Source organism: Schistocerca nitens, chromosome 9, assembly GCF_023898315.1.
Source record: "Schistocerca nitens isolate TAMUIC-IGC-003100 chromosome 9, iqSchNite1.1, whole genome shotgun sequence".
In the NCBI taxonomy this organism is placed as follows: Eukaryota; Metazoa; Arthropoda; class Insecta; order Orthoptera; family Acrididae; genus Schistocerca; species Schistocerca nitens.
The window spans coordinates 123,559,865-123,704,043 of NC_064622.1; the positions used below are offsets into that span (position 1 = coordinate 123,559,865).

General features: G+C 42.2%; 1 protein-coding gene, 1 long non-coding RNA gene and 2 pseudogenes across 2 annotated transcripts; 2 read left to right on the forward strand and 2 right to left on the reverse strand.

Moving 5' to 3' along the window:
• The first annotated feature begins 1,374 nt into the window (after positions 1–1,374).
• LOC126204642 (5S ribosomal RNA) lies at positions 1,375–1,492 on the forward strand (annotated as a pseudogene).
• Positions 1,493–9,603: 8,111 nt separating this feature from the next.
• LOC126203739 (uncharacterized) lies at positions 9,604–111,507 on the reverse strand. The gene is made up of 3 exons (XR_007540362.1): positions 111,413–111,507; positions 17,846–17,945; positions 9,604–9,706 (listed from the first exon to the last, which is right to left on the reverse strand). It is a non-coding gene; the product is annotated as an uncharacterized LOC126203739 (long non-coding RNA).
• On the reverse strand, positions 83,168–83,285 carry LOC126204512 (5S ribosomal RNA; annotated as a pseudogene).
• A 15,250-nt stretch (positions 111,508–126,757) lies between the features above and the next one.
• LOC126204049 (uncharacterized) lies at positions 126,758–127,552 on the forward strand. Its single transcript, XM_049938473.1, has one exon. It carries the CDS (start codon positions 126,758–126,760, stop codon positions 127,550–127,552), a length of 795 nt encoding a protein of 264 aa, XP_049794430.1.
• Positions 127,553–144,179: the final 16,627 nt, after the last annotated feature.

Genomic DNA, 144,179 nt, shown 5'->3' on the forward strand with positions numbered 1-144,179 from the left:
CTCTTGCAAATAAAATGTTCCTGATTTGCACTGTGATTTCCATTTAGCGACCAACCGGAAATTACATTCTGGACAACTCTCGTATAAGCATCGACTTGTCGAATTGTAGCAAGAGATTAGTGCGACATTCATGACTTTCCGACTTCATGCGGTAAATGCGGAAACGTGAAAAATGGCTGTCATTGTCAAATGCGTCCAAATAGGACCAAGGTCTTCTTATTGTTTTCTTGCTCGCTGATGGAAAAACACTTGTGGATACTGTTAGAGGAGTATTGCTTATGCGCTGCCTGCGATATGCAAGGTATAAGAAAATCTCTGGCCAGAGAGCAGTCTTGACTGCAGTAGGAACTGTGTAGCTGTAGCAGTAAGTTGTTGCGAGTCTGGAGTCTGCTCTGGTCTGGTATGGTGTATCGTGTTGGCTGGCCCGGTCGCGGTGCAGCGATGTCGGAGTCTGAGTATTAACGTATAAGGTAAAAGGCAGCCTCGCGCATATGTAGTAATGTTATCTCAAGTCCCATGTATATGTTTTAAGAATCTCGTAATAATAATCTTTCTCATAAAAAGTGACTTTTAACAACCATTCATTCCAATTTAAAGAATTTACTAATTTCTCCCATCCATGATCATCCCGATTATTGCAATTGAAAAATCAGTTGCTTCCTTTCATAAATGACAGATAGGTCGGCCAGCATTGCACAGAGCTGAATTTTGAGCTTGGATTAAATCAGAATGAATTTTGTGGGGAGGTTAAATTAGGATCATATTCATATTATTTATTTTAAATTTTGTGGGGAGGTTACAGTACCCATCGGAGAATGAAGAACGTGTATGGCGTTGCATGTCTGTCGGAAACCACCGTTGTGGAATGGTGCGCCAAGTTCCGCGCTGTTCCATGATAACGCGCTTCCCCATATCGCAAATATCGTAACAAATATGCCAACTTAGGCGGGACACACTCGAGAACCCGCTATTTACTCCTGATATCTGGCCATGCGGTTATCACGTCTTCGGACCTTTAAAAACGGTCCTGAAGCGTCGACGATTCCTGTCGGTGGAAGATGTACAGCCGGCAGTTAAGGACTTCTTCCAGTAACAGGGCAAGGTGTTTTATAACACGGGTATCTTGAAACTGGTGCGTCGGTGGGATAGGTGCCTCAATGCCAGGGGCGATTTTTCTTGACTTGCACACTAATTCTGGACTGTACGGCTTTCGAACGGAAACTATTTTATCGTTCCTTATATTCTGTCACTATATGCCACTATGATGGTTCCATTATTGTGTTATATTTTACTGTATAAAAAAATAACTACCAACAGTGAACTTGATGACATCTTTCTTTGACTACTTTGATTGTCTTTTGCCATTAGCGATTTGGCAACGGCCTTGCCGCAGTGGATACACCGGTTCCCGTCAGATCACCGAAGTTAAGCGCTGTTGGGCGTGGCCGGCAGTTGGATGGGTGACCATCCGGTCCGCCATGTGCTGTTGCCACTTTTCGGGGTGCACTCAGCCTCGTGATGCCAATTGAGGAGCTACTGGACCGAATAGTAGCGGCTCCGGTCAAAGAAAACCATCGTAACGACCGGGAGACCGGTGTGCTGACGACACGCCCCTCCTATCCGCATCCTCAACTGAGGATGACACGGCGGTGGATGGTCCCGATGGGCCACTTGTGGCCTGAAGATGGAGTGCTTTTGCCATTAGAGATTTGGAAAGTTTTATTCAGCAGATCGCTGCGTTGTGTCTATAGGATGAACTGTTAATCAAGTAAAATAATGCCCGTTGTTCTTTCAGTGAGATCAACTTTACACACTGAAGCTATCTGTTACATTCGGAAGTACTGAAAATACGAGATAAATCTTTCGCTATATCCAATAAATTTATGAAGCCACTGTGCTTGCTATCAAGAGTAGACAGTGTCACTCTATTGGAAAGTTCCGACGAGTGCAATGCAGCCTGAAGTCAGTAAGACAACATAATGAGATTTCTTCCAGTGATTTGTCTACTACGCGTAACAGAATGTGGCTATACGACTTCTACACGACTGATCAGGGAATTAATTTCATTAATGATTTAAAAAGACATTTCGCAAGGAGGACAGATATTCTCGCTAGTCCCAGGATGTGGAAAGGGACTGTGGAATGCACATAGGCAAAAAGACCAGTGAACTACACTCCGTGAAAAAGGACATTTATTTACACGAAGCATTCTCTACTTGAGTATTAGTAATGATTTAACAAATGAAAAAGCATTTTAATGTTATTGTTCATTACGAGGGTTGATTTCTTAACAAACTCTCTGGACACAGTTCTGTCAGCAAAGGGTCGCGTCACCGAAGGCTCGGACAAACTTCTCTTGTGATTGTATTAAAAATCAAACACTCGCTACAGCTGGAAGGGAAAGTCACAGCAAGGTAAGTTCACTAACAAAAGAAAATCCTGATAATTACTACAAATTGCGAGCGGTTACCACCAGACCTGGCTTGTGACAGTTCACTCTGCCCAAGGAAACCTCTAGAGCGCAATGGAGAAATTCCAGCCTGGTTGAATAATGAAAACATATCGCCCTTCCAAAAGCTAAGCTGAAAACCTATAAACTTGACGCAAGACCAATTTAGCCACGTAATTCTCTTGAGAACTGAATTTAATTGCTTCCTTGATTACATATATTATAAAACGAAATATGTGATTAGAATCTCAAACAAAATGTTTTACCGTAAGTGTGCTCAGAAGCAGTACATGTTGCTCACCCCACCATCGCACCACAACTGAGAGATCATGAAACTTTGCGAAACTTCCGAGACAGTGTGGGTTGGTGCAACATCCCTGAGTGGGTGTTGCGGATAGCCAGTTATCGCGGAAAATGACCCCATGGTTGCCAAATGCTTCACTGCACCCAGAAGTGTAAAATGTGCCTCGTCACTCCATAGAATACAGCGCGGCAATCCATAGAACATTTCCCGACAGCATGTCGTCAACTTCGATCCGTGCCAAAAGCTGAAGAGCGAGTTCAAAACATTGCTGCAGATCATGAGGTTCCATTTGCAGAACGGTCCGGGTCTTCTATGGATACCAGTATAAAATAAGCCGCAAAACTTTCCGTACTGTTGACCATAGGTGGGCAACTCTCGTGACACTGCATGACTACCACTATCAGAGGCATGTGTTGTATTGTCAAGTACAGAAAGCAAACCCCGTCAATAACTTCCAGCGGGGTAGGAAGGCTTCCTCTTCCATGTGACACACCAAGCTCACCCGTCTTTTCAAATTTCAGAATTGTCTCGTTTAAACAAATTAATAATACTAGAGCTCTCCTCAGACTTTTCAGTCGGCGATACTCTCTCAATGCAGCATTGTAATTGCTACCGTTCACATAAAACAGTTTCACTAACAATGCAAAATATCCCTTCTCGATTGCTATACTGTTCATTGGTATTACGTTTTGTCAAATGACAGCGTGGTTTTAATACCTTCATATAAACATTGTATAGCGCCAGATTTGCAACTGGTGGCAAAACCTGGAACTATTTTTTCCAATTTGAATCGGTTCGTCATTGTTGCATTAGCATGTCTACCAAGTTCCAGTACCAAAAGATACTTAGAGCCGACACTGGGCCTCCGCGAATAGCTAAACTTTAATTGTAGCCATCTGGTATATGAAGAGCATTTACTTTATCTCAACCCTACACATCGCTGAAGAGTGTACTGATTGTCGCCACGGCCGCAAGTGGGACTAAGCTCAACGCCCCGAAAACTCCAACAGGAGACGGAAGAAATCAGTCAGTTAGAGGTAACGATTTGGCTTCGTCGATAAAATTAAATGCTTAACACTAGTTATACTGGAAAAAATGTGCAGAGGCAACACCAAAAAACTCCTCTCATTTCGAGAAACAACAGGAAACATCATACCTTGTGACTGGAAGACAATTTGCTACTCTCTTCCCACGAACGACAGATGCACATGTCACTGAGCGTGACATGCGGATACCTTTGAAGGAACAGGAAACTATAAAAAAAAAAACAGTCGTGACAAATAACGTCTACCGTTACGATTATTTTTAGGTTAATGTTGCAATACATCGTGATTTCATTTTCTCTTTAGTCAATATTGTAAACAGTGTCAGTTTTTAAGCTTATTTACACGACTGTAATTGGTATAATAGTAGCAATAATCATTATCAGGTTATCTTCAATTCGAAAACTGGGTGCACTCGGCGACTGTCATGTGACTTATAAATTATAGAGTGCAGCAATCAGTCGTCCTTTTTTCAGATTTTACTGCGCATATCCAGATTTCGGCTGATAGCTAGCCATTCTCAATGCACTATTTTCTATTCTCAATGCATGTAAGTCCCTGTTGTTCGAGCGTCAGTCACAGTTCTTTGAATACTATAGTATTACTTAGTAAGTACTATAGTAGTACTTAGTTTTAGTATTAGGCAGTTCACCACCAGCCACAAGCAAGAGGGTTGCCATGCGCCACCGCCCCCGGCATCTATGGTCTGAAGATGATCTTATAATAAGATCGAAACCGGTCACCACATTAAAAAATTTATGCGATCAAGACTGCTTCCACTTTATTTATAATAATTATAGATCACTGTTTCGTATAATAAGAACTATGTTCTTTAATATGTTACCAATAGAAATATCTGGACTTACACCCATTGCATCCTGTATATATCAAGACATGTCACTGACGCAAGGGAACATATCTGCGAGACGACAAGAAACTTTGTGGTTGAATATCCTACCTACGAGGTCATACGAAATGGCGCACAGTTTCTGATAATGCCAATAAACGAAATCGGGTGTATCTCTTTCACGATATTGACTTAATTATATTTGGGATAACTAAGGAACACGTATAATTGAATGATCACACGGAGATTTCAGTAACCTGAATTTTTGTCCCATACCGAACACTTTCAATTTAAATTTGAAAATGATGTTTATGTCGTTTTCAGTTACACTGGATGTCTATTGACAATAGAACTTGCAAAACAATGCACACCAGTTTGTGATCTATGTAAAAGTGTTAACGACGGTAATATTAAAGAGCCAAGGCAGAGATGTTATGACGACCTACAATCATGCCAAACGTATTTAGGTTTTGACATGTGCTAGAGCGCAGTTGTATCACTTGATAACAGCCACACGATCGAAATTGCAATAGTGGGTTGTAAAAATAAATAACTTTACACTCAACGGTGACCATGATTTTATTTACAAAATTTTACTCAACTTTGAACACCAACTACGAGAAATTAATCAATAAATTTTGGCAACTGCAATATAGTACTTACATCAATGGAAAAAAAATAAAGAAAACTGGACAAGTATGGATGGTACTCGTGCTCTGAGGTGCTGCACCACAGAGACATCATTGGCAAATGAAAAATTTTCTTTACGTTTTCTCCAGCCATCACAATGTCAACTAAAGCCAGAGAGCTATATAGGGAGCCAGACTGACAAACAGCCAGAGCTCCAATATTGCAAATGATATGGCACATCCCGGAAGCCATTACTTCACCTCGCACGAGTGAGAAGTCTGAATCGTTAATTCACCAACATGACCTCACTGAAGAGGGATCATAACGTAGCGCCTATCAGTGCACTGCCATTGCTGAAAAACAGCAAGATGAAGCCCGGAAAGTCACTGTTGTCAATGTGTGGCGAAGAATGCTGATGAGCCCTGGAGTGAGGTCGCAAGTGGCTGTGCTCGGAAAGATACAAAAGTACCGCCTCCAGCAGACAGCAATAAATACTTTTGCGTCCAAGTCCATATTCTGTTCACTTACACTGAGCTAGTTATGATGCAGTCTGCGTGACATGCTGCCTCCCAATCGCCAGATGACTTCTACCATCGAGATAGCTGCCTGCTTGGCCTACAGATCCTGTTCGCTGTGAATGGTCATAATCGCAACTGACGATGTGACCTGCCTGGGCCTTCTACCTCTGGCTCGCTGAGAGCCGGACTTTGGTGTTTGGAGCACCGTCAGACAGTCGCTGTATCTGGTTGGCGCACTAATGGCTGCCCCCGACTTGTATCTATGGAGTCGACATGCACTACCATCTACATTACGTGCAGAGCTACTGGAGTTTACTCTGGCAAGCCTTCATCGTCCACGAGAGCGACCTGACAATAAGCAGTCTACGATTTGGAAGTGGACGCCACTTAACTAGCTACACCTGCCACCTGCTACCGTGCACGGCGTCGGAGTATTATGAGACAATGGCCTTCAGAAAACGCTGAGATGTATGTCAGCGTGTTCCAAGGCTGCGTGCTGCATCCACTGTCCTCACCAAGGCTGTGGAATTGTAAAACTTAATTGAAATAAAGTAATGCTACTTCATTACATCTCCGACCTCCAGCTTGCGATTCGCCATCGTACTCCATGCCTCGCAGAATTGTAACATCTGACTAAATGTAATGCTCCTTCATTACAGCAGAGAGCGCCAATTGGCTTGCACCGCCGTACTGCATGCTTCACGGAACTGTAACACTTAACTCGATATAATGTAATGGTACTTCACTGCAGCACAGAGCACCAACTAGCCTTCGCCACTGTACTCCATACGTTGCGGAATGGTAACACTTAATTCGATTAAATCTAACGCTACTTCCTTACACCAAAGAGCGTCAATTGGCCTTCGCCACTGCATTCCATGCTTAGCGGAATTATAACACCAAACCGGAACAAATCTAACGCCGCTTCACTATGGCACAGAGTACCAATTGGCCTTCACAACCAGTTTCGTAGAACAGTAGCTCTTAACACTATTTAATGTAACTCTGCTTCATTACAGAACAGAGCGCCAACTGACCATCACCACTGTACTCCATGCTTCGTGACATTCCAACACTTAACTCGAACAAATGTAACGCTACTTCATTACTGCACATACGACTAACATATCTCCGCCACTGTACTCCATGATTCGCAGAACTGTAACGCTTTATTCTAAGGAATGTATTGTTACTTCATTGCACACAGACCGCCAACAGGCCTTCTCCACCGTACTCCATGATTCGTAGAATTGTAAAACTGAGTCAAGAGAATATAATGCTACTTCATTACGGCATATAGAGCCTGCCGGCCTTTTCCACTAAACCCCATACTTCGCAGAACTGTAACATTTAACTTAAATAAATATGACGCTACTTCGTTACAGCACAGAACACCAACTCTGCTTTGCCACTGTACACCGTGCTTTGCAGAATCGTAGCTCGTAGCTCTAATAAATTTAATGCTATTTCATTGCAGCAGAGAGTTCCAAGTATCCTCACCACCCAACTTCATTTTTCATAGAATTGTACCATACTCCATTCATCAAGGAATTTTATTACTTAACTCGAATACATATAACGCTACTTCATTATAGCACAGATTGCCAAATGGCCTTCACTGTTTGTGGAACTGTAACATTTAGCTCGTATAAATCTTACGCTACTTCATTACAGAACAGGGTGTCAGCTGGCCTACCCCACCATAGTCTATCCTTGGGTATCCCGCAGTTGTAAGAGTCTCCGCTCTAGTCGCAGCTCTAGACAATACGTGTTCTGCACAAATTTTATTATGTATATGGATATTTCATCTTTAGGTTCTGACGAGTGAGTCTGGGATTATCAGAATACGTATGTGACATGAATGGCAATATCTCTTGATTACACTGACACGAGAAGTTTAAAGTTTTTACACTGTCAAGCGACCATAGATTGTAGCGTTGACACAAATTTCAACGTGATATCTCTGAGAATGTATGTTTTTAGCCCACTGTTGTATGGTAGTGAATTATGGACAGTGGGAAAGCCAGAAGAGAAGTGAATCGAAGTGTCTGAGATGTAATGTTACAGTAGAATGTTGAAAATCAGGTGGATTGATAAGATAAAGGAACAGGAGGTTCGCGATGGGATCGGTGAAGGAAGAAACGTGTGGAAAACACAGCAGAGAAAGAGACAGGTTGATGGGACTTGTCTTAAAGCATCAGGGAATACCCTCCATGGTACGATAGGAAACAGAAGAGGGTAAAAACTATTGTGGAAGACAAATGTTTGAATATATCCAACAAATAACAGAGGACGTAGAGTTGAATTTCAACTCTTAGATGAAGAGGTTAGCGCAGGAGATGAATTTGTGGTACGGTTCCTGAAAAAAAAGTGTTTTAAGAGAGTGATGGTGAGCCTGGGGAACGACAAAGCTGCCCTACATGAGTTTCGCTTTTACCGATTGAGATACCGAACCAATGAGAGATAAAGAAACATGTATAACGGAATCATTCTAAGGAGAAACTTATAACGCTTTCTTTTCCTGTTTTTGGATGTGTTGAATATCTATTCTTTTAGTGTCCAGTATTCTTAATTTAAAGACACTATTGAAATCAGTGAACATCACTACGACGCTTTGATATATGTGGTGACTAAAAACAGTCACTGAAAAGTGTTAATAATGGTCTGTGCGCTATCAGTTCACATGCCCAGAAAGGTCGAACCAGGTCTCATTCTAAAATAAAGAGTGACTATGAGAGAATTATGATACTGCTTGACTTTTTTCTGTCTAGACCTACTCACGCACTCTGTTTTCTTAGAAGATTGGAGTTCAGCTTCAGAGATGTCCATAACCCTAGCAACAAGGCTCCTTGTAGGGGCTGTACCGCAGTGTGCTCCGTTCTAGAGATAACTCCTCAAAAAGACATAGTGGTTACAACTGGTAACTGAGCTGTCCATGAAACTCGACCATCCTGACGAATACAATGTTGCCTACACTGGACGTTAAGAAGCTTTCCATCACCGTTTCCTAAATATGCTACTGGCCCACTGTACTCAAAATTAGGGTCTGGGAATTGTATATAATACTTTATCTCTCTAGCTGCTATGTGGAGGACCCGGGTTTGACGCTCGGTACTGTCAGGGATTTGTCTCTGGTGGGAGGACTGGTATGGTGCGTACTCACCCTCGTCATGCCAACTGAGGGGCTATTTGAATGAGAAAAAGCGGCTTCAAGGCCAAGAAAGCCGTCGACATCTGGGAGAGAGGTTTGCTGCCCCCATCCCCTCATATCGCATCCGATGTCGCTCCTGCCAGTGGACGACATGGCGGTCGGTCGGTCACGACTGGGCACTCAGGGCGAGAATGCGGATGATTTTACGTAAGCCATGTCGTGTGGAAGAGCACTTTGGGATACTGTTAAGTAGACATCTCCAGTCAGTCTCGCTTCATGCAATTATGTTCACTTTAGACTACTTGTTTCCGGATATGGTGTTGAATAACGATTGAAGGATGGTTGGCAGTGTACCCATGTAGTTGAAAAGCAAGGCGCCAGCTGTACTCAGTGTGCACAATTACTCTATGAGTCTAAATAAAATTTCACGAAGAATTATAATTACTTTGATACACTAGCAAAGTACAACTTTCACAACAAATCTGCATCGTAGTAAAGTATAACTTGCACATTAAGCCTACTTTGTAGCACTGTACATGGTTATGCCCGTAATGAGTCAGAACGCTAACTTTCTCATCTAGTTACATACAGCGTGTACTGACAAACAGAGAAGCAAAACTTGAGGTATTCTGTGCCTGTCTTTCTGATCGTAGTTGGCTCACCTGCTCCATAACGTTGTGCGCCGCCCAGCAGTAGAGGAACACCTGCGCTCCCGGCGTTGGCAGGAAGATAGCGCACCTGCAGGCGGCGCTGATGTCCTCGCTCTGTAGCGAAAGACAGAGGCAGGCATCAGATACAGCACTTACACAGCAGCCAGATCTTACGAATAAGATATTTTATTCTGTGATGGTATCAAATTGTTAGTAATCTTCAAGGAATATGTAATGTTACTGACCATTAAAACTTGAACACGGCGAAGTCGGCATGCAACAAACGTCAAATTAACATGAAATGAAGCAGTGCTTGTATATGTAAGGGGAACGATCAATAAGTAATGCAACACACATATCTTCTGAAAGCAAGTTGGTTCTATTCAGTATTCTAATACACTATTTTGGAAATTTGTGGTAAGTTCCTATGGAGCCAAACTGCTGAGGTCAGCGGCACCTAGGCTTGCACACTACTTAAACTAACTTACGCTATGGAGAATACACTCACTCATGCCCGAGGGAGGACTCGAAGTCCCGACGGTGGGAGCCGCGCGAACCGTAGCAAGGCGCCTTAAATCGCGCAGCTACCCCGCGTGGCCCAATACACTATATTATTCCCCACTCTTTTGGCTACAAAGTACAGTTTTTGAATATAATCTGCTTTCAATACAATGGACTTACACCATCTTACTGACAGGGCCTGTATGTCCACCTGGTACCACTTTGCTTGTTGACAGCGGAGCCAACGTCTTGATGCATTAATAACCCATCAATTATCCACGTACTGCTTCCCAGGGAGTGCGTCCTTCACGGGCCAAAAGGGTGGAAGGTGGGACATCAGAGCTGTAGGGTATATGAGCAAGAATCGTCCAATTAAATTTTGTGAGCTCCTCTCGGGACCTTCCGTTGCCATGAATAACAAGGAGATCGTTTGCATTCTTGTGGCGACTAACGCGCTGAAGCCGTTTCTTCAATTTCCTGAGGATAGCACAATAAACTTCAGTGGTCACCATGGCACCACAAGCGAGGACGTCACTTCAACCCGTTCAGAGTCCCAGAAGACTGTCGTCATGGCTCAGCGCACGGCTCTGAACTTTTTTTTGATAGGAGAGGTAGTGAAGTGCCACTCCATGGATTCCCGATATGTTTCCGTTTAGAAGAGATGAAGCCATGATTCGTCGCCTGTGATGATGTTCGACAAAATATATTCACGATCAGTGTCGTAAAGCACAAGCAATTCCGCCGTTCTTCTTCATGGTCTTCTATTAGGCGTCGAGGAACCTCAAGTGCTGGGTGAGTCTGTCAGTACTACCAACAGAGACGTCCATTTGAGCAGCGAGTTGTTTGATTGTGTTCCGTCTATCAGCTGGAATGGGAGTGTCGCACGTTCCAACAGTGCAGGAGTCACACCTGTGTGCGGCCGGCCGGACACGCGGGAGAATTGACGGGTTTGCGTGTCTTTGTTGCGACTATGACAGACGCCCCGCCCAACGACTCACCTTGCTTTTGTTCACTGCCAGGTCTCAGTAGACTTTCTGCAAGCGCCTATGAACATCTGCTGTGCTCTTTGTTTCCGTGAAACTCAATGACAGTTACAGACACCATTCTGAAGGCCACGTGCACAGCCGCCACCTATCGGAAGTTCATGAAAGTATAAAGGTTGAAGCGGGATATTCCATTATGTTCCACAACTAATTGTGAATCTTTTAACAGAATCTGACCGAAAACAATGTGTTTCAATGGTTACTAAAGGCCCCTAGTAAAGGACTATAATTTCAGTGTAACTACACAAAGTAGGAAGGAGCACGTCATTTGCATTCCTTACATTATAAATGTAGCCATTAGGGCAGGTAGTGATAAATGTGATATTGTTCTAAACCCATTATCCGAAATTACCTTGAGCATTTAATCAGAAATATCTTAGATTTCCTCGCTAGAGGCCCTAACTTTTCGAATCAATATTTGGAATCAGCGATCATAAAAGAATCACCTAATATCGCTTGAAATAGTAAGGTAGAAGAAAATTTCTGATTAGCATGTGGGATAAGAAACGGAGGAATGAAAATGTCTACCAAGGCTGGGATTCGAAGCCGGGTCTCCTGTTCACTAAGGCAGATGCGCTAACCATTGCGCCACCCTGGCACGGTAGTTTTGTACAGCTCCACGGACTACCCTACGTCTCCTGCCTCCTCAATCCAAATCCCAGTCATGCCTCATTTCATTAGAAGCTGCAGTCTGCATACATACATCATAGATGTTTTAGAATTGAAAAGGTCACTAGAACCATATAGTTTCATATGATTACAGCACCTATGCCGGGGTTTCAGCTATAATGTCACGTTTCGTTCGACGCTGATGTGCTATTCCAATACAGTTGGAGAGCCTTTGGAATGGCTGTTTGAGTTTAGGGTGAATAGCATGTGGGCTGAGGTGTGAGTGAGAATTTGGATTCAGGAGATGGGTGCGCTAGGATAGTGTGTGCGTTTGTGCAAAGCTATTGTGCCAGGGCGGTGTTGTGGTTAGCACATCTGCTTAGTGAGCGGGACATCCGTCTTCGAATCCCAGCTTGGTATAAATTTTCATTTCTCGCTTCAGTCAGCATATACTCGTCACAGGTTTAGAGATTCCTTGAGCGGTCAATATGAAACATTCATCACCTGGACTGAAGCACAAATTGACAAAGTTCACGACTACTATACAACACATCTTAAGACAGAAATGTGTCGAGCGATGTTAAGAGGGATGGTAAAGACCCACCATGGCTCGACGGCGACGTTAGAAAGCTGCCCCGAAAGCAAAGAAAGAGGGGTTCACTGCTGTTTTAACTTAGTCAAAGCGTCATAGACGAACAAAAAGTGAACGAAACCAAAATTAATGTGAGGAAATCTTTTCATCAAGCGTTCAACGGATTCGAAAGTAAAATTTTATCTACCGATATGATATAAAATCCTAAGAAGTTTTTGTCTCGCGTCAAATCTTACTAAACAGTCAAAACCATCTTTTCATACACTCTGTGACAGTAACAGCATCGAAACGGAGGACAATAGAAAGATGGCCGAAGTACTTAACTCATTTTCCGAAACTATTTCGCCGAGGAATATCGTACTGTGGTTCCATGTAAAAATGCCACACGAACATCAAGATGATATATATCGAAATAAATGACCACAACATACAAACTCAATTGAAATCGTCAAACAGAGGAAAGTATACCTGACATGACAGGATAGATATGCGATTCTAGGCCTATATAGCATCAGAGTATAAAACTGTATGTCGACGGAGGAGCGAACGTTCCTAGTGATTGGGAAAAAGCACATGCCATTCACGTTCTTAACAAGAGTCGTCGAACGGACGCATAACACTATAGTTACATACTGCTGACGTCAGTGCGTGGTAGAATTTTAGAACATGTTTTGTACTCGCGTGTTATGATATTTCTTGAGACTGAAAATCTCATCTGTTGGAATCAACATGGACTCGGAAAACAACGATCGTGTGAAACCCAACTCGCTGTGTTGGTCCAGGATACCCAGAAATCAGAATACAGATGCCACCCTCCTTGACTTTCGGAAGGCGTTCAGTACGTCCACCTAATGATCCAAATGCTAACGGAAATTTGGAAATTTGTGGTAAGGTATTATGGGACCAAATTGCTGAGATCATCGGTCCATAATCCTACACATTACTTAATCCAACTTAAAATAACGTACGCTATAGACAACTCACACACACCCAAGATCGAGGGAGGACTCGAATATCATACGAGATGTGTGATTCGACTGAAGAGTTTCTAGCAAACAGAATACAATATGCCGTTTTTAACGGAGAAATAGCATCAGACGTAAAAATATCCCCAAGGCAGCCTTATAGGATCATTACTTTACACAATATTTATGTAGGTTACATAGTAGATAACGCTGATAGTTCCATGACGCTGCTTCTGACGTATACACAGAAACTACAACAGTATATAATTGTGGCGAAATGGAGGAAAACCAGCAGAGGATCGACGCTTGGTACAGAGAGTGGCAATTGACGATGAGCGCAAACAGGTGTATCATGTAAATAGGCAGTATACATTCTTGTACGTCGCACGATTGCAGAACAATCACTACGAACAGCCACATCTATAAAATATCTAAGATATGTGTAAGGAGCGATTTAAAGTGGAACGGTTATATAGAATAAACTGCAAGTAAGGCAAATACCAAACTTAATTAATGGCGTGTGACGAGGACCGCGCGTCGGGTAGACGCTCGCCGGCTGCAAGTCTTTCGATTTGACGCCACTTCGGCGACTTGCGAGTCGATGGGGATGAAATGATGATGATTGACAGTCTGTCGCGCTGACCACGCAGCAACCGGTGGCGGACAGTACCAAGCTGAGATTCATTGGAATAACCGTCAGGATATATAGTCCATCAAAGAAAGAAGGTCCCGAGTTCGAGTCTCGGTCGGTACACAGTTTTAAGCTGTCAGGAAGTTTCATATGAGCTCACACTCCGCTGCAGAGTGGAAGTTTGATTCTGGAAACAGCTCCCAAGGCTGTGACTAAGCCATGTCTCCACAGTATCCTTTCTTCCAGGAGTGCTAGTTCTGCAAGGTATGCAGGAGAGCTGCTGCGAAGTTTGGAAGGTAGGAGACGAGGTACTGGCGGAATTAAAGCTGCGAGGACGGGTCGTGAGTCGTGCTTGGCTAGCTCACTTGGCCGAGCACTGGCCCACGAAAGGCAAAAGGTGCCAAGTTCGAGTCTCGGTCCGGCACACAGTTTTAATCTGCCAGGAAGTTTCATATCAGAGCACACTCCGCTGCAGAGCGAAAGTTCCATTCTGGAAACAAAGGAGGTAGCTTAAAAAATCCTCCTCGATCAATAGCTAAATATTCTTCATCAATCTGTGAGAGTAAAGTAAGGTGTCATGTTGTATGAATTGCTGGGAGACTCCGAAAGGCAGGTTCAACCGCTCAATTGGCAAGGCTTTTCCTATCTTTTGCGTCCTCAGGCACCATTACGTCGCGAAGTAGGAGAGCTATGTTTGGTAGTGTACCTGTCATATGTGCGCGACTGTAATGAATGTGTTTGTACGTAATGCCACGTACACATTGGAAATGAGGGAAGGGAGAGGGTGGGACCGATGCCGGCAGATAGCCCGCTTCTCTAGGAGCACCAAGAGGCCCGCCGAAAATATTTTCATCCGACGGACGGATCACCATCAGCTGTGCTGCATCTGCTCAATTTGTGAGACCCTGTGGAGAAATTTGGAATTCAATTTGGCGAAAAGACAGGTGATCGGGGACTTTGTGCCACCGCCCCTCTAGTCCCTTCTGCCTTAAAGGGAAAGCTGTCAACAGCAACCGGCGCACCCGGGCGGTCATTCATCCAAGTACTGGCCACGCCCGATGATGTCTAGAAGCGACGTAGCTACTTCGGCACAGCCGTCAACATCAATCTGTAATTCGTACCAGATAGGATTGATGGATGAAACAGAGAAGGTCCTTGGAGGAGCGCGTTCGTTACAGGTTCATTTAATAAGTGCGAATGTGTCACGGAGATTGTCGGCCAACTGTAATGTCAGAAGTTACAACAGAGACAGCGTGCATTACGGTGTGGTATCCTAGTAAAATTCTGAGGGCGTAAGTTCCTAGAAGAGACAACCAAATTTTTGATCCCCCAAGGTATATCTCGCGAAAACACCATGGAGGTAAAATTAGATTCGAGCTCACACGGAGCGTTACCAGCAACCAATCTTCCCGCAGACCATTTCCGATGGTAAGAGAAGAGTGGGCCAAGTGACCGGGTTACACATAGTAATTTACGCCACACACCATACCGTAGTTTGCGGAATGTAGATGTAGATGAAATGAAACACTACGCGGCGTGTTTCCCATCCAGAAATCGCTTTACGCTTATGAAAACTGCTGTAACACATACATATGTAGGAGATAATGAAGAGATGACACACTAGTTACGACTCTCAGTAAACAAGTCATGAAAATGTATGGTGACTACATGACAGAAATGAACTTTCCCTTCTTACGAAAGTAAGGTGAGGTTCGTCAGAATTAAGAAACGAAACTTAAGTACTAATTTGTACGTGATTTGAGGTGCGTAAAAGTATAATGTCGGCCTTGCCGCAATGGTAACATAGGTTCCCGTCAGATTACCGAAGGTAAGCGCTGTCGGGCTGGGCTAGGACTTGGATGGGTGACCGTTCAGGTCTGCGGAGTACTCTTGGCAAGCGGGGTGCACTCAGTCGGGAGGAGCTACTTGCTTGATAAGCAACTGTTTCGGTCACGAAAACCGTCAACAGATGGGTGAGCGGTCTGCTGACCATTTGCCCCTCCATATCCGCGTTCAGTGATGCCTATCGTCTGAGGATGAGACGGTGGTCGGTCGGTAGCGTTGGACCTTCAGGCGCCTGTTCGGACGGAGTATAGTTTAGTTTAGTAATAAGCAAAACGCAGGGAGATATCGCAGATAAAATAAATCTGAAGTTAGGCTTCTATTAGGTTAGGTGGCACACTGGTTAAGGTCTGGACCTGCATTATGGAAATACGGTTTTAATTTTCCCGTTTAACCATTCACATTGATGATTTTCCTGGTTTCTTAGTCCGTTAACGTGTATACTAGGATTGTTTCTGTGAAAAGAATACGGTTTATTCTCTTCTCATTCTTGTCCTGTGTGAGCTTTTGATCTGTCCGTAATGATATCGTCGTCAATTAGATGTTAAGCTCCACCTTCCTTTCTTTCCGGTTAAGCTTCCATCCAGTGAAAGACACTGAGGAAAACGTATCTCTCTCGCATTCGACCATATCCAAAAACATGCTAATTGTAGAGAAAGAGGAAAAAATCAGCACAAACGAAGGAAACTTTTTTCAGAAAAAAACAGCACTAAACAGTGGAATAAGGAAGAAGACGAAGATTTTCTAACTGTGCGTATGCTACACACTAAATGTATTGTATAAAAGTAACATGTAAATATTGTGATAATATAAAAGCAGAAATTGAAACATTTCAAAATCAGTGATTCAAGTTATTTTCCCCTTGAGCCATGAGTCTTCTGAAGTGGCCTGCCAAAAAACTCCTCTGTTTTGCCAACCTCTTTTTCTCAGAGTTGCACTGCACCCTACGTTCTCAATTAATTGTTCCATTTATTCCAAACGCTGTTTCCTCCAAAGGTTTTCGCCCTCTATAGTCTCCTGTAATACCACAGAAGTTATGCCCTGATGTCCTAAAATATGTTGTACCGTTGAGCCTCTTCTTTTTCTCAGTGCTTTCCATATTCTCCTTTCTTCGATAATTCTGCGAAGGATCATCTCATTTCTTATCTTATCAGTCCACCTTATTTTCGACATCCTTCTATTGCACCTCATCTGCAACACTTCGATTCTATTCTTTTCATGTTCTCCCATAGTCCACTGCCCTTCAATGCTGTGCTGCAAACATACATTCTCCGGGTTTCCTGCCTCAAATTAAGGTCTCTGTTTGATACTGATGTACCTCTTCTGGACAGGAGTGTCCTTGTTACCTGTGCCAGGCTGCTTTATATGTCTTCGTTGCTTCGTCCCTTATGTGATACTTTGCTTCCAAAGTAGCAGAAATTTATAAAGTCCTTTTTTTTTATTCAACGTCATCACCAATTCTGATGTTAAATTTACTGCTAATCTCATAACTCTTACTCCTTATTACATGCATTTTTCTTAAGTTTACTCCTGTACCATATTCTGTACCTATTAGATTGTTCAGTCCATTCAACATGTCCTGTAATTATTCTTCACTTTCACTGAGGATATCAATGTCTCCCTCAAATCTCATCATTGAAATCACCCTGAATTTCAATCCTGAACCTGTTTTTTTCTCGTCACCGTTGATGTAGACATTGAACAATAGGTGCAAAAGACTGCGTCCATGTCTTACACGCCTTTTAAGTAGAGTTAGAGAATAATATAACAAATCAGACGTACGATCAACGGATGAAAAGACAATATTTATAATAAAATATGTGGGGACAAACGTCCATGTTAGTAGACGAGACAGAGTGACGAAATGTCCTAATACACATTGGTGTAATTAATTTCGTAACTGAACGAGTTATAGGTTGGAAAAAGTACGGGAGAAGAAATAAACTGGCATATCTATGCAAGATAATTGTTGACGGTTTATGAAGTTAAAATGTAACGATAAAAAAGTGAGCACACGACAGAAATCCAAGTAAATAGTAGATCACTCAAATCAAAGAAATTATGTCTTACGTATGTGGCTTGGTATAGAGCGACGCAGGCTACCAAAACGCTGAAAGCGAACTGCGTCATCGCTATTGGATTCATGACAGTTTCCAAGTAGGAGATAAATCTGAAACAGAAACAATTACATTAAGCAAACAGCTGAAAGACTGTAAGAAATAATTATAATATTGATTTTATGTTATAGTGATATACATATTTCCTTAATTGCTGGAAACATTTATACCTAATCATTGCATACGCAACCGAAACTGAAATATATACGGCCTTAATTGGAATATTAGCGCCAGGACAATAAATTTCCTTGAGAAGTTAATTGTACCCCATTTATAGAAATACTTTCTCTTCTTTACTATGAATACTGTTATAGTAATGTATTTGTCCTCTATAACCATTAACACAATTCGATTTGGGTTTAATGAATTTCATAGCGTTCTTGACTGTGCTCACATCGGACTATTTTATTCCTATAAATAGATACATACTCCTAGTCTTTGAGCATAGCCTAGTAACATCTAATAAGAATTACAAACGAAGTTTTGAGTAAGAGATTGTTATAGTTTCTCTTTTTAACATGAAAGGTATTTGTCGTGTTGAGAACGTTTCGGAGAACTTTCGTAACTCTACCACTTGAGCGTTCTTCAGGCAGCGGGAACAGCCCTATTGTAAATCAGCAAAAACTTCTGCAATAGTTCATTCATTTTGCAAACGTATTTAAGTTGACTGATGTGTTACACTTAAATAACGATGCAGGTTTAGCCTTTACTACAGAAGATTCAAAATTTATCCGGTCTAAGTAAGAAACGTCAACACAAGGAAAAGGAAACTGCTTTCGTAGTCACTAATAATTGGTACAGAGGAAAGACCTTGTTTTTATAGAAAATAAACACTGATCATCTAGTTTTGTATTGTCAGAAATAAATTACTATGGATTACCAACAAGAATTGCTACATAGCATGAGGATGTCATGTGCTAAGGCGTGCATATTGGTGAAAACATAAACTGCAAAAGCGATATAATATACCCCAGATCGAATGCTTAAGTTCAACAGGTTTTGCCATGACAATTACTGCCAAATTTCGGAACAAAGAAATCGATGAGCTAAAATATATTTTTTATTGTTGCGTCCCTTGATGTCCAACAGGATTACTTTTAGCAGAAGCTCTTCACTTGTGCATAAGTATACATTCCACAAGAAAATAAATAGGATTTATGTGAGGGATACACAGCGGGCATATATGAAAACAGTAACAAATGTGAACCACAGCGTGAGTGATGCAATTTATGAGCAAGACACAGCGTGACTGAAAACATCAGAGAGGTTCATAAACACTGCACTAGGAAGAAATAATCTCCTTTAACTTTCAAATAGTCGTATATTAGGAGAGAAGTGAGTGAGTGCAGTGTTACAGACCCCTTCGATGATCCAACCTTGGAAATACAATATCTGTCCAATCGATGAAGTATTTTGCAATGCCTATTAAATTTGTTTCCCCGTGATACCGCCTTGTATACCAAAGAGGAATTCTTTATAAGGGATCAGCATGCTTATACTGTTTTAAAATAGTATTCAACTTTATTCAGTTGAGACGACCTTCATGACGTTTATAGTGAGTTTAATTTATGCAACAAGTAATTAGCTGAATGAAAGTACTCTTAACTCATTAGGGAAAACGATTTCATTCTAATGACTGCCGCACTTGGGACATTGCCGCTTCGCCCTCCTGCAGCCACTGCGGCGACACAGGAACATTCACAATAAACATTTAGGCTATAATTCATCTGACCAAATACTTTGCCTTTTTTGTCCAGCACACCCTATTTTAGACGTTCTTCAGTCAGAATACAAGGGCAGAACTGGCTTTAATGTGTGGTGCCAGGACCAGTGTGTTCCACATCTCTACCCTCATCCATTCCGTATGTCTCTCATAAATATCCCCAGGCAATTAGCATTGAACGGAAGGTACTAGTATCAATGACGGTACTACCTAAATGTCCTACTATGGCTTATGAGTAAGTTTTACTATGGGATAAAATGAAAGAAACAACAGATGGTTTCCACCGTCATAGGAAAAAGCGGTCGCCCGAGAGCGATTTTATATGTTTCATAACCTTAAGAAGACAACAGTGTACCAGTTGGTGCAATGTCTTTGCTTCAACGAAGCCTGCGTTGCGGATGTTTCGGCAGCCTACTTACGGAGTGAAATGGGCTTGCACGGTTTGTTAATACCACCCAAGGGTGAATGACGGAAGGTGCGGACCAAAGGGATTTGGCGCACTTCATTCACTGTTTATTTTTTTACAACACTTCTTTATTAATAACATTGATAATACTTTTAAAAGGAAACAGCACAACAGGCCTTGTAAATCGCTTAACTGCATAAGTGAACTAATAAAAATAATCGTTAGTATGTTTAGGAACACAATAAACTTCAACTCACAAATAGCATTCAGTTGTTTACTAATTAATTAAATGTCAGTTCAAGGCAATTTCCCCATATAATCAACAACTCTAAACCAGAATTCAATACACTTCTTTGCTATTAAATGTCTGCATAAGTTAATGGCCATACATAGTAACCTCTGAACAACAATTCAATTGACTTAAAAAAGAACACAACCACCTAAACATGTTTACAGAATTATGGGAAAGAAATGCATATACACCTGTTTAGCAAATGAACCACTTTCGGCCTGAGCCACCAACAACATAAGTCGTTCTCATTACCCACATAGAGCCACTCAGAGGTACTGGAAGCAAAACATAAGTCTTCCACGTGTACACCAAAGGCACGGTTTCCCAGACTGCAAGCCGTAAGAAACCAGTCAACACGCTCCCGCCACCAAGTAGGAAGACGTCGGGCTAGTCGACAACGCCCGCTACGGTGGGCGGGCGCGGCTACGTAACTGCTTGCCACAGTGGGTCGGTTCCTCCCGCAGCCTCTGCGAAGACCGGTGGCGAAATTAATGAAATTAGCACCACCTGTGATACAAAGGGCAAGCAACTCACCAACGTAATGAGGACATAAATTATTTGCATATACAACGTGTCCAAAACAGCTGTCTATCCACTACTTCCAGCACCTCAGAGAACACCACCTAACACACTGAATTCAGAGTCATCTAACCATACCGCGCAATCTGCGCAAAACCACATAAACTTCCTCCCTTAGCCCACTACGCTTAAAATAATGAGTATTAACTTAACACAAGATACAACTTCTAAATCTCCGGGTGACTGGCCTGGACTCGTGAAATGGATCTACCAACACATCATCATGGCCAATAAACCGCCTCCGGTCTCCACTTGCGAGGCACAAATAGGATATGTCCTGCAACACACTGATTAAAATATCTAAAACGGTGTTCGTTACAAGATTAACACTCAGTGTCACAGGGAAACATTAATCAGAAACAGACATCGGTTCGTTACAATAAACGCACAAATTACATGGCTGAAAAACACAACCAAGTCAGTGGCACACAAGAAGGTCAGTAATAGTAAGGCCCTTTATCATTTTCCCATTCAGAGGGGCGTAAAACAATAACAATTAAGCAGAGAAGTATGAATGCATTTCAGCAATTCAGTGACTGACAACAACTAAGTTTTTAAATGCAGAACACAAGTCCTCACAGGATAAAAGCGGCCTTACGCAATGGACTCCTAATAGTAAGGTCAAGCGTCCAAAGCATACTGCTCAATAAATACACCACAACGGCAAGAACACTCAGTAATCGCCAGAACGATGGACACTGAGAACATAATGCTGCTTATATCCAAAACAACTGTGCTCGCAATGGCGTCACATCAGTCACAGAGCCATAGGAGACGAGAATGTAGTCACTAGAAGCAAACGGTAGATCCATCATAAACAAGGTAGCAGCATGTTCCCGACAGCATCGGCGCCTCTACCCACCAAGTCCGCCGCAAACGCCCAAACACAATCAGGTAACGTGGCAAACTTTCCTCTCGCCACCACACACGGCGTCGGCAGACACGGCTTCAGGCCCCGCTTACTACTGTCCATCTCACTGTTTCTGCTCGCCCTCCAAAATCCAACCACTCCGCTGTCACAGGTGCCTCTGCGACTTCCCCGACGAGGGGGCGCCATTTCTCTCTTTCCTCAGCGACACAGCGATAATATTATACGCGGTATTTTCGATAGATCAAACACGAGCCGCCACGGCTCATGGAGTATCAGAATGGAATTACGATTGGATTGCACACTTACTAATAAACAGAACCCATTGTGTCGTTTTTTATAGGGGAGATATCATTAAAGGTAAATGTAGTATCCAGTACACCTCACATTAGTGTGATAATACCGTTAGTTTCCACGGTATATACGAGAATTGCTTCTCTTTTTTCAACATCCATTCTATCGGGAAATAGAAACCAAAGTAAAAAAATTGTCTTCAACAATTAGCTATAATTTCCGGTTACTTCTCTACATAATCGCCGCTTTGACTTTGACATTTGTCATAGCGTGGTACCAAATTTCTAATAGTCTCATCATAGAGGGTGTGACTGCGTCCTATTTCCAAAGCTGGTTTCCAACTATTTTTATGAGCCAAAGTGGTGTCCTAACAGCAGCGGTTCACGTGAGCGAAGAGATGAAAATCAGACGGAGCCAAGTCCGGTCTGTGCGTTGTGTAATTAAACACATTCCACTGAAAACGCTGCAGGAGCGTCATCGTTGCACCTGCGGTGTGCGGTGGAGTACTGTCATGAAGAAAGAAACGCAAAGCAGTTACATTATGTGGGCTGCATGAAATCAGTCGCAACCCCCGAGAAAAGCTTCGCATTTGGAGGGGGACCCTATTTTCTAGGCATCCCTACGTGCTCACTGTGCACTCAGAAGCGGAAAGTGCTACATGACGTGACAGATGGGGACACTAGAGACACTGTGTACCACAGCTTAACTGGATTTTCAATTTGGTTTTAGTTCCGCGACCCATCTAGGGTTAAAAAAATATCCCTTGTGTAAATGATCTGACAGATAATACCTGAAGCCGTCTGAAGCCTATTGCAGAAGTGACACCCTTATGTAATAGGATGAGAAATAATCAAAACGTTTTTACCCAGTGCTCAACACTTGTTGAAAACACTGTCAGCTGGTTGTGAAAGTAGAGAAATGAAGACCTTTCCATATCTTTATGCCCCCTCTACAGCAACAGTCATAACTAAAATCCACTAGTATAGTATCCCATATTTAGAAAAGTAGCCAAAACTCTCACATTTGCAGATATAAAATTTCGTTGATGTAAGGGGCATCACAGATTATATCTTACACAACAGTGGGGATAAAGCAAAATTTTTAAGTAATAGTGCTGTTGAAGAAATCACTGATATTGAGTGTAACAAACTACATACTGATCAAACAGGAGCGGCTAGAGTAGTTAGAGTGACAGCTATGAACATAGCTCAAGACAACATGAATCAGATTTCATTTTTACTGAACATGTGCCGAAGGAAGTTCGTAGATTCAAAGGCATCACAAGGAAAAACGTTAATTTATTACAATCTCTAGAGGTAAATCAACATTTAACCCACAACGAACAACCTCGTTCTCAATGACCAGACCTCAGTCCTAATTATCACATTCATCTCCATATAGCTGAGCACAATACAATTGTCGTATGTCTTATTTTGTTTTTTCTCACAATCTTTAGCATTATAATGACACAACTTGAATGCTCCAGTATCGTGTGACATATTTCGTTACTGTGTTCGATACTATCGATGATGTAAATTGTAATATAACGCTGGAATTTAACCCGCTTTTTGCTTGAGGTGAGTGCAGAGCATTCGATTTGACATTTCTGACCTAATGTCACGACGTAGACTGTGTGTTTTAATGATAACTTCGTTTTAAATGTTCGATTTCCTACACACTAGTATCCCTCATTGATGCTAGACAATTGTTTTCCTGTCAGTGACTCAATAAGCCAAAACAAGTTTAAAATAAACAAATATTAGTGGAATAAACAGGGCAGACCATAGGGGGATGAGCCGCGCCACAGCATAGGGCGGCAGGTTTTGGGGGTGGCAAAATGTAAAATTTTAAGATATTTGCAAAGGGACGAATTAAACAAGGCAATGAAAGTTTTGTATAAACGAAGAAGTGTAAGAAAGAAATACAAAGCAATCATAAAATCTTGGGAATTATCTACTGTATATTGAAGCAGATGACAAATGAAGCGCTGTAGTTGGTGGCCTGGCTTGCGTCTTTAAAAGTAGCAAAACCTGATAGTGGCAGTGTTGCCAACTTGATTTAATTACAGCGCCTACACAAACTTGAAAGATACCTATGTCTGCTTGAAAGCCCCGACATATACGAAAAACTTCATAAAAGAGAAAAAAAATAAATGTCAGCATATGAAGGCCTAACGGTTCCTAAAGAGGAACCTTCAGCTTGTATAGAACTGTCACTGAGAAAAACATTTCGTAATAATAAACGAAGAGTAAGTGAAATGTGAGCTGCCCGTCACATGCAATAGTCTTCTGAATCCAAACACTGTGATTAAGCAGCGTTTACAAGTGGTAAGATGCGTGCATACTACTCCCTCCCCTTTGGATCTGCCATTCATATCACTTACACTATTCTTCTAGTCACGCTCACTGAATTATTTTTCTCGGCTGTGTCTCACGTTTTTGTTTTTAGTTTTCCCTTATTGAGTATTTAACTATTACTTTTAGCTACCGTAAATGAAAGTACTTTCAAAAGTGCTTGTTTTCGAACCATAAATGTTGGTCGTGGTATGTCGGAAAGCACGTATTCTCGATATCCGAAGATATCTGTTTTTCCTTTATGTGCTACAAGTACACTAAATAGGCACTGGTGATTTGTACACTTCTTTTTTACTGATTTTGTAGCTGTAAGAGACAATCTGGTTTGGGACTTACAGAGGAAGTCTTAAAAGAAGTTAGAGGAAATGAAAATAATTTTCGACGACATGAGGGAGCAAGGCTGTGTTAACGGTTCCAATCTTGAAAACAAGAGCATAGGAGTGCAGAAGCGCATTTCTAAATACGAAAAACACTCTAAGACAGAAAAAAGGCGCATCATGAAGGCGTTCATCAAATTGGTCGCAAATTGATATTCGAAAAGGTATAGATGGAAGATGCAAAACTGTAAACTTTGGTTGCCGATGGAGGAATGTGTGATGATGCAGTCCAGTTTCACCATGCAGCTATCAAGGATAGTAAACAAAGGACATGTCGATACCAGGAAATATATTCTTCGTGAACTGGATAGTAACTAAGCCTCGCAGAAAGCTGGCGCATCAATAAAATACGCGGGTGTCAGCACTTGAGATAGTGTAGTTGGGCTCAGAGAAGCAGATTGGAGTACTCGGCGAATAGCTCGACATCTGAATAGGAGCAATGCCACTATTCGATGATGTTGGAAGGAGTGGGTGAACCATCGCCGAAAACAGCGTCAAGAGACGACAGAACACGAGGACCGAGGAATCGTCAGAGAGGCACTCGGAATCCCTGATTCATCATTATCATCGACCCAACCGGTGCAGCTGGTGCTTCGTTAATCACGAGGGCCATTAACAGGCGGCTCATAGAAACGGCCATGACCTCATAGCGCCCCTTCCGCCTACTGCCATTGACCTCTGACATCAACAGGTTCATTTGCAGTGGTGTCGGGCACATTTGGCCTGGAATCTCTTTGAACGTAGTAGAATTGTCTACAGTGGTGAGTTCCACCTCGAATTAAACCCCGATGACCTGCGAAGAAGCCTACTGGAGAAGCCCCAGACGGCAACCTGTCTGTAGCCCGCCATATGACCCGACGATCAGGACTGATGGTCTAGGCTGCCATATTTTCATTTGATAGCAGGACCTCTTTGGATATCATCTACGGCACCCTTACAGCATACTGCTACGTCGACGATATTCTGCTCCTTGTTTTGTTGGGCGAGAGTTTCTACTGCTTGTCTTCGTGACTACCAAATCCTACCTTGACCAGCAAGATCGCCGGATCTCTCCCAGACGATAGCTTTTGGGGCATTACAGGTAGGGACCTCCAACCAGCTTGTGAGTTTGACGATCTAAAGTGTCATTTGGACAGAATTTAGCACGATATCCCTCAGAAGGACATACAAAAGCTCCATCAATCACTGCCAAGCCGAAAAACTGCTTGAATAAGGGCCTGAGGTGGACCAACGTGTTATCATCAAGTTTTTCTGAAACTGTAATCATTTGTAGACACATGTACATCATATCTACCGATTTCCGATTGGGATAATTCATTCATGGTGCTTATCCTCTTTTCCTGTACTAAAGCATTTTATATCCCTGTCGTAGTCACTCGCTAAATCTACTTGTGAATGATGCTCCAAAGGCATCAGAATAAGCAGTTGAAAGCTTTTGTCTGTTGCGAAAAAAATTATGATTTATGTTCTGTATCTTCGCGACGCTAGGCGGTCTTTAATGGTCCTATATTTGTCCTAACCCACAGAAGCCTGTGAGTACAACAAGATGGAAGAATACAACTGACGGAATTGCTCTTGTTAAGTATAACGTAGAGAGGTCTATGATGCACTAGTTGAAATAAGCAAAGCTGGTCGTTGTGGCCGAGCGGTTCCAGGCGCTTCAGTCCAGAATTGCGCTGCTGCTACGGTCGCAGGTTCGAATCCTGCCTCAGGCTTGGATGCGTGTGATGTCCTTATCTTAGTTAGGTGTAAGTCGTTCTAAGTCTAGGGGACTGATGATCTTAAATGTTATGTCCCATAGGGCTCAGAGCCATCTGAACCACTTTTGAAATAAGCAATGGCGAAAATACGGACAAAATTGTTGAATATGGGGCTGGCGGTTTGGCAGTTCATATGTCTGGTTTTACGTCCGTTTACACAGTTGTGGTATGGTGTGATATATTACTCTATATTAAGGTTGTCGGCAAAAAACCTCAAATTATTGCCAAAGATATACCGAACGCTATCGACTTACTCGAAAAGACAACAGAGTATTTCACGAACTTCAGGGAGGACTCAAATTCGAATATAACTTATGAAACTGCCAACCCAAAACGATATAGAAAACCTCATCATAAGTGGTATAATACAGGAACAAAGAGATGGAAGAAGAAATTATTCCACTGTGAGGGCCAGAAAGTTGAAGATACGGAAACGCAGTAAAAATAGATTTTTTCTTTAAAGTAACGGAAGTTGTACTATGTGCTCTCAGGGAGACATTTCAACAACTGAAAAGTCATAGTGAGCTTTTTCATTTTTTTTTAATGCCATTAGTCAAATTAAACCCATACCCCCTGGCTGCGTGACAGCGTTAGCCATGGACAGGCTAAGGACATTAACGTTTTCAATTTTAGTTATGAAATTGGATTGGTCTCAACGCTGGTAAAGCCTGGTAGCACCCCAACTGAAACTTTGAAACTCATATAAGGGTATGGTTTTGTGCCCAAGGTAAATGTAGCCTTACAATTCTGCTACTACAACCAGTGACAGCGGCAAGTGGAGAAAGTAGTTTTTCGAAGCTGAAACTGTTTAAAACGTACCTCAGGTCAACTGTGCATGCTGGCAACGGCATCGACTGATCATGAGCTGGCTGAATGCTGAGATTTCAAAGAAGTCATACAGAAATTCGCAAGGAAAATATCTGTAATATAAGATAAGCATGCATTTACAGCACAGCAAGCAACCTGTACAAAGCGCAGGATGTGGGCTTTGGAAGTAATGCGAGAACCCGATTCTCCTCTCCTGCAGGCTTGTTACTCTCCTCGCGGCGGCCATGATACCTGGCTCCCTTAAAGACATATTCACTGCAAAAACACTTATGACTAAGTATGATACGTCAAAATAAAACGTATGAATGAATGACATTGTGAAAAAGGTTGATTAAGTGTGAAAACGCAATAAAAATACAAGGAGGGCAAAGTGTGGCGGGGAGCTTGAAATTATCGCCAGGAGGCGTCAAAAATACAATTTAACTGTTCTTCAACCTAACAAGATGTGACGGAAGAAACCACATATGTGACATAAAATATAACAGTCGTAAACAGACTAAAGTACACAACATCTTTTGAGTAGCAAACTGAGATCAGAAACAATATGGTCAAAAAAAAATGGCTCTGAGCACTATGGGACTTAACATCTATGGTCATCAGTCCCCTAGAACTTAGAACTACTTAAACCTAACTAACCTAAGGACAGCACACAACACCCAGCCATCACGAGGCAGAGAAAATCCCTGACCCCGCCGGGAATCGAACCCGGGAACCCGGGCGTGGGAAGCGAGAACGCTACCGCACGACAATATGGTCGTTTGTGTACGAAATTAATACTTGAAAGAGTTTCCCAAAAAAATTCTTGTTTGTGTATTTGCTGAACAGTTTTCCTCGATCTGCTCTCACCAATCCGCAGATTCGTTACGGATTTATTTAGTGAATCAGCGCGAATTATCTTGGAAATCTATAAGGAACTCGAGTGGAAGTGACATATGTAAAGTGTTATGGGTAACTCTGCTCGTTAAATTCCGGCAGTCTATGTTCCAATACAACTAAGTACTTCTTTTCGCATTCATCTCGTGCAGTGACGTTGGTTGCCTATAGAGATGACACACTAAAAGCTGCTCTAGTGGTAACCACTACGAAGTGAAACTGCAAGGGATCAAACGGTTGTTATCTCCCACTCACTGTCTTCTCGCTTCCGCAGCACAAACATTGTTTCTGAAGATACCCGAGTTTGTTAACATCACAGGACACGCCACTTACCCAATAATCTTCTGGTGGCTGCTTATACAGGCTCGCAATTTCTTGTACATCTCATCACATGCCACTGGTTCTCGACTCCCATAACACATGCCCGTGGCTGAGCCCTCGCTACTTGGGACGATGTCCGACCGCAGGGCAGTAAGTCGCAAAGACAGTATTCTCAAGCAGGCTGTCGTATGTATCATCACCACTGCGAAGAAGCAGTCCATTCCGAGACTAATGAAGATGTGGAACCCAGAAGACAGGCACTGCAGTGCGTACATTGTGTCGTAGGCCGGAAAAGTCGTCGAGTTGATCCACGGGTGCTGTATGAATGGCAGTTTCCCTTCCCCAGCATACGCGATCAGCGGCATGGGAAACCAAATGATTATCTGCGTACTGACAAAAGCATAAACGAAGGCAGACAGGCGTTGTGCGGTCCGGCGCGCCTCCTTCGCGATGGACATCATCTGCTGGTTGTCCCTGCTAAACTGGCTAGAGTCTGAGAGGACTTCGTCCATGAGGCGGACCAGGACGTTGTAACTATAGGGGTCCCTGAGGAAGAACGCCATTTTGAAGACGCCGCCGGCAGTGGTGAACGTGTTGGGCAGCACCAGTGTTATCTCTTCCAAGTTCCCATGGCTCAGGTAAATCCCCACCATAGCTTCCACGATATTCTCCAGGCCCAGAATCCAGATTAGGACACTGTAAGCGCGAAAGAGTTTCCGGTCTGTCAGCGGCCATACACCGCTGAGGCAAAGTTCTCTGATGTTGATCTTGAGAACTGAGTTTCCGGATTCATTCCATGTCATGGTTTTAGTGGTTGTTAATTTTGGCATATTGTCTCACAGGCGCCCGGTGATACTGAAACGTTGACGAAATGGCCTACCGTCCATCTACAAGAGTCACAGTAATTCTGCTTGGGAATAACTAGGATCTGAATACTACCCATCCATCTCATAAATATTTCTTTCAACGCCACTGCTCCAATTATTAACCTCCATCTCCGTTATTCCTCAGGGAACGTACTTTTATTAAATTTACCATGATACTTACTCGTTCCAATAACGTAAACCCTTTTACTAGCGACAATGTAAACAATGAAGCTCTCTGTGTTACAATTTATAAGGAGCTCTAACTTCCAGAGAATATCTTGGATCTCTCAGAATAATAAGCAGCACCTCTTAATCCCAACTTCAGTGGGGCGACTGAATGTAAGTGTAACAAGAAAATAAATAGAGAAGTGTGCTTGGCGCTGTCCATTAAGGTAATTACAAACGTTAACATGAAAGGCGGTGACTGGCCTCGTCCGTGTCGTGCGCCACAGAAGTCGAAACGAATTAGCTAAAAAATTAATGAGTTGGCTCCTGCGACAAACGTATCAGAAGATCCTAAGCTGGGTCATTATGAATAAATTGAGATGCTAGTCTCAAATTAAATTAAGACTTTTGAAACAGTTGCTGCACTGGTGACACATTTCGGGCTTGTTTATTTGAAAAGTCGTGAAAAGAGGTGGCCGCAAAGGACGCCTTGAAAATAAGTAAACGGATTTGCAGACTGAGGCACTTTCTAATGAAATTTTGCTTGTTCAGACTTCGCAGTTTGTGACTGCAGTGTTTCATCTTCCTTCCCCGTGTGTGTTCTATATATGGTACCAAATTGGGTTAATCCATTTTAAATGATATAATTTTCATGCAGTCGGTAGGATTTAGACACAAGTTTGTACAAACATGCTCTCATTGAAAATGCCTCCTTAGGACTGTTACTTAAAAAAGAAAAAAGAACGGAAGCGAATTTCGTTTATGTAATACGAGGGTTGGAACTTCAATAGTGGCTACAATTTATTTACAGATCGTACAAAATAGATACGTGTTTCAAAGTTTTACTGACCTTAAAAGTAGTCATCAGTATTGTGTGTATCCCGTTGCCAGCGATGTGGAAGTCGTAGGATACTCTTAGCAGTGCCAGTTGTGTTGACAGTTCGAGCGGCGAGGTCTATTGCCCGACGAATTTGTAGCAGTTCTGAAGCGAATGCCGTGAAGTGTTTCCTGGAATTCCAAAACCACTCATCAGTGATGCAAATGTTCATAACAGGAAAAGCCATAAAACGCGTACTGTGGAGGAATAGCAGAAAGCCATTATGGTCAGTTAAGTCTTGTTTGACACTGGTTCAACTTCTAGTCGATTTTACATTCCAAGAATGAAACATGGCAGTGGCTCGTTGATGATGTGGACAGCCACAATGTGGTATACATGGGTCCCATGGCTACTTCCCCAGGGCGCATTACTGCCAAGGAATGAGTGACCATTTTGACTGACCATGTCAGTCGCATGATACGATGTTTGTTCCCCAATGGTGATGGTGTGTTCCAAGATGACACGGTCCCTACTCACACAGCTCGCATCGTCCGAAAGAGGTTATGAGAGCAGTAGAATGAATTCCCTCATTTCCGCTGCCCACCACAATCACCAGATCCGAATATTATTGAGTCTTTCTGGTCTACTGTGGAGAGAAAACTGCGCGATCGCTGTCCACCTCCATCATGGTTACCTGATCTTGCCTCTGTTTTCAGGAAGAATGATGTAATGTTCCCTTGAAAACCATACAGCAACTGCGATCATCAATTCCGAGACTACTGGAAGTTGTTTTGAATGCCAACATCTTTCTTACACCCTGTCAGACACGGCAATGTGTTACGTTCTTGGTGTTTCCGTACCTTTGTCGAGCCCCTGTAAACTGAAGCAGTAAACTTTACGACGGATCTCATGTAGCTGCACTATATCTGTGTTACTTGAAGCATCCCCAACTCTCTTGTGGTTCCCTTTTTAGTACTCCAGGTCGACGTCTGCTCGTAGATACGTATCGTCGGTAGATTTTCCGGCTTTACTTCCCGACGTGACAGCGACGACTCTCCGATGAGGTGCGGGCCTTCTGTTTTGCTATTACTGCGAGTCTTGTAAATATGCTTTTATTTAGTAATTTGCCCGGCAGAAACTCTCCCCTTTTATGATTAAGACAGCCTGCGCCACCTTTCGGAGGGAGTGGGGACGTCAAAGAGTCACAGAAGTTCATATTAAGCAATCCGTAAAACATGTAAACGTTCACTTCAGTTAGCGTGTTAGTTAATGCGTACGCTTTCCGCTAGATGGTGCTGACTTACTGCCGAATAGCTTCGGTTCCGTAAAACCTTCACTGATTAGTACTAGGTAAATGAAATAAGTACAACACTTTTGTATTTCACTTTCACTCTGTATTCAAGGATTAAGATGGTGATGGTCTATTTAAAAGGTTCCTAGCCTGGAGGATTCTAAATAGTCCACAAATGCCGATATGCACGCGCTCTACGTCCAGATTGGCAACTCACGGCAAACGACTCTTTCAAAAGTCCACACGTTAATATCTGAATACCAGTACCTCTGAATTCACTCATATCAGCAGCTAATTTGAGTTTCTGTCGTCTATATGTCCGTAAAGTTCCAATCTATCACTAAAGTCCTAAAATCCCCTTAATACTCCGTTGCTACCAACAGTCAGAGATCGTACACTGCATCACTTTTAATCTCCGTAATATTCTAACAGTTTATCGTGAATCTTAACACGATAAAGTTCAATCTAATTATTGTCTCGCTGACTGACACGGGTTCCCCACCCTTTAACGAAATTATCAAGTAAAAAAGGCGGCAATAATGACGATCAGGCCTTTTTATAGGTTTTTCATCACAAGAGTTTAACGTCACTGCCTTCTCCATGACGGAGCTTCCGTGGCTTTGGTGTACTTAGACGTTAAACTACTTGCTGATATACTATAATTTTGATCTGCAATTACCGAACTCTGATTCTACATTATTTTCCCCTCTAAAAATTCTATTTTTAATTTTAAATTATTCTTTCTATAGCTTTTATCACTGTAAACTGAACCGAGGTGTTACATGCTGGATCATTCCCTGCTTGTGTGACTGATAAAAGGGAAATGGACTTGCACGCTGTATCCTACAAATCATAATAAATTGAGATGAGCTCGCATGGTAACTAAAGACCGACGTCTTTGTCACTACACACACATGCCTTGAAGCTCCACTGCAACACCCACTTACCTTATTACTTGAAATGTTCGTTTCAAAAGAGGAAACTATGATCTTTTCTGGAGGCAGTTTACTCTGTTCAAAATGGTTCAAATGGTTCAAATGGCTCTGAGCACTATGGGACTCAACTGCTGTGGTCATAAGTCCCCTAGAACTTAGAACTACTTAAACCTAACTAACCTAAGGACACCACACACATCCATGCCCGAGGCAGATTCGAACCTGCGACCGTAGCAGTCGCACGGTTCCGGACTGCGCGCCTAGAACCGCGAGACCACCGCGGCCGGCGCAGTTTACTCTGTCTCGTCGTTAAATCTAATGAAGCTGAACGTAATCTCCTATGGTACCGGGAAGTTCTTGGTGTTTTGCGAACGTCTGTTGCAGTAATTGTCTACGCGTAGGTCAAGGAATTCCTATAATTAACGGATGGAAGATTTGTGGACGCGGAGCTGGCACCTCATATCGTCCAAGGCGAGTTTCATTGGGTTCAAAACGGGTGCATTTGTGACGAAGATATTAAAATGAGCTCACCACCAAGTCCTCTAATCTACTGTAGCACGTTTATTGCCTTGTGACGCATACATTTATCCTACTGAAGGGTGTCACTGTTACCGGAGAAAGCATCACAATTGAAAGACAAACCTTCAGCCTCAGAATATGATCAGAAATGGATGGAGAGAGCGGGCTTTCAAAAAAAAATTAATGTTGGCCCTCAACTACGTACCCTCAGACTTAGTTTTGGCTGGTTTCGTTGTCTAGGGGCTGGAATACGTAGTTGCCGCATTACAAACCAAACACTGCTGAGTTTACAGTATTCAATATGAATATGCACATGAATCGAATGGTCGAAGGTTCCTATCACTCGGCAATTGCGAATTTTGAAAGTAACATAGTAATTTATAAATGAAAGATTGTAAGTAAATAAAATCTGCAGGTACTATTTTAACGACTTTAAATGACAAGTACGATAGCAGAAGCACCTTTAAGAATGCCATTTATTACTACAAAACACTTATTGTAGTCGATGGTCCAACATATAACAAAATATAAGTTGAATAACAGGGAAACAATAGATTACTACTGCACGTAATTCAAATGGTTCAAATGGCTCTGAGCACTTTTGGACTTAACATCTGCAGTCATCAGTCTCCTATAATTTAGAACTACATAAACCTAACTAACCTAAGGATATCACACACATCCATGCCCGAGTCAGGATTCGAACCTGCGACCGTAGCGGTCACGCGGTTCCAGACGGTAGCGCCTAGAAACTCTCGGCCACACCGACCGGCTCACGTAATTAGTTATGAGCAACAACATATATTCACTTCTAAACGCATACTACGTATTCACTGCAGAAGCCACGGAAATCTCACAAGTGCACCAGTTGGCACTACGAACTATTTCTATCTCCAGTGAACACGCGCAAACTGCCCAAGCATCTCCTGCACTGCGATTCTCCCGTCCCACTTCCGTCCAGTCTCTCCATTGACTTCGGTAGTCGCCTACCGAAGTAACGATAGCTGTGATTGGCTAGAGTGCTCCTGCCCTGTCTCCAAGCCAACGCACACTCACAAGCATGATGAAATACATTCGTAATACTGGATTTACATTTAAATAACTTGAAATTAAATAAATCTTCCTACATCTGAACCATAAAGACGCTCTAACACACACTAAATGAACATGTATCAAAGGAATAGAACAGAAGTAAGCCAGCAGCCAAATGTCTCTGTGCTTTCTTCATGAATAGTATACCGGGTGATCAAAAAGTCAGTATAAATTTGAAAACCGAATAAATCACGGAATAATGTAGATAGAGAGGTACAATTTGACACACATGCTTGGAATGACATGAGATTTTATTAGAACCAAAAAATACAAAAGTTCAAACAATGTCCGACAGATGGCGCTTCATCTGATCAGAATAGCAATAATTAGTATAACAAAGTAAGACAAAGCAAAGGTGATATTCTTCACAGGAAATGCTCAATATGTCCACTATCATTCCTCAACAATCGCTGTAGTCGAAGAATAATGTTGTGAACAGCACTTTAAAGCATGTCCGGACTTATGGTGAGGCATTGGCGTCGGATGTTGTCTTTCAGCATCGCTAGAAATGTCGGTCGATCACGATACAGTTGCGACTTCAGGTAACCCCAAAGCCAATAATCACATGGACTGACGTCTGGGGACCTGGGAGGCAAAGCATGACGAAAGTGGCGGCTGAGCACACGATCATCACCAAACGACGCGCGCAAGAGATCTTTCACGCGTCTAACAATATGGGGTGGAGCGCCATCCTGCATAAACATCGTACGTTCCAGCAGGTGTTTATCAGCCAGGCTGGGGATGATGCGATTTTGTACCATATCGGCGTACCTCTCACCCGTCACGCTACCAGTTCTTCTGTCCTGCGCCATCTGTCGGACATTTTGTGAACTTTGTTTTTTTGTTCTAATAAAACCCCGTGTCATTCCCAGCATGTGTGTCAATTTTTACCTCTCTGTCTACATTATTTCGTGGTTTATTAAGTTTTCAAATTTATACTGACTTTTTGATCACCCGGTATATCAGTTACAAACAAAGAAATATATGTTGCTACCGTTTGTTCGTGTAACTGTGGAGTACTTACAGTGTGACATGATTCATAGTAATCGGCCACTTTGACCTCCAATAACTCATGTACTATTCGAGTGACATGCCTGTAATTTATACCAATTTAGATTTACACTAATAGGTTTCTAAAGACTCGTCGATCGACAAAATCGGATGAACCGTTTAGGTTTTGGAAATTCGTTATCGAGTGTTATTCTCTAATTTATCATCAGATACTAAACTTTAAACTAATAAAGATATTGAAAATCTGATTACACCATCAGAATCACCGTGCAAATAATGGCAATGTACATGTTCCTTATTAAGGCATCATGATTCCTCTGGCTATTATTAATTTCTACATGAACTGTGAAATGTCTGCCATTACGGTTTCACAAAGTCCGCCATCTTTGACGCTCCCGGCATACAAGTCTCCTTCATCGACACAAAGCACAGTCCTCGACCCAGCGTCAACATGCAATTCCCAGCCACGAGGTCGGCCTGTATCACGCGCTGGGGCTTTCTCAATAAAGCTACGTCAGTTAACAGCAACAGTACTGATTGTTGACAGGTCTCTCTTCCTGTGTTTGCCCTACAGCCTTCGACGCTGACACACTTTCTGTAGTTTCCTGAAACCCTCTAACCTAAAACGAAACTGCGGCATATTGAAAACTTGCCAACGAGCTGTCGGTATTCCGTAACAGTAAGTTGTGTATTAAAATCTGGCAACGAAAGCGCATAGTTTGCTGAAATCCGTACATATTACAAATGAGGCACAAATAATTTTGGTGAATTTGTTGAAGAATAAAAACATTTTATCTAGCACCCACTATCCAGGCAGGAACAAGATTTATAACAGAGAAGCTGGAAATTCTAGACACAAAAGAAGAAGCAGTAGTAAAAATAAAGCGGTCGAGTAGTAGTAGCTAATGTGTGCAGTAAAAGTGGTAGAATATTGTGTGATTCGTGGAGTATGAATTGGTGTGGAAACTGAAGAGTTTTTGGGATGAAATACGATTTTTCGTATCACGTAATTAAGATTGCCACTAGGTAAAACTGAAGGCAATGGGGGTCATAAACCCAAAAAGTGGGAAATTTATAAGAAATATCGATCAACACATATTATTCTACTGTCCACAGCTGTTACTAGCAAGAAATGGAGCCTAGAAATCAGACAATAGCTAGGCAGAAACTTTATCACTTCTAGCTCGTAATCTACATATGCCATGGCGTAACGAATTCACGAAGTTATTTAAACTAGTTTTCGCATCAGTAAAAAACGTTTGTTTCTCTCCATTTCATGACAGGCAATCCGTCTCCTAAGAGGTATCCTACTATTCACAGTGAGTGGTTGGCAGCAAAATTAGCAATTGCACTTTCCTTCTTGGTTTAGAGGAGCACCAGATGAATCGATGTTTACTGATTGTGTTGTTGATAAATACAATAACTAGTGTTTGGACAAAATTACATTGGATATATTAAAGTAACTGGTTAGTAATTATGAATGATTGACTGTCAGTCATGCAACGACCAGTGTTTTCAGTCTGTCTGAGGAGTCACGCAGCTGTTAATTCCCTGTAAATTTCTGAAAGTAATGTGAAGCAAATGATGTTGCAGTTTGGAACAGTCATTGACCCACAGATAACGCAACAATTGGGAGGGCTGAATCATAAACTGTACGTGTCTTTTAAAACATTTACGCCTTTGGTCGTGCAAATTACATAAAAGAATACGTTCGTCGTTGACAATTATCTAGAATAATGAGATGTATGTGACAGATGTTTTCACATTATTGTACATCAAGTAATGAATTCTCCAATAAACGTAACCATGTGACAGTGTTATAAAGCGACACTGGTGTATGCAAAAAACAATATCCAATGAATATTGCTCAGTGTGTAGAGTACCGAAAATTAAACAAATTTTGCAACGGATTTCATTTATTAAATCCTACGATAAACCCGTCTGCGGCAGCATTCTGCGGTCTGGTTGGAATTTAAATTAATACCAAGTGCGGCGCATGAAGTGCTATTGTTTGTACTCGGCTCTGTTTGAACTGTGCCTCTTTGAAAAAAAAAAAACCACTTGAGGCAGATGCCATTAACAGTTCATTTGATCGACTCATTCCTGTACCATGCTGAGGAGTAAATCCTTTCTATTTTTGTGTGACAATTATTAAATCTTTTTAAATTAAACAAACTTTATTAACAGTCTACATCTTTATTTCTCATGTCTATATGTTTAGTTATCATCATAGCTACCCTGGCATTGAACAAATTTCTCCCAACGAGAGACCCGTTTGTTGACACCGTCACTATAGAATGACTGACTTAGTAAACGGAGCCAAAACCTCCCCTCTGCTTACATCACTTCATCACAATGAAAATGAAGTCCTTGAAGGGGTTCTTTAAGTTTTGGAAAAAGATAAAAATCTAATAGGACCAAGTCCGTATTGTAGAGAGGGTGATAGATGACGTTGAACGCGACGTGCTGGATTGTTGCAGATTTCTCAGCGTTCGTGTGTGATGTGGCATTGTCTTACTGATGCTCCTATTGTGGACGAACTCTTGGAATTCGTGCTTTCAGTTTTATGAGTGATTCTCAAGCACCGACGTAATTACGTTAACACCGTCATGTTACACGCTACAATTCTGAGCTCTCCGTCAGAAGAGGGCTGCTGCGAAGCAGGAAAGTCGATTGAGTAATATTCATAACACGTATAATCTCAAACGATAGTGAGAACAGGCATTACTTTTCAGCATTCCCTCGTAGGAAGAAGCCAACATGAAAGATCGGGTGACTGGCAATGGTTCAGCTAGTAGTTCGCCTCAAACATTTATGAAACAGTGTGAAATATGTTAATACTGCTTTCACCTGGATGAAGTGTACGAAGTCTTCGTTAAATGACGTATAGTTTATATTCATATCTATACCAGTTACGTAGATATTATAAAATGGGCATGTCATTTTCATTTTTGGTAAGTTATCGATGTGCATGTCAGAGAGAAAGCAAGTTATGTTACTGCTAAGCAATCTTTGGTCTTGTTGTGACATAGGCTTTGCCTCTGCCTAGTCTGACACATTCTTAGTTGAAGTGTGGTAGGTGGTGGACGTATTCAGTACTGCTGTGTTGACTTGTGATTGCATCTGTTAGATGGAGAAAGATTTATTGTAAAGCACAGCAAGGATGAATATGACGTATATATTGGAAGGCGAAAATAATATACAGATTTTGCATAATGTTTTTTCTTCTTCTTCTTAAAAAAAAAGAAAAGAAAGAGAAGAAGTTTGAGGTAAGATTGCAGCACTGCGCAGCTAGTACGTCGGAGTGATTATTGTCAGCTAGTTAACTTTTTGCTTTGTGTACTTGCCCAGCGCTAAGAGAAAGACCACCCCACTTCCCTGAGTCATGCATTCAGATATTAGCTGATTAAGCTGCTTGGTTTTATAGAAATTCTTTGTTAACATTGTACTCATTTTTAATCACTGTTAAGTTTGTTAAGCATAGTATTGTTCAGACCAATGTTACGTGTGAAAATCACGTGAAATTTTACTGTCTTTTTGAATACACGCTTCATTCTAAAATCGTTGTCTTGGAATATCATTTCATAGGAAAACTTGCTCCCCCAGTCAACTGTTAAAGATGGTTTATCAGTACGCCTTATCACATTGCACCATTTGGTAGGCAACAGTTTGAATATTGTTTAGAAAATTTATTTAAAAATAGGAATCGAGCTTAGCCGCGACATACTTCCTGATTACTGTTCTGCTTTACGGAAATTTGTGACAATGTTGTCAAGACGCGAGGTAAGGCTAAATCATGATTAGGACCAGATAATTCTTTTACTTCAGTTGCGCATTTAATATAAAGACAAGTTGTATTAAGATCAGTTATAGTTCAGCTCAAATTAGATTCTGTTTAGTCAAAGGTTAGCACAAGCGTTTAAGTTGGATAACAGTTTGTGGGTACATAGTTTTGGCACCACGTAGGCTTTTTATAGAGTGGGATGTAAATGTGGCGTGAATTTCATATGGAAACTCGTAGTTGGGAACTTACATCAACTTCGCATTTGGCTAATAAAAGTACGAGTATAGTAACTGTGGCTGCAAGTATTGTATTTCTCAAAGCCACAAATTCAAACGCATTTCACTCTCCACATTCCGATACGTGCATTCGGGCCGGCCGGGGTGGCCGAGCGGTTCTAGGCGCTACAGTCTGGATCCGCGCGACCGCTACGGTCGCAGGTTCGAATCCTGCCTCGGGCATGAATGTGTGTGATGTCCTTAGGTTAGTTAGGTTTAAGTAGTTCTAAGTTCTAGGGGACTGATGACCTCAGAAGTTCAGTCCCATAGTGCTCAGAGCCATTTGAACCATTTGAACTAGATTTAAGTTAATTTTCATATTTGTATTCATGTTTCCTTTCTTACGAGTAAATTATTATAATCCAATAGCTTAAAATGCTTCTTTTGAAAATGTGTGAATGTGGCGAAAGAGCCATTTTTTTCGTGCTTTCGGAAAACTTATGATATTCAGAACTTAGTATTTATTCGTTGTGAATATCAAACCGACAGCCATATTATGCGAAAGGTCATGTGCTAACCTAAATGAAAAGAAGGAAGATTAGAGTACATGTCCCGTCGACAATGAGGTTACTAGAGACGAGCTCTGACTATGGAAGGGCGAAGGAAATCGGCAGTGCCCTTTGCAAAAGAACCATACCATCATCTGGGTTAAGCGATTATAGAAAATCACGAAAAATCTAAATTCGCGTGGCTGGACGGAGTTGTGAACCATCTTGCTCCCCAGTGAGAGTCCCGTTAAGGTGTGGCAGTGATATGTAATCTCACAGAAGCTAATCAGGATCAGAGCGGAGGTTGGAACGCAATATGTACATTTGCGACCCTTTATCTAAGATCCGTTTGTGCAAACCGCATAGTGGTCTGAGATATGCATCACGAGATATTTTAGTTTTGATTAAGCGCTGCGATCAGATTTTCCTGTCTCATACGTCGGCCGGAGGCATTCACTGTCGCGCAATGGGTCAGGTGTCGCAGCAGTTGACCGTGGCGGTGATTCGGAGCACGGCGTTGCAAAGTAACTACAGAGCCGGCTTAAGAATACTAAGGGCAAAATCCAAAAGTTAGATGCAGTTTGCGGAGGCAGACATACCTTATCAACAAGAATGTGGACACGTCCTAGGCCACGAAGCCTGGGAAAGGATGAATAGTCGATCCAAAATTTAATTTTTTCGGAGTTATCACGTCGAGAAAATTATTTCAAGTAGTGTTTTAAAGAGTCTCTGCTGGAGGTACTGATGTAGGACGCTACATTATTAAGGAGGGAAAATATTAGTAGAGTGGTTTGCCTGAGGTCACAGTAGTACGAAAATTTAGAAATCAGAGTGACAGAGCGATGGGAGAACGGATGCATCGAGTGTTGCTAATAAGCAGGACCTGTGTGAAATGTCAGTTCCACCTCATTTATGTTTTCTATTTTTTCATACAACTTCGACAAAATGTCAATATGTACAGACGAGTAGCTAGTGATTTTAAATGAAGTTTTTAAAGTTCATTTTGACGGTGACAATATTTACAGTCTTCGATGAAGATGGTGTCATGAACAAGGCTTATGTTGCGTAATGTACCATCACTCAACCACCTGTCAGTAAGTTGGATAATTTTGGTTTTCTGATAATTTACTGTCTCCGTGTTGTTGGCAGGTTTGTCACTGATGACCTCCTGGTCACGACTGTGGGGTTAGGAGTCTTTTGTATTTTGAAGAATATCGTGTGACTTATTGCCAGTGAAGCAAAGCTATCCTGGCGTTTCGTATCTAAGCCCCATGTGGCAGATAAGCAGTGTTATGGCAGTTTTGTGTGTGTGTAACTGTTATGGTAGAGGCAGATGTGTCTTGGAAGTCGGAATTAGTTTCTGATCGCGTAAGCTCCTTCAGTTCTGATAAGTGCTCCTTCCAGCTTTGTTTAATAGTTGCAACTAATGCATACCAACCAAACTGGGGAACAGAGGACCTCACAATATATTATGATTTCAGTAAATTACGTTGTTATTTATTTTATGGTGTACCAAACCGTTTGGAGTGGTGTTGTTTTACTGCGCAGCTTAGTCTTGGCGATTTATCTGATAATAAATATGCAACCATTCGCTTTTTTTACCATTTATTCAACCATGAACATGTTTTCGAGCCACTGCAGACTCATCAGATGCAGGTGTTACGCGGACATTATGTTGCGGACCAAGTGTAGCTAGATGCAGTGCTGGTGAGTGTACTGCCTTGTGGTATCCATATCAGATCGCTTCTTATATCGTACGTTATTAATCTATGTACACAAATATATACAGTATTTAGCTACACTTGATTTTAAATTGATTAACAGAAAGTAAATACTTTGTTATTATTATTATAAAGAAAGAACTTTCCGATAAAGACTTTAAATTTCAGAACATTTCCAGTGCCAGATGTGGATTCAGACCGAATTCTATTCTTTATGAATTACAGATTTAAACTGAAGAAATTGCGGAATAGTAGGAAATTATGGAGACAAGACCTAGGTAGTGTTAAAGAACCAGAGGTTGTCAAGGGAGCATTAGTCAATGAGGAATGAAACAACGGACAGACTACAATGGAAGACGAATGGTTGGAAAACTCGTGAAATACTGAATTTAACTGACGAAAGGAGAACATACAAAAATGAAGCAACTAAAACAGGTACAAAGAACCATGGTGTCTGAAGAATGAGATTCACAGAAAGTGCATAAAGGCGAACAGGAACGGCTAGAGGAGTATTGCAAAGTTAATGAATATCAGAAACATAGAAACTACATGTAACAAAGCAGTGTACTGACCTCTCTCACATAAACCATCACGAAGCACAGAAGAGGAGGCTGAAACATGTAAGACATATTATAGAAGGGATACGAAAATTAAGGGATTAGGAAGACGATTTCTTGGAAAAGGAAAAGGGAGTAAGTGAAGATGAGGTAGGAGATATGGTATTAAGAGATAAATTTGACAGAGGACTCAAAGTCAGAAAAAGGCAACTGGAATAGGCAGAATGAATACGATCCATGTGAGAACATAGAATGCCAAAACTATTGCGCCTAATATGCTGGTGTCATGGCGGCTACAGTGTAACACGTGTTAAGTTCGGCTCGCGAAATTTAGTTGAATTCGAAGGTGTTCTCGCAGGTGGTGTTGTCTAGTACGTGGAAACCGTGTAAATAACAGTGTTCTGTGCAGTAGTGCTATTTTTTTCTGTGCTCCGCCAATATCTTCGAGAAAATGGTAAACAGAAGAGTCAACAGCAGCGCGTCCAGCAGCGGGGAAGCAGCAGGTGCGACGGGCCCGCTCTTGGCGGAAAGTGCGGCCGCGGCTCCCGGTATAGCGGAGCTGGTCCGCTCTGAGGTAAACGCTGCGCTTCGCGATAAAAAAATATCTCGATCTGATAGCAGGCACTATATCAGATACTGTAACGGCAGCAGTATTGGCCAAAATGCGTGAAACTGTTGAGGCCAATACTGCCGAAATTACAGCACTAAAAAAGTCTGTGTCTGAATACGAGAAAAAGGCACGAGAGTTGGAAGTGAAACTATCTGCCGCAACTGACGAACTAGAACAGTACCAAAGGCGAAATAGTCTACGACTGTTTGGAGTAGTAGAAAATAAGGAAGTAGACATGGACAACCTGCTTATACAGGTTGCGCGTGAAAAATTAGGCGTTGAAGTGACCAAGGCAGACATTGACAGGAGCCATCGGGTGGGACGAAAACTACCAGGTGCCACCAAACCTCGTCCAATAATAATTAAATTTGTCTCGTACCGAAAAAGGGCAGAGATCTTTACCCAGAAGAAGAAGTTAGCAAGGACAGGGCTTACAATAAGGGAAGATCTGACACACGAACGGCTAAAGATTTTAAACAGTGCCATATCCCATTTCGGTCTTCAGAATGTGTGGACTCAGGATGGCAGAGTTATCATTAAGACAGCAGCTGGAAAGAAGACAAACATGACAGAACTGAATAGTATTAAGTAAAGCTACTCGAGCCAAAAGTGCAAACTTAACGCCATTTGCAAATTGTAACAGCCCTATACTCAGATATAGTCTTGTAATTTTATTAATTTTTTTATTATACCCACATTTGTACCTTCAACTAATTGTTTTTGTAACTGTATTAACTTTTCACTTTTTTTGTGTCTGTAGCTCTAACCATTACTTAATTTTAGTTACTGCTAATACTTTTTTCATTTTCTCAGTTTATTCTCTTCCGTTCTGAAATAGTTCTATTGCAATTATTAGTCTCTCCTTTAGTTCATTAATCACCCATCTCTTCGGTTTAAATTGTTCATAACAAAAATCACTATCAGTATCACTTTAGCAAATTTTAATCTAATTGTAGCTTCCTACGATAATCACTACCAGTATCACTTTAGTAAATTTCAATTTAATTCTAGCTTCCTACGATAATCTATTAATTATTAAGCTTACTTCTCTCTGCTGGCAGCATCGGCCTCTTAAATCACTCCCTTTTCCCTTATTTCCACCCTAAGCTGTTTCAAATACGCTAATTACATTTCTCCTCTTACGACAGAGGATACACAGTGACACACAGCCATCACTATTTTGGTCATATTCTCCTTGCACCGAATACCACTAATCCATTTTCTATACTCCCGCAACCTCAGGAAATCTCTAGCAGTCGCCTTTCTTTCGGCACTCGCGGTGTCACAAACAGGGCGCGCAAAATCACGGACACCCCTGTGTTATGTCACTTGGCGGAAGCAGCGGCCAGTGCCCCTCACGGCAGGTAGTGCCTAACAAAGGGGCAAACCAGTCTGCCACCCTACTCCAGGCTGCTCAGTGGAACGCGTCAGAGCTTTTAGCAGCTCACTGCAACATCCAGTCTTTACCTGCACATTACGAAGAACTTAGCCTCCTCTTCAACCAACTAAACTATCACGTAATCCTCCTTTCCGAAACGTGGTTGAAACTACACATATCTTCTGCATCTTTTCATCTCCCAGGGTACACATTTCTTAGGGCAGACAGATCAAAAAAGCGAGGTGGCGGAGTCGGCGCGTATATACGAACAGATCTCAAAGCGAAAGTCTTATGTACGTCAAATCCTGCTGAAGAAAAAGAGGCTGAATTCATGTTCATTGAAATAAATATACAAAGTCGGAAATTCTTGACTGGCGTCGTGTACAAGCTGCCAAAAATAAGCTCAGTGAGTTCCTTCCAGTCGGAATTACATTCACTTCAGTGTCAATACGAACATGTCATCGTAATGGGTGACTTGAACATAGACCTGCTAAGAGACACTCCCTCCGCAATAAACCTAAGAAGACTGTTTAGTTGCAATAGCATGAACATTCTTCCATTACAACCTACACACCATACGGCGCACAGTCATACTCTTATAGACGTAATCGCAACGAAACAGACTGACAAAGTAAGAGATTTTGGTCAAACATCGGCCCCTGGCCTCTCAGCACATGATGTAATATTCCTGGCCTACTCTGTGCAGCCCCCAAGGATCAAATCGCGTTACGTAACTTGTAGGAACATGAAACGTATTGACCTTGACGCTCTAACAGCCGATTGCTCAGAAATCTCATGGCATCAAATAATCAGAAAACCCACAATCGACGGCAAAATTAATGAACTTGGTGATAAACTCACTGCCCTCTATGATAAACATGCACCTGTGCGCACAATCCGTGTAAGAAAATCTCCTGCTCCGTGGCTGACAGCTGAATTACGTCAAATGATGACTAATAGGGATGCTGCCCACAGGCGTTTCAAGGCAGATCCGAAACCCGAGCATTTCGAAGAATATAGAAAGCTACGGAACAGAGTGAAACAATGCATTCGCAATGCTAAAATCAGGCACGCTCGCTCCCTTGTATGCAGCGATATGACGCCCACGACTCTATGGAAGAATCTCCGTAGCTTGGGGGTCGGAAAGGCAAAATCGGAAACTACTTTTCATGTGTCAGCTAACGAATTAAATGAATTCTTCTCTGCACCTCTGAATACCAGCACAGCTGATAATTACCGTCCACAAGAATCCCCAAACAGGATAACTAACAACGATACCTTCCATCTAAAACATGTAACAACAAATACGGCAAGAAAAGCAATAATGATAATCTCTTCTGATGCAATAGGCAACGACAGTATCGGTATAACCATGATTAAGAATGTTGCCGATATCTTAGTACCTGTCTTAACTGACATATTTAATTTTTCCCTCGTGAACGGAATACATCCCACTGCATGGAAAAGAAGCCTAATTCGACCCATCCCTAAGATCGAAAACCCGCAACTGCCTAGTGATTACCGACCAATTAGCATACTGCCTGCGGTTTCCAAAGCACTTGAATATATTGTTCATGACCAAATCACTGAACACTTGCATGAATTCAGCCTATATGACAAATTTCAATCCGGTACCGTAAACATCACAGCACAAACACTGCTCTAATTAAAGTAACTGATGACCTGAAATATGCCATCGACAATCGAAAGGCAACAATTTTGACGCTACTGGACTTCAGCAAAGCTTTTGACACTGTTAGCTTTGAAATATTGCTCAGAAAAATGCAACAGCTTAATTTCTCTGATAGTGCAATGAGATGGTTTGAAAGCTACTTAAAAGACAGACAGCAATGTGTTGTCTGCGTAAATGAAAAATCTTCCTGGAAACATGTTTTCTCGGGAGTGCCCCAAGGATCAGTCTTAGGACCACTTTTGTTTTCTTTATATGTCAACGATATTTCGTCGGTTCTGTCCTCCTGTAAATATCATTTCTATGCCGACGACCTCCAGGTCTACCTAAGCGTCAGACCTGAAGATGTAAACACTGCAATCGCTCAGATGAATGATGATCTGTCTTCAGTACTGACATGGGCGAAAAACCTGGGGCTTAAACTAAATGCAAAAAAGACGCAAGTAATCTTAATAGCCCATCAGAAATTAATAACTTCAGATTTCCGCGAACGGCTACCTCCTATTCTGCTCGACGGTACTCCAATACCATATCAGAAAACAGTGAAGAACTTGGGTGTAACTTTGGATGAGCATCTCAACTGGGGAGAGAATACAGTCGCAGTGTGCCGGAAGACGTCTGCTTGTCTCTATGCTCTCAAAAATTTCGGAACATATTTCCACAGGACTTGAAACGCCAGCTCGTGCAAGCACTCGTTCTACCGAACCTCCACTATTGTGATGTGATTTAACAAGGCATGAGTAGTGAAAACAAAAGACGGCTAGAGCTAACCATGAATGCCTGTGTGCTTTACACCTGCAACATTCGCCGATATGATCATGTTACTGCTTCATACTCCGAGCTAGGGTGGCTGCGGCCGGACAAATTGCGTGACAACCACACTCTATGTCTACTCCACCGACTCCTCGTCGCGCAAGCACCCCAGTACCTTGCTTCAGAGATTAAAAACCTGTCATGCCATCATAATCGAAACACGAGGTCACTCTTATTTGGTATCCTAACTGTGCCCACTCACAAAACAAAAACTTTTGCAAACTCCTTCTCAGTTGCCGCTGTCCGCCTCTGGAACAAACTGCCCCTTACCTTCCGTAAAATTCAATCTCTTGCTGCTTTTAAGAAGAAGCTGAAGCATTTCCTACTATCATCCTGATAAAGTTCTCCACAAAACTGATGTACAAGGCCAATCCTCTCATCCGTCAAATAGCAAAGCTAGCATCTCCTATCTTGCTCCAGAGATGCCTTCCTCTTCATCTATCTCTATTAGCCACGCAATCTTCTTTTCCTTTGTATTTCCTTAATTATGTTTCATCATGTCTCTCTATTCTTCTCCTCCCGTCACCATCAGTCTCCCTCATACTCCCTGCTGCCAGCACTCCTATCTAAAATCTGTCTCTTCAATAATGTCTAATTATAACAGTACTTGTGATCTAAGAATATAAACTCTATATGTATGTATTTTTCCAGGTGTACCTTTCAAATTGTTTATTTCACTTTTTATACTAGATGTAGTTTAACATGCCTACTAAAACATATGAATGTAAAATAAGTAGAGTGCCTGGTTAGATGTAAGAGAGGGCCTGATGGCCCTAATCTTGCCAGGTTAAATAAATAAATAAATAAATAAATAAATAAAAATATGCAAGACATATGAGACAGACGAAGCACAGTCCAAATTCAAGCAGAATTGAATAACTGCAATTCCAAAAAAAAAAAAAAAAAAAAAAAAATGGACACTCTGAATGATACCGAACTATAAGTTTAACAAGCCATAATTGCAATATACTGACTCAAAATAACTACATAGGAAAGAAAAATGTGGAAGCCGGTATCGGAGAACATCATTTTATTTTCTGGAGAAATGAACGAACACGCGAGGCACTACCGAACCAAAGACTTATCTTAGAAAATAGGTTCAAGGAAGTCAAAACAACGATTCTGACATTTGTAAATTTATAAGGGGCGATGAAAAAATTTCCGTTTGAGGGCTTTACTGCAGCATATATGTGACGTAGTGCAACTTCAATACGGGTATACATGGTGTTCATTTTTAACTGAAGTCATTGAAATATCTCGAGAACTACACATCGGATCCAGAATAGTTATAGTCCCAATTTCTTTGTTCCTGAGGGGGACATCCAATGGTACCACACTCAATCCCCCCTCCCCCCTCCCCCACGCGGGGAGGGTAGGACAGAACCCTACTTCATTACTTCTAATTGGCAACTCCATCCGCAATATTGTATTCCTCCAAAATATCAAACAGGGTACTATTCGACACTCCACTATGACTGTGGCTCGAGACGATCGCTACTCTACTTTTCCAATTAGAGTAAGTGTTCAAACATAGCACCGCCACTTAGTGGTGCGCTTCTCAAATGACCATACCCATGACAGAAGCATGTCGTGGGGGAATATCGGCACAGGCGTTTTTGATGCGGTCGACCATGTCTTCACGGCTTGTTGGCACTTGCTGGTACACCTTGTCTCTTAAATATCCCCACAGAAGGAAGTCAGACGACGTCAATTAATAGGATCACCTCTGCCAATCCACCGACCAGTAAAAGAAAGTCTAATGCCTCCCGTGCGTAATGCGCTGGGCAACCGTCATGCTGAAACCACATACGTTATCGAACGTCATGGGCAATATACTGCAGTAGTACCGGTAGTTCCTGTTCAAAAAACGTACGATAGTTGCGTCCATTCAACGTGCCGTCGATGAAATACGGACCAATGAAAATGGTTCAAATGGCTCTAAGCACTATGGGACTTAACATCTGAGGTCGTCAGTCCCCTAGACTTAGAACTGGTTAAACATAACTAACCACGTCCGAGGCAGGATTCGAACCTGCGACCGTAGCGGTCGTGCGGTTCCGGACTGAAGCGCCTAGAACCACTCGGTCACAGAGGCCGGCTACGGACCAATTAGTTAGTTTGATAGATGTGATACCATAAGTCAACCGACAAAAGACGTTGATGGTCAACTTATCGTAATCAGTGGGGACTGTCTACACTCCAGTAATGCGTGTTATGCCGGTTAACGCTACCATGGTTGGTGAAAGTAGACTCATCGGAAAATATACCTCGGCATAGAATATGGAGGTCGTTTGCATTTGTTGGCGCGCCCATTCACACAACACTACCCGGTTATGGAAATCGGCGCCATGAAGTTCTTGAGGCGGCGACGCGTGACAGTACTACCAACGGACATACCGGAATCGCGGTTTAATTGTTGGACGCTTGTCTGTGGGTTGTGATGCACTGCCGCTAGTTCAGCTATTTCATCAGCTTCTCAAGTAACCCATTTGCTTCGTCGCTTTTTTTGCCAGTCTGTACACTGTTATCGGACATAAAGGCCTTCAAAACCTTCTAAAATGACGAATGTGAGCGGGCTTTCTCTGGGGAACGCTCGGCGTACAAGGCAACAGCAGCCTCAACATTTTTTCTGCATTCTCCTTAAATCAGAATCATTTCTATTTATTCTTCTGTGGTTACAACACTCATCGTCGACTTGCACATGTGCTCTCCAAATGATAGGTAGGTGCGCAGGCGAAAAACACTGCGCAAGTATTTTGATGCTTAGAGCCGCCATATATCCTGTCTGCACGATACGCGAGCTCCGGTTGCAGTGTACTGCCTGTTAGGGTGTGTCGTAGTTCACTACATGACCACGGTGACGCTTCTAGCAGTTCCCTTTTCGTCATGTCGGAGTAATAAAACGTTGCGAATGGGGTTTCTAATCAGAAATAATGTGGCCTGTGGTCTGTCATACCCTCGCTGCATGGATGTAGGGTTATACATGACCCTGGATATTAAATGGTCATTGAGTACCAAGCCGTAAATTACAACTGTGCACCAATTTATATTCCTCAGATTACAGCGCCATCTTTGGCGTAACGAAGAAAATGCCTGAGACAAAACGTATGTAGTTTTTGCAGTGGAATCGTAATCTGCAATAGAATACAATGTTTCCGTTTGATGAATAACCAGCGGGATGTGGGATCCCACCTCCATATGGCCAGGCTAGGACAAGCCAGTGTTTCATAATTTCTAATCGGAAACCTCATTTACAACGTTTTGTTCCTCGGACGTGGGAACAGAGGATTACTCGACGCGTCACCGTGGCCGTGTAGTAGCCCCGCCACCCACAAGTGGGGTCAGGTCTGGGGTCGATTGTGGTAGCCCCTTCGAGACAAATAAATTGGAATTATAACTTTGTTTGAGCCGATGTGTAGTTATCGAGATATCTCAATGTCTTCAGTAAAAATGAACACCCTGTATAAGCACCGACATGGCAAGGATTTAATGTGACATCCGTACCTTTCCGAAGCGCATGCGGTAAATGCGGAGAAGTAATTTTGTCCACGTTACTAAAAAAATCCGTGCAAACAGGATCAACGTACTTTTTTTGTTTTCTTGGCCACCGAAGGACAAACACCGGCAGATATCCATCTGGGAATGGAGAATGTGTATGGGGCAGCATTTGTGTCGAAAACCATCGTTGTGGTGTCGTGTGCGATCGGGGGTGCTGCTGCTCCATGATCACGCACGTCCCCATATCGCAAATATTGTAACGTGGAAGTTATACCAATTCAAGTGGAAGACACAAGCGCCTACCCTGTGATTCTGATCTCTTCCCTTGCGATTATCACGTCTTCGGTCCCTTAAAAAAGGCCTTGAACGTTTAGAAATTCCTATCAAAAATGGTTCAAATGGCTCTGAGCACTATGGGACTCAACTGCTGAGGTCATTAGTCCCCTAGAACTTAGAACTAGTTAAACCTAACTAACATAAGGACTATTGATTGGCGACTCCATGCCCGAGGCAGGATTCGAACCTGCGACCGTAGCGGTCTCGCGGTTCCAGACTGCAGCGCCAGAACCGCGCGGCCACTTCGGCCGGCAAATTCCTATCGGACGAGGATGTTGAGAATGTAGTTATGGTGTTCTTCAGGCAAGAGGATACGATGTTTGCGAAACCGACATCTTCAACCTGGTGAGTCGGTGTGATGACTGCGTCAGTACTCATGGCGATTTTGCCGGTTGGAACACCTATTCTGGACTCTGCGGCCTTCTAACTGTAAATTTTTAATCTCACATTACAGAAAAAGCTATTGAGAGTGTTTAGTGAAATACACTTGTTGTGTCGATTCCCTAAGGTCTCGACACAATGAGTGGCTAGGTGCACGCGAAACTAACGCAGACGGGCGTAAATTCTGAAACAGGAGACTGGATGAAAACTATAAAGAAAAGAAGAGAGATTTTAATATACTTAACTTTAATGTAGTCTTGTTCTTGTTGAAATACATCTCTTGCATAGTAGTAAGCAATTAGCAATGATACACATGGCGCCTTGCTAGGTAGTAGCGATGGACTAGCTGAAGGCTATTTAATCTGTCTCTCGGCAAATGAGAGGAAGACGTGATACGTCTTGTCGCAAGCTATGTCGTCCGTACAACTGGGGCGAGGTCAAGTCCGTGTCTTGTGACCTGCCCTGTGGTGGCGCTACGTTTGCGAATACCCAGTGGCGACACGCGGGTCCGACATGTACTACAGGACCGCGGCCGATTTAAGTTACCACCTAGCAAGTGTGGTGTCTAGCGGTGACACCACATTCCTCCCCCGCAAATCGGCGAACGGTCGTGAGATAAGGCTTCCGCCCGCCGTGGGGAGGACCCCATGTTGACGTATGCGATGAGGTGGGGAGCCTAACAACAGGCGAGGCTGTGCCACCCGCACCCGGCCATTCGGTCCGAGGGGAGCTAGGAAACGCCTGCAAACCTAGTCCAGGGTGCACGTCAACATGAGGTGTTTGCGCACGGAATGAGATAGAAGGGTCGACCTCCATGTGGTCGGAGCACCCGACGGGCGAAGACGACATCTGGTCCGGAGCGGGCAAGAGGTCCATGGCGGAGGACGGCTGGTCACGGGAAGCGAGCGGCGGCGCGTGACCCAGGGAGGCGCGAGGCGGCTGCAGCGAAGCGTCCGCTGCTGGCGGCGCCGGCGGCGGCTGCGGCGGCGCGACGCCATGAGGCAAAATGGAAGGCATCGTCGGTAACACCTGGGGATGAGGCGAGCCAGGAGATGGGTCCCCAGGGCGCTGACCTGACGGCTCCGTCGCTGAAAGCAGACGGGGAGCGGCAGAACCCAGGCGACGACAGAGGCGCAGCTGATTGAGATGCCGACGCACCTCACCAGAGGCCCCCAAAACCAAATACATCGCGCGGCCGAGGCAGCGAAGAATGCGCCCTGCGAGCCAACGCTGTGAACCGCGATAGTTGCGATAATAGACAACGTCGCCAGGAGCAAAAGCAGGAGTCTGCCGCTGCACAGGAACCTGATGCGGCGGATGCAGCAAAGACATCAAAGTTCGATGAGTGCGACCATGGAGCAACTCAGCCGGCGAGCGACCATCGCGGGGCTGAGAGCGATATGAGGACAAAAAGAGCAACAAAGCGTCCTCCCGAGAATGCGACTCGTTCAACTTCAACATCTGCGACTTGAAAGTCCGGACCAATCGTTCCGCGGCACCGTTTGACTGAGGCGAAAACGGCGCGGATGTCAGATGTTGAATACCATTGGCCTTGCAGAACGACTGAAATTCTGCGGACATGAATTGTGGGCCATTGTCGGAAACAATAGTCTGCGGAAGACCCTCAATGCAAAAGATAGCAGACAAGGCTTGGATTGTGGCAGAAGACGTCGTGGAAGACATCCGGACAACAAAAGGAAAATTACTGAAAGCATCGACCACAACCAACCATCGAGCATTCCAGAATGGACCAGCAAAATCGATGTGCAAGCGCTGCCAAGGGGAAGTGGCTTTCGGCCAAGCAAAGAATTTCCGCGGCGGTGCGGATTGTTGTGCGGCACACGCCACGCAAGAGGAGCACATATTCGTAATCGCAGCATCGATTCCGAACCAAGTACAGTGCTGACGAGCAAGCTGTTTCGTACGCACTATACCCCAATGTCCTTGGTGAAGAAGCTTTAAGACAGAGGACTGTAACGAACGTGGGACTACGACTCGAGACTGATCATTATCGGAACGCAACAACAAAACACCACGTCGTACAAAAAGTCTCTCCTTGTGAGCAAAAAAACGGCGAACCAAAGGATCCTCGATCCGTGACTTTGACAAGGGCCATTGCGTAGCAACAAAACGCAAAACGGGAGCAAGGACAGGGTCAGCAGCTGTGGCTGTAGCGACACGACGAAAATCAATCGGAAACGATGCGACCACGTCATCGGCTTCCGAATCAATGAACATGCAAGCAAGTTCGGAAGAATCGAATGCTTTATCCTCAGCAACAGGCAAACGGGACAACGCATCAGCGTTGCCGTGCTTAGCAGTGGACCGATACAAGATATCGTAGCGGTACTGCGAGAGAAAAAGTGACCAGCGAATGAATTTCTGCGCTGTACGTGGAGGTACAGTCTTGTTCGGATGAAAAAGTGATGTCAAAGGCTTGTGGTCCGTGATGATTGTAAAGTGACGACCATACAAGAAGTCATGGAACTTGGTAACACCAAACACGAGAGCTAAAGCTTCTTTCTCTATTTGTGAATAATTTCTTTGCGCAGATGAGAGCAATTTTGACGCAAAGGCAATAGGGCGATCATGCGAACCATCTTTGTGCGCAAGCACCGCACCGATCCCGAAATCCGATGCATCAACCATCAACAAAAGGGGTTTTCGGGGATCGAATGGCGTAAGGCAAGTATTGGAAAGTAACGCCGATTTCAACTGGCGAAAGGCGCGTTCGCATTCCGTCGTCCAGACGAACGGAACACCTTTACGGCGTAAGCGATGAAGCGGAGCTGAAATGGAAGAAGCATTGCGCACAAACTTTGAATAATAATTTACCTTACCCAGCACACTCTGTAGCTGTTTTAAGTTCTGCGGTGACGGCAAGTCCTGAATGGCACGAAGGTGCTCTGGACTCGGATGTATACCTTGGGCATTTATGACATGCCCCAGGTACGGTAAGTCACGAGCAAAAAACACACATTTGTCCTTCCTCAAGCGAAGACCATTCTGACGCAATACCTGAAATAATGTTCGGAGATTTTGCAAATGTTCTGCTTCTGTCTTTCCTGAGATTACAATATCGTCCAGATAGTTCGCAGCCGTAGGGACCGACGCACAAATAGCTTGTAAATATTGCTGAAACAATGCAGGGGCGGATGCACACCCGAATGGCAGTCTTTTGAAGCGATACAAGCCAAGATGCGTGTTTACCACTAAGACGCGCTGGGATTCTGCGTCCACAGGTATTTGCAAGTACGCATCTGCTAGGTCCAATTTGGAAAAATATTTTCCCGGGCACAGTTTGTCAAAAAGATCTTCCGGGCGGGGCAAAGGAAAAGTAGCAGTCACAAGTTGTGGATTCACAGTGGCCTTGAAGTCCACACAAAGTCTCAATTTTCCGGAAGGTTTTGGCAAAATTACTAAGGGTGAGGCCCAGAGAGAAGCCTGCACACGTTCAATTACACCTTGAGATTCTAAATCGTGCAATGTTCTTGCGACCTCATCACGCAATGCGTGGGGAACATTGCGCGCTCTGAAAAATTTCGGTTGCGCGTTGTCTTTCAGTTCCAAATGCGCTTCATAGTTCTTAGCGCAACCAAGGCCCGGTGCAAAAATGTCTGCAAATTCTTCACAAAGACTAGAAACACTGGCGGAAGGCACAGTCTGATTCACTGAAAGGACCTGATTTACAATAGACATATTAAACAATTGAAACAAATCTAAACCAAACAAGTTCACTGCACTAGAGGAACGAAGAACATAAAATGACACAAGTTTTGTCTGTCCCTTGTATGTTGCAATAAGGCTGCACTGCCCTAACACAGGTATATGCTGTCCGGAGTAACTAGTTAACGTAACATTTGCGGCACGCAATGGCGGGGCGCCCAGTTGTTTGTACGTGTCGTGATTGAGCAATGAAACTGCAGCTCCGGTATCGAGCTGGAATGGTATCACTTTTCCTGCAAAGTCTAAGTCCACAAAAAGTTTATTGTCTTGTTGACGACAAGAGGGACTGTCTCGTGCAATGTGAACTGAGACAGGTACAGAAGCACTTGCGACTTTACGGGATTTCCGGCGACGTCGACGCACACTTTGGGTGGGACGAACACAGTCACTGTTAGCTAAAGTGTCACTGGACGGGTGGGCATGAACTACATGAATGTCCATGGGCGAAGGTCCACGAGCCTGATTGTCCTGGGTTCGATTCCGGCGCGAAGCAAAGGGCCTGGAATTGGTGTGATTGTCTGACCGAAGCTTTTTCTGGCAAACACTTTGTACATGTCCTTTCTTTTGACAGTAAAAGCAAATAGCTTGGCGTGACGGGCAATTTTCACGCGAATGTCTAGTGGCACACCGCGGGCAAGATTTCACTGCATTTGCTTGCTTACGCGGCGCACGTGGTTGCAAGCTAGGCTGCCGCTGCGAAGTCGGGCGCGAGGGCCGCTTAGCGTCCCGTGCAGCGGGCCCGGCGGGCCGATTAATGTGACACACTGCTGGCGAAGTTTCAAATGATTCCTGAGCAAAGTCAAGTGTGTCTTGCCTGTCCAATATGTCTATCACTTGTTGCAGGGAGGGATTAACTAGTTTCAAAATCTGTTCTCGTATGCGAACATCAGAAACGTTCTGTGCAATTGCATCACGCACCATAGTATCTGAATATGGGAGGCCACATTCACAGGCAAACGCGCAGTCTCTAGTAAGTCCTTGCAAAGTTGCTACCCACTCCCTATTAGTCTGACCGGCCGTACGTTTTGTACGAAAAAACGTATACCGTTTGGCAACTACATTTACTGTTTCTTTGAAATAGGCATCTAAAGCCGACAAAATTTCCTCGTAGGTCAGAGTTGCTACGTCGCGTCGGGGAAACAATTTCACTATCACACGGTAGGTAGACACACCTACACAAGAAAGCAAAAACGGCTGCCGCTCTTTACCTTGAATTCCATAAGCTGTGAGGTGGAACCGGAACTGATCGGCCCACTCAGTCCAGCTCTCGTTATGGGCCTCAAAGGGCCTAAATGGCGGTGCGACAGCGTTGTGTGGCTGCGGTAGCGATGAAGCGGCGGGTGCCGCATCGGTTTGCAGCGCACGTTGACCCTGGACGAGCTGTCCAAGGGCTTCCAATAACGCCTGCGTCTGCTGATTCTGCAAGCGAAAAAATTCGGACAGTACATCTGGAGAATGCGGCGAAGCCATGACACAAGCAAATTAGAGCAAGTATAACACAAAGACTGCAACGTGGGCGCGGCACCACTCCTCGGCGCCAAAATATTGTTGTGTCGATTCCCTAAGGTCTCGACACAATGAGTGGCTAGGTGCACGCGAAACTAACGCAGACGGGCGTAAATTCTGAAACAGGAGACTGGATGAAAACTATAAAGAAAAGAAGAGAGATTTTAATATACTTAACTTTAATGTAGTCTTGTTCTTGTTGAAATACATCTCTTGCATAGTAGTAAGCAATTAGCAATGATACACATGGCGCCTTGCTAGGTAGTAGCGATGGACTAGCTGAAGGCTATTTAATCTGTCTCTCGGCAAATGAGAGGAAGACGTGATACGTCTTGTCGCAAGCTATGTCGTCCGTACAACTGGGGCGAGGTCAAGTCCGTGTCTTGTGACCTGCCCTGTGGTGGCGCTACGTTTGCGAATACCCAGTGGCGACACGCGGGTCCGACATGTACTACAGGACCGCGGCCGATTTAAGTTACCACCTAGCAAGTGTGGTGTCTAGCGGTGACACCACAACACTCTCCTAAACTGTGAAGGATGTGGGGATAAAATACATGGACGAAAGGTAATTCATAACTTGTACAACAACTAGTGTGGCGTAACAGGTTTGTAAGAGGATGAAAGGGAAGCAGTAATCGAGAGTGGAACGAGACAGTATTGTAGCCTATCCTCACTGTTATTCAACAAAGCAGTAAACGTAATGCAGGAGAAATTTGGAAAGGGAATTAAACTACAGTTAGAAGAAATATAAAGTTTAAGGTTTGTCGATAACACTGTAGTTCATTGAGATATGGCAAAGGACTTGAATGGTCGGTGAACAGAATGGATAGTGTCTTGAATAGCAATTACCGGATGAATACAAACAAAATAAGAGCAAGGGCCATGTAATTTGGTTGTAATAAATCAGACGATGCTTAGATTAGCGAATGATACTCCGAAAGTAATAGAAGAGGTCATTTTCTTTATAGCTAAACAATTAACGATGGCTGAAACAGAGACGGTATGGAAGGCAATCTTCCAATAACCAAAGAGTCTTACACTGGATACACATACTGTGTAGAGCTGCATCAAACCATTCTTCGGACTGTGGACCATGACTGCATCAAACCATTCTTCGGACTGTGGACCATGACGACACCATCAACAACAACAGCTAATGCGCAGCGGTTGTTATACTTAAGCGGAACCTCATTCCTCAATGTAGATATAAATTAAAAAATTTTGTGATATCAGTTGCTAGTATAAAAATTATTGCAAGTTCTCTTCTCTGGTGTGCTGCCGGATAACAGTCAGCAAGTCTAACACTACATTTTCATGGAAGGAACCCTTTCTTTAATATGATTTCAATAGGTTTCAGACAGCGCCCATTTCACCAGATGCAGTTATTGCAGATAATGAAAGAAAAAGGACGCTAGTCTCATTTTTTTAGAAAATATAAAATGTAATGAAAGGAGGATATGAATCAACAAAGCACGGTAGTAAACAGCAGCATTAAAACACATCCCACGAAATTTTAACAGCGAATCTCCTTATGTACATACATAGTAAAACATTACAAATATCCTCAAATTTTAGTCCCCCTTTTACAAATACGAAAGAAAGCAGCCGTTCGACATATTCAGGAGGCTGCAGTAGTCGCTGCCGTACGAAGTACTCACTACTGCGAGTACCGCTCAAGACTCACTGGCATCATAATAAGTGTGTTACAGTAAACGAAAATACTTGGTAACCGAATATTTGTCCCAGCTTGGTTTATTCTCAATATCAAATTAGGACAGAAAATAAAAGAGAAACCCGTTAATGCAGAGGATAACGTAGATGAGGGTTTGGAGAAAATCAAAGAAAGTTTTGAAGCAGCAGCTCAAGAACCAGTTGGTACACGAGTTATAAAGCAAGAGAGGAAAACAAATGGACCACCGAGGTTTCGCAGACAGGTTTAAGAAATGTGTAAAAGAAAATCGGTTTGCTTATTTATAATATAAAACAGTCAAAAGACGAATCTTATTAAGAATACAGAAGAACTCGCAATAAGACAAAATCGTTAGTGAATTGTATTTTAAACAAGAACACTGGGGAAACTTTCCTAAAAATTCAGAACGTGAGTTCTATGGGTTGTCGAAACAAATACGAAGGATGATATGAGAGCAGACGATAGGATTAAGTGAAATTTTGAAAGTGATCGTCATAAAGGAAGAATCAGGGGTTAAATATTTAACAGATTTTTACAAAGGTAGAAAATCAGCAGAAAGTGAAATGAAGAGAGATCAGAGACGATGCTATAACTGTTTCACATGCAGAGGTAGAAGAAGCATTAAGTCTGTTAAAAATAAGTAATCTCCAGGGAAAGATAGAATTCCCAACGAATTACTGAAGTATGTAGGATATGCACTAAATGAACTGTTAACCAAGTTGATTAACAATTTTATACACTGATCAGAGAGAAAATTCTGACCACCGACCTACTATCGCGAAAAACCCGAGCAGGCGATGGCAGTATTACCTGACGACGAATGACTGCTAGTCAGACACACGTACGCTGCATGTATTATCAATGAGTGTGCTGTGCGTTTATGGAATGTGGAAGGCGCACGATCTATATGAGATTGACCGAGGGCAGACTGTGATGGCCCGCGTGGGTCGGCACAAGCATTTCGGAAATTGCACTTGTCTGGTGTTCAAGGAGTGCTGTGGTGAGTGTCCTTAACACGTGGCCAAACCCAGGTGAAACTAGGTCCAGGCGTATCGTATACTGTTTGCAGATCACGTACACCATTTCATGGCCAACATGTCTCCCGACGGAAATGGCACTTTTCTACACCATAATACGCCATGTCACAAGGCCAGGAGTGGTTCGAGGAAGACAGTGGTGAGTTCCAGTCGATGTGCTAGCCCCAAAATTCACCAGATCTGAATCGGATCGAACACATCTGGAATGTGATTAACGTGGCGTCAGAGCTCATCGGCCCCCTCCCCGGAATTTACGGGAATTGGGCGACTTGTGTGTGCAGACGTAGTGCCAGCTCTCTCCAGCGACCATCCAAAGCCTCTTTCCTTCCATGCCACGACACGTCGCCGCTATTGTCCGTGCCATAGGTGGACTTACCAGCTATTGGTTAGGTGCTCATGACGTTCTCGCTGTTCAGTGTAGCTGCTAATAAAGTTGCAAATGAATGGAGAACTATTATTACAAGGTTAAAAGAAGATAAGAATGACTTATCCAGTCACTGAAGGATCAAACTACTGATCCCAGTTCTTAAACTCATAAAAATAATAGCAAATAAAATTTAAAACATTACTACCCTTGCAGAGAGGTTGTGGAGTTTTAGATACGGTAGATTATGCACAGATGCAGTATTCATTCTTAAACAAATTGCATGAAAAGTCCGTTGAAAACAACAGACCAGCTTATCTTTGTTTTATTGATTTATAGAAGGATGTTTAAAATCTGCTGTACAATCGGGAGATTCCTTCCAAATTACGAAGAACAATTGAAGACATTTATTGCAGTTACTACATCCAGGTGAAAATGTATCCAGGTTAACTAGGTGCATAACAGTTAATTGTGGTATTCGACAATGTGATTCACTGAGCCCGCTACTTTTTAATATAATCATAGACGAGATGATAATGAAGGTATTTGCTGGTAGCAGATGTAGAATGGAGGACGAACAAATTAAAGTCATTTTTTATGCTGCAGGCAAACAGTGAAGATAACCTGCAGAAACTTTCCTATACCCGGGCGGAAATAAATCGCAACGCCCAAAATAATTAATGTAGAGCATTGAAATTTCGGGAATACATTTGTCTAGGTAACATACTTAAGTGATTGACATTGCAAGATCGCAGGTTAATGTAAGCGCGAGACAGGCCATTGAAAATGTGAAACGCTGCTGTGGGACAACCATAAGAGTGCTCCTGCTGTCAAACGAAAGCGCACAGCGCCTCTGACTCAGAGCTGCCCCTCAAATAGTCGATCTGTGACAGTTCATTGTGTCAGTGTGGTGCCAACTACTGCTCAGAGTTCTGCTGCGGATGTAGCAACATGCGCAGAGCCATACGCCGAACGTGATGGTCTTCCCTCTCGATAGTCCCACGTGTCCATGTGCAGCTCGTGTCTTCTTGCTTCCGTTCTGTCTCGTGACCACCATTGCCAGCAAACATATACAGTGGCTGCATTGCTGCCAAGTCTTTCTGCAGTATCGTGAAACAAACACCCACATTCTCGTAGTCCTATTACACGACGTCGTTCAAACTCGCCGATGAGCTGATAATGACATCTTTGTCGCCTTAGAACATCCTTGGCTAACAACAACTCACCACGTCCGAAGGCAACTAACGCTCAGGAGCGTCACATCTACTCAAAAAACCAAATGTAAGGCCACATCTGTGCAACCAGTTAGAGGCAAAATGATAGCGTATAGAAAAATTTATCCAAGAGATAATGATATTTAAATATATTCGTATTGAACTGTCCAGCGGTGGAAATATCGAAGAGAAAGCTAGAGAACAAGTAGAAAAAGCAAGAAAGTAGAAGGATGTGTAAATCATACTGCTTTGAAAAGCAGACATATAGGAACAGATGCAAGGGCACGAACATACAAAACAGTTGTGAGACCAGCTACGACATACTCATCAGAGATATGATGTGAAACATCAAAAACTAGAACTCCTTTGGAAATCGCGAAAATGAAAACTCTGCGAAAGATTACGCGGAAGACACTGAGAGTGAATTGAGGACATTAGAAAAGGACATAAAGCGGACTCCATTAATGACTGGGTACCTAACGGAACTAACACATAGACAGCATGGACCAACAGAAAATTGTGAAACTCGTAAGATATGAATCACTAGCTGGTAAAAGTAATATTGGAGCGACAACCTCGAAGTGGAGTTGAGGGGTAGTCTAGCAAGCTGTAGCCTAGGAAAAAGGAAATAACGTTTAGCCTATGAAGAAAGGAATAAGAAGAAGAAGAAGAAGAAGAAGAAAAAGAATCAGTGGCGGAATGTTTTGAGCTAGTTAATATGATGGTGTTGCTGTGGCGGAATGCGTTAGTGTTAGATCTGCAATAGAAGTTTGCTTTCTGCAAATACGAGACACCCTTGTATATTTTGTACCGAGTTTTTCTGATGGAAAGCTGATAATATACCGTAAGTTTACGATATTCAGCATGCATTATTCGGACAATACATCGTTACATTTTTGTAGCCGAAACATTGTCCTTATCCCCGTTGGAAAGTTTGTCAATCAGCCCTGCAACGAACTCTCAAAGTCTGACGGAAATGATATGTAAGCTGGCGGAGAACACGCATTCATGGAACAGTTACGTGCCTTTAACAGGTTATTGAATATATATTAATGATCACAAGAGGAAGTTTGACAATTCACGTACTGCTTTGTACTATAAGCCAGTAATTATCGCTGTATACCGGGAAGTCGTGCAGGGCCTCCTGTGCGGCGTAACAATAGGTGCTGGAGGCTTTGAAAGCACGCTGGGCTTAATGGAACCAGAATTACATGTTCGTGCGAGATTGGGTAGCGTTAAAGTCTTCCACAGAGCGGCAATGCGTACCGAGATTGATGTTGCTATGACAGACGCTCCAGTGTGCACATTCCCTTGCTGACTTCTAATCCAGAATAACAGTTTAAAATTTAGTTTCCGCAGGACGAAATGTAGAGACGTCTGTCTTGTCTGAACGAACACTTCAACGTGAACAAAGACAGTACAGGCAAGTGATAATCCAGCGTCTTTCAAAAAAAAATCCATCCGATTTCACAAGACTATATCTTCTACATGAATGAAGACAGGAGGTTTAACTTACGCATATTTCTACAAAGCTCTCATTTTCTCCTATGTCCACCGGCAAATAGGTACGTGCCATGCACATAGATGACGCCACACGACGAAGCTATTCTCCAATACGGCGCCGCATACTTATGGTTCAGCCGCCACAGATGGCGACACAACGAACTGTATTGTGCCTCCTCCGTACGTTATTCAAATACTCCTACCCATCCGCCATAGTTACGGTCCGACGTCACAGTGGGCACTAAAAACAATGACTGCGTCTTGCCTCTGCCTGTCGTCACTCAAATACAGGCGGTGGACAAAAATATGGAAACACCAAGAACAAGGTTTATTATCATGCCCAATACGGTACAGGAAATTCGTTGGCATTAAAACAGCTTCCAGTAGTCTCGCAATGGATAAAAACATGTCCTGTGTGGTTTACAAGGTAATGTTATACAATTCTTCCTGAAAAATAGTGACAAGATAGGTAATGATTGTGACGTATTGTAGCAACTACATTACTTCTGGAGGAGGTCGAGCAGATGCTACAGCACACACTCAGACTTTTAGTAACTTATTGAATCTGGAACATCGTAAATAATTTACAATGGTAACAGTTAGTGTCCATACGGATGACACGTGTTTGGTACTATTTCTGTGAGTTATAACACTTAACACTTCGTCTTTGTGGAACGATACATCAAATCAGAGTACATTTGCCCTTATAAAGTTTTGAATTACCATTCTATTTTAAGACAGTAGATCCTATGTTAAGACGATAATGTCGTCGTTAGCTACGATTACAAGTGTTCACTGGTTACATACAGACTGCGCTATTACATACAGACGATTCGTTGCTACGTTTGGCAGCGGCTGTCTTTACTTTGGTGTCGTCGTGAGGTACCAAATTTTGTATGAGTCTTGGTTCTTCGGAGCCAACGGCCTATTAGCAATGGTAACACCGGTTCCCGTCAGATCACCGAAGTTAAGAGCTGTCGGGTTTGGCTAGCACTTGGACGGGTGACCATCAGGTCTGCCAAGCGGTGTTGGCAAGCGGGGTGCACTCAGACCTTGTGAGGCAAACTGAGGAGCTTCTTGATTGAGAAGTAGCGGCTCCGGTCTCGTAATCTGAAATACGGGCGGGAGAGCGGTGTGCTGACCACATGCCCCTCCATATCCGCATTTGGAGACGCCTGTGGGCTTAGGATGACACGGCGGCCGGTCGTCACCGTTGGGACTTACTAGGCCCGTTCGGACGGAGAGTTTGGTTCTGCGGAAGTAGAGTAAAAAGGTTCAACAATTTTGTGATGTGATGAATGTGGTGGCCAGGGAAGGTGCGACAATTCATCCTCTCGCTCACAAAAATCCAGTCCTAAGCGATGCGAATTGATTGAATATTGGCGCTGTCGTCTTGAAACACAGCTTCACCATTGGGAAACAAACATTGTACTATGGAATGTTCCTGATCAACCGCGATGGTCACATGATCCTCCGCAGCAATGCGTCCTTGCGGGATACCCTTGCGGCCCATGGCATACCACAACAAGTCTGCGCAAACAATCACCGAATCCCTGCCATGTTTCACTCTTATGTCGTAAACTCGTCCAGAAGCTGGAAATAGCGTGAAACAAGAGTCATACTACCAAATGACTTTCTCCCATTACTCCATACTCAAAGATTTAGAGCTACTTTTCCTGTTACGTGTGTTTTCACCACTGGTCCTGGTTTTGCAATTCCGCCTCGCCCTCCAGTTATGTGCTTCCGCAGTTTCGGTGCTGCCAACGTTGGCTGGGGAGTACGACATTCAGTTTTACAGTGACTTTCGCAGCTGTTGCTCTCCTCCTCTTAGTTTTCGTCACAATCCTCTTCAATGACCGACTATTACGATCACTCAGCACACACTTTCGCAAACTTCGTGACTTAGGAAATGAAGTTTTTCCGCTTGTCCTACACGATTCTTGAAACACCCAACACGTCGGCGTCCTTGGTGACTGAAGCACCGACCATATGAGCACAAACAATTCGCCCATTTTCGTATTCGCTTAGCTCCGACATAATGCACTCACAACTACGAAGAACACTGTTCTGATCCCTACTGACACTTGCAACTTGTCAGGGACAATGCACAGTTGCCGCTCTTGATCAAATACAAAACCGCAATCTTCGAGCTTGGCTACCACTTGCATTTGTGTTCAAGCATGCATTTCTCGCTGTGCTGCTATAAATTCATCAGACACCTATAGTTCACAGACGAACTTTCATCTGCCAGTCGAGGGTTTAAAGCCGGCCACTGAGGCCGAGTGGCTCTAGGCGCTTCAGTCCAGAACCGCACTGCTGTTGCGGTCGCAGGTTCGAATCCTGTCTTAGGGGACTGATGACCTCAGGTGTTAAGTCCCATAGTGCTTGGAGCCATTTGAATTTTTTTGAATCGAGGGTTTAAGCGGACAGAGAATTCCACTCAGGCAGTTGACACCTCACAACTAGGTTTAGGACAGCCTTAAGGCAAAAACATGGAAAGTGGACCCACATATTTGCCATTCCTTGTTTCACGTAACATATCCGTACTTTATTACCTTACAGAAACATTGATATTACTTTTTAAAATTTATTAAAAGAATCATAAATGTCACAATAAATTGTACAGGCTCAAATAATTAAAAAGAACCTTAATAATTGCATCATTAAGAGCAGGACATGAAAATCGGAAGTATAGAGTTCCCAAAATAAAGAATGTCACACCAACTAGACGTGGCAGCAAGCAGGTTCAGTAAACAGTTTTATCAACTAAATGAATAACAGTGACAGCCGTTAAATTATTAACAAACTGTGAGATTACGTAACCGTTAGCCAATCATACAAGTTCCATCCAAATACGGGAATGATCACAAGACACCCTACTGACTGTAGCTGTTGAAAGTCTGCTTAGCAATGCATAACCATTAATAAGAAAATCCCTTGAGCAATAAAATATACACTCTCTCAAACGGAAGAACTGGAAATGTATAAAATTTAAACATAAATTCCCGCCCGTATATTGCAACCAAACATTAATAACAACCCTTAATAAACATACAATTTCCAAATATTCATAGTAAGCTGAGAGCTACAGCAGACAGCTGTTATAGCCAACAAGGAACGAGCAGCCACGTTTCACTGCTAGTGCAGCAGCTAATGACTGTGGAACAAGGTAAGGTTTGGCAGTTTACATTGATATGTAACAAGTCTTACACTTAACGCGCTGAGAAGCAGTAATAACAGTGCCAGCTTTAAAAGAAGTTACAGTGATATATTGAGAAAGAACCTCAGTCTCGACAAACAGGCCTCTTTCAATTCACCAGCCGCATATACGGCGACACTCCGCCCTGGCACTTATGAAACGATGAATATTACTTACACTATGTGATCAAAAGTATCGGGACACCTGGCTGAAAATGACTTACAAGTTCGTGGCGCCCTTCATCGGTAATGCTGGATTTATATATGATGTTGACCCACCATTGACCTTGATGACAGTTTCCACTCTCGCAGGCATACGTTCAATCAGGTGCTGAAAAGTTTCTTGCGGAATCGCAGCCCATTCTTCACGGAGTTCTGCACTGAGGAATGGTACCGATGTCGGTCGGTGAGGCCTGACACGAAATCGGCGTTCAAAAACATCCCAAAGGTGTTCTGTAGGATTCAGATCAGGACTCTGTGCAGGCCTGTCCATTACAGGGCCGTTACTGTCGTGTAACCACTCCGCCACAGGTCGTGCATTAAGAGCAGGTGCTCGATCGTGTTGAAAGATGCAACTGCCATCACCGAATTGCTGTTCAACAGTGGGAAGCAAGAAGGTGCTTAAAACATCATTGCCGGCCAGGGTGGCCGAGCGGTTCTAGGCGCTACAGTATGGAACCATGGGACCGCTACGGTCGCAGGTTCTAATCCTGCCTCGAGCATGGATGTGTGTGCTGTCCTTAGGTTAGTTAGGCTTAAGTAGTTCTAAGTTATGGGGGACTGACGACCTTAGAAGTTAAGTCCCATAGTGTTCAGAGCCATTTGAACCATTTAGCCAAAACATCATTGTAGGCCTGTGCTGTGATAGTGTAACGCAAAACAACAAGGGGTGCAAGCCCCCTGCATGAAAAATACGACCATACCATAACACCACCACCTCCGAATTTTACTGTTGGCACTAACTGGCGGATGACGTTCACCGAGCATGCGCCATACTGACACCCTGCCGTCGGATCGCCATATTGTGTAGTGTGATTCGTCACTCCACACAACGTTTTTTCACTGTTCAATCGTCCAATGTCTAATCTCCTTACACAAAGCGAGGCGTCGTTTGACATTTACCGGCGAGATACGTAGCTTATGAGCAGCCACTCTACCATGAGATTCCACTTTTCTCACCACTGCCATAGTAATTGCAGTGGATCCTGATGCAGTTTGGACTTCCTGTGTGATGGTCTGGATAGATGTCTGCCTATTACACATTACGATCGTCATCAACTGTCGGCGGTCTCTGTCAGTCAACAGACGTGTTCGGCCTGTACCCTTTTGTGCTGTACGTGTCCCTTCACGTTTCCACTTCACTACCACATCGGAAACAGTGGACCTAGGGATGTTTAGGAGTGTGAAAACCTCGCATACAGACGTATGACACAAGTGACACCCAATTACCTGAAGTTCATGAGTTCCGCAGATCGCCCCATTCTGCTCTCTCACGCTGTCTAATGACTACTGAGGTCGCTGATATGGAGTACCTGGCAGCAGGTGGCAACACAAGATCACATAGCGTAACTTGAGATACCACGACGCGACTGCTGGGGCCGGCAGACTGGCGGTCTACCCAGAGGCCGTGCGACGACAGGAATGCTGCCGTGCGAACACAAACACGTTTGCTCCGGACCCAGGGAACAGGAATGCATTGTTTTCACCAAAGATGCCCTGCCAATACACATGAAAAGAAAGCAGTAATCTGCCAAATAAAGCTTCACGCAGGATTGTCCAATGCGAAAAGAAAACAAAAATGACAAAGTGGGTACCGATACAATTAAACTTAACACTCCTTAAAAAAGTACTAGTATTCACGAGTGGTCATAACAGCGCCTGTTGGTACAGTAATATGAACGTACCACTTTGCCTCCCACATAGATCCAGCCACAATTTATTCCCTTCACGAAGCCTATCACAGGGAATACTCTTCCAGTTGCACGACATGTAGCTTACAACACAGATTTCAATTGGAAACGCTGACCATTGGTGGTGCGCTCAAAGGTAGGCGCGTTAACGTAACAGGTCCAGTTCCATATAACACAGGCATGGCCTTGCAGTATCAAGTACTCAGAATAAGAAAAGAGCTCTTACCTCCACTCAGATGTGCAGCAGCCGCGACTTCCCGGATTCCAACCAGAGCGTTACTACCTCCAACGAAGACAGGCGAACGTCCAGGTGACGTAAACCTTAACTTTGCAGAGTAAGCCGGGAACTTGCACACCAGGTTGCACGCTACGTCCGTCTGTGTTCTTAAGCGAGCAGGTCAGGCTTGGCCCCTACCGATTTCTACATCTACATCTACATGCATACTCAGCAAGCACGTGACTGTGTGTGGTGGAGGGTACTTTGAGTGCCTCTATCGATTCTCCCTTCTATTCCAGTCTCGTATTGTTCGTGGAAAGAAAGATTGTCGGTATGCCTCTGTGTGGGCTCTAATCTCTCTGATTTTATCCTCATGGTCACTTCGCGAGATATACGTAGGAGGGAGGAATATAATGCTTGACTCCTCGGTGAAGGTATGTTCTCGAAACTTCAACAAAAGCCCGTACCGAGCTACTGAGCGTCTCTCTTGCAGAGTCTTCCACTGGAGGTTATCTGTCATCTCCGTAACGCTTTCGCGATTTCTAAATGATCCTGTAACGAAGCGAGCTGCTCTCCGTTGCATCTTCTCTATCTCTTCTATCAACCCTATCGGTACGGATCCCACACTGGTGAGCAATATTCAAGCAGTGGGCGAACAAGTGTACTGTAACCTACTTCCTTTGTTTTCGGATTGCATTCCCTTATTATCCTTCCAATGAATCTCAGTTTGGCATCTGCTTTACCGACGATTAATTTTATATGATCATTCCATTTTAAATCACTCCTAATGCCTACTCCCAGATAATTTATGGAATTAAATGCTTCCAGTTGCTGACCTGCTATATTGTAGCTAAATAATAAACGATCTTTGTATTCGCAGCACATTACACTTGTCTACATTGAGATTCAATTGCCATTCCCTGCATCATGCGTCTATTCGCTGCAGATCCTCCCGCATTTCAGTACAATTTTCCATTGTTACAACCTCTCGATATACTACAGCATTATCCGCAAAAAGCCTCAGTGAACTTCCGATGTTATCCACAAGGTCGTTTACGCATATTGTGAATAGCAACGGCCGGCCGGAGTGGCCGAGCGGTTCTACGCGCTACAGTCTGGAACCGCGCGATCGCTACTGTGGCGGGTTCGAATCCTGCCTCTGGCATGGATGTGTGTGATGTCCTTAGGTTAGTTAGGTTTAAGTAGTTCTAGGGGATTGATCACCTCAGAAGTTAAGTCACAGGTGGTCAGTCGATGTGCTTAAACTCAGAAAAGTGTTCCTGGGGCGACTCTGTAGCAAGTCTGGACGTATGGGGTGTCGCATTGTCCTGCAGGAATTGCCCAAGTCCGCCCAAATGCACATGAATGGATGCAGTTGATCAGACAGGATGCTTACGTATGTGTCACCTGTCAGAGTCATATCTAGGGGTCCCATATCACTCCAACTGCACACGCTCCATTCCATTACGGATCCTGTACCACTTTGAACAGTCCTCTGACAACATGCAGGGTCCATGGATTCATGAGGTTCTCTTCATTCCCATACATGTCCATCCGCTCGATACAATTTGAAACGAGACTCATCCGAACAGCCAACGTGTTTCCACCAATCAAGAGTCCAATGTCGGTGTTGTCGGGAAGAGGGAAGGTGTAAAGCTTTGTGTCGTGCAGTCATCAAGGGTACAAGATTGGGCCTTCGGCTCCGAAAGCTCATAGCGATGATCTTTCGTTGAACGGTTCGCTCTCTGACACTTGTTGACGGCCCAGCATTGAAATCTGCAGCAATTTGCTGAAGCGTAGCACTTCTGTCACGTTGAACGATTCTCTTTAGTCGTCGTTGGGCCGTTCTAGCAGGATCTTTTTCCAGCCGCAGCGATGTCGGAGATTTGATGTTTTACCGGATTCCTGATATTCACGGTACACTCGTGAAATGGTCGTACAGAAAAAGTCCCCACTTCATCGCTACCTCGGAGATGCTGTGTCAGATCGCTCCTGAGCCGATTATTGTACCACGTTCAAACGCACTTAAAATCTTGATAACCTGTCATTGTAGCAGCAGTAACCGATCCAACAACTGTGCCAGACGCTTGTTGTGTTATATAGGTGTTGCCGACCGCAGCGCCGTATTCTGCCTGTTTACATGTCTCTGAATTTGAATACGCTTGCCTATAACACTTTCTTTGGCGCTTCACTGTGCTTATAGTGTTTGCCCTACCACCAGCGGTTAGACCAAAGTACTACATACTTTTAACTGCAATGACGAGTTAATGGCGCACCATGAACGAAGGGAAAAAATAAAAGTTTGAACGCCTCTCGTAACATCTACCTCTCAATATGAAAATGGGAACTGTTCTTTCAGATATATCCGAATGTAATGGGCAGGGGCACTACGAATGTAGTGTGTGGACATTAAGTTCGGAATGTGAGCCTCACGGGGGGCGTGCAAGGGATAAATCCCTGCAGTCGCACTGTCCTCTATGCCCTCGGTAGCTCTTATGGATGCCGGCACGGTAGCTCAGCGAGTTCGTTCAGAGAGCTGGTTGGCCTCTGTAATAACTGAGTGAAAGGGTCAACAACGAACTTGAACGGATGTCACGTGACGTCCGCAACGACCAAACACAACGATCAGCAACGAACAAAATGAAAAAAAAGATGGATAGAGCGTCTGCCATGTACGCAGGAGATCCTGGGTTCGAGTCCCGGTCGGGGCACACATTTTCAACTGTCCCCATTGATGTATATCAACGCCTGTCGACAGCTTAAGGTCTTGATTTAATTATCATTTCATTCTACCTCTCAATGTCCTCCATTTATTTTTCTTCCACTCCCATCATTTTTACCATTTCTTCATTTCCAATGTAATCTAATCTTAATGCTTAATCCACAGTAATCCATTTCCATAGCAGCTTATCTTTTTCACACTTGTGACCCACATATACATATGAGGCATGGAGAACCATAAGAGCTCAAAGCACAGAAGCCTAGTTTTGTGGAAAATAGAGGTTTGTGAAAATCAGACTTATGGACAAACTACCATTCACATAGGTCTGAACAGTTTTTTAACCAAGTCTCAACATGTAATATTTCCTACAAAAAAATAAAGTACCCGCTTTATATAATGAAATATCAAATTATATTTAAGATTATATTTATTATTAATGTTAATTCACGAAATTATCGTTTGTAGGTTAGTGACAATAATGTCTTTTTATAGTTGTAAAGTTTGCTATTTGATGTGAAACTAAATCAGAACATGAAGAACGGACACCCCCCCCCCCCACCACACACACACACCAATTTAAACAATTCTTCATCCTCGTTGTCGTCATTTTCGTCAGCAAAATGGTGCGGCTTATGATTCCTTTACTACTGCCGATACACCTCCGATTATGAAATATTACTACTACGGACGTGATGTAGATACATAAATTGTGTTATGTACCATAGATAACAGTTGAGCAGTGGAGAGCAACAGTATTATACTTTGGGCCCATATAGAAATAAATACCTGAGAAATCGACGAGACAGCTTTTTGTGAATGTTCAGATATGCAGTGTGGGGCTACAGGAATAGCTAAAGCTGGTTTACCGTAAGATCAGCAGGTATCAAGAGCAAGTTCAGACAATCTCAAGATCGATGACGGTGTGCTATATGTCCTTACGGTTCTCCGGGCTTCATACGTTTTCTACTATAATTTTGTGTATAATATTCGTATTATCGTTAGTTTTCTTGTTGTTCCAAGAGTAGAGTTTAATTTTCGAATAACACGTTTTCATTGTCCAGTATTATCTATAATATCTTTTACACTCTTTCCATTCGCGAATATAGTTACACCTGGATATTTAAAAGTGGGACATTTAACACTAAAGATGACAGCATCTAAGTCGTTCTCTTTGTCACCCCCAACAGTCATATACTAAGTTTCGTTGGAGTTTATTTTTGCACACCACTTATCATATTCTTGAAACAGCTTCCGTAGAAGTTGTCACTATCTTTAGCAACATTAGTTTCCACCGACATCCATCGAACGCGCGGCAGACATCATGACGATAGTCAATCTCGTACCATATATTTGCGAGCATGTCTGGAGTACTGCATTCACTGTTGTGGATGTGCGGTGTCACAGTTCTACCAAAGTTGCTGGTAGCGGAAACACAGAGAGCTCGAAGGGGAGGCATATAGACAGAATCTTCCACAAACCTTCACCAAAGAAATCTCATGTCATGAGATCAACCTGGCAGTTGGGTGCTAACGCGTGTGGCTGGGAAAGGAGAGGTCTTGGGATTGAATCTTCGTCTGGACGTGGAAACTTTCCAGTCTACCTTTAAGGGGACACGCCCTGAACGGGCTGCATTCTTAGCGTTATCTTCACCCTCATAAGGCAACTGATCTATAAATGAGAGATAGGTCAAAAATTGTTACACACAATTAGGGTCATTAGTCAAAGCATTTCCCAAAAAATCATTGAGACAATTATATTTTGGTGCTGACAGCAAAATTTATAATAGTGTAAAAAACGGAACACTATTTCACTGCGGTACCATTTTCTTTAGAACCACTGACTGCACAGCTTGGAAAAAGAGTCAGAGTGCAGACAACATGCACATAAGTGTTTTATGCCTCCAATTTCCTCCCCTGATGCTGATCTGTGAAAAAGACCCTTAATTTAATGTACCACAACAGAAATATTTAAAAATGTAGCTCAAATATCACCGACATCATCCACGTGCTATAAATTTTTCAGGAAATAGTAGGCAAGGGAGGTAGAGGAGGTCATTCTAAATATCTGTACCAATTTCTGTGAGTTTAACTTCAGTCATTTAGGACAAAAGTGTACCTGAATGATGAAAATTCAAGTTTTCGGTAAAACGCAAAAGAAGATTTACAGAATTACTACCTTACCGTTATGCTCGTTGAGAACATTCCAGCTGCATCCCCAGTTATCCTCCTGTTTCCTTGTCCTCCATACTCTTTGTCTTCATTCATTTCTTTATCCTTGACTCCCTGGAAGCATCTTCTGCAGCTGTTTCTGCTTCGGTTACCCGCCGCTTATCAATAGCAGTTACAGCTGAAGCCATATTCCTTCCCATCAGGATGTTCAATTACTTCATAACATTGATCTTTGAAATTGAACCATCATTGATTGTTATTATTGCATCCATTACGCCAATCTTCAGCACTGTCAGCCCAAAAAATACAGTTTTGGGTATTCTCTCCCATATAAATCTGTTGAGGCTTTCATTTGCATTCTGAGAGAGACCATGCATACATTTCCTAAGTAGATTTTTATTTGCCAGGTACCTATATATAGGCCTGATTGCCTCCATTACAGCAAGTGATAAGGAATGCTTGTAGCTATATTGTATGCCTGTAGCATTGCTCCACCAGTACTTGCACCACGAATCTTCCCCTTTTGGACAGAAACCATGCTGTGGGGTTTGGTCTGTTGATACTCTGTGAAACCATGTTGCCCAAATAGCTCGTATCATGTCCTCCAAATCTCCTACATTTCTCCTTATTGCTAGTCCATAATATTGAGTCAAAGAATCAGTTTCACTTTTTGTAAGACGACCTGGACCACCTATGTGTCTTCTGGTTCAAATGGTTCAAATGGCTCTGAGCACTATGGGACTCAACTGCTGAGGTCATTAGTCCCCTAGAACTTAGAACTAGTTAAACCTAACTAACCTAAGGACATCACAAACATCCATGCCCGAGGCAGGATTCGAACCTGCGACCGTAGCGGTCTTGCGGCTCCAGACTGCAGCGCCTTTAACCGCACGGCCACTTCGGCCGGCCTATGTGTCTTCTGTCTGACAGGTTTTTTTCCAATGAAGTCTTTACATAATTTTCTCAGTGCCCATTCATTTTTGTACATGCCCAACACATTCAGGCTTTTCTATCAGAGGGTCCCCATATGGTCTGTCACTAACAACAGTAGTGTGTCCTTTACAGTCTCCACCCCCAAGGTAGCTTACATACCTCACACCACGGCTAACCTCATGGGACATCAAAATTCTTTACACAAACATGGGTGCCAATAAATTTACTTGAACAACCCTGGCAGTGCTTTGTTAGACGTTCATTACTGCTTTTTCTGCTTCTGTTTTCATTGAATGTTCACTTACACCACATAAAGCATTATGTATTAATTTATTGTATCTGTCCAACCTCAGTGGAAGTGGAGGCAAATCCATCACTGCACAAAAAGTCTGGGCAGCTCTCCTTCCCCTTCCAACACACCTCATTGCATAAACAAACTGAATATTTACACTGTAACGTCGACTATCAGTTACTGGCGATGTCATAGTATCAGTGTGCATCTTGCACGAGCTACAGGCCATCTCTAACCGACTTTAAAGACTCTTCCTTGCTGAAATGTCCTCAGAAACGTCAATACTATCTTTACAATTGCAGTACTTACATTTCACAGCACTCTTTAAAAGTCTTGGTAGCATAATAAGGTTCACAATAACATTTACATCGTTATTGCTGCTCACAATACTACGAGACTTGTTCTTATTACATTCAGAAAGCGAAAGTTTACGTCTAGAAGTACTGCCTGTACACACAGTTTTCGCAGGCGACTTTTGAAGCAACTGATGTGTATTATTCAGTTGTGTTTGGAACTGGTTACCGTGACACTTTCGTTTGGAACTAAATTTCTTTACTCTCGGCATTTTTAGCACAGGAAACACACACAGAAACAAAACAACACACAATAACTACAAAACCACACGCATATGAAATTCCAAAATTATATATTCTCAGATGTTTGTTTACATTCTAACCATAGCCTTCTAGACATGCCTCTACTTTGGTTCCAGATGTCAGTGCCTTCTAGAATACATCTGTGTTAACGATTCTAAACTAACGACGAAGAAAACGGAAGAACAAAAGAATGCATTACGTACTCTGACGCACTTCAAACTGACAGATGGGCGTGCCCCCTGTGCAACATTACGTTCAACTTCAATTTTAGAACAAACGGAAAATGATAATGGCCATAAACTATAAATATTTGAAATCAGCATCAAATGCTCTTGTATAGACCAAGAATTTTTTTTTCAAATTTTTGGTCATTTTCACGAGCATGTCCCCTTAAGGTAGCCTTCACCTCTCAATAATGTAAGGATATGCCAGTAACGACACGTGTTTTGGAGTCCACGTTAAACTGAAGGTCCTTGTTTACTAGTGTATGTTAAGCGTACGCAAGTTGCGGAAGTGGCGTCCAGTGGAAAGAACTTGCAACCAAGCGGCTCGATGTATCAAAAATTGCTCTGAGCACTATGCGACTTAACTTCTGAGGTCATCAGTCGCCTAGAACTTAGAACTAATTAAACCTAACTAACCTAAGGACATCACACACATCCATGCCCGAGGCAGGATTCAAACCTGCGATCGTAGCGGTCGCTCGGTTCCAGACGGTAGCGCCTAGAACCGCACGGCCACTCCGGCCGGTGGCTCGATATATCCCTATTGAGTATATCCCTACATGATTGCGTATGAATATACTCTACATTACGTTGTAGAAGGTTTACTGCCGTACTCTCGACAAATATCACAAAGAACAATTGTAACTGAATTGTGCCTTTTGAAACACTAAACGAAACACACCATTTGTTGTTGTGTTATCGCCATTTGAACTAGACGCACACTGAGTAATGAACGATTGTTGGATATGCCAGTGCACACTTAACGGCACTCATGGGGCGGCAAGTTTTAAGTGGCACCAAGGGTAATTTTTATTAAGACACATAATTTACCTCAAGTTTCTATCTTCATTGATGTAGAAGACACAGTCTGGTGAAACTTGATGAATCATTCTGAAAGACACTGTACTTCCTTGGATGTACGTTTTGTTTTGACGGACGTTAAACCCACTCTTCCTTCCTTCCTTCGAAGTTTTGTTGGTAAAGACGTCAAGCAGTTATCTAAGTGTCAGCAAGGTATAGCTAAGAAACTTGGGACAATAGAATCTACTGCGTTCAGAAAACGGCCCATAACTGAAATAAAAGCAGCGAAGGGACAAACCAAACCCAATTGCAGATTTGCTAAATAGCATTACACAAATATTTCTTCTAATTGGCAAGGCTTTCTTAATTCATTTTATAAACTACAACACATTTAAAGGGTTCTGGGTACATGATAATCCAAACAAAATAGAATGGCCGGAGAGATTTCGTTGGCGTTCTGTGGCAAGAAACTTATCAAGAGATGTGATCTACTCTACTGTTTCTGCTTCGTGAAGAAATCACAATAATTTCCTGTGACACTAATACCTACAAGAGTTGTAAACAATATCTCAGGTGAAACGGAAGCAACACAGATGAGGCTTCTAAAGTCCCGTTCACTGTGAAATCATTAGAGACAGAGAACACGCTGGGATTGTGGAATAATAGGGAAGCGAACCGTTCAACGAAAGATCATCGATATGGGCTTTCGGAGCCGAAGGCCCAATCATGTTCCCTTGATGACTGCACGATACAAAGCTTTACACCTCTCCTGGGCCCGACAACACCGACATTCGACTGTTGATTGGTGGAAACACGTTGTCTGTTCGGATGAGTCTCGTTTCAAATTGTATCGAGCGGATGGACATGTATGGGAATGGAGAGAACCTCATGAGTCCATGGACCCTGCATGTTGTAAGGGGACTGTTCAAGGTGGTAGAGGCTCCGTACTGGTATGGAGCGTGTGCAGTTGGAGTGATATGGGACCCCTAGATATGACTCTGACAGGTGACACATACGTAAGCATCCTGTCTGATCAACTGCATCCATTCATGTCCATTATGCATTCGGGCGGACTTTGGCAATTCCTGCAGGACAATGCGACACCCCATACGTACAGGCTTGCTACAGAGTGGTCCCAGGAACACTTTTCTGAATTTAAGCACTTCCACTGACCACCAAACTCCCCAAACATGAACATTATTGAGCATATCTGGGATGCCTTGCAATGTGCTGTTCAGAAGAGATCTCCATGCCTCTGCAGTGTATCATCCATGCACAATACAGCCCATTTTCCGAACTGCTGTCATCACAACGTAGTGACAGTACTTGGGAAACTGTGCTGTGATATGTAGGAATTACAGTTCTAGCGATTGCCTGCCATCTAAGGATATACCAAAATACTGCATACTTGCAACTGTAATGATGAGCCAAATGCGGCATCACGAATAAAGAGAAAAAATAAAGAGTAAATCAATACGGACCCTACGTACTATGGTATACCAATTTAGAACGGATAAATGACAGTATACGGCCAAAGAAAGTATGGAGATGAATCCCTAAAGTTTACACAGGGACTCCAAAGTTCATACTTTCAAACGAATCATTAGATTTTACAATAACATATCCTCTACACACATTCACCTTTTTACGCTTATATAAACGAAAAATTCTGATCCTAACCATCAAGCAGTATATTGTTCCCTCCTACGTATATCTCGCGAAGAGACCATGAGGATAAAATCAGAGAGATTAGAGACCGTGTAACGCCGGAAATGCATATCCTCCTATTTCCATCTATTGTACTATAAATTTTTTCCTTATTTTGTTACCTGAAGATATGACGTGTTTGTGTCTTTGTATATTGTAATTGTTTTACTATTTGTATATACATGCATTTATGTCGATGTATAATCGGTTTGTTTTGTAAATACTATTTGTATTTTTACGCTGGGTCTTGCCTAGGGAAAACTATGCTATCGAACGAATACATCGATAGGTCGTGTGGAGAACCAAAGTGTTTAGGATCTTTGGTAGTGTGAACTCTGACGCGTGGAGCGCGGGCAGAGCAGAGAACGTCTGGCTGAGGTAGGGCGGTGGAGCAGGTGTGTTGTGAGACGGTCCCGCGAGTTGCCGCGCTTCCGGGGTTTGGCAGCATGTAATTGCGCTCGACTTCCTATGATAGTTTCTGACACGGTGTCGCGGACGGGAAGCGTTAGCTGGCACACATCAAGAGCCCGTTTCGGCTGGAGACCGTGTCGAGAAGAAGGCGTGCCAACATCCAGCTTCTGCAACAGCGACGGCCGACAATGAGTGACTGTCGCCACCTCCTCGGTCGAAGACTTAAAACCCTCAATCAACCAACAAGGAAGACTGGTAGCACGTAAAGTTTTAGAACTGTATGGCAGACGTCAGCTTTTCAAACTGTTAAGTTTTTCTCACTAAATTACGGCAATGTAGCATGAACCTTTGTTGCTCATTGTCCCAATTGCATTACCAAGCAGGGTCCTTCCTTTTCCAGAATGAACCCGAGTGTCGTTGAAATTCAAACGCCAGCATTAAACAAATATCATTCGATTTCACTGCTTTAATTTCAAAGTTCAATTAAGGTATTCATAGCTGGCTACAATATTTAGATTACACAAGCACAAATTAAGAGTGCGAGTTTTGTTACCGTATTTTAGCTTACCTGTGACTGCAGCTTAGCTTGGTACGTACTAAATTTTACTATTGTTAATTGTCCAGAATCATTTAATTCACGTTCAAAGTTAAATCTCTTATTTCTAAATTGCGTAGATTCAAGTAGCTTTTGAAATGATTGTTGAGGTAGTCCAAGACTAACCGTATTTTACTGAATTTCGATGTGCTTCAGAAACTTTTTTTGGGGGGTGGGGGGTGGGGGTGGGGGGGAAGGAGATCAGACAGCGAGGTCATCGGTCTCATCGGATTAGGGAAGGACGGGGAAGGAAGTCGACCGTGCCCTTTGAAAGGTACCATCCCGGCATTTGCCTGGAGCGATTTAGGGAAATCACGGAAAACCTAAATCAGGATGGCCGGACGCGGGATTGAACCGTCGTCCTCCGGAATGCGAGTCGCTTCAGAAACAAAGCTCACTATTAATTTCAGTCACTAAATTAACTTTCAATTTTCCGGTTTTATTAATTCTTTTGCTAAATTAAGTCAGAGTGTAGCGAAATTTATTACTTCTGACAAACTTTCAGTTTTCACACTACACGTGTCAACCTTCAGTTGCCACGCTTGTAGTGCTAATTATACGTGTAATAACCTTTCTTTTTCAGTTACTATAGTAATTGTCCATAGGACTGGCGACCGTAATTACCCCCAAATCTCAAATATCTAATTAACGCCAATTAATTGTTAACGTAACGAGTTCGAGTCTCGGTCGGGCACACAGTTTTAATCTGCCAGGAAGTTTCATATCAGCGCACACTCCGCTGCAGAGTGAAAATCTCATTCTGGAGACCGCACATTTACTTTCTTTATTAATTTTACGCTTTTCTCAAATTTAATTTTCACCAATTTCATTTGCATTTTTCCTTTCATTTAGATGTAACCCTTTCCTCCATCTTTACCGACAGATTGACTTCGGTGACGATTGCTTTTCCCAAATTTCCATTAGGTACACGCGCTTTAATTTTTCACTGTCATTAAGGTCGATAAGAGAGGGGGAGCTTACAACCACACAGAGGCATAACGGCAATCTTTCTTTTCACGAACAATATGAGACTGGAATAGAAGGGAGAACCATTAGAGGTACTCAAAGTACCCTCCGCCACACACCGTTAAGTGGCTTGCGGAGTATGGGCGTAGATGTAGACGTAGAAATCGGTAGGGGCCAAGCCTGACCTGCTCGCTGAAGAACACAGACGGACGTCGCGTGCAACCTGGTGTGCAAGTTCCCGGCTTACTCTGCAAAGTTAAGGTTTACGTCACCTCGACGGTCGCCTGTGTGCGCTGGAGGTAGTGACGCTCAGGCTGGAATCCGGGAAGTCGCGGCTGCTGCATATCTGAGTGGAGGTAAGCGCTCTTTTCTTATTCTGAGTACTTGATACAGCAAAGCCATGCATGTGTTATATGTAACTAAACGTGTTGCATTAACGCGCCTACCAGTGTTTGAGCGTATCACTAATGGTCATCGTTTCCAATTGAAATTTGTGTTGTAAGTTATATGTCGTGCAACTGGAAGAGTATTCCCTGTGATAGGCTTCGTGAAGGGAATAAATTGTGGTTGGATCTATGTGGGAGGCATGGTGGTACGTTTATATTATTGTACCAACAGGCGCTGTTATGACCACTCGTATTGGTACCGTATTGGTACCCACTTCGTCATTATTTTCTTTTTCTTTTCGCATTGGACATTCCTGCGTGAAGCTTTATTTGGCAGATTACTGTTTTCTTTTCATGTGTATTGGCAGGGCATCTTTGGTGAAAACAATGCATACCTGATCCCTGGGTCCGGAGCAAACGCGTCTGTGTTGGCACGGCAGCATTCCTGTCGTCGCACGGCCTCTGAGCTGACCGCCAGTCTGCCGGCCCTAGCAGTTGCGTCGTGGTATCTCAAGTTACGCTATGTGATCTTGTGTTGCCACCTGCTGCCAGGTACTCCATATCAGCGACCTCAGTAATCATTAGACAGCGTGAGAGAGCAGAATGGGGCGCTCTACGGAACTCACGGACTTCAGGTAATTGGGTGTCACTTGAGTCGTACGTCTGTATGCGAGATTTCCACACTCCTAAACATCCCTAGGTCCACTGTTTCCGATGTGGTAGTGAAGTGGAAACGTGAAGGGACACGTGCAGCACAAAAGGGTACAGGCCGAACTCGTCTGTTGACTGACAGAGACCGCCGACAGTTGAAGACGATCGTAATGTGTAATAGGCAGACATCTATCCAGACCATCACACAGCAATTCCAAACTGCATCAGGATCCACTGCAATTACTATGACAGTGGTGAGAGAACTGGAATTTCATGATCGAGCAGACAATGGACGATTGAACAGTGAGAAAACGTTGTGTGGATTGACGAATCACACTACACAATATGGCGATCCGACGGCAGGGTGTCAGTATGGCGAATGCTCGGTGAACGTCATCTGCCAGCGTGTGTAGTGCCAATAGTAAAATTCGGAGGTGGTGGTGTTATGGTATGGTCGTATTTTTCATGCAGGAGGCTTGCACCCCTTTTTGTTTTGCGTGACACTATCGCAGCAGAGGCCTACATTGATGTTTTAAGCACCCTCTTGCTTCCCAGTGTTGAAGAGCAGTTCGTGGATGGCGATTTCATATTTCAACACGATCGAACTCCTGTTCATAATGCACGGCCTATGGCGGAGTAGTTACACGATAATAACATCCTTGAAATGGACTGGCTGCACAGAGTCCGGACCTGAATCTTACAGTACACCTTAGGGATGTTCTGGAACGCCGACTTCGTGTCAGGCCTCACCGACCGACATCGGTACCATTCCTCATTGCAGAACTCCGTGAAGAATGGGCTGCCAATCCCCAAGAAACCTTCCAGCACCTGATTGAACGTATGCCTGCGAGACTGGAAACTGTCATCGAAGCAAAGGGTGGGTCAACACCATGTTGAATTCTAGCATTACCTATGAAGGGCGCCACGAACTTGTACGTCATTTTCAGCCAGGTATCCGGATACTTTTGATCACATAGTGTAAGTAATATTCATCGTTTCATAAGTGCCAGGGCGGAGTGTCGCCGTATATGCGGCTGGTGAATTGAAAGAGGCCTGTTTGCCAATCCTGAGGTTCTTCCTCATTATATCCCTGTAACTTCTCAGCCCGTTAAGTGTAAGACCTGTTACTTATCAATATAAACTGCCGAACCTTACTTTGTTCCACAGTAATTAGCTGCTGCACTAGCAGTGAAACGTGGCTGCCCGTTCCTTGTTGGCTGTGACAGCTGTGTGCTGTAGCTCTCAGCTTCCTTTGAATTTTTGGAAATAGTATGTTTATTAAGGGTTGTTATTAATGTTTGGTTGCAATATACGGGCGGGCATTTATGTTTAAATTTTATACGTTTCCAGATCGTCCATTTGAGAGAGTGTATATTTTATTGCTCAAGGGATTGTCTTATTAATGGTTATGCATTGCTAAGCAGACTTTCAACAGCTACAATCTGTAGGGTGTCTTGTGATCATTCCCGTATTTGGATTGATGTTGGACGATTGGGTAACGTTACGTAATCTCGCAGTTTGTTAATAATTTAACGGCTGTCACTGTAATTGATTTACTTGGTAAAACTGTTTACTGAACCTTCTTGCAGCCACGTGTAGTTGATGTGACATTTCTTAATTTGGGAACTGTGTACTTCCGATTTTCATGTCCTGCTGTTATTGATGCAGTTGTTAAGGTCTTTTTTAAATGTTTGAGCCTGTACAATGTTTTGTGACATTTATGATTCTTTAAATAAATTTTAAAAAGTAATGTTAATGTTTCTGTAAGGTAATAAAGAACCGATATGTTACGTGAAACAACGAATTGCAAATATATGGCCGGCCGGTGTGGCGATGCGGTTCTAGGCGCTACAGTCTGGAGCCGAGCGACCGCTACGGTCGCTGGTTCGAATACTGCCTCGGGCATGGATGTGTGTGATGTCCTTAGGTTAGTTAGAATTAATTAGTTCTAAGTTCTAGGCGACTGATGACCTCAGAAGTTAAGTCGCATAGTGCTGAGAGCCATTTGAACCATTTTTTTAGCAAATATATGGGTCCACCTTCCATGTTTTTCTCTTAAGGTTGTCCTAAACCTAGTTGCGAGGTATCAACTGCCTGATTGGAATTCTCTGTGCGCTTAAACCCTCGATTCAAAAAATTTAAATAGCTCCAAGCACTATGGGACTTACCATCTGAGGGCATCAGTCCCCTAAGACAAAGACCTACTTAAACCTAACTAACCTAAGGACATCACACACATCCATGCCCGAGGCAGGATTCGAACCTCCGACCGCAGCAGCAGTTCGGTTCCGGACTGAAGCGCCTAGAACCGCTCGGTAACATCGGCCGGATTTAAACCCTCGACTGGCAGAATAAAATTCGTCTGTGAACTATAGGTGTCATAAATTTATGGTAGCACAGCGAGAAATGCATGCTTGAACACAAATGCAAGTGCTGGCCAAGCCCGAAACCTGCGGTTTTGTATCTGATCACGAGCGGCACCTGTGCATTGTCCCTGACACGTTGCAAGTGCCAGTAGCGATCGGAACAGTGTTCTTCGTAGTTGTGAGTGCATTATGTCGGAGCTAAGCGAATTCGAACATGGGCGAATTGCTTGTGCTCATATGGTCGGTGCTTCAGTTACCAAGGACGCCGACGTGTCTGGTGTTTCAAATATCGTAGATTTATACCTCGGGTAACCGGAAAAACTTCATTCCCTAAGTCACGAAGTGGGCGAAAGTGTGTGCTAAGTGATCGTAATAGTCGATCATTGAAGAGGATTGTGACGAAAACTAAGAGGAGGAGAGCAACAGCTGCAAAAGTCACTGTAAAACTGAATGTCGTACTCGCGAACGTTGCCAGCACCGAAACTGCGTAAGCACATGACTGGAGTGCGAGGCGGAGTTCCAAAACCAGGACCAATGATCCAAATGCACGTAACAGGAAATGTAAGACCGAAGCTCTAAAGCTTTGAGTCTGGAGTAATGGGAGAAAGTCATTTGGTCGCATGAGTCTTGTTTCACGCTAATCCCAGCTTCTGGACGAGTTTATGACACAAGACTGAAACATGGTAGGGGTCCGGTGATAGTTTGGACAGCCATATCGTGTTATGCCATTGGTGCCAAGTGTATCCCGCTAGGTCTCATTGCTGCAGAGGATCATGTGACCATCTCGGTTGATCAGGTACATCCCATAGTACAATGTTTGTTCCACAATGGTGAAGCTGTCTTTCAAGACGGCAAACAATTTGCATCGCTTAGGACTGGTTTTGTGAGCGAGAGGTTGAATTATCACACCTTCCCTGGCCACCACATTCATCACATCACAAAATTGTTGAACCTTTCTACTCTACTTCCGCAGAATCAAACTCTCCGTCAGAACGGGCCTGGGAAGTCCCAACGGTGACGACCGGCCGCCGTGTCATCCTCAGCCCACAGGCGCACCAGATGCGGATAAGGAGGGGCATATGGTCGGCACACCGCTCTCCGGGCTGTATGTCAAATTACGAGACTGGAGCCGCTACTTCTCAATCAAGAAGCTCCTCAGTTTGCTTCACTAGGGCTGAGTGCACCCCGCTTGCCAACAGCGCTCGGCAGACCTGATGGTCACCCATCCAAGTGCTAGCCCAGCCCGACAGCGCTTAACTTAGGTGGTCTGACGGGAACCGGTGTTACCACTGCGGCAAGGCCGTTGGCTCCGCAGAACCAAGACTCATACAAAATTTGGTTCCTCACGACGGCACCAAAGTAAAGAAAGTCCCTGCCAAACGTAGTAACGAATCGTCTCTATGTAACAGCCTAGACTGTATGTATCTAGCGATCCGCCCCGCTATCTGAATGATCAGCGTGATAGACAGCCGTCCTTAGGGGCCAGGGTTCGATTCCCGGCTGTGTCGGGGATTATCTCCGCTCAGGGACTGCGTGTTGTGTTATCATTATTTCATCCCCATCCGCCGCGCAGGTCGCCCTATGTCGCGTCGAATGTAATAAGACCTGCACCAAGGTGGCTGGACATGCCCCGTAAGGGGCCTCCCGGCCAATGACGCCAAACGCTCATTTCCATTTTATGGGACAAGTTGTAATCGTAGCTAACGACGACAGTATCGTCTTAACACAACATCGACTGTCTGTGAACAGAATGGTGATTCAGAAATTTATAAGTGCAAATGTACTATGGTTTGAATCATCGTTCAGCAATGACGAAATGTAAAGATAATTATAAGTCTCAGCGACAGTACAAATACGCGTAATCTGTATGGACACCAACTATTGCCATAGTAAATTATTTACGATGTTCCAGATTCAATAAGTTACTAAAAGTCTGAGTGTGCGTTGTAGCATCTGCTCGACCTCCTCCTGGAATAATCTAGTTGCTACAATACGCCACAATCATTACCTGTCACTATTTTTCAGGAAGAATGATATAAAATTACCTTGTAAACCACACAGGACATGTTTTTATCCATTGCGAGACTACTGGAAGCTGTTTTAATGCCAACGAATTTCCTGTACCGTATTGGGCATGATAATAAACCTTGTTCTTGGTGTTTCCATATTTTTGTCCACCGCCTGTATTTGAGTGACGACAGGCAAGACGCAGTCATTGTTTTTAGTGCCCACTATGACGTCGGACCATAGCTATGGCGGATGGGTAGGAGTATTTGAACAACGTATGGCGGACGCACAATAAAGTTCGTTATGTCGCCATCTGTGGCGGATGACCAAAAGTATGTGGCGCCGTATTGGAGACCAGCCTCGTCATGTGGCGTCATCTACATGCATGGCACGTACCGTATTTACAGGTGGACACAAGAGAAAATGAAAGCTTTGTAGAAATATGCGTAACTTAAACTTGCTGTCTTCATTCATGTAAAAGATATAGTCTTGTGACATCTGATGGAAACGTGCACGCTGGAGCGACTGTCAAAGCAACATCAATTTGGGTACACGTTGCAGCTCTGTGGAAGGCTTTAACGCTACCCAATCGCGTACGAACATGTAATTCTGGTTCCATTAAGCCCAGCGTGCGTTCAAAGCCTCCAGCACCTATTGTTACGCCGCACAGGAGGCCCTGCACGACTTCCCGGTATACAGCGATAATTACTGGCTTATAGTACAAAGCAGTACGTGAATTGTCAAACTTCCTCTTGTGATCATTAATATATATTCAATAACCTGTTAAAGGCACGTAACTGTTCCATGAATGCGTGTTCTCTGCCAGCTTACATGTCATTTCCGTTTGACTTTGAGAGTTCGTTGCAGGGCTGATTGACAAACTTTCCATCGGCGATAATGGAGATGTTTCGGATGCAAAAATGTAACGATGTATTGTACGAATAATGAATACTGAATATCGTAAACTTACGGTATATTAACAGCTTTCCATCAGAAAAACTCGGTACAAAATATACGTGGGTGCCTCGTATTTGCAGAAAGCTAACTTCTATTGCAGATCGAACACTAACGCATTCCGCCACAGCAACACCATCATATTAACTAGCTCAAATCATTTCACCACTGATTATTTGTCTTTTTCTTCTTCCTTTCTTGCTAGGCTGAACGTTATTTCCTTCTTCCTAGGCTACAGCTTGCTAGAGTACCCCTCAACTCTACCTCGAGGTTGTCGCTCCAATATTACTTTTACCAGCTTGTGATTCATTTCTTACGAGTTTCACAATCTTCTGTTGATCCATCCTGTCTATGTGTTAGTTCGGCTAATGTTTTCTCTTACGTACCCAATCATTAACAGAGTCCGCTTTATGTCCATTTCTAATGTTTTCACTTCTCTATCAGTGTCTTCCGTGTAATCTTTCGCAGAGTTTTCAATTCCGTGATTTCCAAAGGTGTCCTAGTTTTTGATGTTTCAGATCATATCTCTGATGAGTATGTCATAGCTGGTTTCACAATTGTTTTGTATGTTCGTGCCCTTGCATCTTTTCCTATATGTTTGCTTTTCAAAGCACATACTTCTACTTTCTTGCTTTTTCTACTTGTTCTCTAGCTTTCTCTTCGCTATATCCACCGCTGGACAGTTCAATCCGAAGATATTTAAATGTCATTATCTGTTGGATAATTTTTCTATCCGCTACCATTTTGCCTCTAACTGGTTGCGCAGATGTGACCATACATTTGGTTTTTTGGGTGGATGTAAAGGTCCTGAGCGTTAGTTACGGACGTGGTTCGGACGTGGTGAGTTGATGTTAGCCAAGGATGTTCTAAGGCGACAAAGACGTCATTATCAGCTCATCGGTGAGTTTGAACGAGGTCGTGTAATAGGGCTACGTAAGGTTTGTCCCGCGTTACTGCAGAAAGACTTGGAAGGAATGCAGCCACTGTACATGTTTGCTGGCAACGGTGGTCACGAGACAGAAAGGTCGCTAGAAGACACGGGCTGCAGATGGACACGTGAGGCGCATTGTGATTTCGTTTGATAGCAGGATCACTCCCGTGGGTATTCCATAGCAGCATTTCACGTCTGCAATGGCTTACCTACCGCTTACATCAACCTGTGATCTTGCAATGTCAATCACTTAAATGTTTATAAATGATACATCGCAGCAATCAATCGACCTTTTCTTGCAGGTTTTATTACGCAAATTCTGATTTCGGCTAGTGCTTAGCCATTATCAGTACACCATTTTTTAATGTCGATGCATGTTATTTCCCTGTTGTTCGGGATTCAGTCACAGTTCTTCGAATACTACTTAAATATGTTGCGTAGACAGATGTATTCCCAAAGTTTCATTGCTCTACATTAATTATTTTGGGCGTTGCGATTTCCTTCCGTCAGTGTACATAAACGTTTCTGCAGGGTATCTTCTCTGTTTGCCTGCGGAACTGCAACATCAGCATAACAAATGATTTTCATTTGTTCGTCCTCATTCTGCAACGGCTATCAGCCATTACCTTCATTATCATCTCGTCTATGATTATATTAAAAAGTAGCAGGCCAGTGAATCACATTGTCGAATACTACTATTAACTCCTGTGCACCTAGTTAAACTCGATTCAATTTTCACTTGGATGTAGTAATTGCAATAAATGTCTTCGGTTGTTTTACTAATTTGGAAGGAATCTCCCGGTTGTAGAGCAGATTTAAAACATCTGTTACCTAAATCCTTTCGAAAGCCTCCTCTAAATCAATAAAACAAAGATAACGTGGTCTGTTGTATTCAACGGACTTCTCTACAATCTGTTTAAGAACGAATACCGCATCTATACATGATCTACTGTATCTAAAACTCCACAATCTCTACACAAGGGTAATAATGTATTTTTTTGTTTTATTATTATCATTATTATTAATATTAGTATACTGGACTCAGTAGTTTGATCCCTCAGTAACTGGATGAGTCATTGTTATCTCCTTTTAACCTTGTGATACTAGTTCTCCATTCATTCGAAACTTTATTACCAAGTACACTGAATAGCCAGAACATTATGCCCACCTACCTTATAGCTGATAAGTCCACCTTTGGCACGGATAACAGCGGCGACTCATAGTGGCGTTACTGGGTGTTGTGTGACATCCTTAGGTTAGTTAGGTTTAAGTAGTTCTAAGTTCTAGGGGACTTATGACCATAGATGTTGAGTCCCATAGCGCTCAGCGCCATTTGAACCATTTAACCATAGTGGCGTGTTAGCAGTGAATCTTTGGTAGGTCGCTGGAGGGAGCTGGTTCCACATCTGCACACACATGTCGCCTAATTCCCGTAAATTCCGGGGAGGGGGCGATTCCACGTCAGTCACATTCCAGATGTGTTCGATCGTGTTCAGATCTGGTGAACTTGGGGGCCAGCACATCGACTGTGTTTTTCGAACCACTGCATCACATTCCTGGCCTTTTGACATGGCGTATTACTTTGTTGAAAAGTGCCATTTCCGTCAGGAGACAGGATGGTCATGAAGGGGTGTACGTAGTGTGCAGCCAATATACGATACTGCTTGGCCGTCACGGTGCCTTTCACGAGCCCCAATGGACCCATGGATGCCCGCGCGAATGTTCCCCAGAGCATAATGGAGCCGCCACCAGCATGTCTCCGTCCCGCAGTACAGGTGTCAATGAGCTGTTACTCTGGAAGACGACGGATTCGCACCCTCCCATCGGCATTATGAATAAGTTATCCTAATTCATCACACCATTCAACGCTCTACCACTGCGGCAACGTACGGTGCATAGCCACGTACACATGCACATGCATGTATCGTCGGCCACGGTGGACCACCGTTAGGAATGTTCGGTTCACTGAGTGTTCAGACACACTTGTACTTAGTCCAGCATTAATGTCTGATGTTAGTTCCGGCACAGTTCGCCGCCTGTCCTTTTTTATCAGTCAGCCCAGTCTACGACGTCCGACATCTGTTGTGAGGGGCGGCTGCCCAATCCCGCGACGCCTGGACCTGGGTTTCGCCACGTGTTAAGGACACTCACCACAGCACTCCTTCAACACCCGACAAGTGCAATTTCCGAAATGCTCGTGCCGACCCACGCGGGCCATCACAGTCTGCCCTCGGTCAATGTAATGTAGATCGTGTGCCTTCCACATTCCATACGCACAACACACTCATTGATACTACATGCAGCGTACGTGTGTCTGACTAGCAGTCATTCGTCGTCAGGTGATCCTGCCATCGCCTGCTCGGGTTTTTCTCGATAGTAGGTCGGTGGTCAGACAATATATAAGACCATAGAAGATGTGGAAATGACAACATCAGCTGCAAACAAGAAGAAGAATACTGTAAAATCCGTTGCCGCACATTCTCTGCTAGATGTACCCGCAGTTTTTGTCGGATGTAAACTCAATTTTAGTATTGACATAAACGATACATTTACGCATGGCAATGGATGGTTGACAGTTGCGATTGTACGAGGTGGTACCGGTGTTCCAAATGTGTCTGGATTGGAGAGCTTCGTTGACAGAGACATCATCGCTTACAAGACGTTTCATGTTACGGAAAATGCAAATAAAGACTTTGGAAAATCAACTTGGTTAACAGTTCAGTTAGTGGATATCCCACATACTTCAGTAATTCTGTTAAATATTGAACCCAAAATTCCTTCTTTATGACGATCACTTTCGAAACTTAATTTAATCCTTTCCTCTGCTCTCATATCATTCTTCGTATTTGTTTCTACAACCCATAGAAGTCACTCTCTGAATTTTTAGGAAGGTTTCCTCAGTGTTCCTGTTTAAATTACAATTCACTAGCGATTTGGTCTTATTGAGAGTTCTTCTGTATTCTTAATAAGATTCGTCTGTTGACTGTTTTATATTACAAATAAGCAAACCTCTTTTCTTTTACACATTTCTTAAACCTGTCTGTGTCCTGCTTCTTTTTCTCTCTTTTTTTATAACTCGTGTAACAAGCGCTTCTTGAGCTGCTGCTTCAAAACTTTCTTTGATTTTCTCCAAACCCTTATCTACGTTATCCTCTGCATTAACGGGTTTCTCTTTTATTTTCTGTCCTAATTTGATATTGAGAATAAACCAAGCTGGGACAAATATTCAGTTACCAAGTATTTTCGTTTACAGTAGCACACTTATTATGATGACAGTTGAGTCTTGAGCGGTACTCGCAGTAGTGAGTACTTCGTACGGCAGCGACTACTGCAGCCTCCTGAATATATCGAACGGCTGCTTTCTTTCGTATTTGTAAAAGGGGGACTAAAATTTGAGGATATTTGTAATGTTTTACTATGTATGTACATAAGGAGATTCGCTGTTAAAATTTCGTGGGATGTGTTTTAACGGTGCTGTGTACTACCGTGCTTTGTTGATTCATATCCTCCTTTCATTACATTTTATATTTTCTAAAAAAATGAGACTAGCGTCCTGTTTCTTTCATTATCTGCAATAACTGCATGTGGTGAAATGGGTGCTGTCTGAAACGTAATGAAATCATATTAAAGAAAGGGTTCCTTCCATGAAAATGTAGTGTTAGACTTGTTGACTGTTATCCGGCAGCAAACCAGAGAAGAGAATTTGCAGTAATTTTTATACCAGTAACAGATATCACAAAAAATTTTAATTCATATACACACTGAGGAATGAGGGTTCACTTAAATATAACAACCGCTGCGCATTAGCTGTTGTTGTTGATGGTGTCGTCATGGTCCACAGTCCGAAGACTGGTTTGATGTAGCTCTACACAGTAGCCTATCCAGTGTAAGCCTCTTCCCGCAGCTACTGCCCTCCATATTCATTTTCATCCCTAGATCTCCAACTACAGTTTTTACCCCCCACCCCTACTTCAACCCATTACCAAATTGATTATCGAGTCATTCCGCAGAATATGTCCTATCAAATCAACCGATTCCTTCTTTCACTCATGTTGTGCCACAAATCTGTTTTCTCGATGACTGGATCCAGTTACTTCTCATCACTTATCCGACCTACCCATTTAATATTCAGCATCCTTCTGTAGCAGCAAATTTCAAAAGTATCTGTGCCTTTCTTCTCTGAAACTTGTATCGTTCATGATTCATTACCGTACACAACCATATTACCGACAAATACGTTCATAAATTTCTTGCTAACACTTAAATTTGTATTTTCTGTGAACAGATTTCTCTTTTTCCAGTAAGTTTTTTCTTGCTATTGGAAACTTTCCTTTCATATCTTCTCTACTTCAGCCATCGTTAATTCTTTAGCTGTACAAAAAGAAAGACCTCATCTATTACTTTTGCAGTATCATTCGCTAATCTAATCATCGTCTTTAATACAACCAAATTACATTACCCATGCTCTAATTTTGTTCGTCTTCATCCTGTAATTGCTATTCAAGACACTATCCATTCTGTTCACTGACCATCCAAGTGCTTTGCCGTATCTCAAGGAATTACAGTGTTATCGAGAAACCTTAAGCTTTATATTTCTTATAATTGAAGTTTAATTCCCTTTCAAAATTTCTTCTTCGTTATGTTTATTGCTTGGTTGAATAACAACGAGGATAGGCCACAATACTATCTAATTCGACTCTCGATTACTGCTCCCTTTTCATGCTCTTACAACCCTGTTACGCCACTCTAGTTTCTGTACAAGTTATTAATTACCTTTGCTCCCTGTATTCTATCACCACCTCCATCACAATTTCGAAGAGCGTATTTCAGTAAACACTCTCAACAGCTTTTTCTATAATGGGAGATCAAAAATTTAGAAGGCCGCAGAGTCCAGAATAGGTGTGCCAACCAGGCAAAATCGCTGTGAGTACTGACACAGTCATCACACCGACTCACCAGGTTAAATATGTCGGTTTCGTTAAACATCGTAGACTCCTGCCTGAAGAACACCATAAATGCATGCTGCACATGCTCGTCCGATAGGTATTTCCGAACGTTCAGGGCCTTTTTTAAGGGACGTGATCATCGCAAGGGGAGAGATCAGAATCACAGGGTAGGCGCTTGTGTCTCCCTTAGTCGGTATAACTACCACGTTACAACATTTGCGATATGGGGACGTGTATGATCATGAAGCAGCAGCACCCCTAGTCGCACACCATACCACAACGGTGGTTTTCTGTACAGATGCTGCTCCATACACGTTCTTCATTCTCCGATGGATATCTGCCGGTGTTGGTCTTTCGGTTTGCAAGAAAACAAAACAGCAAGTTGATCCCGTTTGGACGGATTTTTTAGTAACTTGGCGAAAATTACGTTTCCGCATTTACCGCATCCGCATCGGAAAGGTACGAATGCCGCATTAAATCCTTGCCTACATGTCAATGCTTATACAAGCTGTTCATTTTTACTGAAGACATTGAGATATCTCGATAACTACACATCGGATCAAACAAAGTTATAATCCCAATTTGTTTGTCTCGGAGGGGATACCACAATCGACTCCCAAAATGGCTCTGAGCACTATGCGACTTAACTTCTGTGGTCATCAGTCGCCTAGAACTTAGAACTAATTAAACATAACTAACCTAAGGACATCACACACATCCATGCCCGAGGCAGGATTCGAACCTGCGACCGTAGCGGTCGCTCGGCTAATCGACTCCCGACCTCACCCCACTTGTGGGTGGCGGGGCAACTACACGGCTACGGTGACGGGTCGAGTAATCCCCTGTTCCCATGTCGGAGGAATAAAACGTTGTAAATGAGGTTTCCGATTAAAAATTATGAAACACTGCCTTGTCCTAGCCTCGCCATATGGAGGTGGGATCCCACATCCCGCTTGTTATTCATCAAATGGAAACATTGTATTCTATTGCAGATTACGATTCCACTGCAAAAACTACATAAGTTTTGTCTGAGGCATTTTCTTCGTTACGCAAAAGACGGCGTTGTAATTTGAGGAATATAAATTGGTGCACAGTCGTAATTTACGACTTGCTACTCAATGGCCCTTTAATATCCAGGGTCATGTGTAACCCTACCTCCATGCGGCGATGGTATGACAGGTCACAGGCCACAGTTATGTCGAAAAGGGAACTGCTAGACGCGTTCAATGGTTCAAATGGCTCTGAGCACTATGGGACTCAACTGCTGAGGTCATTAGTCCCCCAGAACTTAGAACTAGTTAAACCTAACTAACCTAAGGACATCACAAACATCCATGCCCGAGGCAGGATTCGAACCTGCGACCGTAGCGGTCTTGCGGTTCCAGACTGCAGCGCCTTTAACCGCACGGCCACTTCGGCCGCTAGACGCGTCACCGTGGTCGTGTAGTGAACTACGACACACCCTAACAGGCAGTACATTGCGACCGGAGCTCGCGTATCGTTCAGACTTAGAATATATGGCGGCTCTAAGCATCAAAATATTTACGCAGCGTTTTTCACCTGCGCACCTACCTATCATTTGGAGAGCACATGTGCAAGTCGACGATGAGCGTTGCAACCACAGAAGAATAAATTGAAATGATTCTGATTTACGGAGAATGCAGAAAAAATGTTGAGGCTGCTGTTGCCTTGTACGCCGAGCGTTTCCCAGAGAAAGCCCGCTCACATTCGTCATTTTAGAAGGTTTTGAAGGCCTTTATGTCCGATAACAGTGTACAGATTGGCAAAAAAGCGACGAAGCAAATGGGTTACTTGAGAAGCTGATGAAACAGCTGAACTAGCGGCAGTGCATCACAACCCACAGACAAGCGTCCAACAATAAAACCGCGATTCCGGTATGTCCGTTGGTAGTACTGTCACACGTCGCCGCCTCAAGAACTTCATGGCGCCGATTTCCATAACCGGGTAGTGTTGTGTTAATGGGCACCTCAACAAATGCAAACGACCTCCATATTCTATTCCGAGGTATTATTTTCGGATGAGTCTACTTTCACCAACCATGATAGCGTTAACCGGCATAACACGCATTACTTGTGTGTAGACAGTCCCCACTGATCACAATAAGTTGTCCTTCAACGTCCTTTGTCGGTTGATGTAAGGTATCACATCTGGGAAACTAACTCATTGGCCCGTATTTCATCGGGGGCAAATTGAATGGACGCAAATATCGAACGTTTTGGAACAGGATCTACCGGTGCTACTGCGGGATATTGGCCTGGACGTTCGATAACGTATGTAGTTTCAGCATGACGGTTGCCGAGCGCATTCCGCACTGGAGGTATTACACCGTGTTATGCTGGTCGGTAGGTTGGCAAAGATGACCTTGATAATTGACCCGCTAGGTAGCCGGATTTGACATCTTTGGACTTTTTTCTGTGGGGATATTTAAGAGATAAGGTGTAACAGCAAGTGCCAACAAGTCGTGAAGACATGGTCGACCGCATCAAAACGCTTGTGCTGATATTCCTATGTACATTCATTTGAGAAGCGAATCACTAAGTCTACTGATGTTGGCGGTGCTACGTTTACTCTATGTGGAAAAGTAGAGTAGCGATCGTCTCGAGCCACAGCCACAGTGTCTCGTCGAGTTATATCCTGCTTGATATTTCGGGAATACAACATTGCGAATGGAGTTTCCAATTAGATGTTATGAAATAGCGGCCTGTTCTACTCCCCCACCACCCCGTGGGGAGGGGGGGAGGGGAGTGTCCCATGTGCCACTGGATATTCAAGGGCCACTGATTAGCATGTCGTAAATTACGGTTGAGTACCCATCTCCATCCCTCCCATTAGTGCGTCATCTGTAGCGAAACGAAGGAAATGCTTCAGACAAAATGTGTGTAGCTTATGCCATAGAATTGTAATCTACGGTACAAAATGTGCGGTCCTATTGAAGATTTCAAAGTTACCCCCCGCCACCCACGCAGAGGTTTGGGTGGGGGGGGGGTGGGGGGGGGAGATTGAGTGTGGTATGATTGGGTCCCCCTCAGGGCCACTTGGTCTTACAGTGATTCACAGAAAGTAAACAAAGTGTTTACTTTCTGTGAATCAGTGTAAAATCAAGTGTAGCTAAATACTGTATATATCTGTGTACATAGCTTAATAACGTACGATGTAAGAAGCTATCTGATGTGGATACCACAAAGCAGTGCACTCGCCAGCACTGCGTCTAGCTACACTTGGTCCACAACATAATGTCCGCGTAACACCTCCATCTGATGATGAGTCTGCAGTGGCTCGAAAACATGTTCATGGTTGAATAAGTGGTAAAAAAAACGAATGGTTGCATATTTATTACCAGATAAATCGCCAAGATTAAGCTTCGCAGTAAAACAACACCACTCCAAACGGTTTGGTACAACATAAAATAAATAACAACGTAATTTACTGAAATCATAATATATTGTTGAGGTCCTCTGTTCCCCAGTTTGGTTGGTATGCATTACTTGCAACTATTAAACAAAGCTGGAAGGGGCACTTATCACAACTGAAGGAGCTTACGCGATCAGAAACTAATTCCGACTTCCAAGACACATCTGCCTCCACCGTAAAAGCTACACACACACAAAACTACCATAACACTGCTTCTCTGCCACATGGGGCTTAGATACGAAACGGCAGGATAGTTTTGCTTCAAATTGTTCAAATGATTCTGAGCACTATGGGACTTAACTGCGGAGGTCATCAGTCCCCTAGAACTTGGAACTGCTTAAACCTAACTAACCTAAGGACACCACACACATCCATGTCCGAGACAGGATTTGAACCTGCGACCGTAGCGCTCGGCGGCTCCAGACTGTAGCGCCTAGAACCGCTCGGCCACCTCGGCCGGCAGTTTTGCTTCACTGTCAATAAGTCACACGATATTCTCCAAAACACAAAAGACTCCTAACCCCACAGTCGTGACCAGGATGTCATCAGTGACAAACCTGCCAACAACACGGAGACAGTAAATTATCAGAAAACCAAAATTATCCAACTTACTGACAGTAGGTTGAGTGATGGCACATTACGCAACATAAGCTTTGTTCATGACACTATGTTCATTGAAGACTGTAAATATTGTCACCGAAAAAATATCCTTAATAACATCATTTAAAATCACTAGCTACTCGTCTATACATATTGACATTTTGTCGACGTTGAATGAACAAATAGGAAGCATAAATGAGGTGGAACTGACATTTCACACAGATCCTGCTTCAAGCAACACTCGATGCAGCCTTTCTTCCACCGCTCTGTCACTCAGATTTCTAAATTTTTATACTACTGTGAGTCTGGCAAACCACTCTACTAATATTTTGCCCCCGTAATAATGTAGCGTTCTACATCAGCACCTCCAGCAGAGACCCTTTAAAACACTACTTGAAATAATTTTCTCGTCGTGATAACTCTTAAAAAAGTAAATTTTGGAACGACTATTTTTCCTTCCCAGGCTTCGTTGTAAGAGGTCCATGATTAAGGAATTTGTTGCTAGCGCACTCGAGCAGATGCAATTTCGATGGATTGCTCACGCGCTCCCTGCGATATGTAAGCTATAAGAGAATCTCAGACCAGAGAGCAGTGTTGTAAGCAGTAAGAGCAGTGTGGCAGTAGGAGTTAGTTGCTAGCGAGCAGTCGTGTTTATCGAGTTGGCTGGGCCGGTCGTGAGGAGCGCTGGCGGAGCCTGAGCGTTGTAGTATAAGGTAAAAGCAGCCTCGCGCATATGTACTATTGTAATATCAAGTCCCATGTAAATGTTTTTTTAATCTCGTTCTTATAAAAAAATTAACTTTTGACAAGTGTAACCTCTCCACAGAAAAAAATAACATTAAATAATATTCACATTTAGCGTAAATACCCAACAGTGAAAATATGTATAGCATTGACATTTAGAGTAACCTAGCAACAGTTTATGATTCTGTAACCTACCAATAATAACGTGACTAATTTCTCAATAAAATTGTGGCTCACTTATAACCTTTCAAAAATTGACTGTGAAATTAAACTGGTAAATTTTTGACGTCAGCAGCGCTGCGTCATGGCCCTCAAAGATCATTCTGAATAAATAGAAAATTCTTATCTCAATAAGGTCGCCGGATAACGCATATATATCTGCTCCTATAAGAAATTTTTCTGGCACAGCCCAGTGCAATGCTGGCCGATAGATTTGTCATGTATAAAAGGAACAACTGGTTTTTCTTTGCAATAATCAAGATGACCATGGATTAGAGAAATTAGTAAATTCCTTAAACTGAGATGAATAATTGTCAAAAGTTAATTTGTTTATAAGGAAGATTATTATTAAGAGATTTTTTTTAAAAAAACATTTACATGGGACTTGATATTACAATAGTACATATGCGCGAGGCTGCTTTTACCTTATACTACAACGCTCAGGCTCCGCCATCGCTTCCCACGACCAGGCCAGCCAACTCGATACACACGACTGCTCGCTAGCAACTAAATCCTACTGCCACACTGCTCTTACTGCTTGCAACACTGCTCTCTAGTCTGAGATTCTCTTATAGCTTACATATCGCAGGGAGCGCGTGAGCAATCCATCGAAATTACATCTGCAGGGAGCGCGTGAGCAATCCATCGAAATTACATCTGCTCGAGTGCGCTAGCAACAAATTCCTTAATCATGGACCTCTTACATCGTAACCTGGGGCGTGTCCACATGCTCGTTGCTAAGGGATGTCTGCCTCCGCAAACTGCATCTAACTTTTAGATTTTACCCTTCGTATTCTTACGCCGGCTCTGCAGACACTTTGCGACGCCGTGCTCCGAATCACCACCCCGCCACCTGTTGTCACATCCGACCCACTGCGCGACAGTATGAGACAGCAAATTCTGATGGCAGCGCTAAATCAAAACTGAAATATCTCGTGGTCCATATCTCATACCACAATCCGCTTTGCACAAAAGATCTTAAATAAAAGGCTGCGCATATACCTGTTGCGTTGCAACCTCCGCTACGATCGTAATTAGCTTTGGTGAGATTACGTATCACTGTCACACCTCAACAGGTCTCTCTCTGGGGAGCAAGATAGTTCAAATTCCCATCCAGCCACCCGAATTTAGATTTTTCGTAATTTCCTATAATCGCTTAACCCATAGGCAGGGATGGTTTTTCTGAAAAGGGCACTGTCAGTTTCGTTCTTCACACTCCCATGGTTAGAGCTTGTGCTCCATCCGTAGTAACCTCATTGTCGATGAGACATTGTACTCTAATCTTCCTTTTTTTTCATTTACGTTAACACATGAACTTTCGCACAATACGGCTGTTGGTTTGACATTCATAACAGATAGATACTAACTTCTAACTATCATAAGTTTTCTGAAACCACTTATCGCATTTTGGAGCCTGAAATGCGTTTGAATTTGTGACTTTGAGAATAACAATACTTGCAGCCGCAGTTACTATACTTTTATTAGGCAAAAGCGAAGTTGATGTTGTAGGTTCCCCACTATGTGTTTCTGTATGAAATTTACCCGAAATTTACATTCCACTCTCTAAAAAGTCTACATAGTACAAGAACTACTTAATCATAAACTGTCATCCACCTTAAGGTGAACACAGACTACTCTGACGTGACGTGTTCCCACGTCACGTCAGGCAGAATGGGACTACGTCAGACATGAAGCTGTGTTCACATTGGCCGGACTATATCAGCATCAAACAACTACTTCGTCTGTATTGTATTTTCCGAGAGTTTGTTTTGAACCTGCAACCATGAATGTACTGCATGTTTTTGACATGCTGGAAGAAGAAGAAGTGGAAATGACTGCTCTCTGTATTGCGTCCATTTGCTCGTCTAGAGACTGGGTGAATCCTATCAATATGGGGCGAGACGAATTCGGGGAGTTCCAAAATTCAATGCCTCAACTAATAGAAGATGAAGAGAGGATTAAGTGGTATTACAGAATGACAAAAACTGAATTCTACCATGTCCTGAGCTTGGTTGGTCCGATAATAGAAAAACGCTCCACTCAACTCAGGGAAAGCATTCCGGCGGAGATACGACTTGCAGTTTGCTTGAGGTGAGTGCTGATACTTTATTGTATTATATATCTGGAAGGGAAAAAATATCACAGAGACATTTTGGAAATTTTATTGATTTGCTTTTCACAAAGATAGATACTGCCTACAGGAAAATTAAAGAGACCTTTGGAGAAAAGAGAGCCACTTGTATGAATATCAAGAGCTCAGATGGAAACCCAGTTCTAAGCAAAGAAGGGAAAGCAGAAACGTGGAAGGAGTATATAGAGGGTCTATACAAGGGCGATGTACTTGAGGACAATATTGTGGAAATGGAAGAAGATGTAGATGAAGATGAAATGGGAGATACGATACTGCGTGAAGAGTTTGACAGAGCACTGTAAGACCTGAGTCGAAACAAGGCCACGGGAGTAGACAACATTCCATTGGAACTACTGACGGCCTTGGGAGAGCCACTCCTGACAAAACTCTACCATCTGTTGAGCAAGATGTATGAGACAGGCGAAATACCCACAGACTTCAAGAAGAATAAAATAATTCCAATCCCAAAGAAAGCAGGTGTTGACATATGTGAAAATTACCGAACTATCAGTTTAATAAGTCACAGCTGCGAAATACTAACGCGAATTCTTTACAGACGAATGGAGAAACTGGTAGAAGCCGACCTCGGCGAAGATCAGTTTGGATTCCGCAGAAATATTGGAACACGTGAGGCAATACTGACCCTACGACTTATCTTAGAAAATAGATTAAGGAAAGGCAAACCTACGTTTCTAGCATTTGTAAACTTAGAGAAAGCTTTTGACAACATTAACTGGAATACTCTCTTTCAAATTCTTAAAGTGGCAGGGGTAAAATACAGGGAGCGAAAGGCTATTTACAATTTGTACAGAAACCAGATGGCAGTTATAAGAGTCGAGGGACATCAAAGGGAAGCAGTGGTTTGGAAGGGAGTGAGACAGGGTTGTAGCCTCTCCCCGATGCTGTTCATTCTGTATATTGAGCAAGCAGTAAAGGAAACAAAAGAAAAATTCGGAGTAGGTATTGAAGTCCATGGAGAAGAAATAAAAACGTTGAGGTTCGCCGATGACATTGTAATTCTGTCAAAGACAGCAAAGGACTTGGAAGAGCAGTTGAACGGAATGGACAGTGTCTTGAAAGGAGGATATAAGATGAACATCAACAAAAACAAAACGAGGATAATGGAATGTAGTAGAATTAAGTCGGGTGATGCTGAGGGAATTAGATTAGTAAATGAGACACTTAATGTAGTACAGGAGTTTTGCTATTTGGGGAGCAGTAGAGAGGATATAAAATGTAGACTGGCAATGGCAAAGAAAGCGTTTCTGAAGAAGAGAAATTTATTAACGTCGAGTATTGATTTAAGTGTCAGGAAGTCGTTTCTGAAAGTATTTGTATGGAGTGTAGCCATGTATGGAAGTGAAACATGGACGATAAATAGTTTGGACAAGAAGAGAATAGAAGCTTTCGAAATGTGGTGCTACAGAAGAATGCTGAAGATTAAATGGGTAGATCACATAACTAATGAGGAGGTATTGAATAGAATTGGGGAGAAGAGGAGTTTGTGGCACAATTTGACAAGAAGAAGGGACCGGTTGGTAGGACATATTCTGAGGCATCGAGGGATCACCAATTTAGTTCTGGAGGGCAGCGTGGAGGGTAAAAATCGTAGAGGAAGACCAAGAGATGAATACACTAAGCAAATTCAGAAGGATGTTGGTTGCAGTAACTACTGGGAGATGAAGAAGCTTGCACAGGATAGAGTAGCATGGAGAGCTGCATCAAACCAGTCTCAGGACTGAATGCAACAACAACAACATTTCACCAAGTGCGATTTATTATACATCAGAAAGGTAATTACAAATTAGAAAAGTTTTCTTGCTGTTTCTCTTGCCAAGTGTAGGAGAACGTTGAGTCCGTTCAGCAGTCTAAGCAGTGTTCAGATCGTTGAAGAGATGGTTTTGAGGAGGACTGATAGAATGATGATGGCTTTGTATTAAGAGCACTGTGGTAACCAGGGTTCACCTGAAATGAGCTCCCACGTGCTGCTTGCAACGCTGCCCACAAAACAATGTTGCTCACTTCCATCTTCACTCTAGTTTGCTCATCAGGACGCAATTTTTTCACATTTTTCGCCATGCTGAGGAAAAAAAGTTCGCATTCATCGTCCACGTTGTCACTTGATATAGCGTGTGCACTTTGAAGAAGTACTTGGGAGCGCAAGCGTTGATTGTCTTTCATTATTTTAACCATTTCTTGTACGAATGACGACAAACGTTTTTTTCCAACATAAGGCCTTACGGGCTTCGCTGAAGGTCGAGTAAAAGTTGTTGAAGAATCTGACACATTAGCAGTGGGATTGTCGATGGCCTCCGCCATTGTAGGGACTGCACTTTTCAGTAGATCGTTTCTTGGTGGATTGGATTGGGAACTTTCTGACGAGGCCACTTCTGAGTCTGTTTCATCAATCGGACATACGCCAGTTTCTTCTCATGTTACATCATAATCTTCATTACGGGGCTGTCTTCCGTATTTCCTCGAGTTTTCCTTGTTACGAGATTTGGATTCAAAAAAGCCGTTTCATCTTCAAATTTCCATTTGCTCCAACTCTTTGCCGCCTGACCTGATTTTGTGGCCCTGCGGTGTTTAGCCTGGATGTACGCATTCCGCAGTTTATTCCAGTTGTTTTTACATTCATTACCTAGAACAGAGCAATTAGTTTAAAATTTTAGGCTAGTCTTTGTAGTGCGTTTAAAATTAGTTGCGAATTTTGTCGTTTGGCTTGCCGGAGGTGACGTGACTCCGTTACCCAGGCAACACCAATGGCGAGCCAGGCTTTCCCCCCGAGCCGCCACCGGTGTCGGCCTGTAAGGCGTTCCTGTCGCCAGGCCGTAGGTAAACACTACCACAATTGTTTCTTTGCCGCCAAAGAACGTTCTCGGTTCGTTATTGACGTTTCTCTACCGCTAAAGAATGTTTACCTGGCGGCCGGCTCCTTCTAGGCGTGTCGATATCGCCGCCTGCTGGCACGCGTTGGCAACACCACTTCCCTCCACTCGCTCCGTACCGAACTGTAATTTTAAACGCACCATACATATCTATTAGTTTTTCATTTATTCTCCTTTGGCGCTCAAAGCCAAAGATCGCTTAGTTACCAAAGGACAACGAAGGTCAATAATTCAATAAGTGGGCTTTTTTTCACCAGTCTGAGGTACTTGGTAACTGGCAATTCTTACAGAACATTGGGTTTTTCTTTTCGGATTGGATTTTCAACTATTGGAGAAATAGTTAAAGAGTGTTGTGAGATAATTTGGACAACTCTACGACCGATTTACATGCCAGAACCAAACATAGATGAATGGGAACAGATAGCCAAGGATTATGATGGGAAGGGGAATTATCCACACTGCATAGGAGCTTTGGACGGCAAGCACGTTCAAATCCGATGTCCAGCTGGTGCTGGTTCATTTTACTATAACTACAAAGGAATATATTCCAGTGTTTTATTGGCTTTGGTAGATGCAAATTACAAATTCACGCTTGTTGACGTTGGAGCTTACGGCAAAAGTAGCGATGGAGGAACTTTTGAGCGATCTGAGATGGGGAAGAGATTTTAAAGCAACAAATACGCCGTTCCCAAGAGCTACTACCAGCAATGGAGATTCCTTATGTAATTATTGCAGATGAAGCCTTCCCTCGCAAAACCTATTTGATTGTCCATACAGCAATACAGCCATTACAAGTGACGAATGGAAGGTATACAACTACCGTCATTCAAGAGCTCGACGGACTGTAGAAAATGCGTTCGGAATTCTAGCCGGGCGCTGGAGAATATTGCTAAAGCCTATTGAAACTAAACCAGAAACTGCCGATCTAATAGTTTTAGCTTCCACCTGTCTACATAACATGCTTCAGAATACATCAACAAATATTTCCCCTTTCGAGGAACAAATCAGAATGGAAAGTGAACACATTCATGATGTAGCCAACCTCGAACCCATTCGTAGAAATTTCGTGAGAGAAGCGGCCATCACCAGAGATAAGTTCAAAAAGTACGTCGTTTCTGATTATGGTTCAGCAAGTTGTCCTTGGCAATGGCACTCCATTCGAAAGGGTAGAGTTGCTCCATGACACGTCCAGTATTATTTACTTAATACGCGCATTCGTTATAACCGACCGTTTTAAGTTCAATTGGGTGTTATTTTTAATTATAATTCATATAATCCAATTCATATAATAGATATCTGTTATATTCATATTTGGTTTTGCTTGTTATGGAGTGATACTTTTTTCCTATCAATATAAAATATAACGCCTATTGAACTATTATAAATTGTATAAAAGAAAAACTAATAAAAAATATGGAAAAAGTAACTGTTTTCACTAACATGTAATGCCGAGTTTTTCTCCTATTTCGTCCCAAGCCTATTTCCTTGAATGCTGGTTACGATATTCCCGGTTAGAAGGGTCATACACCACCGGATTTGACCGAACGTATTCAATCAACATCTCCTCCATCTTCAAATAATAACTGCAAACGGTAGAGGAGAAACCACTTCACACTTCTGACGCCTTCCCACGACTGACGAAAATCTAGAACTTTAGATATTCTTCCCACGCGTCATAAGGCGTGTAGCGTCAGATTGCATCATCCAACGCATTCCCACGTCACGTCAGCTCAATATAAACATAAGCGCAGAAAACCCTGTGTTGGATTTTTATATCACACGCGTTATGACGTGAGCCCACGTGTTTCCACGTCACGTCGGAGTAGTCTGTATTCGCCCTTAAACTCTTATGCTAACCTTTGACTAAACAGAAACTAATTTGATCCGAACTGTAACTGATCTGAATACAACTTGTCTTTAAATTAAACGCTCAACTGAAATAAAGAAATTATCTGGCCCTAATCAGGACTTCCACTTACCTCGCGTTACAGATTTGTCGAAAGCACAAAAGCAATCATCAAGCAGGCAGCGATTAAGCTAGATTTCTATTTTTCCAGTTGAAAGCAGCAGTAACATACTTCAGACTGTTTCATAAATGTTTGAAGCGAACTATTAGCTGAACCATTACCATTTACCAGGTCTTTCACCTTGGCTTCTTCCTACGAGGACATGCTGAAAATTAATGCCTGTTCTCACCATAGTTTGAGATTATACGTGTTATGCATATTACTCAGTCAACTTCCCCGCTTCACTGACACAAGTTGCAAAATGGTTCAAATGGCTCTGAGCACTATGGGACTTAACATCTGTGGTCATCAGTCCCCTAGAACTTAGAACTACTGAAACCTAACTAACCTAAGGACATCACACACATCCATACCCGAGGCAGGATTCGAACCTGCGACCGTAGCGGTCACGCAGTTCCAGACTGAAGCGCCTAGAACCGCACGGCCACACCGGCCGGCCACACAAGTTGCAGCCCTCTGCTGCTAGAGGGCTCCGAATTGCAGCGTGGAACGTGGCGTGTTAACGTAATAACGTCGGTGCATGAGAATCACTCATAAAACTGGAAGCACGAATTCTAAGAGTTCGTCCACACTAGGAGCATCCTCTCCTTCAACATGACAATCCCAGAGCACACACGAGCGCCTTGGATTCACCGTCATCTATCACCCTCTGAACAGTAAGGACTTGTTCGTATCAGATTTCATCTGTTGCCTAAACTTAAACAATGCCTTCAAGGACTTCTCTTTGATTGCGATGAAGCCGTGAAAGCAAAGTTTTGGCTCCGTCTACAGAATCAGACATTCTATAGTGACGTATCAACAAACGGGTCTCTCGTTGGGAGCAATTTGTTCATGCTACAGTAACGATGTTGATAACTAAACATGTAGCTATGAGAAACAAAGATGTAAAATGTTAATAATGTTTGTTTAATTTAAAAAACTTTAATAATATTCACATAAAAGTTCGGAGGCATCACTGCTCAGCGCGGTAAAGGAATGAGCCGATAAAATGAATTGTTAATGGCAACTGCCACAAGTGTTTTTGTCACTGAGCCACAGTTCAAACAGCGCAGCGTTCAAACTATAGGACTTCGTGCGCCGCACTTGGTATTAATTTGAATTCCAACCGGACCGCAGAATGCTGCCGCAGACGGGTTTATCGAAGGGATTTAATAAATGAAATCTGTTGCGAAATTTGTTTAATTTTCGTTACTCTCCACATTGAGCAATATTCGTTGAATATAGTTTCTTTCCGTTTACCAGTGCCGATTTATAACACACAGGTAAAAGCTTGAATGTTCGACATTGCAACATCGTTTGTTTCACATTTTGCAGCGAATTAACAGCTGCGTAACACATCAGACAGATTGGAACCATTGGTTGTTGCATGATTGACAGTATATCATTTCTAGCTACTAATGAACTACCTTAATATATCCAACGTATTTGTATCTAAACACTAGTTATTGCATTTATCAACAGCACAATCAGTAACGCCGATTCATCTGGTGGCCCTCTAAACTCAGAAGAAAATTGAAACTGCTAATTTTGCTGCCAACCACTCACTATGCACAGTAGGATACCTCTTAGGACACGGATTGCCTGTCACGAAATGTAGAGAAACAAACGTTTTTTACTGATGCGTACACTAGTTTAAATAACTGCGTGAATTCGTTGCACCATGGCATATGTAGATTACGAGCTAGCAGTTCTAAGTTTCTGCATAGCTAATGTCTGATTTATAGGCTCGATTCCTCGCTGCTAAAAGCTACGGACAGTACAGTAATATGTGTTGATCGATAGTTCTCATAATTTTGCCACTTATGATCCCCATTGCCTTCATTTTTTCTCTAATGGCAATGTTAATTACGTGATACACAAAATCACATTTCATCCCAAAAACTCTTCAGTTTCCACACCACTTCATACTCCATGAATCATAAAATATTCTACCACTTTCACTGCACACATTAGCTGCGTCTACTCAGCCGCTTAATTTTTTCTACAGCTTCTTCTCTTGTGTCCAGCATTCCGTCTTCTCTGTTACAGATCTTGTTCCTGCCTGGATAGTGGCCGCTAGATAAAATGTTTTTATTATTTAACAAATTCACCAAAGTTATTTGTGCCTCATCTGTAATGAGTACGGATTTCAGGAAACTATGAACTTTCGTTGACTAGACATTAATGCACACCTTAAGTTACTGTTACGGAACAGGGACAGCTGATGGGCAAGTCATCAATATGTCGCAAGTTTTCTGAGTTACAGGGGTTCAGAAAACCACAGGAAGTGTGTCAGCCTCAAAGGCTGCAGGGCAAACACTGGAAGACAGAACTGCCAACAATCGTACTATGGCTGTTAACTGTCGTAACTTGAGAAAGAATCAGAACTACAAGCGCTAATAGAAAGCACTGAAGCTAAAATCACTATAGATTACGGAAAGCCGGCTGAAGGCGTAAATAAGTTCAACCGAAATTAAATACATTTGGTGGCGGAATGTTTATTGGTATAAAAAGTAGTTTACCTTGTATTGATATTGAACTAGATAGTCCCTCTGAGTTACTATAGGTAGAGGTTATACTTGACAACCGAAATAAATTAATAATTGTTTCCCTTTGCCCATCCTCGACTCAGGTGATATAATTACTGAACAGCTCAAAGAAAACTTGAATCTCTTCTCAAATAGGTACCCCACTCATACAGTGTGAGGAGAATAGAAGTGGCCCGCAGAACAGAGTTCCAAGATACAACTAAACACGGCAGAAGACAGGAAATAGAGCACTAATTTGTTTGTAGCACATGTTGAAAGTGACCACCATTCATCTCTTAGAACTTTTGGTCCCTGGTCAGCAAGCTGCTGAACGTGGAACGAAGCTGGACTGTTGGGATTTCTGTAGTCTCATCCGAAGTGTTCTGCTGCAGTTCTTGAAGATTATGAGGGTTGTTGCGACACACCTTACACTTGAGGGCTCCCCATTTAAAGTAATCGCATATTGACAGATCAGGTGACCTGGGTGACCAGTTATGGCCGCGACCAGACTGACCTCTGCTAACAACTCTGTCAGGCGTGAATATTGTGTAAATGTGTTCCAAGGTTCGGGCGGCTGTATGGGCAATTGTTCCATCCTGTTAGAAGTAACTGTAAGTCTTTCCTCCCTCATTAATGCTGCCACAAATTGTTTCAAAATGTTGGCAATGTAAAGTGCCGAAGTCAGCGTCTGATGAAGGAACGTGGCACCCATAAAAGGTCGTGCAGGCACTGCACACCAAACCCCAACCTTCTGTTCATACAGTGGAAGTTGTGCGGATTCTCCGCCGCCCAGAACCTGTGATTCTGTGAGTTGACATACGAGGGTGGTTTGAAAAATTCTCGAAATCACCACGAGAGGTCAGCGCTAGCGCAACGAGCTGCTCACGTGATATTCATTGGACTGTTGTCTGTAAAGACGTGCCACGTCAGTGCTCTTGGAACAGAGCTGTGGCGGTGACGTGGCTCTGTTGTTGTTCACACATAGCGATTTGCGAAGATGGAAAAAATCGAGATTCGAGCAGTAATTAAGTACTTCGTAAAGAAAGGTATGAAAGGAAAGTACATTCATGCCGATTTCCAGAATACACTGGAGAACTCTGCTCCTTTTTATTCCGCTGTTTCCAAGTGGAGAAATAAATTTAAATTTGGTCGGGAGAGCTTAGATGATGATTCATGCAGTGGTCGGCCAAGATGCGTCACCACTCGAGGTATCATTGCAAAAGTGCACAAAATGGTCACGGAGGATCGCTGATTGAAGGTGCGTGAAACTGATCACGCTTGTCAGATGTCATCTGAAAGGGTATATCACATTTTAACTGAAGAATTAGAAATGAAAAATTACCTGCGATTGCGACTCTTGATTCGTGCTTACACACATGTGCCGTCGCTATGCCAAAATTGCACGAAGTAAGGTATGAATTGTAGAAGTGAAGCATTTTCTGGTGAACTTAAGTCAGATTTGCTGGTGTGCTGGCACGTTTCAGAATGTTTTTTGACTTGTTCAAGACAGAACCTCTCTGACGCCATTTTTGGACTAAGTGTCTCACCAAACAACCGTTTCCACGACTATGTTGTCACGTAACTTTCCACAACGAACACTCGCTGCTCCACTGTGAATACTATCGTGCCCTGCCCCCCCTTTTTTTTAACAAATAGTTCAGCAACCCATTCGAACTGTAAATGGTTGTGAAAACGTACCCGACCTCTTAACAACAAATAATCCAGAGCAAATAGGAAGCATCATGACAGATATAGGGATTTGTGATCACAAGGTAGTTTTCGCGAGACTAAATACCATAACAGCCAAATCCACAAAAAATAAACGCAAAATACATCTACTTAAAAAAGGAGATAAAAATTCGCTTGACGCCTTCCTAAGAGTCTCCACTCCTTACAAATTGACTATGTAGACCAAACGCAGTTTAAATTCAAACAAATATTGATATTTTTCATAATTAGAGATTGAAAAGAGCGATCTCCATTTGCTTTGAAAAAACTTTTAATCGCCAAGATCACATTCAAAGCTGTTTTATTTCTGGTGACCCGTTTCCACAATTAAGATTGTCATGTTCTTATCTTCAAAAAAACTTGTTCTTATACGTCATCTTCCATTATGAGTGTATCAGATATGCCATGTTGTCATTGTAGTGGATAGTATGTAGCACATTCCACACAGGTTTGTTAAAAGTAAAACCATGTTTGTCACAAATAAAAACAATACAGTTAAAATCACCTTGTGAGGCAACCCTAAGGAAACAGAACGGGGAACAATACGTTTTATGAAGATCAGAAGATCACAGACTTTATTGTTGAAACCGTTGATCAAGTATAAAGAATACTGAACACGATCTTGGCTATACAAAGTTTCTTCAAATTCGAAGAAACAGTATAGATGGCAATTGAGATATTTATCTACCAAATAAAGTAACGAGTGGCGGTACGGGTCCTCCAAGGTAAACAAAACAGGTCTGAAAACTGTTGCAGAAGCAACGAAAAAAGAATACCAAGACTGGTAAAGTTTTACGAAAGCTCGAACTTTAGCGTGAACTTCAATGCGAGCTGCGTTTAATAGTTTCCACAATGAAACTCTGTCTCGAGATCTGGCAGAAAACCCAAAGAGATTCTCGTCGTATGTAAATTACACCAGCGGCAGGACGCAATCAATGAGTTCGCTGAGTGGGATCATCAGTGATGTCAATGGTGACAGTGCCACTGCAGCAGAGTTATTAAGACGATTTTACGGAATTCCCCCCACCAGAGAAGATGAAGTCAATACTCCAGAATCCGAATAACTGCCAACATAACTTTTAAATAAATATCCTCGATGTAGCGAAACAGCTTAAATAATTTAATGCCAGTTAGGTTCTTGTCAGAGTCTGCTGATACAACAGCTTCATACTTAGCAATCATATACAACTGCCCACTCGTCGAAAAAACCGTACTTAAAGTCTGGAACGTTGCACAAGTCACACCAATATCCAAGAAAGGAAATAGGAGTTATCCGCTGAATTACTAACATCGATTTGGATTAGGCTTTTGGAACAGATATTACGTTCGAACATTATGAATTACCTCGGAGAAAACGATTTAATGACAAACAATCAATACGGGTTCAGATAATATCGTTCTTATGAATCATACCTAGCTCTTAACTCACACGAAATAATGAGTACTATCGACATGGGCGGTCAAATCGATTATATATATTTCAGATTTCCAGAAGGTTTTTGACACAGTTCGTCAAAACTGACTTCTAATCAGATTGCTTGCCAGTCGAGCATCGCCTCAGTTGTGCGATAGGTTTCGTGGTTTCCAGTCAGAAAGGTCACAGTTCGTAGTAACTGACGGAAAGTAATCGAATAAAAGAAAATTAATATCTGGCCTTACCCAAAGAAGTGTTGTAAGCCCTCTGCTGTTCCTGGTCTAGGTAAACGATTTAGGAGACAATCTGCGTAATGCTGTTAGATTATTTGCAGATGATGCTGTGATTTGCCTTCTCATATCATCATTAGGTGATCAAAACTAATTGCAAAAGCATTAGACAATATGTCTGTATGGTAAGAAGAGTGGCAACTGACTCCAAATAATGAAAAGTATTAAGTCATCCATATGATTACTAAAATTAATCCGCTAAATTCAGGAACCGCGCTACTGCTACGGTCGCAGGTTCGAATCCTGCCTCGGGCATGGATGTGTGTGATGTCCTTAGGTTAGTTAGGTTTAAGTAGTTCTAAGTTCTAGGGGACTTATGACCACAGATGTTGAGTCCCATAGTGCTCAGAGCCATTTGAACCATTTGAACCGCTAAATTTCGGTAACACGATAAATCACGCAACTCTACAGGCTGTAAATTGAACTAAATATAATTACGAATAACTTAAACTGGAACCATCGCATGGTAATGTTACGCAGAAATCAAGCCAAAAACTGTCATTTGTTGACAGAACAGTTAGAAAATGAAGCCAGTCTTCTAAAGAGACTGTTTACACTACTCTTGTTAGCCCACTTTCGCAGTACTAGTGTGCGGTGTGGGAGCTGCATCAGGACTGAAGGACAGCGAGAAAGTTCAGATGAGGGCAGGTCTTTTCGTATTATCACGACGTAGAAGAGAAAATGCAACGGATATGGTCCACGAATTGAGGTGGCAAACCATTAAAAGAAAGGCGTGTTTCGTTGTGTCAGGATCTTCTCATGAAATTTGGAACAGCAACTTTCTCCTGAGAATATGAATGTATTTTGTTGGCGCACACGTACAGTGGGAGTAGTGATCATCGTAAGAAAATACGAGAAATCAGAGCTCTCGCGGAAAGATTCAGGTGTTCGTTTTCCTCGAGCAACCTTGCAGAGTGGAACTTAAGAGAAATATCTTGAAGCTGGTCCGCTTAACGCTCTGTCAGGCCCTTAACTGTGAATTTTAGAGTAATTAAGTACACGTATATGTAGCTGTAGATGGAGTTTCTCATCGTTTTGCGCGGCCCCTCCCGCCGGAGGTTCGAGTCCTCCCTCGGGGATGGGTTTGTGTGTTGTTCTTAGCATAAGTCAGTTTAAGTTATTTGAAATTGTATGTGGCACCAAAATAAGATAAGAATATTAATAAATTAAAATGAAACTAGGATACTATAAACAATTAATGTCTCTTATAGGCTCGATAATGCTGATCGCTGACTGTGAGCGACCACAGAGCGAAAGGTACTGTACTGCTAGTGTTGGAGTAAGAGGGCGCTGGGCGCTCAGTCGAAGGTAGCTGTCTGTGAGGGAAAGATGATAGAGGAGGCAGTTTGCGTGGTGTGCTGTGTGAAGCCACCAAGAGTTATATTAACGTAGGTATGTCAATATTGTTGAACGTGGAAGCAGAAGTCTTCAGGCAAATAAGGTAAACATGTTAAGTAATTGTAATTTTTGTTTTGCCAGTGCGTCAGTGTAGATGAGTTGGCTGTTAATTTGTAATTTTTTTTAAACGACTAGTTAAATATTTCATTTTTGTAATGCTTTTAAGATTTCTTAACAGAGCTGTATTTAATTTGATGATGTTGGATTAATGAAGTTAGATAATACTTGCTGTTTAAATCTCCATGTTTGTGAATCAACTGTGAGTAATGTAGTTTCAATTGTCAGATGTTTTTGAGAAGACAAATTTAACTTGAAATATAATTTTGCTAAGAAAACTCACTGTTAGTAATTCACCATAATCAGTACTGCCTCCCAGGCCAGGTCATATAGTTTTTTAAAGAAGTTGAATTTTCTTAAACGTTCTCGTTTATTAGCCAAATGAATTTCAAGCGCATTTCAAGTACTAGGGTCAGCATTGCACACTGCTGAGTCTGTAGTTAGCATATTCATATTTTTTGTGAGAGACGAGAGTATATCGCGTTACTCCGTTGCTGCTTTAGAGGTAAGAGAACTTAATTTGTTTGTTATGTGCACAGGGACCAAATTTATTAGATTTGACAGGGCCTTAGGATTCAGTGCTTAAGGGGCTGAATGCATTTTGCAGTAACTGTATTTCTTTATTGGTATTGGGACTTGCGTTGCCCAATCCATTCGTGTTATGTTTTGCTAACAATAAGACAGTAAGCACACCACTTGCAGTTACAACACGCTACACAAAAATTCGAGTTCTGTATCCATTCCACAGTTCAGACATTCATTCAACGTGAAAGTTGCGAGCTCTATCTTCTTATCTCGTGCTTTCTACTGAAAATCTCGTGCTTGTACTCTTGTTAATTTTACTATTACAGAGATCGCCAAAACTTTATTTTTTTATTGGTCCTGTGCACAACAAATAACTTACTTGTTCTTTCTACTGCCACTGCTTGATCTGCTTCATTCCATTATTTAACAAAAACATAAAAAAAACCTATTATTCATGCTGAGTGCAATGCATGTTCTGTATAGCGTCTCCTGCTGTTGCTGCGGCTGCTTACTACAACTACATATAATTCAAGAGAAAGGGTTTGGTCAAATGTAAACTCGATAAATGATAACCCAAACAAAAAACTATATTCTGAAATAAGCGAGGTGCAAATTATAAAAAATATCAACTAAATACCAAATCCTGTGTCGCTGCTGGCGGACACGGCAGTACGGCAGCTCGCCGACGACCCCTCGCCCAACACACGTGCGCACCACAGCAGGCGGGCTCCTACACTGGCTTCAAAACTGCCACTAGTTAATCGGTGCGCTGCGAGGCGCGACAACAATATCTTAGATTCCAGAGCTTGTGTATGCGCGCTGTAGCCAACCTTTAAATCCTAAGAGAGTATTGCCAACTCTCATAACTCCCAACCTCATTTTTGAAAATTTTGCGGGGTGATTCTTGCCTAACATATTGGCAAGGAACAAACAGTAAAATTTTTTTACAAAACGACGAAAAAATTAGGCAAAGAGAAAAAATGTTTCAATTTATATCCAATGAGTAAAAGTATTTCTTGCTTAGCATCTAAGTACTTTTTTTTACCAAAGGACGAAAATTTTCTTGCATGGCATATAGGCAAGAGAAAAATGTTAAAATTTTATACAAAATGGCAGAAATGTTGCTTGCCTAATTGATTGGAAAGGAGAAAACATGGCTCCTTTTACAAAAATAATATGAAAATGTTGCTAGCCTAGTATGTACGTAATAAGAAAACATCAAAGGAAATATAACAAGTTTCTTACATAAGTAGATAAAATAGATCATATAAGTTTTAACAGATGTGTAACAGTAACTACTTAAGCATGGAATAGCCTTCAATAAGCTAATATAACCTAATAACCAGTAAAACATAATATTTTATTTTCTGCATTTGGGCACTTACGTTTCCATGACATTAATCAGTAGTGGTCTGACTACATGATAATGTATGTTTTTATGCTCGCAGTTTCCTCTGGTCAAAAGAAACCAGGTCTACATGTTTTAAGTGCAGTAGACTCAGGGACTTCATATCCACTGACAACCACAATAATATTTCAACATCAGTTAATTTACGGTGTAGGCAGTCTCTGGGACTTCATATCCACTGACAACCATATCTGAAGTCAAATTTTCCTCTGGTGACACAGTTTGACAACGTAGGCAGACTCAGGGACCATGTGTCCACTTACAACAATATGTAACGTCCATTCTCCCAGGATGACACAGTTTGATAGTGTTGGCAGACTCAGGGACCTCGTGTCCACTGACAACTACACGTCACTGCGTTATTGCATAAGTACCTCCTCAAACGTATGTAGTACAAGTCTCAGTCGAGTATTTCTGTATACTGAAAACGTCATATTTTATAGAAAATAGATTCTCCCTTCAAAATACGATATCTCTAACCTAATTACAGAAATGAAGCGAGGAATAATATTATATCATATAAACAGGCATGTGAGCTCTGAGCTCATTTAAATGTTTTCTTTAACTCTATTGCCGCAGCAATTACAGATTTGTGGCATATATCTCAAGTCATGAATAATGTGAGGCTCACCACACGGTGGCAAAGTCAGTTTTCTTTAAATTTCTCGCCACAGCAGTCACCGATTTGTGGTATGTGTTTTTCAATTCAGTCATAATATGAGGCTCACCACACGGTGGCAAGTTAATTTTCTTACGATTAGTTTGGCCAATAACAGTGGCAAAGTTTTGATTGTGACCACGAATCATTACAAATGTGGCACCACACAAAAAAATATCATTTTCATTTCAAGGCGTAAATCCTATGCCATCGAACTCTAATTACCTACTATTTTTACATTACTAGTGATGCTGAAAAAGAATGTTACAATATTTGTTACAATAATTGTTAAGTACATTTTGGTTATAAAACATTTAAATAATCCTACAAATAGAGAAGTAATTCCATAGTGATGCTATTATATATAATAAAAGTTACAGAATCATTTAGAAAAAGTCTAGCCAATGGCTTGCCAAATCAATTCATGAATATGTACAAAGTTTACTGAATAATTACGTGACTTAGCGTCAGAATTTTTACACTCTAATTACTAAGTTATACCAAATTTATAATTATCAGTTTGTAATGACTGTCAATATTTCTGATGTCACACGTCAATTTCTGTGGTATAGCGTCTCAATCGTTTTTATATGGAGTCCTCATTGTCTGTGTTTGGAGGCCTCCCTAGTCTTTGTATGAATCTGTGTGTGCATACCTTGGACGGTCACAAAGAACAAGAATAAGAAACAACTTACAAAGTACATAATAAAAAAAAATATTTACAAAATACAACACACAAAACTCCTCCATCTGTCCAGTAGAAACTGAAAGAAGTGGTTTATTCATCAAGGTGACAAGAAATAAATTTATGACATGACAAGAGAAAAATCATCACCTTCCAATTAACCTCGTGCTGGAATCGGCACTGAATCACTAAATTACAATCATGAAAGAGAAAAACACAAGATAAATATTAAATTGACTTATGCTACACTACTGTTTACACATTCATAAAATATGGCAGATACTCTCGCCTCTTGGCGTAAGAGTAATTTCGCTCTGGAAACAGAAAAGAAATCGTTTAATGCAAGACATAATTATCTAGGTCATAGCTCGGTGTTTTTGTGACGGCCGATTGTTTCTGGAACGTCTTTCTTCTCGCGACCCTTAACGGTAAGCGTGCTACGCTCCGATCTGAAAATATTGTCTACTACACAAAATTACGTCACGTTAAGTGCTTTCGTTTCTGCAACGGAGAAAACTTCCGTTGCGATCATGTTTCCTGTAAGAAATGCAATAAAGTCAATCTTAACAACAATAAGAAGAGAAACAACACTATCATTCTTAACATTCCACAATTTCACAGAGCAAAAAAAAAAAAAAATATTCTTGGCACTCATTCATCACACAATTCAACCCTTTTCTGTGTATTTGTATCAGAACCCCTTTCGTGACTCATAGCCATGTCTTAACTTTACTGTGACTTAGATTTTAAGTAAGTGTGTACTCCACCTTAACATTACTGTGACTTAAATTTTACGCAAATGTGTATAAGCTATATCTTCCTTCATAGAATACCGTTGTGGGTTTCTTCGTTTAGAAGTGTATCTTTCTTACCTTCTCTTGTTCTATAAATGTCTGCAAAGTGCTCCCTCATTGTGTCACACTAACCATGAGTGGTCCATAAATCCTAATAGGCCTTACCTGGCAAACTAATAAACACGAAAAATCCACATAAATCATCACTCTTCAAACTACCTCATACATCAGAACAAGTGTCAGTTCGAAGGTTTCCTAATTATACTATTGCCCATCAAATATACCTTCTCAATTCAGAGCCACTTATACACTATATTTTACCTGAAGATAATGTCAACAGTTTCTGCTATTTCACGTTATTTCTCCCTAAAAAACGTGCATAGTTATTTCTTGCATTTTCCTTCAAATAGGTCACGAAAATTTCGTGGTTTCAGTGAACAATCGCAAGATGTCAACAACTGTATAATCCTCTCGTCAGAAATGTCCCATTGCAAAGTTCTCATTCTCTCAAACAATACATATCATTCATTTTTGGTCTTTCATACAGGATAGAGTGATAGTAAAAGATTAATAGATAAACAGGTTAGTCAAAGATTATGAAACAGTACTGAAAACTAAAATCGGAAGAATATACTGTAACGGCTGGGGCGCCTATGCATGCCAAACATATACTAAAGATCAGTAAACCCCATAGGGCCTTATTCCATGAAAATTTTAATGTGTGACAAGTGATGAAGGCCTCGCGATTTATGTGTTCGTATTGTCTCAAGTTCCACAGCGTTTGTGTGTGCAATGCGTCGTATACGGAAGGGTCCTTCATACACCAAGAAAAACTTCCTACTCAAATATGTTCCCTTATGAGATAGTTGATGTGATCTAAGCAATGCTTATTGACCTACCTGTAAATTCTTGACGTTGACTCGTGGATTATGCAGCTTCTTTCTTCTGTCTGCAGCTTTCTTGAGCTTCTGTAATGCTATACTTACCACTTCATGGTGTGTTTGCAGCAGTTCAACTAGAGACTGTGGTCTATCGGTTTCAGGTTGGATTACTGTGTTAATTTGTCTGGAATCAAGAACCAGTCTAATGGAATTATCCCTTTTCTTAACCACGTGTAATGCACTGTTATATGAACTCACAGCAGGTTCGATGATTCCCTGCTCTAACATGGATTGTATTTCCTGTTTGACTTTGTCTCTGTATAACAATGGGAAGACGTTTGGTGGTACAACAAATTTATTATGTTCCTTGACCTTGAATTCATAAAGTTACGTATTGTTCCTGTCTATTGAGAAAAAACTTCACAATTTGTTTGTAATATTTCAAATAACTCATCAGTGCCTGCATTAGGATCTACTTCGTCTGGGTAAACTTTCCTGTTAATTAATTGTTGTGCACTAATGGGTTGTTCTGTTTCACAGTAAAATGTAGTGATGTTATCTGTGCAACTATTAGACAAATTCCGTGACTGTTGTGCCTCAAGCGGAAAGGGAAAACGCAGATAATTCACTTCCTCATCCTCCTTTGTTAACCATCCTTGAAATTTAAGCCTAACTAGCATTTGATTTACTCGTAACATGACTTCAGCATTACAAAAGTTTAACATGGCTTTATATTCACGTAGGAATTCCACACCCAAAATCATTTCTGTTGATAAAAGAGGGACTACTAAGAAATTTGCAGAAAACTCGAGTCCTTGACACCTGAAAACTAAAGAAGTCTGATTGCGTACGTCTACACTCTTTCCTTGAATGACTCCCTTTAATTTGGTCTTTAATAATGGCAAGGTTGGACAAACAGATGCCTGTTCACACTTCTTAAACATTGTCTCGCTAAATACATTCACAGGGCTGCGAGAATCAAGTACAGCTGAAAGTAGAATATTTCCTACAGAGAATTTTATATTTGGATGAGCATACATAATTTCGCTGTTATCATTTTCTTGTAATAATGTGTCTCTAATGTCCTCCAGTACAACAAAGTTAACATAATTTTGTGTGTCGGCTTTCCGCCGCTACGAACGGTTCGTTTGTAGTCCTTGTTGCTAGTCATTGTTGTGCCGGCTCGTATTGCCGCGAATTATTGCTTGGGTTGGGTGGTCTGATTTCTACATTGTCCCCACGCTCAAAATTTGAATTTCTGTGATCCTGCCAATTTTGATTTGTTCCCTCATCATAACTGTTTTGGTTCTCACCATTGTTATGACCATAATTATCACGTGGGCTCGATGCTCTGTATTCCGCATGAGCACCGCGTTCTGAATTGTAATTTGCGTGTCCGCGCCAATTTCGGTTGTCTCTACCGCGACCATTCCTTCTATACAATTGTCATTTCCATAACGCCTTTGCTCTCGCGGTCCGCGATCTCTATTACTATACTGAGAGTTCCTATGATCATAAAAATCATTTCTCTGGCGTCTATCATCTGTGCAATTTGCGTGTCCGCGCCAATTTCGGTAGTCTCTACCGCGACCATTCCTTCTAAAATAATTTTCATTTCCATAACGCCTTTGCTCTCGCGGTCCGCGATCTCTATTACTGTACTGAAAGTTCCTATGATTACAAAAATCATTTCTCTGGCGTCTATGATCTGTGTTATACGGTTGATGCCGCATATCGCGCCTATCTTCTTCCGCCCTGTACGCGTGAGGTTCGCCCGAGTTCCATACGCGTTTACGGTCACGCCGCGGGTTATTATTTTCCCAATACTGATTACTATTATCTCTTCGTGTGTTTTATCAAATTCTATTTCTTGCAAAAGAGCTTGGAATGCCTCCAAGTCATCTTTGCACCTACCTGCCAAAATTATGTGGCGTAATCTGATCGGCAGTTTTGACAAACAGATACGAATTAATTCCGACTGACTGTGCAGATTCGTTAAATATCTGTTCATGCGCATCATGTTTTCAAAATATTGCACTGGAGTAGAAAATTTTGACTGCTCATAACTTTGCATCATAATGATGTAATGTTTTACACGATCTTGTGTAGTCTCTGACCAGTAAGCAGATAAGAATGCGTGATAAAAATCACCATATGTGTGACATTCACTTACTATTGAGCGCATTCTTGTTGCAGGCTCTCCTTGAAGATAACTGGAAATGTATTCCAGTTTGTGGCCAATTGGCCATGTTGGTCGTAAAGAATAGTCAAATTGTTGTAACCACTCTCGAAGGTGGATTTCGTCAGTAGCATTCCGAAAAATTTTAGATTTCCTAACTGTGAGAAAATGCTTATAGCCAAACTCGTCATTTTTCTTAGCGGATCAGTTTTCTTTAACAGCATGACTCACGGTTCCTTCATTACGTCCCGAAAACGTGTCATATCCACGAGAAAAGTGGTCGGCATTTCCATAATTAACGCGCTCATTGTCGTTACCAATTTGGTAATTATTGGATCTACCCGTGTCATTGCTGCGATCGATCTTTTCTTCGATGCTGGCATGCTGTTCCTGTATATTTTTTACGTCACGTTTGTTTTGCTGATTAATTGTCATCTGCCCTTGTTGAAAGCGTTGCAGAGACTGAAATTCTTCGGTATCCGCGATCGGTACCGGCTGAGTGTCATCTGACCTCGTATCTAACTCGCTACTCAGTTCCGTCACTTTCATGGATAATTCATCTACCTGTTTAGCTACTATCGTTAATTGAGTTTCTATCTTTGAAACTTCATTGGTGGTCTGTAATTTCAATGACTCAACATTTTTCGCTAATTCCTCTACTTGCAGTTCTTGTTGTGACGTCTGTCGTTTAACTTCAACAATATCAACATTTTGTACGTGATCAAGTCGGGATACACGATTATTAATATCTGATTTGAATTCTTCACGTAGCTGACTTTCCAACTGACTGGTCATTTCTTCAAATTTACTATTTAAATTGTCATTCACCTCACCCTGAAACAATGTGAGATTCTCGTTAATTTCGTTCTGAAGCGATTTGAAATTCTTTGCATTATTGTCATTAAATTCAGTGAGTTTACTCTTAAATTCAGTGAGTTTACTCTCCTGTCTGTTATTAAATTCAGTGAGTTTACTCTTAAATTCAGTGAGTTTACTATCCTGTCTGTCATTAAATTCAGTGAGTTTACTCAGTAATAATTGTAAAACATCATTACTGTGGGCAGGGAGTACAACGTTACTCTTCTCTGTTCAAGCAGAAGCAGTTCCTGCATTTCCACTAACAGAATGAAAGGCAAAATTACTCCGCTCTATCGGAGTGGCAACCAGACCTGTATTTCCACCGAAAATGGGGAAAACAAAATTACTCTGCACTTTTGAGGCGGAAGCAACGCTGGAATTTCTCAAAATGCGTTCTGTTTGCGTCACTGCATTGTCATGTCCTAAGTTGCGTGTAGCACACAGTTGTTCATCACGCATTGTTGGCAAATGATCGCCTACATTCCGATTCTCCGCAGTATTGTTCGAAAATTCCCGGATCTCAATATTCTCAAAAGAATTTACTACTCTCTGTTCCGAATTTTCGGAAACTGCGTTTGAAACCGCTCCTACATTCATGTTCGCAACCGTATCTACGTTGGCTTTGCAGTAGCATCTGAATTATTTTCCATTTTCTTTTGTGCTCGCGTCCTCATTGTCGCAATACGAACGAAAACATGTCACTAAAGTACACCGCTATCCTAAAAATTCCACTGCTCAATTAACTATTACACGATGCACCAACAAATTCAAAGACAAAACTGCTGAAATAAAATTTTGTGTTAATACAAAGCAGTGCGCAAGCGATCAAAATGCTGTGCCTCCACTAATGATTACTGTTGCGTAAGCTTGCAGTTGGCAGTAGAAAGACGAAGCATATCTAACTACGACTCATCCAACAAAAACGTATCCTGGCAGGCATGTCGACAGGTGAAAGTCGCGAGCTCTATCTTCTTATCTCGTGTTTTCTACTAAAAATCTCGTGCTTGTACTCTTGTTAACTTTACTATTACAGAGATCGCCAAAACTTTATTTTTTTATTGGTCCTGTGCGCAACAAATAACTTACTTGGTCCTTCTGCTGCCACTGCTTGATCTGCTTCATTCCATTATTTAACAAAAACATAAAAAAACTTATTATTCATGCTGAGTGCAATGCATGTTCTGTATGGCGGCTCCTGCTGCTGCTGCGGCTGCTGCTGCTTACTACAACTACATATAATTCAAGAGAAAGGGTTTGGTCAAATGTAAACTCGATAAATGATAACCCAAACAAAAAACTATATTCTGAAATAAGCGAGGTGCAAATTATAAAAAATATCAACTAAATACCAAATCCTGTGTCGCTGCTGGCGGTCACGGCAGTACGGCAGCTCGCCGACGACCCCGCGCCCAACACACGTGCGCACCACAGCAGGCTACACTGGCTTCGAAACTGTCACTAGTTAATCCGTGCGCTGCGAGGCGCGACAACAATATATTAGATTCCAGAGCTTGTGTATGTGCGCTGTAGCCAACCTTGACATCCTAAGAGAGTATTGCCAACTCTCAAACGTAATCGTAAGGATTTCTCATTATCACTTTAAAGAACGTTACATTATTTTTTATTTTCGTTTCTGAGGCAGTGAAACTGTGTTTCACCTTGAAGGATGTAGCTTGTCTCGCTGTGAAGGGTGTGGCTCGGCCTGGGACACCGTATGTCGCTGGGTATCCCCGCCTGTCCATGTTCAGGTCATGTGAATGGCGTTCTCATAGTGAGTACTGGCGACGAGGTAGCGCTTCACTAAAGCGTCACTAACAAGGGAACACTTGCCTTCAGCAGCCTATCAGAGGACCGTGAATGGTCACGTGAGTGATGCAGAACGGACTAGCGATGGCGCGCTAGAACCGCCGAGTCGCTCTCTTGCTAGCCAGCTCTCGACCCAACCAGACGTGCCTTTCTGCTCCTTCTTATTCGAGCACTATGCGCTTCAGTCTGACAGTAACTAGCCTCCCACGCGCTACATCCTTACGCTTGTAACCTTTAATCGAAGATTAATGGAAGTAAACTTCAGTCAATTTGTTCGGAACGCCTCTCGTTCTAATTTATCAATTTCCTTCCTCTCCCGGACGCTCACGCCAAGCCATGGAGACGGACTTATGGGTCATCAGCGTATGTATTTGCAGTTTCAGTCAATCTTGCAAGGGTATTTGAATACGTCGTCATCTTGGGATTCTGCACAACGTCTGGCCTGATGTTATGCAGCATTTACAGGGTGGCGCCCGAAATGTGTTACCAATTGTTTCTTTCACAATTTACGGCGCACATTAGATATCCCGCTGGGATCTCTACAGCAGTACCAGCAGAGCTTGGAAAAACAAATGAGTTACGAAATGACTTGTAATTCACGATACTGCCGCTAGGAGACTAGTAAGCCGCAATGGCTGACAATGGAAGACTGACGACACAGCAACGATCGGCATTTGTGTTACTTTTTCACGAAACGAAAATTCTTGTTGTTACTCAGAGGCGTTTTCGACAACAGTTTAACACACGATGGGTCCCCTGCAAGAAGACCATCCACAGGTTGTACGATAAATTTGTACAGGAAGGAACAGTATTGGAAGCGAAGCGACCTCGGACTAAGCCTGTTTTTTCGCCGGAGAATATTGAAGCGGTACGAGTTGCTGTACAGAGAAGTCCCGGGAAATCGTGTAGAAAGGCAGCAGTGCAACTAGGAATATCCAGATACTCCGTTCAACCATTCTTAAAAGTGCCCTTCATATGTACCCATACAAGATGACCTTTGTACAGAAGCTCACTGAAGATCACAAGCAGCAGAGACTACTGTTTGCTCAGTGGGCGGAGGATAGGGAAGAAACTCTCAACAACGTTTGGTTTTCAGACGAGGCGCATTTTCATTTAGACGGTGTGGTTAACAAACAAAATGTACGCTTTTGGGCCACTGAAAACCCACAATTGCTTCATGAACGGCAACATTATGCTCCGAGGATTACAGTGTGGGCAGAAATTTCCAGTCACGAATTTATTGGACCCTTTTTCTTTGAGGAAACTGTGAACAGCGAGCGTTATTTGAGCATGCTTCGCAATAGCTTCATTCCACAGCTTCTTGCTACTGCCTTGCCCTTCAAGACGCAGTGGTTCGTGCAAGATGAACAGGGCCACATACTGCGAACACTGTGTTGGAGTTTTTTCACGAGCATTTCGACGTGCGTTTCTCATGTTTCCAGGTCGCTTTAATGACGGACAAAATTGGCCCCCCAATAGTCCAGACCTCAGTCCATGTGACTTTTTTCTTTGGGGGGTACATAAAAGAAAAAAATTTCCCGAAACGTCCACGTGATTTAATGGTGCTCAGAAGACTTATTCCTCAAGCTTGCAGTGAAATGACGGAAGACATTTGCCGTAGGGTAATCACTAACTTCAGTGTTCGTTTGAAGGAAGTTAGCAAACGAAATGGTGGACATATTAAGCATGCGCTGAGTTAGAAAAAATCTCCATGGACGGCTCTTCCTTTTAGTATATGTTCCTTTAAGATTGTACTGACAATAAAGTTTATATTCAAAAACAAAATGGTAACACATTTCGTGCGCCACCCTGTATGTTTAAAAATTGCTTTCTTTTTAGGATAACGTATATAGCCCTGTGATTTGCTCTAAGAAGTTAATAACCGATTCACAACTTGGGTGTACGCTCGAAAGTATTACCAGCTCTCTATTTCATTATAAACCAGAAGTCCCCATTGAAAATCGTCTTTATGGACACTCATACCGATAAAAAAAAAAACTCTGATATTAGTGAGCCAATCGTTTTGCTTTGGTGCGGAGAATCAGTTAGCTCCACATGGCTTCTGGACAAAGGAATACTCCTCGCTTGCACTTGCTGCAGTGAGCGAGCTCTGCTTTTCTGTTTGCCTCGCAGAGTAACCATGGAGCCCATGGGATACCATATTATGACTGTACCAGGGTGTATACGACCCGGAACAACCGTGAGATCCGGGAAAAACCCGGGAACTTTTTCATCCGGGAGAAAACTGGGATAAACCTGGGAACTGTTTACAATTCCGGGAAGTTTTCATTGCTTTAGTTTTCTATTTTGAGTGGTAAGAAACAATACTCTAACAAAGGATATTAATGTATCCCGCTACTGCAGAATAACACTGCAGCAACGAAACGTGAACGAGAGAGAAAAAAAAACGTAAAATAAACTTAAGTTGCAAAAGAAATGCGCCGTATACAATAACAAAACCGAGTGCACATACAAGCGTATGTCAACAGAAAAATGTGTCAAAGGCTTTTGGAAGACTATGCAATGCTTCATAACAACAAATTGCCTCCGATGAGCGTGACGTGACAACTGTTTAAATTAGATTCCTTTGAGCAGTTGCGGGCGGGCTGTTGTGCATGCGTAGTTGAGTCGCGTATGAGTAGTACCTTCTCCTGCTTCTTGTTACAGAAGTGTGGCTTGGCGCCACTACCTAATATTGCCCTGGTTTGGTTGTTGTTGTGGTCTTCAGTCCTGAGACTGGTTTGATGCAGCTCTCCATGCTACTCTATCCTGTGCAAGCTTCTTCATCTCCCAGTACCTACTGCAACCTACATCCTTCTGAAGCTGCTTAGTGTATTCATCTCTTGGTCTCCCTCTACGATTTTTACCCTCCACACTGCCCTCCAATGCTAAATTTGTGATCCCTTGATGCCTCAAAACATGTCCTACCAACCGATCCCTTCTTCTAGTCAAGTTGTGCCACAAACTTCTCTTCTCCCCAATCCTATTCAATACCTCCTCATTAGTTACGTGATCTACCCACCTTATCTTCAGCATTCTTCTGTAGCACCACATTTCGAAAGCTTCTTTTCTCTTCTTGTCCAAACTGGTTATCGTCAATGTTTCACTACCATACATGGCTACACTCCATACAAATACTTTCAGAAACGACTTCCTGACACTTAAATCTATACTCGATGTTAACAAATTTCTCTTCTTCAGAAACGCTTTTGTTGCCATTGCCAGTCTACATTTTATATCCTCTCTACTTCGACCATCATCAGTTATTTTACTCCCTAAATAGCAAAACTCCTTTACTACTTTAAGTGTCTCATTTCCTAATCTAATCCCCTCAGCATCACCCGATTTAATTTGACTACATTCCATTATCCTCGTTTTGCTTTTGTTGATGTTCATCTTATATCCTCCTTTCAAGACACTGTCCATTCCGTTCAACTGCTCTTCCAAGTTCTTTGCTGTCTCTGACAGAATTACAATGTCATCGGCGAACCTCAAAGTTTTTACTTCTTCTCCATGAATTTTAATACCTACTCCGAATTTTTCTTTTGTTTCCTTTACTGCTTGCTCAATATACAGATTGAATAACATCGGGGAGAGGCTACAACCCTGTCTCACTCCTTTCCCAACCACTGCTTCCCTTTCATGCCCCTCGACTCTTATAACTGCCATCTGGTTTCTGTACAAATTGTAAATAGCCTTTCGCTCCCTGTATTTTACCCCTGCCACCTTCAGAATTTGAAAGAGAGTATTCCAGTTAAGGTTGTCAAAAGCTTTCTCTTTTGTTGTTTCCTATTCGTTTATTGCTCTCACATTAAATGATAAAATGGATTTTTGTGACCGGGAGATATCAAATGAATTAGAATACGTTCGAATAATTACGGATGGGTAAAATATGTCATTAGTTTCAGATTTTGTTTCCACCTTTATGACAGTCAAGCATTAATCGCCTTGCACAACAATGAAGTTATCTTTGTCGGTTTACTAAAGAGATTTGGCTTTTATTAATCTTTTCTGCTGAGGCAGTCAGTTTATTTGAAACGAACTGTTTAATTTCACACTGTTGGCTGGTTTCAACTTTTCGCTGATTTCAAGTGCACGTATGACATTATGCCATAATAAAGAACCAAACATGAGATAATACAATACTGGTACTCCAAGATGGTAATACGAAAATATGCAGCGTACATATTGCTGCACATCAAAGGTGTTTCAAAGCGTATTTTTTTCTCCCCTGAGTTTCGTTTTCTAAAGTGGCAGGAAATTCTACGTCGGTATAAAACCACAAACATTCAAAGGACTGATGAGTTTTACAGTACCAAGGAATAGTATACGGTCACTTCACACGGAAAAAGTGTATTTTCGCCAGGGAGATAGTGTATTATTAACCGGGAAATCCGGGAAAAATCTTGGATTTTTTTTCCTTGTCCACGTAGACACCCTGTGTACACATCATCAACGAACCACTGCCATATTTCATTCTTGGAACGCAAAATCGACTAGAAGTTGGACGAATGTCAAACAAGACGTAACTGACCCAAATGACTTTCTACAATTGTTCCACAGTCCGAGTTTTATGGCTTCGACACCACGTTTGCCTGTTATGAACATTTGCATCAATGATGAGTGGTTTTCGAATTCCAGCTCGCTCTGCGATTCTCTGCGTGTGGAGCTCCCTTCCTGTTCTTTTGTTGCTGACAGGACTCGTGAGTGCGACATTCAGTTCTGCAGTAAGTTTTGCAGCTTTTGTCCTTTTCCTCTTAATTTTCATTAACGAACTCCGACACCCAACACACACTTCCGTCTGTGTTGTCACTTAGCGTATGATGCTTTTCCACTTTACCTGTACTCGATGTAACTCTTCGATACGGTGTCTCTTGAGACACCTATCACTGCTGGTATCTTGGTTACAGAGTCACTCACGACAAGAACACCATAATGCCCACGTTCTAATTGACTAGGCTCCTACATAACGCACACAAAACTACATCGAATGCTGTTATCATCATGAGTTACAGTTGCAAGCTATTGGGTATATTGCAAAGGTACCGTTTGTGTCAAATTGAACAGCGCTACCTGTCAGCTTGTCTAGCATCTGCATTTATATTCAAGCTTTCATTTGTCGTGATTTTTTCATATTTTTTGTTCAACGCCTGTATTTTGGTTTAGTTTATCTTAAATCCCCTTTTCATTATTATTTTGCTCTATGAGAAAATTCCTGGTCAGTAGAGCGTATAAGATAGGCACACTATTATATTAGAACAAATAACCCCTCGGTCACAAATATTAAGTCAAAATTGACCAGGGTTCGACGCTGCTATGAGCGTCATAGCAGCGTCGAAACCTGGTCAATTTTGACTTAATATTTGTGACCGAGGGCTTATTTGTTCTAATATAATTCTGACACGGTCACTGAACCTCAGCAGCTATGTTCAAAGTTTTAGGCACACTATGTTTTTTTCCACTTATAGGTTAGATTTCATACAAAGGGGAATGTCTTCAGAGTATTAAACCAGAATCATAATGTGTTATGAATGCAAAGGTTGAAATTTAATGTAGTGGCGGGATCTCGATATAAACGGTCGTCATTAGGTCCTCAGTGTAAATAGTAGCGACTCATATGTCTGCGTCATCAGTCAGTTCTTGTAGGAAGTCCTCTGTACAACAGAACACACACCACTTGGGTTTCCACTATCCTCTTATCCTCTTTACCTCTGCAATAGACTTCAGGACGATGATAAAGATTACATCAAAAGTGATAACATGAGTGCACAAATTTCAGATCGCAGTTAAAAATAATATATATATATATATATATATATATATATATATATATATATATATATATATATATATATATATATTATTAAATTAGAATATATAGAGCACACACGGGGATGAAAAACGAAACACTGCAGTCACAAACTGCGAAATCTGAGGAACAAAATTTCATTTGAAAGTGCCTCAGTGTGCAGATTTATCCGTTTACTTATTTCCAAGGCGTCCGTTGCGGCCACATCTTTTCACAACTTTTTAAGAAAACAAGTCCGAAATGCGTCAGCACTTCAGCAGTTGTTTCGAAAGTGTTAATGAATTTGAGACTAGCATCTCAGTTTATTAATAATCACCCAGCTTTCGATCTTGTGATACGTTTGTCGCAGGAGCCAACTCATTAATTTTTTAGGTAATTCGTTTCGACTTCTGTGGCGCACGACACGGACGAGGCCAGTCACCGCCTTTCATGTTAACGTTTGTAATTACCTTAATGGACAGCGCCAAGCACACTTCTGTATTTATTTTCTTGTTACACTTACATTCAGTCGCCCTACTGAAATTGGGATTAAGAGGTGCTGCTTATTATTCTGAGAGATCCAAGATATTCTTCGGAAGTTAGAGCTCTTTATAAATTGTAATACAGAGAGCGTCGTTGTTTACACTGTCGCTAGTAAAAGGGTTTACTTTATTGGAACGAGTGCGTATCATGGTGAATTTAATAAAAGTACGTTTCCTGAGGAATAACGGAGGTGGAGGTTAATAATTGGGGCAGTAGCTTCGAAAGAAATATTTATGAGATGGATAGGTCGTATTCAGATCCTAGTTATTCCTAAGCAGAACTACAGTGACTCTTGTAGATGGACGGTAGGCCATTTCGTAAACGTTTCAGTATCACCAGGCACCTGTGAGACAACATGCCAAAGTTAACAACCACTAAAACCATGACGTGGAATGAGTCCGGAAACTCAGTTTTCAAGATCAACATCAGAGGACTTTGCTTCAGCAGTGTATGGCCGCTGACAGACTGGAAGCTCTTTCGCGCTTACAGTGTCTTAATCTGGATTCTGGGCCTGGAGAATATCGTGGAAGGTGTGGTTGGGATTTACCTGAGCCATGGGAACTTGGAAGAGATAACACTGGTGCTGCCCAATACGTTCACCACTGCCGGCGGCTTCTTCAAAATGGCGTTCTTCCTCAGGGACCCCTATAGTTACAACGTCCTGGTCCGCCTCATGGACGAAGTCCTCTCAGACTCCAGCCAGTTTAGCAGGGACAACCAGCAGATGATGTCCATCGCGAAGGAAGCGCGCCGGACCGCACAACGCCTGTCAGTCTTCATTTATGCTTTTGTCACTTCGCAGATCGCCCTTTCGTTTCCCATGCCGCTGATTGCGTTTGCTGGGGAAGGGAAACTGCCATTCATACAGCACCCGTGGATCAACTCGACGACGTCTCCGGCCTACGGCACAATGTACGCACTGCAATGCCTGTCTTCTGGGTACCACATCTACATTAGTCTCGGGATGGACTGCTTCTTCACCGGGGTGATGATCCATACAACAGCCTGCTTGAGAATACTGTCTTTGCGAATTACTGCCCTGCTGTCGGACAACGTTCCAAGTAGCGAGGGCTCGGCCACGGGAATGTGTTATGGGAGTGGAGAACCTGTGGCACGTGATGAGATGTACAAGAAATTGCGAGCCTGTATATGCAGCCACCAGAAGATTATTGGGTGAGTGACGTCTCCTGTGATGTTAATAAATTCTGGTATCTTCAGAAACAATGTTTGTGCTGCGCAAGCGACAAGACAATCAGCGGGAGATAACAACTGCTTAATACCTTGCAGTTTCACTTAGGAGTGGCTGCCACAAGGACAGCTTTTAGTCAGTCATCTCTGTAAGCCACCAACGTCATTGCACCTGATGAATGCGAAAAGAAGTACTGAGTTGTATTGGAACATATACTGCCGGAATTTAACGAGCAAAGTTACCCACACTGAATAACACTTTTCATATGGCATCTCCCGCTAGAGATCCTTAAAAATTTCTGAGATAATTTGCGCTGATTCACTAAAGAAACCCATAACGAATCAACGACTTGGTGAGAGCAAATGGAGGAAAATTGTTCCGCGCCGGCCGCGGTGGTCTCGCGGTTCTAGGCGCGCAGTCTGGAACCGTGCGACTGCTACGGTCGCAGGTTCGAATCCTGCCTCGGGCATGGATGTGTGTGATGTCCTTAAGTTAGTTAAGTTTAAGTAGTTCTAAGTTCTAGGGAACTGATGACCACAGAAGTTGAGTCCCATAGTGCTCAGAGCCATTTGAACCATTTTTGAAAATTGTTCCGCAAATAGATAAACAAGAATTTTTTCAGGAAACTCTTTCAAAGATTAATTTTGTGCACAAACGACCATCTTGTTTCTGATCTCCGTTTGTCTACTCAAATGTTGTGTGCTTTAGTCTGTTTACGACTGTTATACTTTATGTCACATATGTGGATTCTTCCGTCACATCTTCTTAGTTTGAAAAACAAGTAAAGTACATTTTTGCTGCCCCCTAGCAAAAATTTCAAGCTCCCCACCACACTTTGCCCTACTTATGTTTTCATTGCATCAGACGTAATCAACCTTTTTCACAATGCCATTCACCCATGCGTTTTACTTTCACGTATCTTACTTACTCATATGCGCTTTTGCCGTCAATATGTCTGTAAGGGAACCAGGTATTATGGCAGCCGCGGGGAGAGTAACAAGCTCGCAGGAGAGGCGAATCGGGTTCTCGCATTAATTCCAAAGCCCACATCCTGCGCTTTGTACAGATTGCTTGCTGTGCTCTAAATGCATGCTTATCTTATATTACACATTTTTCTTGCGAATTTCTCTGTGACTTCTTTGAAATCTCAGCATTCAACCAGCTCATGTTCAGTCGATGCCGTTGCCAGCCCGCACAGTTGCACCTGGAACATTGTTGGTCTCAGGTACGTTTTAAACACTTTCAGCTTCGAAAAACTACTTTCTCCACTTGCCACTGTCACCGGTTGTACTAGCAGAATTGTTAAGGCTACATTTACCTTGGGCACAAAACCATACTCTTGAATGAGTTTCAAAGATTCAGTTGGGGTGCTACCAGGATTTACCAGCGTTGAGACAAATCTAATTTAATCATTAAAATCGAAAACATTGATGTCCTTAGCCTGTCCATCACTAACGCCGTCACGCAGTTTGGGAATCTTGTCACTTACAACGCCAGGGGACATGTCTTTAATTTGATTAATGTCATTGAAAAGATGAAAACGCTCACTATGACTTTTCAGTTGTTGAAATGTGTCCCTGAGAGCACACAGTATGACTTCCGTTACTTTAAAGAAAAAATCTGTTTTTACTGCGATTCCGTATCTTCAACTTTTTCGCCCTCGCATTGGAATAATTTCTTCTTCCGTCTCTTTGTACCTGTATTATACCACTTATGATCAGGTTATCTATATCGTTTTGGGTTGGCGGTTTCTTTATATTCGAATTTGAGTCCTCCCTGAAGTTTGTGAAATACTCTGTTGTCTTTTCGAGTAAGTCGATAGCGTTCGATATATCTTTGGCGATAATTCGAGGTTTTTTGCCGACAACCTTAATATAGAGTAATATATCACACCATACTACAACTGTGTAAACGCACGTAAAACCAGACATATGAACTGCCAAACCGCCAGCCCCATATTCAACAATTTTGTCCGTATTTTCGCCATTGCTTATTTCAAAAGTGGTTCAGATGGCTCTGAGCCCTATGGGACTTAACATTTAAGATCATCAGTCCCCTAGACTTAGAACGACTTACACCTAACTAAGATAAGGACATCACACGCATCCAAGCCTGAGGCAGGATTCGAACCTGCGACCGTAGCAGCAGCGCAGTTCTGGACTGAAGCGCCTAGAACCGCTCGGCCACAACGATCGGCTTTGCTTATTTCAACTAGTGCATCATAGACCTTTCTACATTATACTTAACAAGAGCAATTCCGTCAGTTGTACTCTTCCATCTTGTCGTACTCACTGGCTTCAGTGGGTTAGGACAAATGTAGGACAATTAAAGACCGCCTAGCGTCGCGAAGACACAGAACATAATGATAATTTCTTTCACAACAGACAAAAGTTAGCAACTGCTTATTCTGATGCCTTTGGAGTATCATTCACAAAGAGATTTAGCGAGTGACCACGACAGGGGCCAGCCGTTGTGGCCGAGCGGTTCTAGGCGCTTCAGTCTGGAACCGCGAGACCGCTACGGTCGCAGGTTCGAATCCTGCCTCGGGCATGGATGTGTGTGATGTCCTTAGGTTAGTTAGGTTTAAGTAGTTCTAAGTTCTAGGGGACTGATAACCTCAGATGTTAAGTCCCATAGGGTTCAGAGCCACCACGACAGGGATATAAAATGCCTTAGTACAGAAAAAGAGGATAAGCGCCATGAATGAATTATCCGAATCTGAAATCGGTATATATGATGTACATGTGTCTACAAATGATTACAGTTCCAGAAAAACTTGATGATAACACGTTGGTCCACCTCAGGCCCTTATTCAAGCAGTTTTTCGGCTTGGCAGTGATTGATGGAGCTTTTGTATGTCCTTCTGAGGGATATAGTGCTAAATTCTGTCCAAATGACACTTTAGATCGTCAAACTCACAAGCTGGTGGGAGGTCCCTACCTGTAATGCCCCAAAAGCTATCGTCTGGGAGAGATCCGGCGATCTTGCTGGTCAAGGTAAGATTTGGCAGTCACAAAGACAAGCAGTAGAAACACTCGCCCAACAAAACGAGGAGCAGAATATCGTCGACGTAGCGGTATGCTGTAAGGGTTCCGTAGATGAATCCAAAGAGGTCCTGCTATCAAATACTCCAGATCATCAATCCTGATCGTTGGGCCATATGGCGGGCGACAGTCAGTTGCCGTCTGGGGCTTCTCCAGCGGGCTTCTTCGCAGGTCATCGGGGTTTAGTTCGAGGCGGAATTCACCACTGTAGACAATTCTACAACGTTCAAAGAGATTCCAGGCCAAATGTGCCCGACACCACTGCAACTGAGTTTGTTGATGTCGGAGGTCAATGGCAGTAGGCGGAAGGGGCACTGTGAGGTCACGGCCGTTTCTATGAGCCGCCTGTTAATGGCCCTCGTGATTAACGAAGCACCAGCTGCACCGGTTGGGTCGACGATAATGATGAATCAGGGATTCTGAGTGCCTCTCTGACGATTCCTCGGTCCCCGTGTTCTGCCGTCTCTTGACGCTGTTTTCGGCGATGGTTCACCCACTTCTTCCAGCATCGTCGAATAGTGGCTTTGTTCCTATTCAGATGTCGAGCTATTCGCCAATTACTTCAATCTACTTCTGTGAGCCCAACTACGCTATCTCAACTGCTGACACTCACGTATTTTATTGACACGCCTACTGTGTGCGAGGCTTAGTTACTATCCAGTTCACGAAGATTACATTTCCTAGAATCGACATGTCCTTTGTTTACTATCCTTGATAGCTTCAAAATGGTTCAGATGGCTCCAAGCACTATGGGACTTAACATCTGTCATCAGTCCCCTAGACTTAAAACTACTTAAACCTAACTAACCTAAGGACATCACACACATCCATACCCGAGGCAGGATTCGAACCTGCAACCGAAGCAGCTGCGCGGTTCCGGACTGAAGCGCCTAGAACCACTCGGCCACAGCGGCCGGCCCTTGATAGCAGCATGGTGAAACTGCACTGCATCGTCACACATTCCTCCATCGGCAGCCGAAGTTTACCGTTTTGTTTCTTCAAAAAAAAAAAAAATGTTCAAATGTGTGTGAAATCTTATGGGACTTAACTGCTAAGGTCATCTGCCCCTAAGCTTACACACTACTTAACCTAAATTATCCTAAGGACAAACACGCACACCCATGCCCGAGGGAGGACTCGAACCTCCGCCGCGACCAGCCGCACAGTCCATGACTGCAGCGCCCCAGAGCGCTCGGCTAATCCCGCGCGGCTTTGCATCTTCCATCTATACCTTTATGAATATTAATTTGCGACCAATTTGATTAACTCCTTCATGATGCGTCTTTTTTCTGTGTTAGAGTGTTTTTTTGTATTTAAAGATGCGCTTCTGCACTCCTATGCTCTTGTTTTCCACATTAGAACCGTAATCACAGCCTTGCTCCCTAATATCGTCTAAAATTATTTTAATTTCCTCTAACTTCTTTTAAGACTACCTCTGTAAGTCCCAAACCAGATTATCTCTTACAGCTACAAAATCAGTAAAAAAAGAAGTGTATAAATCACCAGTGCCTGTTTAGTGTATTTGTAGCACATAAAGGAAAAGTGGCTATCTTCGGATATCGAGAATACGTGCTTTCCGACATACACGACCAACATTTATGGTTCTAAAACAAGTACTTTTGAAAGTACTTTCATTTACGGCACCGAAAAGTAACAGTTAAATAATCAGTAAGGGAAAACTAAAAACAAAAACGTGAGACACAGCCGAGAAAAATAATTCAGTGGAGCGTGACTAGAAGAATAGTGTAAGTGATATGAATGGCAGAGGGAGCAGTGGATGCACGCATCTTACCACTTGTAAGCGCTGCTTAATCACAGTGTTTGGATTCAGAAGACTATTGCATGTGACGGGCAGCTCACCTTTCACTTACTCCGACATACACGACCAACATTTATGGTTCGAAAACAAGTACTTTTGAAAGTACTTTCATTTACGGCACCGAAAAGTAACAGTTAAATACTCAGTAAGGGAAAACTAAAAACAAAAACGTGAGACACAGCCGAGAAAAATAATTGAGTGGAGCGTGACTAGAAGAATAGTGTAAGTGATATGAATGCAGAGGGAGTAGTGGATGCACGCATCTTACCACTTGTAAGCGCTGCTTAATCACAGTGTTTGGATTCAGAAGACTATTGCATGTGACGGGCAGCTCACCTTTCACTTACTCTTTTTTTATTATTACGAAATGTTTTTCTCAGTGACAATGCTATATAAGCTGAAGGTTCCTCTTTAGGAACCGTTAGGCCTTCACATGCTGACATTTATTTTTTTTCTCTTTTATAAAGTTTTTCGTTTCTGCCGGAGCTTTCAAGCAGACATAGGTATCTTTCAGGTTTGTGTAGGTGCTGTAATTAAATCGAGTTGGCAACATTGCCACTATCAGGTTTTGCTACTTTTAAAGATGCAAGCCCGGTCACCAACTACAGCGCTTCATTTGTCATCTGCTTCAATATACAGTAGATAATTCCCAGTAAGATACCAGATTTTATGATTGCTTTGTGTTTCTTTCTTACACTTCTTGGTTTATACAAAACTTTCAGTCCCTTGTTTAATTCGTCCCTTTGCAAATATCTTAAAATTTGACATTTTGTCACCCCCAAAATTCTGCCGCCCTATGCTGTGGCGCGCCTCATCCCCCTATGGTCTGCCCTGTTTATTCCTCTAATACTTGTTTATTTCAAACCTGTTTTGGCTTATTGAGTCACTGACAGGAAAACAATTGTCTAGAATCAATGAGGGACACTAGTGTGTAGGAAATCGAACATTTAAAGCGAAGTTATCATTAAACCACACAGTCATTCGTCGTGACATTAGATCAGATGTCAAATCGAATGCTCTGCACTCACCTCAAGCAAAAAGCGGGTTAAATTCCAGCGTTAAATTACAATTTACATCATCGATAGTATCGAACACAGTAACTAAATATGTCACGCGATATTGAAGCATACAAGTTGTGTCACTATAATACTAAAGATTGTGAGGAAAAACAAAATAAAATATATGACAATTGTATTGTGCTCAGCTATATGGAGATGAATGTGGTAATTAGGACTGAGGTCTGGTCATTGAGAACGAGGTTGGTCGTTTTGGGCTAAATCCTGATTTACCTCTAGAGATTGTAATAGACAAAAGTTTTTCCCTGTGATGCCTTTCAATCTACGAACTTCCTTCGGCACATGTTCAGCAACGTGAAATCTCATTCATGTTATCTCCAGCTATGTTCATAACAGTCACTCTAACTACTCTAGCCCCTCCTGTTTGATCAGTATGTAATTTGTTAAACTCAAATAAGTGATTTCGTCAACAACACTATTAATTTTAAAAAAAATTTATATCCTTACTGTTGTGTAAGATATAAACTGTGGTGCCCCTTACATCAATGAAATTTCAAACCTGCAAAATTTGAGAGTTTTGGCTACTTTGTTGGATAAACTTTCTAAATATGGGATACTATACCAGTGGATTTTAGTTATGATTGTTCGTGCAGAGGGGGCATAAAGATAGGGCGAGATTTTCATTTCTGTACTTTCACGACCAGCTGACAGTGTTTTGAATAAGTGTTGAGCATTGGGTAAAAACTTCTTGATTACATCACATCCTATTACACAAGAGTGTCTCTTCTGCAATAGGCATCAGATGACTTCAGGTATTATCTGTCAGATCATTTATACGAGGGATTCTTTTTCTTCAACCTACGATCGGTCGCGAAATTAAAACCACAGTAAAAATCCAGTGAAGCTTTATGCATATGTGGTAAACAGTGTCTCTGGTGTCCCCATCAATCGCGTCATGTAGCACTTTCCGCTTCTGAGCGCGCAGTGAGCACGTAGAGATGCCTAGAAAATAGTGCCCCCCCTCAAATGTGAAGCCTTGCTTGCGGGTTTCTCCTGCTTTCATTCAGCCCACATAATGTAACTGCTTTGCGTTTCTTTCTTCACGACAATACTCCAACGCAGACCGCAGGTGCAACGATGACGCTCCTGCAGCGTTTTCAATGGAATGTGTTTAATTACACAACGCACAGACCGGACTTGGCTCCCTCTGATTTTCATCTCTTCGCTCACGTGAACTGTCGGTTGTTAGGGCATCATTTTGGCACCGAAAACGAGTTGGAGACCTGCTTAGGAAATAGGACGCAGACACGCCTTCTATGATGAGAGTATTAGAAATTTGGTACCATGCTACAACAAATGCCAGAGTCAGAGGGGCGATTATGTGGAGAAGTAACTGGGAAGTGTAGCTAAATGTTTTAAAAAAATAATTTTACTTTGGTTTCCAATTCCGATAGAACGAATGTTGAAAGAAGAGAAGCAGCCCTCACATATACCGTGGAAACTAACGGTATTATCACACATATGTGACATCCACTGGTTACTACATTTGCCTTTAATGATGTTTCCCCTATAAAAGCGACGCAATGGGTTATGTTTATGAGTAAGTGTGCAGTCCAATAGCAAATCCGTTCTGATAGTCCGTAAGTAGGCTACCGAAACATATCCGCATCGCAAGCTTCATTGACGTCAAGACATTGCACCAACTAATCTTCTTAAGATTATGAAAGATATAAAATCACTCTGCTTTTTCTTCGGACCATTTGTTGTTTCTTTTATTTTATCCCATAGTGGAGCTTACTCATAAGCCATAGTAGGACATTTAGGCAGTACCGTCACTGATATTAGTACCTACCATTCAATGCTAATTGCCTGGGGATATTTATGAGAGACATACGGAATGGATGAGGGTAGAGATGTGGAACACACTGGTCCTGGCACCACACATTAAAGCCAGTTCTGCCCTTGTATTCTGACTGAACAACGTCTAAAATAGGGTGTGCTGGACAAAAAAGGCAAAGTATTTGGTCAGATGAATTATAGCCTAAATGTTTATTGTGAATGTTCCTGTGTCGCCAAAGTGGCTCCAGGAGAGCGAAGCGGCAATGTCTCAAGTGTGGCAGTCACTAGAATGAAATCGTTTCCCCTAATGAGTTAAGAGTATTTTCATTTAGCTAATTAGGTACCGCATAAATTAAATTCACGCTAAACGTCTTGATGAAGGTCGTCTCAACTGGATAAAATTGAATACTCTTTTAAAACAGTATAAGCATGCTGATCCCTTATAAAGAATTACTCTTTGGTATGCAAAGAGATATCACGGGGAAACAAATTTAATAGGCATTGCAAAATACTTCATCGGTTTGACATATTGTATTTCGATGGTTGGATAACACTGTACTCACTCACTTCTCTCCTAATACACGGCTCTTTGAGAGTTAGAGATTAGTTCTTCCTAGTACAGTACTTATGAATATCTCTTATGTTTTCAAAGTTACGCTGTGTCTTGTTCACAAATTGCTTCACAGACGCTGTGGTTCACATTTGTTACTGTTTTCATATATGCCCGCTGTGTATCCCTCACATAAATCCCATTTATTTTCTTGTGGAATGCATACCTATGCGCAAGTGAAGATTTTCTGCTAAAAGTAATCCTGTTGGACATCAAGGGCCGCAACAACAAAAATGTATTTTAGCTTATCGATTTCTTTGTCCCGAAACTTAGCCGTAATTATCATGGCAAAACCTCTTGAACTTATGCATTCGATTTGAAGTATAGTATATCGTTTTTGCAGTTTATGTTTTCACCAATATGCACGCCTTAGCACATGACATCCTCATCCTATGTAGCATTTCTTGTTGGTAATCCATAGTAATTTATTTCTGACAACACAAAACTAGATGATCAGTGTTTCTCTTCTATAAAAACGAGGTCTTTTCTCTGTACCAATTATTAGTGACTACGTGTTGACGTTTCTTACCGCGGCCGGATAAGTTTTGAATCTTCTGTAGAATAGACTAAACCTGCATCGTGATTTAAGTATAACACATCAGTTAACTTAAATACGGTTGAAAAATGAATGAAATGTTGCAGAAGTTTTTGCTGATTCACAATATGGCTGTTCCCGCTGCCTGAAGAACGCTCAAGTGGTAGAGTTACGAAAGTTCTCCGAAACGTTCTAAACATGACAATTATCTTTTATGTTAAAGAGAGAAACTACAACAATCTTTAACTTAAAATTTAGTTTGTAATTGTTATTTGATGTTACTAGGCTATACTGAAAGTCTTTAGGAACGTGCATCTATTTACAGGAATAAAATAGTCTGATGTGAGCACAATCAAGAACACTGTGAAATTCATTAAACCCAAATTGAATTGTGTTAATGGTTGTGGAGGACAAATGCATTAATATAACAGCATTCATAGTAAAGGAGAGAAAGTATTTATATAACTGGAGATAATTATCTTCTCCAGGAAATTTATTGTCCTGGCGCGAATATTCAAATTAAGGCAGTATATATTTTAGTTTCGGTTGCGTATGCAATGATTAGGTATAAATGATACCAGCAATTAAGGAAATTTATATTTATCACTATAACACAAAATCAATATTATAATTATTACTTATAGTCTTTCAGCTGTTTGATTATCGTAATTCTTTCTGTTTCAGATTTATCTCCTACTTGGAAACTGTCATGAATCCAATAGCGATGACACAGTTCGGTTCCAGCGTTTTGGTAGCGTGCGTCGCGCTGTACCAAGCCACATATGTAAGACAAAATTTCTTTGATTTGCGTGATCTACTATTTACTTGGATTTCTGTCATGTGCTCAGTTTTTTATCGTTACGTGTTAACTTCATAAACCGGCATCAATTATCTTGCATAGATATGCCAGTTTATTTCTTCTCCCCTACTTTTTCCAAGATATAACTTGTTCAGTTACGAAATTAATTACACCGATGTGTCTTAGGACATTTCGTCACTCTGTCTCGACTACTAACATGGTCATTTGTCCTCACATATTGTATTATAATTATTGCGGTTTTATCCGCTGATCGTACATCTGATTTGCACTATTATTCTCTAACTGTAATTAAAAGGTGTGTAAGACAGGGACGCAGTCTTTTACCCCTATTGTTCAATGTCTACAGCTACGTTGATGAGAAAAAGACAGGTTCAGGAGTGGGACTGAGATTCAGGGTGATTTCAATGATGAGATTTGGTGGAGACATTGATATCTTCAGTGAAAGTGAAGAATTACAGGACGTGTAGAATGGAATTGCAAAGACATTGCTTTTCCCTAAAGTCGATAATATTCTTTTTCTTTTGTGCACTACCTTCTCATAGTAAGTATGTATCATTTATTTCAACTATTCTTTATTTGTTAATACGTCACATTGTTTCCTCATTCATTTTGCTACTGTTTTATGTTTTATTTTGTACGAATATGAACCTTCTGGTTTTATGTGCTTTGTAAATTTACGAGAAGTAGTGTGTTAGAGAGAGAGCGAACGACTATCGATAGAGAGCATGCGAGTTGTTGTTGTACGCGGCCAGTTCGAGGGTGGAAAAACGTGACAAAGTGCGGTGTGAAAGACGGTGATACGCGGAGGAACAATTAATTACAGTGCGTCCGCTGTGTTAATAGGAGATCGTGCATTATTAAGTGAACAGTAAAACCTGGAAAGTATATCGAGTGTTTGCGGTGACGATTTTACAAACTGTGTGAACTTGTGACAATTAGCCATGAATCAGACACAACTGTCGTGTGAAGACACTAACTGTGAAAGTGGAACAAACCAAAATGTTAAGTAAAAGAACAGTGCTGTGATTTAATCAAGAAACATTTATTATATCGTCCAAACTGTCTTAAAGACGACGACGACGTAAATTGAACTGTTGTTTAACGGACTGTTATAGTGATGATCACATGTGACTGTTTTCCTGTGGCAACACGGTGAAAGAACTGTGCGAAGTATTGGCATAAACCGGATATATATCGTAAATACTAAAGACATTGCATAACTCCGACCTACCCGCACCGCGCGATTAATAAACTTTTAATAATAAAACGTCGCGCGCGTAACGACAACGCACATAATGGAACTATTATTATCGCACCAGTGCTGCCAGCTGATTCGACTACAACGGAGACGTGGACCACCGCCGTAACTGGAATATTAATGAAACAGGAGGATCCATCATTATCTTCAGGCCACGAAGATGGATTCGCTTCACACATCGTCCGCGTAGACCACCGCCGACGTCATCGCACTGCCTGCAGCAACAGTTAAGACATTAAAAGAAAATTATTGTGCTCTCTCTCATTTCAAAATTAAAGACAATTGCAGTTAGATTAAGTATTTTAAAAGTACTGTCACAATATCTCAGTTTTGTGTAGTCCCAATAAATATTCTTTCCATTATTTCGTCTTGTTGACAGTGTTGAAAACCCGCTAAATTAGAGTTCAATTAATAATTGTCTTTCAAAATTCTTGTCAGACATTTTACTGCTAATTATAATTTTATTTTCATGTTTGGTTGGAACTTCTTTTGGAGGGAGTACATATTTTATTTTGTGTGTAGTAAAATTAGCTACCATAAAATTACGTTATATTACCAGCTGACGCTGTCCGCCATTACTGCATGAAAACTGCACCTATTTTCTCATTGGTTGTCAGCTTCAAAACAAAATTATGTATTTCGTGGGCATCTAGCAGATGCGCGATGTCTATGTAGGCCCCTACAATAACTTGTTTTTACTTTTGCACGTTTGCTGGAATTATATTGACTTTAATTGTTCATTTGGACCCCGTTAAAGTGATTTATCGCATCGATATAATAATTGTACTGAATTACCTAATTTATTTATTTTTTCGTTCATGACTAACAGGGTTAATCAGATTCCTTGTGTAGGTCATGTTTTATTATTTAGAAGTTTTTTTTTTTTTTTAGAAGTAGGGAACCAGTTTCTTTACAGATGGCGACCGTTTAGCGACAGGACAGTATTGTTTCAATGCTGTCTTGTCGAATTTTTGCAGTCTTTGGGTACGAGTTCAGAGTTTGATAGAGTAATTTATGTTTTGCTTGGGTTAACTATATTTAATTTTGTGGGCAATATGACGATCAAAGGGGAAGAAAGAGTAGCTAGCTTTCAGATGTGGGAACATAAAGAAAATGAGGAAAAGACACGGAATTTGTTATGAAAAAAGTAGACATGGGGACAGCCATTAAATTAGAATTGGAAGTCAAAACAGAAGTAGATGAAAAGGGAGGAGTAGAAAGTATGTTAGCATTGCTGTTAACGAATATGAAGGAAATGAAAAAGTGACTGGGTGGCAAGATAGAAGCTGTTAGCAAAGAAATGGGTGAAGAAATTAAAAGGCTAGATGAAAAGTTTGAACAACGTCTGAAGGGATTTAAACAGGAATTGGATTTTTAAGTCAGATGTTAATAAAGATTTTGAGAAGTTTAAAGGTAATGTTAAAGAGATTTAAGAGACAGAGTTTGAGTAAAATAAGAAGCAGGAGAAATTTGACAACTGTGTAGAGGAAAGTGTAGAAGGCTTGGATAAAAACATTAAACCCCAAGCTTCCGAATGTATGAAAGGGAAGGAGGAAATTAAAGATTATTGCAAAGAAATTTTCCGTGAATATAGGCAAAAGACTAAGAGAGAAGTGGATGGCATTAAAGAGACCACTTCTAAGATTGAGAATAGAGTAGGGAGTTTAGAAAAGATGGTACAGGATAAGCAGTTTACTGTATCGCCGATAGAAGTGCAGATAAAGGATGAGAGTAGTTTCAGCAACATAAATTTTGATCCTAATGGAGATGTACATCCTGTGTCCTTTGTGAATAGTTTGAAGGGTCAGTTTGCTACAGATTTGACAGAAAAAGATAAGCTAAGGAGGGAAAGTGCTTGTTTAAAGGCAGAAGGTTTAGATTGGGGAGCTGATGCACCAGAAAAATATACAACATTTGAGAAATTTGTGTCAGCGGTTTTGATAGAGTACTGGTCGAAAGAAAAACAAAGTGATGTTAAAGGATCTTTTAAGAGGGCCCCACGGTATGATAGGAGGAGTAGGGAGAATATGAGAGAATATTGGGAAAAGTGGATCAGTAAATTGAAACATTTGGACAGCCCATGGCGTGACAAAGACGCTATAGAAGTATTGATAGGGAAGTTGCCTCCTAATAGAAGATGTGGGTTGATAGGAAATGTTAATACTATTAAAGATTTTCTGAACAGAATGAGGGATGTAGACAGGTGGCAAGTGGGCTGTTCGTTTAATGGAAAAATGGAAATGGAAATGTCGTGTGGCTAGGGCCCCCCGTCGGGTAGACCGTTCGCCTGGTGCAGGTCTTTCGATTTGACGCCACTTCGGCGACCTGCGCGTCGATGGGGATGAAATGATGATGATTAGGACAACACAACACCCAGTCCCTGAGCGGAGAAAATCTCCGACCCAGCCGGGAATCGAACCCGGGCCCTTAGGATTGACAGTCTGTCACGCTGACCACTCAGCTACCGGGCGTTTAATGAAATTAGGCATTTAGATGGTCATCATGAGAATCAGGATAGAATAGGAAGAGTGAACCAAGTAAATGTTAGACGTAGAGGAAGAGGCCGAGGAAATTTCAGAGGAAATAGCGAAGGTTATCAGACAGTAGGGGAGTCATGAAAGGGAAACGGAACCCCGCTACAGTGATGGCACGTGCTGGGGTGGGTCATAGGTTAGGGCCTATTGAATTTTCAAATCACCATGGTAATGTAAGGGATACAGTGATGTGTAATAGTATTAGTAATGATTATGGTGATAGGGTGTGTACTCATCATGGTCTGGTGATTGAAGAAATTGGACCTGAAGTTAATGGTGAAGGTGGTAAGGAATTAGGGGACCAAGTATGTAAAGATTTTCCCAGATGTATGAGGGAGTTAAAGAATATGAAGGGCAGCCAAAGAGGGTGATAAAGGAACAGAAGATATTGCAAAATGCTAGTGATAATAGAGAAGGGAGGAATATGAGTAACGGTTGCAGGGGAGGAGAGAAAGAAAGTAATGAAAAGGGTGCTTTCCATGAATGTGGTGGTTTAAGAAAAGATGTTAAGCTAAGGGAAAGGGTCAATTTCTGAGGTCAATGAAGAAGTGATGAATACACTTACTTAGAACCATAAAGAGAGAGTAATTAATGAGGAAGATGTTAATGTTTTTATTATTCATAGAAATGCAGGAATAGCAGATGATGATAAGGAGAGAGTAGGTGTTTGTGCTCTTCAGAAATGTTTAGAAGGGAATGAAAGTTCAAAGTTGAATTGTGATGAGTGGGTTCATAGTGAAATTGAGCAGGATTTGTTACGTGAAGAAAGTAGTGATGAGGAGGATAGGATTAAGCAACCTTTTGTCAGAATTGTAATGTATGGTGGGGAACAAAAAGCTCTTTTGGATACAGGTAGTGAAATTAGAGCTATTTCTGAAAGTTTATTTAATAACATAAAGGAGCATAATGAAGTGATGAATGTACCAGTAGTAGGTTTGAAGATAGTGGGGGCTACAGGGAAATTAAGCAAGGTTATTAAACATCAAATAATTCTGGAATTTGAGATTGGGGACAAAGGTCTAGTACATAATTTGTTTTTCGTACCTGTGTTAACAGTGAATATTATATTGGGCATGGATTGGTTGACAGAGTGCAAAGCAGAGATAAATTGGCTGAAAGTTTTGTTAATTCTGAGGGTGATGGATCAAGGATCAGTGTGAAGTTTGATGGATTGGTCATATACAAGGACCACTTATTAGGTCATTTGAAAGTGAAGATGATGCCTGGAGTGACTAGTTTGGGTGATGTTAAGCTGAACTTGGATTATAGAAGTGAGGAGAATACAAATGGACTTATAGACGAACTGGAGAACCAAATGTCTAAAGTAGAAGGGTTAAATGAATGCCAGAAAGGAGAACTGAAAAAAGTTTTGTGGGTAAATAGAGAAGTTTTTCCTGACGAACCGGGAAGAGTAAACAATTTTGAATGTAAGTTGGCTATCAAACTACATGAACCTTTTTCGAAAAAACCATACTCCATACTGTTTGCGCAGATGGAAGTGGTGAATAAAGAGATTGGGTGGATGTGCTATAGTGCGAGGGAAGAGTTAATATTATTCACCTTTGGTCGTTGTGGGCAAGAAAGATGGTAGTGTGAGACTAGTTATTGATGCTAGAATGTTAAATGAAGTGGTAAGGAGAGAAACTGATAGGCCAGAGAGTGTGGTGGGTATGTTACAGAGGTATCACAAAGTACACTATCTTAGTAGTCTCGGTCTGACCCTCGGATTCTGGCAGGCTCCACTTGCCAAGGAATATAGGAAGTATACAGCATTTTTGGTAAATGGGAAGTGTTATCAGTACACTGTTGCCCCATTCGGGCTGAATATTAGTGTATCTGATTTTATACGAGCCCTTGATCAAGTATTAGGACCAGAGTTGAGTTAAAAACTAACAATATATGTGGATGACCTATTAGTTGCCACTGAGTCATAGGAAGAACATTGTTGTTTATTAAATGGATTGTTTCCAGCCTTAAGGAAAGGAGGCATGACACTGAAACTCAAAAAGTGTGAGTTTGTTCGCAAGGAGATAAAGTTTTTGGGTAGAATCCTGTCAACTACTGGTATTAAAGTCGATCCAGACAAAATGAAAGCAATTAAAGAGTGTCCATCCCCGAGGAATAGAAAAGAGTTGCAATCATTTCTGGGTATGTGTAATTTTTACTGTAATTTTGCGCCAGGACAAGTTTTGAACAATCCATGTTTGAATAAGTTACTGAGTCCTAAAGTGAGCTATGTTTGGACAGAAGAATGTCAGAAAGCCTTTAATGAACTTAAGGAAACTTTGAAAGAGGAAAGGATTTTACACCATCCTGATCTTAGTAAACCATTTTGCTTGGGGACTGATTCGAGTGGGTATGGTATTGGAGTGGAATTGTTTCAAAATTTTGGGGATGAGGAAAATGAAGATCATAGGACCATAGCCTTTGCAAGTAGGTCTTTGACCAGGTCTGACAGAAATTACACTGTGACTGAGTGTGAAGCATTGGCAATAGTTTGGGGGTTTCAAAAGTTTAGAGATTACCTATGGGGATATAAAACCATGATTTATACTGATCACAGAGCCATTATATTTTTCAAAAAGTTTCGGCTGGTACATAGACGGTTAACAAGATGGACTTTGTTCTTACGACAGTTTCCTTTTGAGATAAAGTATGTTAAAGGTACACAGAGCAAAATTGCAGATGCTTTATCCACGTTACCTTGAGTGATGGTAATGAGGTAGGGTACGATGTGCATGAGGAACATGTAAAATTATTTTATATGAAAGGTGCTCAAGGGGAAAATAATATTGAAGGGATTTGTAAAAAGATGAGAAGGTACCAGAATCAGGATGAAATATGGAAGATGGTGACAATAAGTTGCCAAAATATTATAAAATTCATGATGGGGTATTGTTTAGGCGAACTGATGCAAAAGTCAGATGACTGTAAAGTGTGTTCGCCTCGGGAATATATAGATGAGATAATAGATTACATACATTTGAGTTTTGGGCATGTAGGTGCTAAGAAGTGTGTCTTCTGACAACATGGTAAGGAGAGTGAACAACCGAATCAAAACCTGTCACAAATGTCAAAGAGCAAAAGTTACAAATCAAACATGTAAGCTTCCTATGCAAAATATTAAACTGAATGATATG

Coding starts and splice junctions, on each gene's coding strand:
- LOC126204049 (XM_049938473.1), top strand. CDS start 126,758: ATGACGTGGAATGAGTCCGGAAACTCAGTTTTCAAGATCAACATCAGA.